The 130,478-nt window shown below is 41.9% G+C and overlaps 8 protein-coding genes across 8 annotated transcripts; 4 read left to right on the plus strand and 4 right to left on the minus strand.

Annotated features, from left to right (window-relative positions):
• The first annotated feature begins 2,337 nt into the window (after positions 1 to 2,337).
• Positions 2,338 to 4,495, plus strand: znhit2 (zinc finger, HIT-type containing 2). The gene is made up of 2 exons (XM_070916533.1): positions 2,338 to 2,381; positions 2,617 to 4,495. Exon 2 carries the CDS (start codon positions 2,691 to 2,693, stop codon positions 4,422 to 4,424), a length of 1,734 nt encoding a protein of 577 aa, XP_070772634.1. The 5' UTR covers positions 2,338 to 2,381; positions 2,617 to 2,690; the 3' UTR covers positions 4,425 to 4,495.
• Positions 4,496 to 4,920: 425 nt separating this feature from the next.
• On the plus strand, positions 4,921 to 59,083 carry lrpprc (leucine-rich pentatricopeptide repeat containing). The gene is made up of 38 exons (XM_070915877.1): positions 4,921 to 5,099; positions 5,822 to 6,024; positions 6,119 to 6,241; positions 6,465 to 6,586; positions 6,787 to 6,845; positions 7,140 to 7,226; positions 7,319 to 7,445; positions 7,726 to 7,870; positions 8,092 to 8,249; positions 8,484 to 8,589; positions 8,777 to 8,884; positions 15,361 to 15,479; positions 15,576 to 15,666; positions 16,328 to 16,397; positions 18,648 to 18,675; positions 19,387 to 19,444; positions 20,403 to 20,509; positions 21,464 to 21,541; positions 21,721 to 21,751; positions 22,006 to 22,145; positions 22,248 to 22,378; positions 22,647 to 22,732; positions 27,510 to 27,717; positions 32,931 to 33,055; positions 35,052 to 35,158; positions 40,552 to 40,620; positions 40,736 to 40,826; positions 41,549 to 41,691; positions 43,558 to 43,681; positions 44,268 to 44,394; positions 47,404 to 47,492; positions 47,577 to 47,781; positions 49,546 to 49,673; positions 49,820 to 49,935; positions 54,138 to 54,212; positions 54,707 to 54,791; positions 56,064 to 56,206; positions 58,795 to 59,083. Exons 1-38 carry the CDS (start codon positions 4,921 to 4,923, stop codon positions 58,864 to 58,866), a joined length of 4,263 nt encoding a protein of 1,420 aa, XP_070771978.1. The 3' UTR covers positions 58,867 to 59,083.
• Positions 59,084 to 61,278: 2,195 nt separating this feature from the next.
• Positions 61,279 to 68,182, minus strand: abcg8 (ATP-binding cassette, sub-family G (WHITE), member 8). The gene is made up of 13 exons (XM_070916325.1): positions 68,138 to 68,182; positions 66,966 to 67,067; positions 66,708 to 66,855; positions 66,063 to 66,301; positions 65,665 to 65,797; positions 64,876 to 65,145; positions 64,495 to 64,654; positions 64,005 to 64,106; positions 63,384 to 63,583; positions 62,328 to 62,404; positions 61,852 to 62,119; positions 61,630 to 61,757; positions 61,279 to 61,416 (listed from the first exon to the last, which is right to left on the minus strand). Exons 1-13 carry the CDS (start codon positions 68,180 to 68,182, stop codon positions 61,279 to 61,281), a joined length of 2,010 nt encoding a protein of 669 aa, XP_070772426.1.
• Positions 68,183 to 68,747: 565 nt separating this feature from the next.
• abcg5 (ATP-binding cassette, sub-family G (WHITE), member 5) lies at positions 68,748 to 77,708 on the plus strand. The gene is made up of 14 exons (XM_070916434.1): positions 68,748 to 68,905; positions 69,177 to 69,298; positions 69,732 to 69,868; positions 71,067 to 71,165; positions 71,914 to 72,046; positions 73,072 to 73,211; positions 73,593 to 73,722; positions 73,894 to 74,107; positions 74,459 to 74,664; positions 76,246 to 76,384; positions 76,492 to 76,565; positions 76,834 to 76,945; positions 77,094 to 77,206; positions 77,524 to 77,708. Exons 1-14 carry the CDS (start codon positions 68,748 to 68,750, stop codon positions 77,706 to 77,708), a joined length of 1,962 nt encoding a protein of 653 aa, XP_070772535.1.
• A 1,100-nt stretch (positions 77,709 to 78,808) lies between these two features.
• Positions 78,809 to 83,297, minus strand: dync2li1 (dynein, cytoplasmic 2, light intermediate chain 1). Its single transcript, XM_070916327.1, has 13 exons — positions 83,213 to 83,297; positions 82,974 to 83,097; positions 82,815 to 82,849; positions 82,293 to 82,362; positions 81,862 to 81,950; positions 81,402 to 81,600; positions 81,219 to 81,287; positions 81,045 to 81,122; positions 80,769 to 80,848; positions 80,556 to 80,626; positions 80,278 to 80,375; positions 79,936 to 80,028; positions 78,809 to 78,891 (listed from the first exon to the last, which is right to left on the minus strand). Exons 1-13 carry the CDS (start codon positions 83,224 to 83,226, stop codon positions 78,829 to 78,831), a joined length of 1,083 nt encoding a protein of 360 aa, XP_070772428.1. The 5' UTR covers positions 83,227 to 83,297; the 3' UTR covers positions 78,809 to 78,828.
• A 629-nt stretch (positions 83,298 to 83,926) lies between these two features.
• On the minus strand, positions 83,927 to 85,659 carry lyrm7 (LYR motif containing 7). The gene is made up of 5 exons (XM_070916578.1): positions 85,629 to 85,659; positions 85,330 to 85,402; positions 85,132 to 85,202; positions 84,447 to 84,528; positions 83,927 to 84,274 (listed from the first exon to the last, which is right to left on the minus strand). The coding sequence occupies exons 1-5, from the start codon at positions 85,644 to 85,646 to the stop codon at positions 84,204 to 84,206; spliced, it is 315 nt and encodes a 104-aa protein (XP_070772679.1). The 5' UTR covers positions 85,647 to 85,659; the 3' UTR covers positions 83,927 to 84,203.
• A 112-nt stretch (positions 85,660 to 85,771) lies between these two features.
• hint1 (histidine triad nucleotide binding protein 1) lies at positions 85,772 to 87,755 on the plus strand. The gene is made up of 3 exons (XM_070916133.1): positions 85,772 to 85,909; positions 87,110 to 87,214; positions 87,445 to 87,755. Exons 1-3 carry the CDS (start codon positions 85,799 to 85,801, stop codon positions 87,607 to 87,609), a joined length of 381 nt encoding a protein of 126 aa, XP_070772234.1. The 5' UTR covers positions 85,772 to 85,798; the 3' UTR covers positions 87,610 to 87,755.
• A 3,167-nt stretch (positions 87,756 to 90,922) lies between these two features.
• cep170aa (centrosomal protein 170Aa) lies at positions 90,923 to 128,677 on the minus strand. The gene is made up of 23 exons (XM_070915758.1): positions 128,561 to 128,677; positions 118,563 to 118,622; positions 118,266 to 118,402; positions 114,576 to 114,665; positions 112,614 to 112,692; positions 112,285 to 112,343; positions 111,930 to 112,161; positions 109,993 to 110,130; positions 106,377 to 106,553; positions 105,526 to 105,831; positions 100,508 to 100,861; positions 99,841 to 100,124; positions 97,841 to 97,933; positions 96,880 to 96,997; positions 95,131 to 96,666; positions 94,821 to 94,871; positions 93,329 to 93,602; positions 92,892 to 93,123; positions 92,298 to 92,465; positions 92,096 to 92,184; positions 91,861 to 91,954; positions 91,716 to 91,767; positions 90,923 to 91,248 (listed from the first exon to the last, which is right to left on the minus strand). Exons 3-23 carry the CDS (start codon positions 118,368 to 118,370, stop codon positions 90,923 to 90,925), a joined length of 4,857 nt encoding a protein of 1,618 aa, XP_070771859.1. The 5' UTR covers positions 118,371 to 118,402; positions 118,563 to 118,622; positions 128,561 to 128,677.
• Positions 128,678 to 130,478: the final 1,801 nt, after the last annotated feature.

The following is a 130,478-nucleotide window of genomic DNA, read 5'->3' on the forward strand; positions in this document are numbered from 1 at the left end:
TTTGCCAGAAAGTATTTCTGTTTCCTGTTTTGTTGATCTGGGGTTATTCTAGGATCTTTTTTCTATTTTGTTATGAGTGTCTTACTCCTCTGGCAGGAGTGTAAGACACACTGACGGGATTTCAGAGAGGTGCACTTTCCTGGTTAAATAAAGGTATTTACACATGCATATCATCTTGTTTCCTCTCTTATACTGTACACTATACTGTACACTACAGAGAGCTTTGAACCATTTTATATTATGATATCTTCACAAAGTTGTAGTTTCCACATCATAGTACATGTTGCACTTTAATGCCATGTAAGGAGAAAGAAAAAGGTCAAGTTTGATTGCATGTGCAAAAGCCAGTGAGTCAAACTGAAACACTTGCTTCTGGCTGCTCACATAGAAACTGGACATTAGACACTGGCTGGACGTTCCACCCCCCACCCACACACACACACACACACACACACACACACACACACACACACACACACACACACACTCCCTTTTGGGTGCCCTATAATGCCAGATCCTTTTGAGCTGACAGGTGACAGAACAGTCTACATCAACATAGGTCTACTCTCTTTTACTGCAGACAAACACACACACACGCAGACACACACACACACACACACACACACACACACACACACACACACACACACACACACAGCCTGCTGCTGTACAGTAGACAGCTCCAGACATGCCAGGGCTGGACATGCCCAAGAGGCAGAGCCTGTTCCCTGTCACCTATCAGCTGGTGGGAGACTGCGGGATGTGTGTTTGTGAGTGTGTGTGTGTGTGTGTTTGTGAGTGTGTGTGTGTGTGTGTGTGTGTGTGTGTGTGTTTGTACTGTGCATTTTCTGGGTATTTTACATTTTCTTGCACTCCAATCATATTTTTCTGTCAAATTTTCATGACCCCTGAAATTAGTGTAACATAATAAGGCATAAGAACATGGACGGAGCTCTACATGCACTTTACTGCATACCCAAGGATTTGTCTCATATTCATCATAAGTTAGGTTGTCTTGTATCAAACTAATATCAATATATCAAATCGTCCACCATGTCTGCACATTAAGTAACATCAGGGGTCCTAATGATGTGTGTTTGTGTGTATACGTAGAGATGCCACATGTGTGTGGATAAAGGAGGATGTACAGTGTTATTTTTTAAGGGAAGCAGTTTTTAATTTTTTTGTTGGACGATTAATAATATAATTTTGAGATTATATCCACGTAAAAGGCTCTAGATGTAGGTTTTTATAGCTACAAATGGTCTCACTAGGGTGTCCTGGTGTCCTAGTGGTTATGACCAACCACCTCCAATTCCGGCTTGTTGTTACATGTCATATCCATCTTTCCTGTCTATGTTTATACTGCCAACTAAAAGCAAAAATACCAAACCCATGCCTAAACTCATGCAAAGAGGACAAAAACTTCCTAACCTGGATGAGATTCTGCATTACTACCAATAGTCAGTAGGTAAACTGATGGATTTAGTGTTGGGGGTACTAACATGTCACAGGACATGCCACTGAAGAATAAAGGAGACACAAGGAGGCAGCAGCCTACCCAGGACTGCTGGCACGGCAGCCAGGGGCGGGGCCAAGACAGCATGGCACACGTCGACCTCAGACCCCCCTCATCCTCCCCCTTTCCCCACGGGCTCTGACAGGCGGCACTGGAACCCCTTGGCCCAGTGAGGGGTGGACAGCCATCTGACAACTCCCCACCTGCATGACCTTTACCATGTTTGACCCCCTGCAGGAGACAATCACCTCATAGCAAACAGCCCCACGGGAGATGTAGACACACAGCACAGTCAGGAAGACACACAAGTAGACAGACGTGCATGATGCACACACAGATTGACAGAAAGTTAGATGGAGGGACAGTAAGTCAGACTGTGACATATGCATACATGCTTGTGATGAGTCATTCAAATCTGGCTGGCTGCATTCCAACAACAAAGGGGCTCTCGGTTAAATAACATCACATATATATATATATGTGTATATATATATATATATATATATATATATATATATATATATATACAACATCCTCTTCCTCCCTCACCCTCTCATCCTCCTTTCATCTTTCCTCCAAATACAACATATTCTTATATATATATACTTATATATACACCTACTTTTTCACATACATGTGTACATAATAGTTTGTTTATATATATGTATATTCATCATCATCATCATCATCATCATCAGTAGTAGTAGTCGGAGTAATTGTTGTAGAGGTAATAACAGTAAAAGCATCGAGTATCTTTGTCAGTACTATGACTTTAAGTCGCCGTTACGTCATCAAAAGGCGACATGGCGGCTTAACTCAGACAACAAACGTGAAACGTTGGTGTTGGTGTAAATTCTGGGAGGTAAGTACAGATTGTTCTTTAATATATTAAAGCCGAAGAAAGCTTGTTATTTTGCCTTCTTGGTGACTTTTAGAGTAATTTTAAAGCGGTTTACGGATGTAACGCTACGTAAAGCACACACTGTTTGTAGCTAACGTTAGCACCTCAAACTGTCAAATCCACTTTGTGACAGTAACGTAACTAAGGATTACATACATCCGACTAACATATTTCTTATTTTTTTTTCAATTCTCAGGTTACCTCTTTTGGACTTGAGACCTCACCGCTGTCTCTTCCTTTTGCTTCAACATCGGTGCAGTTCAACCGCTAATGAATCCATTAATTAGACGGAGACTTCCTCCGTCTGTGAGGAGTATTCTGACAGACATCGGTCCAAAGACGGAGTGGACTGACACAGAGCCCGACACAGAGCCCGACACGGTGACCAGAGATGGGATTCTGCTCCCGTCGAGAGGAGCTGCTTCTGGACAAGAGGAGTTTCTCACACCAGCCGAGACACAAGGGGAAGAGGCTACAGCGGATGGTAGTAACGCCAGAAGAAGTGCAGTCTGCATGTTGTGTAAACGTAAACCCTCTTGTTACACCTGCCCTCGGTGTAACCTGCATTACTGTGGCTTGGCTTGCTACCAGAGCCCGGATCACTCCGTGTGCTCCGAGGAGTTTTACAAGGAGTCTGTTCTACAGGAGCTGAAGGATATGGGGAAAACAGAAAGTGAGGGGAGAAAGAAAATGCAGGAGGTTCTTCTAGGACTCAGACAAAAGGCGGAAAGGACAGATGGGGGGATGGAAAGTTTGCTAAAAGAAACGGGTATTGTGTCAGACGACACAGATGGAGGGGACGGAGAGGCAACAGAGAAAGTGCAGGTTTTGGAGCTTCTGTCCAGGTTAGCAGAGCTTCAGCAGTCTGGAGAAGGGAGTGAAACAGAGATTGAGGCTATTTTGAGGAAACTTCAAGAGATTGGAGGAGGGGAGCTGCTGCCTGGAGACAAAGATGAGGGCGCTGAAAGTGCAGAAGGGGAGCTGGACTTGGCTGATCGTCTCTCAGGGCTGGATATTGACAAACTCTCTGAAGAGGAGCTCTGGGAACTTCTCAATAGTAAAGAGAAAGAGATATTTGTGGGTCTGATGAAGGGTGGAGCTCTTGGCAGGCTGGTTCCCCTGTGGAAGCCGTGGTGGGAGGAGCATGAGGAGGGCGGGAGAGCACTGGTGGAGGTGCTTGAGGAGGAAGCGAGCAAACTGGAGAGAGAAAATTCAACAACTATGGTCAAGACATCACAAGGGATGGTTCAGAATCAGGGCAAATCAAAAACAAAGTTCAGAAAGATTAAAGGGGGAAACGGAAAGGAAACAAGCAAAGGCAAGGGAAGTTCAACAGTTCCCAGTGTCCCTCCAATTTCTGCAAAAATTCCAAAGTTGAGTTCCTTATGTGCAAACCCATCTCCCCTGGTATGCTACGGTTTGGCCAATGCACTTTTTGGCTACACCTTCACCCTGTGCCTGTTTAACAATGACACTGACTCACTGATGTTTGAGTTCTGTGACATGATTCTTGCTCTGTCTGAGGCACTGAACTCAAGCAGGGTGTTCAACTCTGTCCAAGAAGCCTTAGACCGTGGAGAAGCTCTCATTTTGGGTGGAGGTTACCTCGACAAGGAGGATCCTGTTGCCCCAGCCAGGGCGGTGGAAGCCGTGGCTCACATCATGACCGGCAGAGACCGAAAGGACGCTACGGGATACTGCCTGGCAGCCTTGAGTCACCTTCGCTCAGTGCTCTCCCAGGCCAGAATGGCCCTGTCTAAAGAGGGAGAGGAAGGGGCAAGGAGACAGAAATACTTTCTGGCAAGCAAGAAGTGTGAATTTTTCCAAGCCTGGGTGTTGGACAATGCACACCAGATTCGTACTCTAGCTATTGAGTTGTGGAACGAACACAATAAAAGAGAGAGTGTAAGGAGCAGCATGGAGAAAGCAAAGAGTGTAGTTGAGCAGAACTTGAAGAAAGAGAAGAGCAAAGGGAATAGTAAGTTAATTGAAGAACTGAGCTAAAGAAGTCTTTGTTGTTTTGATATTGATGTTTGTAAATGTTCATGATGTAATAAAAATATATGAAAACCTAATCTTCTCTCACTGTGAAATGGGCCTGGTGGTTTTTGCATAAGAATTTACAGGAAAGATATGTAAATAAATATAAATGTGTGCAAATATACAAAATAAATATGTACACAGAATATATTGGATATGTTATCTTTTCATCTTCAGACACACATACATATTCAAATATATATATATATATATATATATATATATATATATATATATATACACACACACACACACACACACACACACAGCATGGTAACTTTATTTATAAGGTATATCCAAAACGTACAGACAGTTTTAAAGCATTGTATTCATGGCACTAACATGAAGCACAATATACAACCGTGTAACAGAAACAGCCTGACGCTGCGTCGTTGCTCTCGCGGTGCTTTCTTTGACCGGTCACGTGGTGCGGATGCCCTTCCACAGTGCGACAGAAAACATGGCTGCGCTCTTGAGATCAGCCCGACTACTCAAGTTTTCGCCTTCGGGCTTGCTTCAGATCACAGGGACCAAAAGAAACGGACCGCCACTGGGTCGGCTGTACAGCGGAGCGCTCGGCGGAGGAAGAACCGGAGTTTGTTCCCGATATATCGGCCCTGCAGCGGAAAATGTGTCCAGGTATCACGTCTGTTAGCCGGTGTAGCTGTGACCCACGCGTGAGCGTGAAGCAGAGATGTCATTGAGGCTCAATGACAGCCAGAGGCACACACGTATTCACACGAATGTGACCTGCAGTATTAAATGTAGTGTATTGACACATGTGGCACTATGTTACAATAAGTTGCCTACAACGTAAATACGTAGCTGCCTGGAGAAGTAAACATGGCTTCCGTTTTACACAAGGTGATGATGAGACATTGTGTAACCAACTCACTCACAGTCCATTTCACAACACTTAATGAAGCCAATTACAGCAACTTGGTTCGTAATCATAATGTAACTGATAGCGATCAGTGCTGTCATCCTCTGTTCCTATATTTAGGTGTTGTAGATGAATTTATTTTATATTTAGATTTGGATGAAAAGCAGCCATCTGCTGGGGCTTTCTCTCTCAAGGTCATACCTCCTGACAAAACTACTACCTTTGAGCAGGCAGAGCATCCAGGGATGTTTCTATATTACAGCTTTTATTGACCTATGTATTGTTTTGCACTCAGCGCATCCTGTGCTACTCAGTTTAAGATAGCTGCTGAAAAGTGTTTTATGTGTCACATGCACCCACAGAAGAACTATGTTTATTCTGTCTGAATGATCATAATCTCTTTTATGCTTTTGTATCCCTCTCTTCCCTTAAACTCCTTCCATCCCTCTCTGTCCGCTATGCATCAAATCCTCTACAGTCGTGTGTGGCCATATGCAGTGGGGTGTGTGCGTAACTATGCTGTGGCCACAGATCAGAAGGATGAGGCCAGTGTTGCGGTGCGGTCCAAGCAGGCGCAGCAGTTTGACTGGGCTCTGGCCAAACTGGACAGCTCTGTGAGGAGAACCGGTCGTATCACCAAGACCCTGCTGCTCCGCATCTTCCATGATATCTGCAGGACAGGTAGGCAGGCAGAACAATGGTCAGGACTCTTTGATTTTTTTCTTTCTTTCTTTCTCTACATCCATCCTCACCATCGGTTCTTGTCTGTTTGCAGGTTATCCCAGTGGTAACCAGGCCTTGTTACTGCTGCGTAGCTGTGGGTCCCTGCTGCCGGAGGTGCCCCTGGAGGAGCGCACTGAGCTGGCACACCGTGTGTGGGAGAAGCTGCAGGAGTTGGGTAAGAGGCCGCACCAATGGCAACATCCTAAGAATCTTAATATCCAAAGTACTATCTTGCTGTTTGCTGCTGCTGAACTTCATGATCATTTAGTTGATCTTATGTTACATTCACAAGGTTCATTACATACCAGCAGCTTTGTACAATATTTAAATCACAATGTTTTTGTAGAGGAATCACTGTATGTTGTAGATGTTATAGATTTGCACATTGTCCTCCCCAGGTGCACAGTATGATGTTAGCCACTACAACGCCTTGCTGAAGGTTTATCTGCAGAATGAGTTCAAGTTCACGCCCACTGACTTCTTGGGCAAGATGGAAGCCGGTAACGTCCAGCCCAACAGAGTAAGCACTGCACTGCAGGGAACAGTAATGACAGGAAACACATGGTTAGAGAGTGTGTTGTAGTTGATTATGCAAATGTATTCTCACCTGACTGATCCACGCTTGGAACAGAGCAGCACTTTTGCACTATTTTTCAACAGTTACTACATATTTGATGTTTTCTAGCTCTGTTTAATTTCCTTTTTTATTTTTGTGCACAGGTTACCTACCAGAGACTCATAGCTGCCTACTGCCAAAATGGAGATATCGAGGGAGCCAGGTGAGCAAACTTTCTGTTCTGCTCTTAAACCAACCAACAACCGAACACCGAGTTCATGTTGTGATGGGAAGCTCTGACTTCTGCAGCTTGAGATGATGGTTGCAAAACAGCATCGTTCTCAACATTCAATCGAGCCCATTAGGTGTATGATATGCTCGTATGTTATGAGATATTTAGCTTGAATTCGTTTTTTCCACCCCTGATGGTTATAGCTCCAATATCTACCATTCGTACCTTTAAACAGAAAGATATGCTTTTGGATTGACCTGTTTTTTTCCCATTTTATTATTTCAGCACCATATTGGGTTTCATGAAGAGCAAAGATTTACCCATCACTGAAGCTGTTTTCAACTCCCTGGTGACAGGCCATGCTCGTGCAGGGTGAGTGTTCTTATAGCATGCTGTTTTTATTGGCACATAATAAATGTTCAAATAATTAGATTTTAAAGCTGCTGTCATGTGTCACTGTGCAGGGACATCGAGAGTGCCAAGAACATCCTGACTGTGATGCAGGGGGCAGGAATTGAACCAGGTCCTGAAACTTATGTATCACTGCTTAACGCCTACGCTGAGAAGGGAGACCTGGACAGTCTGAAAAAGGTGTGTGTGTTTATTCAGTTGGTTGTCAAGACGATGCTGATGCACATTTTATTCATGTGTAAGTTTGTATCTAATGAATGGCTGCCTTTTTTTTATTTCACCCCCTCCCCATTTGTCCTCCTCTACTCCCTTCCCTCCATTCCTTCTGTTCCTCCCTATCGTCCCTGTATTCCCCCTCTTTCCTCTTCTCAACTTGTCTTTCCCTGCATCCCAAACTCGCTCTTTCCTTGTTCTCTTCGTCCTCTCTGTCTCCCTCCTCCTCTCCGTCTCTCTCTGTCAGACTCTGGAGGCAGCAGAGAGTGCAGACTGCAGTCTGATGGACAGGGACATCATGCAGGTCATCTTCACTCTGGCCAAGGCAGGACACCAGCAGCACATCTCAGAGATGGTTGAGCGCTTGAGGCACGAGAGGGGTTACGTTCCAGGTACACATGCGCGTGCACCTCTTCACCAGCTAAAGTAATGTCAATAAAAAGACTTGGACACTGTGCTTAGTCACTGTGTGTTCAAAAAATAACTGGAGACTGATGCGTGCTGATTTATTCATGGCTGATTTATTAAACTGCTAACTAATCAGCTGTATTTGTCATCATCTTGACAGTGTTATGAGGCTGTGCAGAGTCAGTATTCGTTGTTCTTCTTGTAGATGCCATGAACTTGTGCCTGAGCCTCATCACCCATGGCCAGGAGGACACAGCTTTTCACATCCTGAAGACTTTCCCCACGCTGCAGTCCGATAGCTTCAGCGCAGACTCCCCCAACCTGGGCAACTTCTTCCTCAGACACTGTGTCAACATGGACACGGTACATGCATACATACATACATACGAATTTCACCCATTGATCCCCTAACCTAGTATTGGTGCGCAAACAGACACAGGTTCACAAATTGAATTCCTACAGTGTTTCAAAGAGTCGATACTTGTCAGCATTTGGCTGTTTGCTGTTGGCATTTATTTTAAGACATAGTTGCAGTGTATGTTGATTTAATTTTGATGTTTAAATGTCATTTTAATTTTTTTTGCTTGTGCACTACAGTCACTGGAGAAGATGGGCCGCTATTGCAAAGAGCTCCAGGAGCCAAATCTGCACGCTGCCCCACTCAGCTTCACTCTGTCCTGTGCTCTGGAGGCCAATAAGACCGGTACAGCACATACTTTCATTTACTTGCATTTAGAGAGACCTTTACATCCACTTGCACACACTCATCTATGTGCATTTGGTGAATTGTGAATACAGTTTTAAGGCATTAACCTTCACAACAGATATTTAGCTGCAAATTACATGAAGTTACTGTAGTGAAACTGAATTATTATTTTTATTTTTTGCAGGTATGTCCATAGAGCTGATGAAGATGTTGAAGGAGCAGGACTTACCCATAAGGCCTCACTACTTTTGGCCCCTCCTCACTCAGCATTTGAAGGACAAAAACACAGCTGGTATATACACACACATACACACGCACACACACACACACACACAGCTTTTTAGTTTATATCTTGATTTAATGTGCTCATTTTGGATCTTTGAATGGCTGGGAGTTGTTAAATATGCTTTTATTTTTGATTCACTCCTTTAAAGACAATGATTACATTGAAGCTTCACCTTTTTGTATAAAATTCCTTTGTCATATATAAATATTCACCAAAAGTTTGAATGAAGATGAGTAGATCTTGAAATTGAATATGGTGAGCTGTCGTGAGAAGCTCGTAGTTGGATCCTAAAGCCGCTCCAGACTCCTGTGTATGTGAGAACCTAATGGGTGCCATGGAGCCCCAAGAAGGAAAAAAACGTGCCTACCAGCTGTTTGTGCATCCTATCTGAAGTGGAGAGGGTTTTTCTTTTTTTGATGCGCATGATATTAGCAGTTTATGGGCATGTGTGTTATTTTTGTGGTGTAGAGGGGATTATGACTTCCTCAGTCCTCTGTACCAGAAAGAGCTTTTAAAGGAGTGTTTCCCTCAAATATTAATGCCCCACAGAGTGGTGCACCTGGGACAGATTTCACTGGGCTGGGGTAGTCAAGGGCAAAGAGGTCTGATCTCTGCGTGAGAGTTAGAGCGGGAAGAGATGAAACAACACATCAACACATACATACACACTTACTCACAAACACACACACACACACACACACACACACACACACACACACACACACACACAGACATATACAGGTCTCTCTGGAGAGCTCTATGAATAGATTGCAAAGTTTAGAAGAGTTCCCAGCTCCCCATGTCAGCCACTTTGGACAGATGAGCTCTGGACCAAAAAGACATGCTGACTTTCAGAAAGTGCGCTCAGACATGAATGTCATAGTTTTTGTTCCTCTTCCTGATCTCCAAATTCTGTCCTCTTGTAGCCTCCTGTGTGCACGTCTACAGGACATTTTTTGACTAATCAAGCATGTTTTTTTCTTTCTTTTACTGACCGAAGCCATAAAAATAGAGTAGAATACAGATTTAATGTCCCAGAGTATAAATTACAGTTAGATAGTTGTTGATGTTGAGATGTCAGTGTCTTGCCAACAAAAATATCTTGGCCATTAAGTCTTCATCATCATAGAAAAGACATTTCCAAAAGTCAACCTGATATTATGGCATTTCCTGCACAAACTGACTGTATTTATGTCATAGCTGACACTGTATCAACTGTGCAGAAGCTCCTGAAAGAAGAAAGTGGTGCACGGTGTGTTGGGATGTTTGATGTGGTGACCTTTGCCCCATAGCGGGGGCACCTAAGGTTTCTTGTTGGCGCTACTGAGGGGCTCAGTAGCCTGAAGCATCTCCCTTGCACATGCAACACACATACATGGATGCACATACAGGCTGGAGGCTGAGGGGTCAGAGGTCATTTTGGTCCAGTGGCTGTCCCCGAATCCTTGTTTTTTTGTCCCATTTTAAAATCAAAGATCTGTGTTCAACCCACAATTCCCAGTAGATGGCTGATCCATGTGGGGTCTCTATTCACCTCACTTGATGACATTCACATGGCTGATTTTACAAGGCAAAGTTTGACTATGTCACTCAAATAGGAGGTTTTTGAATAACACCAGTTTCACTGCAATGTCTGGTTGAAAGTTTCAAGCCTGTTTTACCTCTGACCACACATACAGTCAAGTGTGTTCTATTGCACCTGTAACCACACAGCCCGTTAAGTTACTCTTTAATATCAGTCTCTCTATCCCTTCTTAGTATTAAATCACACACAAACTGATAACTGAGCAATATATCCAGAGCATTTTTCTGTAAAAAAAAAGGGCTGATATTACAAGATGAAACAATGAACAACTTTTACAAATTCAGGTTACGTTCCGAAACTGATTGAAAGATCTTTATATTTCCTCACATTTGATAATGACCAGTAGAAAGCCCAGTTCATTTACATGTCAGGCAGATAATCGCTCATCCCATTGTCTTTATTGAATGGGTGGCTGGACACGGGGCAGTCCTTTTCTACTGAGCCTTCAATCCGTGTCGTGCACTTATCCAACAATCGGTGGAAAAATGGCATTCATGTCTTCTCTTCTCTATCTGCCACTTAAGACAGTTTAATGGCTCAGCACGTGCAGTTTAGTGGAATATTTCTGCTCCCAATTTTTGTCTCTGCTGAAGGAAATGGTTATTTTCTTTCCCTTGTTTTTGTCAGTGATGAGATTGTGGGGGAAATCTTCTCAGTGACAGATAGCCGGCATTTGGAGACTTGTCAGAATTCACAACTCATTATGAATGTACCCTGTCAAATGTGTTCAGCAGCAGCTTGGCTTTTAAGTGCTTTATTTATGCTGAGCTCTGGCTCTCTCTTTGGGGTTTTTTAGAGCGATTAATAAATGATGTATTTTTCCCCTGTCAGCTAATTGACAGCATTTGAGTTGGCAGGGAGGAGAAACTGGTTAGACCCTTTGTGGTGATGGTGCAGATTGACTTCTCTGTGTGGTCCAGACAGATTCTCAGTTTGAATAGTGAGATGCTTCAGCGCCTGGCGTGAAGACGAGGACTAGACATGAGTTTAAACATGCACAACCACACACACGTACTCTTACATAAATCCTCTAACTGCACAGTCTCAAAGCCACACAAATACTGTACATCAGACGGCATCCATTTAGTGATCGCTGTGCGGAAAGAAGGAAGGAAGGAAGGAAGGAAGAAAAGTGGAGAAACTTCTCTTTTGCTCACACACAAGCTCGTTTCCGATGGTGTTAGCCTTAACCTTCATGAATGATGCAGCCTCGCTTTTTTCCCTCTCTCTCTCCCTCCTGCTCTCTCTCTCAAACTCATTGGCTGCAGGAGGTGTGTGTGTCCACATTTGTGAGGGGGGGCTGCTTTCGGGGGGCAGTGCAGGTGATGTGACTGATGCGGAGTGACTTGATTTCATGTAAATGCAAGCGCTCTGAGGGAATTCACTTTGGATTACACGCCCCACTGTGCACGGCCCATGAAATATTAAGCGCCGTGTCACTTTTTGTCCACAGGTGTCACTAGCGGGCAGAGAGGCCGGAGCCGTAGAATAGGAGGATGGCAAAGGTGGGGGGGGGGGTAAAATCCCTTTGCCTTTTGATGAGGTGTGGATTTGGCGGGTTTAGCGGAAGCATATGCTGGCCCGTACTTCCCACCTGCCGCTAGTCATCGCTTGTCAGTCCTTGCGATGATGCGCCCTCTTATCACATCTGACATGGTGGAGCAAGAAAAAGAGGGAGGGAGGGGTGGGGGTGTTTGTTGCCTTGTGTGTTTTGGTGATGAGAGATGTAAAGGCTACCTTGTTTAGTCTGCTTTCCTTCCTGGTTGCCCCCTCCTCCCACACTTGACTCTATTTGCGTGACCTCATCTTCAGCCACTTTCTTTAATGCAGCCCTATCTGTCAAATAGAGTGGGCTGTGTTAAAGAAGCACTGCCACAGCAATCTGTGATGCAGTCCTCCATGAACTCTATTCTAGCCTCAGCTGAGTTAATTGTTGGGACAGGAGCCAAGCATCACCTTGATTAAAAGAAAAAAACACAAGTGAAGTGAGTGAGGACAAAAATGCAGCTTTTCTTGCTTCATAAATTGGAAATGTTCTTGTACTGTCTCTTCTGTTTTCAAACGACAACCCGTCATTGCCTCGCAGAAAACAAAGTCTACCTTTAGAGAGTCATAGACACGGAGACAGATGGTGTTGGAGGAGAAAGAAAAGGAGAAGTGACGGGTACTCATGTCCAAGAACGGGAGGAGATGACAGCGACCGGTTCACTCCACTCCTCTTTTCTCCGTCCTCACTTCTCGTCTGTGACAGTTAACCTGAAGACATGAATCTGATGATGATATCTTGTGACCACTGCCATGCTTAACTCACTACTTTGATACTTCTTGCCCGGATGGTATGTCAGGCTTTATGCTGACCAACCTGGAGAGGCCTCTACTCTTCTCAGTTCTCTTCGGTGCCCAATCTTTATTTGAATTGTTCAGACAGGAGGGAAAGCAAAAAGGTTTACTCGATTATGGAGTGAGGGAGAGCAGTACAAATGACACCACATAATAGCACACATTATTGTTGTATCTTTTTCTCATTAATTCACATGTCTTTTTAGGTGTAGTTCTCCACATTCCAGATTTTGAGAGGAGTTTCAAGGCACCTTAGTTTGAGTTGGGTAGGGTAGTCCAGCAAGTTCATATTATTAGACTATGGCGACTTAATGCAGGATAGATGCCAGTGTCATACACCTTCACATACCTTTCCAGTCATGGGAAGAAGCTGGGGTGGTTGGGAGGAACCAGATTGAAGCAATTTGCAATTGTTGCAACTACAGTACTTTCTCTTGTTATTGTCATCACAGTGAGTTTGCCAGGCAACCAGTGGAAAATCCAGGAAGTTACTTCACCTGGCCAAGAAATGGTCCGACACATAACCCCTGTAACACTGCAGTGTGTCGTTTATACACTTTTGTACAGATTAAACATGTATGATAAACATGTAAAATGTTAATTAGTGAGCTGTAGGTGTGCTGGTAGGTGGATTTTGTTACCTTCGGACAGGGATTAGCGGTCTCCCCCGGTTTCTTTTTTGTGCTAAGCTAACATAACCCGGCAGCAGACGGTAGCTTCATATTTACTATACAGACATGAGCGTTGTATGTGTACTTTTTCCCCATAAAAGCTGTATTAGAATAGTACCACTCACCGACAAACTGCATTTCTAAGTAGCCTGACTTATTACTGCTTAGCTAAGACATACCGTGATTTTGCCATAAGCCTGTAAATGATGGGAGTGAAAACTGAGCAAAAACAGGGTTCAAACGGCTAAAAGGCCAAAAACACATGAACATGCTGGTTGGACAACCGAAAAGTGCTGACGATCATGAAAGCTCACATGCGGAAGCCGGAAAGCGAGAGAGAGAGAAGCCCGGCTTATGCATTTATACCTCCAACTCTCCATTCACTTGTTTTCTGTCTGTCTGGCTCACCGTGAAATTGATTATGGATTATTCAGGAGGAAAGCAGGTGCTCCCTCTCTTCTTTCATAAAAAAAAGGCTGGATGAAAGCGATTAGGGGGTAAGAATGGACTGGTGGACGGCAGAATGGATGGATCTTCCATTGAGAAGAAAGAGGAAGATCGCCTGTTTACTTTGTCTTGAAAGCAGGGTAGATGGATAGTGAGAGGGGCAGATGAATGAGTGATATGGATGGAGGGGAAGGCTGGATGGATGGATGGAGTGGTTCAGGTAGCCTTACCTGGGATAATGCAGCCCCAGCCGCAGGTTTTAATGGCGTATAAAAGCCCGGGGCTCATCTTTTATTCAGCTAAAGAGAGAGACTGCCAGGTGAACACATACGTCCCAAGAGGATGCAGAAACACAGAGCCGTGTGTGTGTGTGTGTGTGTGTGTGTGTGTGTGTGTGTGTGTGTGTGTGTGTGTGTGTGTGTGTGTGTGTGTGTGTGTGTGTGTGTGTGTGTGTGTGTGTGTGTGTGTGTGTTTGATTCAGAACCTGAGTGGAGAGTAAATACACACAGCATCTTGAGGTGTGTCAACTCAAGGAAGCACTTTAGGGTAGTTTGCTGAAGTCCGCATGGGAACGAGGTGTATTGGTACACTGGATGCAGTCATATATATATATATATATATATATATAGCATATAGATGCACCTAAAACTGCATAGCAACACACACTACGAATGAACACACACATTGGAGACCCCTTGCATGCCCTCATTTAGGCCCGTGTCCTTTGTGGGCGCGCTCCCAGACATATGCAAAGTGCTGCTGTGCCTCCTTCATACGAGCACACACACTCGCTAACACACAGACTCTCGCGGGCACATTGAGAGTGCGTGAGTGGCTCTTCCATATGCATGTGGCTGTTTTGGCCTCCTTCCCTGGGGCAGGACCTCGGGGCTCTGCTGGAGAGCAGGGTGATGGTGCAAGAGTCCACTTCAGGGCGAGTGCGTGTTTATGTTGATATATCCTCCAGTCCAAGGTAGAGAGGGAAGCGGCCATTAGCATTATTGTCGATGGATGGTCTGTGAGTGTGTGTCTGTGCGGGGGGGGTGCCTGGCGTTTTAACTAGACGGGTGAGAGAAACTATGTGCCAGCTCATTTCTTAGACCCATATTTAAACAGTGCTTACACAGCTCCAGAGCTCCAGGCCTGCACATGAGAGTGAGTGGGGGAAAGTGTGTGATTGAATTAAAACAACCACACGAAAAGGTTTGTTTGCCCAAACTGTTGTTTTCCTGAATTTGTGGGATGCACATACAAGAAACTAATGTTGCATAATTTTGTTTATTTTTTGATCCAAATGTCACAGATATTCTTGATAACATCTGTCGCTACACACGCATTTTCGTTAATTTTTCGTTTTGGCTGTTGAGACACATATCATGAATATATTGGATAAAAAGTTGATATTAATTACTTTTGTGTGTGTGTGTGTGTGTTTTTAGGTGTGGTTGAGGTGTTGAAGGGCATGCAGGAACTCGGGGTGTCCGCTGATGTCGAGACTTTATCCAACTACATCCTCCCTGTCTTCCCAAGCATGGAAGCATCTCGACAGGCCCTCAAGGTAATCCATAAATCAGTGTGTGCGTATGTGTGTGTATACGTGGCTGGTGTGCATTAAAAAGATTTTGCTGACATAAAGGTGATTTTCTCTGTTCAGGATGCAGGAGTCTCTTTGGAGTCGGAGGGCTTCCTGGCTTCAGAGGTTCGCTCAGTGGCTGTTAACAACCTGGCCGAACTCCACACCCTGTGTAAGCACTCGCACACTAACCCCGTCCAAAGAAGCTCTACTGCATCTTGAGCACCCATCATCATAAAAATCGCGGCTTCGCCTGCGGGCTAATTGGACCAGCGTTAACACACACTCATACGTTTGCCCACTTACTCCTCTGTGCTCATCAGGCCTTTTAAGAGATTAGTCTGTGTGAATATGTAAAGAGCGAGAACGAGAGGCGCCTCAACTGGCAGAGGGACGAGATAGAGAAGCCTGTTACATAATGGATGACTCTTCTTGTTTTCTGTCTTTCATCTCGTTTTAGTCTCAAACATTCATCGTTTTCACATACGTCGCTCTGTTTCCTCTTTTATGTATTTCAGAGTCTCCCATTGATTCCCCCCCCTCACATGAAGAAAGTTTTTTGTTTTTCGGCATTTCTCCTGGCTATGCAGTATTGCCATAAACACAGTAAACCCTCGAAAAGCTTCCTTCAAAAGGTTTATCAAGCAAAAAATGCATAGTCTTTGCTGCTTTCAGTTCCTTGAATTGAAAGAATTTGCTGCTTTTATCAGTTTTATATCATTGTAATGGCTTTTGGACTTTTGGTAAAACAAATCAAGACAAGTTGTTGTTGTTGTCTTTTCTCTTTCTTTCCCTCTCATCACTTGTCTGTCTACTTCCTCTCTATTTTACAGTGTCTGATCCCTCCTTCCCGTCGTTGGACCTCAGTATTTTCCGCAGCAGCCTCATCCTGGGCTTCAGAAAGTGAGTCAATTAGCCCCGTTGTCTATTTACGTCTTTAATGTGTTCTCCATCATTTGATATTCCATATTTCTCCATATTTTTCCTCATAACTCCTGACTGGCGTTTTAGGGAGGCCTGTAGCACTATGGAGGTCACTGCGGCATATGCTATGACTATGACATGTGCAGCCTATCACACCATCTACAGCGTCTGTTTGTGTGTGTGTGTGTGTGTGTGTGTGGGTGTGTGTGGGTGTGGGAAGCTGCAGGGAAAAACATTACATCTCTCACACACACACACACACACACATATACAAGGGTGCCTCATGCATATGGAGGCCGTCATCCCTCAGCTCTCGCCCCAAAGCACCGTGGGAGATATGTAAATTACCAGATGCCCACCACTGCCCCTCATACCCAGACTTTCTCTCTCTCTCTCTCTCTCACACACACACACACACACACATGCAGAGTTAGCCGTAGGACCAGGGTCTGACCCGTGGGCTTTTGTTGAAGGGGTGTTTATGAATATTTACAGTTTAACACTACACACCCACACAAAAACACTCCGGCCCCTGAGTGAGGCTGGAGGTGAGTCAAAGAGAAAAGCGCTGACTTGTCTGCGGGGACCAAAGTTATTTTCTTCCTCTAAAAAGCAAAAATATGCTCAGTTGAGCTTAACTTTGAACACCCAATACATTCTTTGTTGTAGCTGATGTGTTAATGAACTCAGTGGATGTTGATAATTTAACTGACATAATGGATAAAATAAAGATAATGAGGCGTCTTCCCAGGATTGCAGTGTATCCTTTTAAAAAATGTTTACTCTCTTTTTTTAAAGGTCATAAAATCAATACTGGCATTCGACATTCTGTTCTTGGCAGCATAGTTTTTAGTTCAAGGACAAGTGAAAAATAATGTAAGAAGAGTAAAAGACTTTCCTTTTAAGTTGAGAAGTGTACTGTAGCTTGTACACATTTTCAAGGATAACGGGTAGTAACAGCAGATGCATGATTGCAGCAATAGAGTTTTAGCTTGTTTCAAAACCACAAAAAAAATGTAGATTACCAGATTTTTCTGTGCAGAAATTGGCATGCCTGTCAGGTGTATGTGTGTGTTTTTGTGTGTCTTTCTAGATATTTTAAAATCGGTGTATTCACTAATTGTTTGTCTGTCTTTTTTTGTGTCTGACTCTGCTTTCCCTCGTCCATTTTACTTGCTCTCATTGCATTAACACACGCACCTACACACTCTTCTGACTATTAGGTTGCCTGACAGGGTCATAATTGGGCTTGTCACTTGGGGGGTGTGTGTATGTGCATGTGTGTGTACGAGTGCCGTGTCATTGCAATGCGGGACCTGCCCCTGTCAAAGACAAGGTCAGGGGATAATTTAATCATTAAAGACCTCTTCTTCTCTCTTCTCCTCTCATCTCTCGTCTCCCCCTCTCTCCTCCTCTCCACCAACTAGCTGACAACGCCAGAAATGTCACACGTTGTCATCATTTAGCCTGTGTGTGTGTGTGTGTGTGTGTGTGTGTGTGTGTGTGAGAGTATGTGTCTTTTGTGGTTTCCCAGGCTTTTGTACTGCCGTCTCTCCTCTCTTGTACTTGTACTAGAGTGTCAAACCGAAAGATCGGTTGCTTTTTCTTGCCATGTTGTATTGTACTACACTGTCAGTTCAGTAGCTATGGCAACATGACACTGTCTGTATTATGGTTTCTTAGATCATATCCCATTTGCTGTTGAATTAATTAATTCATCTAAATTCATTTGTTGCAAATATTTTTTCACATTTGAAAACTTTAAATTGGGGAAAAATGGGGGAAATCTTATAGAAATAGATGATTTTAAACTCCTAAAAGATTGAAAACAATATTCACTCCTCTGTCTTTAGGAGATGCTTTTATCTAGAGTGCAACAACAGATTAAATTTAAATCCCTAGTTCACAAACAGTACAAGCAATTGTGAAAAAACAAGAGCATAGTTTAGAGACATAAACTTTCAACTTTATTATGAGCATTTAAGGGGGGAAATGGTGTGTAGAAATTAGACCTTAGCAGAGTTTGTAGGGCTTGAGTTTTCTCAAGAAGTGCGCATTGGAAGATTTGGAGAATAAATGCATGCTGGAAGTGTGTGTGAGAGTGTGTGTTGGAGGTGTTACTTTAAGAGATGCACATTAACACTGACATCTTGGAGTCTTGTTGACCCGCTGGTGGTACATGTCGACTGGGTGCTCATGTCTTGTCTTGTCCTCTACTGCCCCCTGCAGGTCTGCTGATGTGGAGAGCATGGCGAAGGTAAGACGTGAATGAGCCCACATTGTTTGAGTGTCTGTGGGGAATCATACACCAGTACATACAAACAGAATTTCTAATTTTGAGATTTTAGTATCTTAAAATTACATAGAATAAGAACCTAAATGTGAGAAGAACACTTTATGAAAAACAGGCAATCATTAAAGTTAAAACTAAACTCACTGCTTTTTTTTTTTTTTTAGTATTTAAGTCGTTGGATGAATCTTCAGCTGTCTGTATATTGGCTTATTCAAAAAAAAAAAAAAATAGCAATGATAACCAATTTACTCACCATCTGCTGCAAACCGAGTTACATTTAGGAAGAATATACAATATGACAAATGCCATCTGCTGCCTTTTATCTAAATCTCCTTATGGCACACTGAGCGTATAAATAAAGAAATGTTTAGGATGGATATTCAGCTTGAGGCAATTTTAGACCATATGGTTTGCAAACATACAAACTCACAATTCATTCACAGACATTAAAATATTTTAAAATTTAAACTGCTACAAAATGTTGCTTAAAGATTAAAAGAAAGAAAAAGAGAAATAGAAAGACACAAGAGTTAATATAAAAAAAAGAAGGGTTTAGGATGAGATCGCCTAAACCTTTCTGTGGCGATGTCATGTATAGGATCTCCTGTCAGTTAAAGTAAAATCCTTGTCCCACTGAGTGTGTGTTTGTGTTCAATTTGTTTTCCTTTTTTCCAGATTACCGAGCTCTTGTACAAAGATGAGCGCTTCTCCAAAGGAACCTCCAAACCTGCTGGTAAGGAAACACTTATACACACTGTCACTGGAAAGTCAGGACATTCATATCTGACAGTGTCCTAGTAGTGTGTGTGTGTGTGTGTGTGTGTGTGTGTGTAGGTGAGAAAGAGAGAGAAAAGAGGACGCCTGTGTGTATCATCCATCACATATCAGTATTCAAACTTGCAGACTGCAGTCTCTGTCTCAGTCCCCCTCCAACTATAATTCAGATGACAGAGAAATGCCCAGTATGTAAGTGTTTGTGTGTGTGTTCATGTTCAGTCTCAGTAGCAGTATACTGCTGACCGGCCCACTTCTCGTCATGAAGCCTGCGTGTGTCTATGTCCAGGTGTGTGTGTCGGTGTGTGAGTGAAAGAGCTGCTCTCTCCGTCGGAGGAAATAGAGCCTGGCTGCTGACACAGCGCTGAGTAGTTAAAAGTGTATATATATATATATGTGTGTGTGTGTGTGTGTGTCACCACTGAGCAGTGTCTCTGGTCTGGCAGCGCGTGTGTGTGTGTGTGTGTGTGGAGCCTTAATGTCGCTCCGTGTCAGTGTGTGTGTCACGGAGAGTCCCCAGCTTTGGAACTGGTGTGTGTGCTGGTGGGAGCGATGGAGACTGTTATCCATGTCACATCCCATTAGACGACATCTGCGCGCGTACGCGTGTGTTTATATATATATATATATATATGTGTGTGTGTGTGTGAGAGAGTTGACGTAGGGGGGGAAGCTGTCACTGCCAGCCACTGCACATTCACTCACACTCCAGCCCAAAAGCAGCCTCTGTCAGCAGAAAAGAAACACAAACACTCTCTGCAGAGGTTACAAAAAAAATAGTATAAATGCACAAATGGATGCAGTGACTGACACGGTGGCAAATGAAATGTATTCCCAAGACAACTGCTCACTGTGTGTGTGTGTGTGTGTGTGTGTGTGTGTGTGTGTATGTGTGTGTGTGTTTCCATCCTATCCAGAAGCGGCATCCTTCTTCTTGTACAATCTGATCGACAGCATGTCAGAGAAGGAGGTGCAGGCACAGGAAGACAAACTGAGGAAATACTTCAATCAGCTAGAGACTCAGGTACACACACACACACACTGCTGAAGTTACAGAAAACAAACACACACTCTACACTAATACACTGTATATCCAGTTCATTCATAACCTTCACGCTTTAAAGGAGTTTACACACTCTGATCTGAGATGATTTGCTGTGTGTAGTCAGACTCGGATTATTCATGATATACACACACACACTACAGGATACATGACCGCCTCCTCCCTGTGCTCCATTTCTGTAGAGTGAAGCTTTGAGTCGGGGTGTCCAGACATGTTGTAGAAGATTAAATCATGTTTTACGCATTTTGGTGAAAGGTTACGACTTAACTGGCGTTAGTTTGGCATTCAGTAAAAACGGTTACCTGGTCCAACCTTTTTGTAGTCCCAAAATAATCTAAGACGTAAAGAGCAGTAATTCAGCAGGACTAAGAGTTTATAGATGCTCAGAAGCCATCAGTTATCAATAAGCACTCAATCAACTTTTATCCTTGAGAGACTGATCAGTCCTTTATTAACAGTAATCAGTATTGGCTGTTGGAGTACAGTGTGTATTCACCAGAAAGCAGAACATAATCATATTTCAGTTTACAAGCTGTTCACCAGGAGACACAATAGATGTCACCTAAACGTTTTACTTTCTGAATGAAATGTACCTCCTGGTAAATGTTGTATTTCCAACAGCACCTAAATGCAACTTTCCAAATCAATATTTCCCCACAAATTCAAACTCAAGCTCTGTGACAGCGTTTAAACAAAACCACGGCCGAATTAAATTATTTTTAACCCAGTTAATGTTATGAAAGGCTTAATTTGTTTCCTTCTTTGTGCTCATTCTGTTCAGCCACTGCTCAAACTTAGCTCTCAACCTTTGACCTTTTTAACACACAAAGTTCAACAGGTTCAGCTCCTGTTGTGCCGAGAGCCGATCGTTGCTTTGATGATGTTGATTATTTTCTTCTTCTCGTTTCTCTGCAGAACATAACCATTTCAGGAAACATATACAGAGGCATCAGGAACCTCCTGGATTCCTACCAGGTCTCAGTGCTCATCAAGGTACAGAACCTCAGAGAACTTTCGGATTATTGAGAGTCACCTGAGAAAAGAGTCAGTAAACAGCCAGACGCACAAAATGACCAGATTAAGGATGTATTTGTACTACTTATGTTTTCTGTATGTACTGTTGTTGATGTAGATGTTAACTCTAACTGTGTGTGTGTGTGTGTGTGTGTCAGGATGTGATTGCTTTGGTGGACCCCAAAGACAGAGGTTCCAATGGCCAATATGTGTCAGCCGCTCCCCGTGTCACTGTAAGTAGTGAGTGTGAAAAATGCCTATGTATTCATGTTGGGGAAGTATTTACTGCTTTATTATATTTACATTTATCTATATTTATTAATAGAGCACCACAATTTGCCTCATTTCCTTTAATGTCATCTTCTAAGAATCTGTTTTTCATCAGTGGGTAATTTAAACTTAAAACAGAACTTGTGTATGCATGTATTTGGTCATGTACATGTGTTTAACATCTCTTTGTCTCCATCAGGGAATTGAGGCTAAGTTGGTGGCACTTGAGAATACATTGGCCGAACTGAAAGCAGAGAACAAACCATTAAGCAATGTTCTCAAACAAACCATCCAGACTCTCTGTGCGGAGGAGGTAGGATTTGTTTGAATAACTCACAAAATCACTTCTTTTTCTTGAAAGTAGTTGCTTTGTCTGTGTGTGTTTAGTCCTCAGAGAGTTGTGTTGTCTGATCAGAACCTGCAGCGCGCCCTTGAGCTGAAGCAGCTGCACGAGGAGGAGATGACAGTCGGCAGCTACGCCACCCTCATCAACCTGTGCTGTCGCCAAGACAATGTGGAGGAGGCGCTCAGCCTCAAGAGGGAAATGTAAGTGGAGCAGGATACACACACAAATACTGTACACACACATAAGGCAGCGCTGCGACCAGTAGTAGGCCATTAAAGTTTAACTTGAGTGGTATTAGGGGAGACATTAATGCAGGGTCCAGCCGCTCTGTTGACTGGCTGAAACACAGGAAACTCTCCCCTCTTCCTCCCTTGTTTCCTTCTTTTCACTCACCACCTGGTTCCAGCATTACAGCATACTGTAAGTGGAATACATTAATTGAGTCTGTCTCTCTCTCTCTGTCTTTAGGAGTCGTAAGGACTCATCAGTAGCGCTGGATGCCAGTAAATACATCGCACTGGTCAAGACCCTCTCCACAAACAGCAGAGTAGAGGGTAAGTTCTTCTGAGGCTGCAACTAATCATTATTTTCATCATTGTTTTGGCTGCCATTTTTTCGGTAGTCATTCAGCCTTTTAAGTGTCAGGTGAAAAGTAAAAAATGCACACCACAACTTCTCAGAGCCAAGGTAACTTCTACAAACTGCTTGTTTTGTCCGACCGGCTGTCCAAAACCAAAAGACATTCAATAGCATTTCTTAATTTTGTGTCGATTTACTAATTAATTGACTAATCCCAGCAGTGCTTAGTTCCTCACTGCTTTTTCTCTGACAGTAAGCCGGATCAAAGTAGATCAGGCTTGAACTTAAAAACGCCTACAGATGTGAGTGTGTGTGTGTGTGTGTGTGTCACCAACTCTGTCACAATCTGTCTTTCTCCCTCCCTCAAACCACATTAGCCGGCCATTTTCAGAATGCTACGGTGGGTTTCCTTCAGCCCATCGAAGACCCAATTACCATCAGTTTTGCCACTCTGCTTTTTGCACACAATGACAGGCAAAATGTTTCCCTTGTCTGTCCTCGCCTCCTCTCTCCTCCCCTGCGTTCTCTCTCTCTGTCTTTGTCTCTGTCTCTCTATCTGACCCTCTCTCCCCCGCTCTGTCTCAAAGCGTGTCATTCTCCCCCCCCCCCCCCCCCCACACACACACACACACACACACACACTTGCGTCAGTGAGAAATGAGAGGGGGGGAAAATTACAGGACTGTGTGTATTTTTCCAGAATTATTGAAATCCGCCTTGATGCTAATGGCAGATCATGTCCGCCGAAGTGCTTGAGCATTTCACACACACACACACACACACGCAAATTTGCATGTGAATTCAAGCAAAATGCATTTGGTGGGCACAACGGTTGGTGTGTCCGTCTGTGTGTGTGTTGGGGTGTGTATAGGCAGCGCTAACGCATTTGCCATTAGCCAGAGTGTGCATATGGAGGGGACGCTTGTCAGCCACATTAGCACACATGGCTAACCTTGATGTTAGCCTGTCCCCACCCAGACGCTGGTCCGCCTGGCTCCCAGCACACACCAGGCCCAGCTGAAGATCATGTCTCCTGGCATCTTGCTTTATTTCTCACCCTCTCTAATGGCTTTGTTGTTTTTGCCCTTGGTTCAAAGCCTTCCATCCCACCTCGCCAGGCAACTTTTTACCTCACTTCATCCTTTTTGAGTTCCACCATTCCTCTTTTACAATTCTTTATAATTACTTCCTCCTCTTCTCACCAATTAATTTACGTCTGCTGCTCATTCCTCATCTTCATCACGGTCCTTTAAGCTTCACATCTGTCCATCTGTCTAGCTGTGCATCTCTTTATTTGTGTGTTATTGTTTTTCTGGAAGATTAGGGTGCAAAGACAATATAACACTGTTATCCAGTAATTTTCACAAATATATTGAACTTGTATTACATTCCCTGTTAGCCGTACATGTAAAACATCGACATAAATGTAAATACATATCTATACAGTAAATCCATTTACACACACACAACTTTAACACACACAAACCATATGCATCGAAATTTTCTATTAAATTTACACAATGTAAACTATATTGCAGATACAGGTTTAGGTCAATGAGTGTTCATCTGTGTAGGAATTCAGTATTTGTTTCTGCTGCAGACACCAGTTCCAAGTGCTAAACTTAACATGCTGGTTATTATTACTTTTTAATTGAACACCGTAATCTCACACACTTACAAGTCAGTGGAAAACATATCATGTAAAATTCTTGAAAACACACACAATAAAAGCTCCTAAAATGTGTTCGTTTGACCTTGCTTTGCCTTTTTAAAAGTTTTACAACTTAGGTAAGCTTGCTTGTATGTCCCATACCAGAATGAGTGCATCCTTTTTAATCTGTTGATCCTGTGACCCAGTGAACCTGCCATACCTATCAACATATGCTTCAGGACCCTGAATACCCCCTTGACTCCTTCTACCTTCACTTCTCTCCCTCTCTTTTTTTTAAATACACCTCTCTTTTATCACCAAGTGTTTCTTTGACCTGCCCTTGCCCCTCTGCCTCCATCTGTCCATCCTCCCACTTTGGTAAACACAACTTGTTCTGGCTTTAGGTGGTCCTGGACTCGTCTTTGATGCTCTCTGTGTGTGTGTGTGTGTGTGTGTGGTGTGTGTGTGTGTGTGTGTGTGTGTGTGTGTGTGTGTGTGTGTGTGTGTGTGTGTGTGTGTGTGTGTGTGTGTGTGTGTGTGTGTGTGTGTGTGTGTGTGTGTGTGTGTGTGTGTGTGTGTGTGTGTGTGTGTTTTGGGAAAGAGACATCACCAGCAGTCAAGTCAGGGTACATTAGATGAACCATTGGGCTGTGTGATGTTTGTTTACCTGGCCTGTCTGCCTCCCCATCTTTCGATGTGTGTGTGTGGTCTGGCTCGCTTTGCTGGCCACGATGCTCGGCTGAGCTGATGGATATGCATACTGGCTAAACGGATGGATACAGGGAGAGACGGAGGGGGAATGAGGAGGGTGGGAGGGTGTTTGGACGGTGGACGAAGGGATGTTAGCTAGTGTAGCTCCATTTGGGCAGATCAACTCCAAGCCATTGGTCTCAGTGATTAGCGGGTCTGTCAGAGAGTGATGGTGAGAGGTATGGATAGAAGGAGGGAGGGAGGGAGACATGGAGAGAGACGCAGAGAGTCGAGAGCGAGAATAAGTTACAACTGAAGTGATAAACAGTACAGACTTGACAACAGGTCAGGCCATTAAAGGGCAATTGTTTAATGTTGATACCACTTTCTCTGGTCAGATAGTTTTTTCCCGGTAACCTTTGTTCAAGCATTTTAGTGTGTCTGTGTTAGAAGTTGATCATGCTTTGCATCCCCGCTGGGTGCAAAATGCTGTCCACTTAGCCTGGAATGCTAATACAATGCTCAATTAAAGATGTTCTTAATCTTAATTGTTTAGTTTTCAGTTAGTTTTTTGTTGAATAATCAATTAAAATCCATCATAGTAGTAGTAAAGTTCGTACAAAGTCTTGACAGTTATGTTTTCAAGGGGAGGAATATGCCTGAATATACTCCTTGAAAAATGCTGGATTTTGAAGCATTAGATAATCATGATCAAAACATACAATCAAAGTTGATATGAACAGCTGGTACAATAAACATATACATTATATATGTTGATTGCTGTGGGTATAAAGGAATTATGTAAACTTTATTCTTCGCAATTGCATTTATAGTAACAATTTCGATGTTATGATAAAGGCCTTGAAAGTGCTTGAATTTAACTCTTAAATCTGTATCAGCCCTGAAAAGGGAAGTAGGGGCTCCTGGCTTTCAGTGTTCACTGTTCTGATGTTGGAGTCTTTTACGATCCAGAAAATGCAAATGGTGATAAAAGTATGACACATCATCACAATAGAAGCCAGTAACTTCAAGGTTTGCCCTTTTCCATTCTTCCTCACTCACTCTTAGCGTCCAAACTTTGACAAGCTTCCCCCCCATCTCATTGTCCACCCTTTAACCCCCCTTCCCTGTTTAGCAGTGTCTCCTCCACTGCCAGCCACCCCTACTCCACCCTTCCTTCCTCTATTTTCCACCGTCCGATTAAATCTGTGACAGCCTTTGGTTGCCATCGCCATAACAACTGGCACAGAGAGGTGGAGAGATGGAGAGATGGACTGAAATTAGATTGCCAAAGCACTCAACAGTGGCCCTGTCCCTCAGCCCACAAGTGTGTGTGTGAATGTGTGTTCCCTGTAGAGAGCAACACTCCTGTTTGAGGGGTTTTGTTATATTACCAGCTATGAAGGTGTATCATTAGACCCACATTTGTTCACTTTAGCTTTATTTGCTTTCGTCGTTTGTCTCTGTGTTTGCAACGATGTAAGGAGCAAGGATTTTTGTTGAGTGAATTGTAAACAAGGTGCCAATACTGCCCTGCAGTTGGAGCAATGGCTTGATACACATTATTCAAATATATTCTGTGTCTCTGCATCTCTCCATCTCCTCCCTTCCTCTTGGTCATGCTGTATAGATTAGTGTCTGTGGTGGAGAGCGGCTGTATCGCTGTCAGCCCATTAGCAGCTGTCTAAATAGACAGTAAACGCATCTTAATTACCTTAGCCTGATACACCACATATATACACACACCCACTCCCTTTTCACCATTTAGCCCCTAGTGTTGGCCAGATGGGCGCATGGCCCAGTAAAAAGCCCTCCATTATCGGCTGGACTTGACCAAACTGATCCACCCCTCAGCCCGCTTACCGGGGTCTCACTGGGGCCACGACGGGCCCTTGTTGCCACATACCTATAATTTAGCCCCCCAAGTGCTTTCTACATGGCCACGGCAAAAAGCCGGCCTCCATTGTAGGGGTCCGGTAATTGTAGTCTCGTTTAGAAAACCGCAAGTAGCAATTAGCGCAGAGTTGGCATTATACGGGGTTGGATTTTCATCCCTGCTGGGTGCAAAATGCTGTTTTAATATGGGTTTGTTTTCCCCACATAGAATTAGCTAAAGGGGCCTTTTATCATATTCACACACCCTACTCTTCTCCCAGCCAAGCTCTGCCCACCTCTCGCTTTCTCTCTCCTCATCACTCTGCATTATCTCTCTTTCTCCTTGTCTTTTGTTCTTTTTTCATTCGTCTTTTCGTCTTTACCTCTAAATCACTCTCACCATCACTTCATCTTTTGATTGATTTGAGTCTCACACCCTCACATCCCACACGTTGAGAGTTGTAGAAGCGTGTAGGTTATCAATTTGAACATTTCTTCACATGAACAATATTTGTCTCTCTTTCCCTCCGTCACAGAGGCGGTGGACATCCTGAAGGAGATGAAAGAGAAGGAGGTGGTGATGAACGACGGTCACATCACCATGCTCTTTCACACACTCAACACCGTGGTGGCCAAGGGCGGCGCCCCCACCATCCGACGGCTGCAGGACACCATCTTCACCCTCGGACTGGCCAAGCCCACCGCCAATCTCTGCTCACCCCTGATTACTGCCTACCTGGACAGGTAAAATTAACTCTGACTGTGTTACAAATCAAGTACACACACACACACACACACACACACACACACACACACACACACACAGATTTAATGTTAAAAACATTAATTTATGTTATGGTATGTTTTATTTCTATGGCTGAAGCTCTCCAATAACCAGCCAACCAGCTCACTTTTGTAGTCAGATTTGTGACTTTATCTGCCAAATCCAGTTGCCAGGTGTGTGTATGAATGTGTGTCTCAATGAGTCACTCATCCCTCCCTATGATCATAGCTGAGGTTACATTCTGGGTCAGCGATTCAGACAGAGAGAGGATGTGGAAATTGCTCATTTATGTGTGTGTGTGTGTGTGTGTGTGCGCAGTGTTAGAGCCAGGTTTTGTTTGTTTGGGGATTCGCCAGCTGCAACCTCTCCCATGAGCCCCCACCCCTGATCTCCTGATACACCCACTGCTATACTCCAAGGTGTAAGTGGGTATGTGTGGCGAGAGATGGCCATCGATGCTTCTACCCATAATGCAAATATGCAAATGAGCGTTACTAAACACTATGCTGTGGGGTCACTGGTATTGCCCCACCCCTCAACTCTATTCAGCATTTGTGTGTTATTCAGTGTATGTGTGTGTGTCCTATTTGTCAGAGCAGCTTTTAAGTAGATCAACTCATTAGCATGTTAATTATGTACAGAGCACTAATTGCTGGATTTACCACAGCCACGCAGTGCGCCGTTAGGGGGCCTGCCACTACACACACACACACACACACACACACAGACACACACACACAGCCTGCACATGCCTCTAGTGTACATGCTGCAGTAGAGGTAAACCTTTGCACATGAAGCTCGCACAGACGCCCACACACACTGGTGCTCCCCCGCCGCTGTTTGTTTTGCTGTAAGTCTGGTCTCTGGCACAAACAGAGTTTCCAGGTTCACTTGTTAATCACTGCCTCTGTGAGATTAGCAGGCTAATTTACTCCTGGGTCATCAACAGCAGCCAAAACACACACACACACCAGCTTACCGCAGCCCCGTTCACAGATCAAGTGCCAGTTGTACTTCCTCCAAATGATACTGCAGTGAACACACACTAATGAAGTGAACTAGCTAGCTGCTAATATTCGACCATCATTTTAGTTAGCTGGTTGTCAAGGCTTGGAAATAGTCAACAGGTTCAGGGAAGACCCTGATGTGCAGATAGAATTTGTTTGACCAAGTGGTCCTCTTTAGTGTTTAGCTTCTTAAAACAATAAATAGCAGCAACATATTTATTTAAGTTCTCCTTATTTTCCCCTCTCTTTTCCAACTTTAATTTTAGCAGGAGTGAGATAATAACTGAATCGGTCATCTCGACTCTAAAACGTCTGTTTCAGGCACTGAATAGCCTTGAAAATGATTCGATGAATAACAACAGGTTAATAAAGAAAGTCTAGTGTTGTAACTGCAGCTTTGTCTCATGATCATGACATTATAGACATGACAATACTCTTGAGTTTCATCAAGAAACCCTTAGTGTTAAAATTCTATAAATTTGTCTCCCGTGAAGATGCAGTTGAAATGTTTATGGAATGAAAAGTGGATTGAACGTGTATTTCCAGCAGTGGTTCAGCCAAGCCCCAGGGAAGGTTTGAATACCACAACACTTGACTTTTGCGCTCCCGTTGAATCCTTCTCCTTGCTCTCTTCTCCTCTTTTTATCTTTTATCTTCTGTTCGACTCTCCACCTCTTCATTCCGCCAGTCAGCGGACAAACAGACAGTCGGGAGGAGGAGGAGGGACGGAGGGAAGCGTTAAAAGAGGACAAAGCAGGCATCACTCCCGCCTGCACCCGTCTCATCGCTGCGTCAGCGCTAATGACTTAATGAACACTTCTCCGGCAGATTAGCCCTTGACAGCCCATCATATGCGCCGCCCCGTTAGCCTTAATGCCCGTCCGCTCAGTGTTGTGTGTGCTAACCTGCTACTACGCTAGCTGGCAGGTTGCTCAGATTGCCACATCCTTATGGAAGTGATTAGCGACAGGAAATGCTAATGAGTCCAACTAAATGAAGAGCTGGCAGGACATGTATGATAAGATGGCGTTAGACAAGAAGGGGGGTTAAGAGAGCTGACAGGAGATGAGTGGCGGGGAGGATAAATACCTCATTCACTTCCACTCTTTTCTACTGTCTTGTATTGTGTGTACGTAGAGTTTAAGTGAGGCCTAAAACAAGAGGAGAGCATCGCATTGCTTATAAGCACAGTTGAAAAGAAAAGGAGGTTAAAAGAAGAAGGGAAATCAGCCAGAGGTGAAACATAGAATTAAATGATGTGAAGACGGTCAGAAGATAGATGAAAAAGCAGGAGAGAGAGATGTTGAAAGACGCATGATCGTTACCTCCAGCTCAACACAGCGCCATTAACTATTCAGCTTATGGTTTTAATGCTACACTAATCAATATTGTTTCTATCAACAATGACTATGTGTATTGTCAAAGGCGTACGCTCATAATGAGAAACCCACTGATAATTATCACATGCATTTTTAGCCTCTTTTAGCTCATTGTTTTGATTTTCCGGCCCGCAAACTCTGCTCTCATCAACCTTGCCTCCTGCTGCAGGCAGTGACTAATTTCAGCTGAAAAGCTCTAATAAACCCACTGTACACTACCTGTCAGGCTCCAAACGGCAAAACGGCTGGTGAACATAGTGGAGCAGCTACAGAGCCAGATATTTCCCTCAGGAGTTGGTGGAGCCCAAAACAAAACTAGTAAAAACTTGAGTAAATATTGGACTTAAATTTGTCATCTGGACAAAAACATAACTGCTAGATGTGTAAATACTGTAGGTAACTGTTAGCTAACGCTTCTGCCACATCAACATTATGAGGTGATGACATGTTTTCAGCTTGTTTAAATGCCCCTGAGTTGCCAAAATAATCAATAAATGCAACTTTAAGACCTTTTACACACACACACACACACACAGTCATGATGGAGGTTTTCACCTACATGGCTTCATCATGTGAGCATTCACCTGTGTGAGTATTGGCGTAAACATTAGTAAGTGCCGTTCTTCAACACATGTAACGGTGGGCTAGTGATGTCATGATCGCGGTCTCATTTGCGTTTCGAGACACAGACACCTCGTCCCCCCCATGCAAGGACAGTGGCTTGATAACAGGCCTGCCGATCTCCTCCGAACAAAAGAGGGGGACGGAGAGGGAGAAAAAAGGAGGGGGGGGATGAGGCAAAATGAGCTTCCTTGTCTAATCCTTCAGGTTTCCACTGAGCAAAGCGCTCTTTTTTTTTTCAGGGCTTAATTGGCTGGAAAGTGGCTGACATGCAAAGTTGAGGACATTAACAGGGCTGTGCGCCGCAGTAAATGGCAACGCAAAGTGACAGTTAAATTGTACCTAGGGGAAATTATCCATCTTTCGACATCCTTAGCTCTTTTTTGGGGTGGATCAGTGGGCGGAGAGAGGGGGAGAGGGGAGGAAGGCAGAGGGGGTGTAATTGCAACGCCAGGCCCTTTTTTTTATTTTTTTTTGCCAAGAGTGATGGGATGTGTTTTTTGTTTTTTTAAGATGTCTCATTAGGAAGAAGGGATTATAAGTAGCTGTGGAGGAGCCTGATGGAGGAATGAATGAGGTGGACAGATAGAAGGGATGAAACAAATGTGGAGTTTTGAAACATCCACCAACATGACTCGGCTACAGTGTGTAGAAATGGCTCCAGTGTAAAAAGCCACGTGCAGCCCACCACAACAGTTAACGTAATTGTGCATATAAGCCACATTACGTTAATTACAAACAGTTTTCTGCACTTTGTTTCTCGTCCTTGTCTCATTTTTGGAGTAAATTGCGTGCCCGTGACACCCCCTCCCCCCCTCGGTCTCATTCTATCTCCACACTCTTTCTCTCATTTTCAAAAATCTCTTAGTCTCTCCTCTGTGTTGTTCAATCAGACTGTTGTGCGGTTGAACAGCCTCTTGACTGGCGCTGCTGAATAATGTTGTCCCTCTTCATTTCAATTAGCGGACCTCTTTACCTTCCAACCCTAATCACTCCATTCCTCCTCCCTCCATTGCTCTCTTCTGCTCCTGCCTCACAAGCCGAACTCAAGGTCATACCATTTCCTGTTTTTTTTTGTTTTTGTTTAACCCAAGTTTTGGTCTATTTGGCCATATTTCTCTTATCCACTTGTCTAATTGATTGGAGGAGAACACACTTCAGAAATTATACCTGTTCGCTCTCAATTCGCTGTCTATCTCATGCTCTGTCCGTCCGTCTTTTTCTCACTCACTTACTCTGGTCCCCTACCTCCCCCATGGGTGCCCTATCTGCTTTGACCTCTGTGTGATTGACATGGTAATTACCCAATCAACAGATTGATGGCAGCGCTGTCACAATAGAGGGGATTGAAGTGGTCTCTCTCCCTCCCCCTTCTCTCAGCATCTCGTTCTCTTGCTTCCTTTCCCTATCTCTGCCTCTCTACTTCTCTCGTTATCACTCCATCAGGCGCACTCATCCTCCCTCTACGCGCTCTTTTGTTTGTTCGTCCGCTCGGGAGGAACAGGAGGATAGATTGAGCAAGAAAAGGGATGACATGAGACGAAGGGAGCGAGCTAGTGGTAGGGGGGGTCTCTAATGTTGTTGCCATATTTCTGCTAAATTGCCCAGCTGGGGGGCGAGGTCATCAGAGGGGAGTGAGAGCTGACAGCATGAAATCAAAAGGAAGATTGTGAGGAGGAAAAGAGAAGGAAGGGGGAAAGGAGGAGAGAGAGGATCAGGAGGAAAGGGAAATGAGAGGAAGAGGAAATGAGGGGAGGTTAAAGGGGCTTGAGGATGACAAAAGAGGAGAAAGAGCGAGAGGAGCTGAGCGGAGAGGGTAAAGATCAGCAAAGTCCTTTTGTCTGTTGCATTGCTTCCCCTCTAAAAGCCTGTCCAGAGAGACATTAGGCCCGCACAGACAGGTGTGTGAGAGTGTGCCTGATTGTGTGAAAATGATGTATTGGGGCCAAAAGGCTTCATCACCTACAGTTGTGCTGTCATGAATTCAAAAGCCTGTATTGTTGCGGTCGGTCATAGTGCTCAAATAGGAGGTCACAAGCTTAACACCCCATGATACACTCTCTATTCTCTACTGACACAATCCTGTACATGACTGATTGGACAGACCTGACATCTAACTCGCTCTCTGCTCTCTCTCCGTGTGTGTGTGTTGTCACATGTCTGCAGTAAGGACCTGTCTGGAGCTCTAGAAGCAGTACTGGAGTGTCAGAAGCGCTACGGTCACCTGCCTCGCATCCACGACATCATTGTTGGCCTGGTGGAGAAAGGAGACACTGAACTGCTGCAGAAAGGTTACACATTTGTCTATCTATCCCGCTATCAGTCATCTTTATCTGATCCATCTATCTGGTGCTAAAACAATTATTAAATCAACAGGACATTTTTGATGATTAACTTCAGTAGTTTATCACACAAAGAAAAACAGCTTTTCAAATGTGAAGATTCTCAGATTTACAACTATACTATGCGATACATTAACAGATGATGAAAATGATAATTTGTTGATACTCTTCGTCCACCATTTTGGTTTCATAAACAGTATTTTATGCCTGTCATTAGAAAGTTGAAAGTAGAAAGATGACAGGAAATTATAGGACCAAGAGGGAATGACATGCAACAAAGGTCTCCGGTCCAAATGGCAGCATTTGTGTCATTAAAGTTCACAGTAGCAGAACACAGTACACTGTCACTGCTGCTCAGAGCTATATTCTTTTTTTTCCACTCCAGCTCAGCTTGATACAACTTTCTGTTTTTCCAGGTTGACTCTAACTGTCTATTATTCATTTGTGTCTGTGTGTGGTAATCCAAAGTGCCTGTGCAGTGTTTGCATTAAACGTGTGCGTAAGAGGCGCCAACAATTCAAAGAGCGTGTGAGAGGACCCAAGAGTGAGAAAGGTTTAGACCAGGGTCGAGGTGAAGCACGTCAGCCGATCACGTTTTGAACAGTTTCCCTGTATGTCGACAGCAGCGCGGTGAAAAGGTCAAGTTCAATGTGCCGCAGGGGCAAGTGGCTCTGGAGTGCGTAAAGGTTGAAACGGTGCAGTGGAGCACCTCTCCACCTCCCTCCCTCCCCTTTCACCCACTCCCTTTTCCACCCTTCCCTCCCACCCTCGACTCTGACCCTGCCAAAAGGTGACAGACCCTCAGAGTCGTTCGCTGCACCCTCAAACAACAAAATGACTTTTACAACGATTGTCTGACAGAGGCCAACATGTAAACCGGTGCCAGCTACGCAGTGGATCTAAATAACAATGATTCTGTCTCCCACTCACTCACATGAAGCAGTAGAGAGGGATGACTTATGACATAAACCTTGAGTCACACTCGACCTGAGGGCATTGTGAGTACATGTTGAGTGCCGCAGCCTGCTGCACCACGGCTTCTCCTATGTATCCATGCTATTGCAGTGCATGGATAGTCAGAAAATACACCACCTGAAATCAAAGCAGAAATGTACTGGAACCATCACACGTGCAGACTTCCAACAGACTGACCTTCAGAGGTCCAAAACACACTAAAAGCGACTCACATGTCTGACCTTGGTTTGTGTTCAAGCATCAACAGAAAAATAAAATGCAGGGTTTTTGTGAGGTTCTGGCAACCATAGAAACAACTGAACAAGAAAAGGTCATCATACATGCTTTTTCTGTCATGGAAAAGTCTACAGGAACCTGTGATATGGAAGAGGAAAAGCAAATGAACCAATGGTCTTCCACCAAAGCCTCAAATTAGGATTTGCACGAAGAAAATGCTACTTAAACTTAGTCCAACTCGTTTGAAACTTGCCTGTAAACTTGTGTATATTAGATGTAGACCATGAATGAACTACTTAATGATTTAAGCTCAAAAAGCAAAATCACACCACATTGTTCTTTCTGTTGACTTCAGATGACATTAAGTAAAGGGAGAGGGATTATTTTTTCTTCCTCTGCTTCGCTGAATATGCAGGTCCATTTGGATAACTGAAAGTTTGCATTTTGTCCGTGTGTGTGTGTGTGTGTGTGTGTGTGTGTGTGTGTGTGTGTGTTTATGGTACCTGAAGCTGCTGGACAGAGATAGTACATAATGCTGCGCAGAGCACTTTAGCAAGTTACCACGAGAGCTTAGGCTTTCATTCGGGACTGGTGTGTTTGTTTGAGAGCAGACTTGATATGGCTGCTTTGTGCCTGGGACATTGTGCCAAATAATTGAATCGGAGGGGAAAAAGATGAAGATGATGGCTGTTCACCTTGTAGGCATTTTTATTCATGACCTTTCTCTGCTCTGTCTGTCTTTCTTTCTCTTCAGCCATGGACTTTGTGAGTCAGGAACGAGGAGAGATGACCATGCTGTATGATCTGTTCTTTGCATTCCTGCAGACAGGCCGCTACCGTGAGGCTCGTAAGATCATTGAGGTAAATGCACACACACACACACACACACACACACACACACACACAGAGTCATCTCATGCTGCTTCTTCCTGCAGTGACACCAAAAGCTTGGTCAGATTTTGATCAGGTCTTTTCTATAATAATGTAACCATATTGAGATGTTTCCATTAATAGCCTACCTTAATTTAAATTGTTTCTTATGGATATCAAAACAAGTTCAGATGATTTTGGTGGAGTTAATTTTATTAATAAAATAAAAGGATGACTGAACAGAAATAATAATTTCCAGCGTAAATGGTAAGCAATAAAAGGGCGTGATTTCACACACATGAATGGAAGAGTGGTATTTGTTTTTTCTTCCTGGTATGGCCACATTCATCCTGCACTGAACCAAAATCTCCTTAAATCACACCAAAGACGTACCTTTTTTAATTTTCTGACCCCAAGGTTAGAGCAGAGCATGACATAAGAGCTTTCACGTGTTCTGCCTTCGCTTCATGGTACTGGCTATGAAACAGCTAAAGTGAATTGATCTTGAATCTGTGGTTTGTTGTTTGACTGCAACCTGCTGCATCAATAGAAAATTAGATTCTCATTCTTAGAGGATGAAAAATGGTTAAATAAAAGTCAGGATGAGCCTCAGAGGACATGCAGGATGTAATTGCCAAACTCTTTTTGTTCTTGTAGCTCATCTGACCTGAATATTTTATGAATATTTATATCTTTGTCATCTTAAGTCCTGCTATAAGCCCTGTAGATTAGTGTGAGAAAAAGCGAGAGAGGCAAAGCGGGCAGATGAGAAGCGATTTTCACATGGATAAAACGGACAGGCAGGCAGGCAGGACAGAGAGATTGATGAATAAATGAATAGAGGGATCAGCCTGACATCAGAGGAAGGGAAACAAGACCATTATGTTGTCTGATCAGGATGAGAACAAAAGTGAAGAAAAAAAAAACATAACTCTCTCTGCTGTCTCTCGTGTCCTGGTGTGCACTAAAAGAGGGATTTGTCCCTCTTGAGGATTTCCAAACCCTCTTAAATATTATCGACATGTTGTTATTGTGGCTCTCATTCCCCTTCTGCTAGATTGTGTGGCATGTTATCCTACTTAACAGAAAGTCAGCTACACACCAGTGATGTGTGAGATTGATGATGCCTTGTAAAGGGACTACAGATGTACATGTTGTCGTTGTTGTCGTTGTTGTCAATGGAAGATGTAGATTAGAGTGACAAAAGCTCAGCTGTGTCACCCCCATCTGCTGGGTTTTAGTAGTTAGGTTTTCGTCTGGTTTGTCATAGACGCATAAACCTCCAGATCTTTAAATGATACAATATGGATGGAGCATCTTCAGTTGTCAACAGACCCAGCTTTAATTTCCATTAAAATATGTGCTATTATACATACACAGGGATTCACTGCTGCAACTGGCTTCTTTTGTTTTCATGACCTTGAACCCAGAAAGACGTTCCATTATATGGCTCTAATTGTTTGGTGTGTTAAGTGTCAGAATGTCACATAAAATTTAATGAATTGTTTAGTCTCTAGAATATCATAAACATTTCCAAAGCCCAAGGTGAGATCTCCAAATTGTTTGCTTTGTCCAGCACACAGTCGAACCCTAAAGTATTTCGTTTACAGTGATGTAAAACAGCAGCAAATGTTCACATTCAGGACTGCAGTCAGGATTTTAGAAATTCTGTGGTCATGATTTTAAAGCAGGTTTAACTGATTTTACTGATGTTTTGGCCACTTGGGCGCAGTGGAACAAGCTGTCAAGACAACATTGACATATTATCACTTATATAAAGTTGTTGCAGAGAATGAATTAGAAATCAGTTGCCTATTTACTCATCCAGCAGACGTGGAGCAAGATTAGCATTTATTCAAAACTAAAAAACTACTAATGAATGTGAGTCTGATATTCTCTTTTTTTTAGCTCCATTTTTACCAATTCCTAAGTGAAATGTCTATTCTGAGAAGTGTCTCTAAAGCTGTGTTCACCAGCTATTTGCTAACTTTGTCTGTCTGCTGTTTGGTGCTGAGCAGGTAGCGTACAGTGGGTTCATCAGAGCTTTTCATTATGGTGAAAACAGCTGCCTCTGCGGCTGTAAATCAGGTCGATGAGAGCAGCGAGAATGAACCAAAACAGTAAAGTTGTGGGACGGAAAACCAAAACAATGAGCTGAAAGATGCTAAAAGGCTTCATAGAGCTGAGGAAAACTGCAGTCTGGTGATAGTTCTGTCTAGGTTCACATGTCATCCATTGTTAATGAAATAATATTGATTAATGCAGCTTTAAAGTATATTTAAACTTCCCGAGAGTTGTCAGTTTAGTGGTTTGTCCTCTTTTGCAGTATAGTCAGAAAATAAAGCTAATAATCTCACTAAGATGATATATTTCAAAAGCTGCTGCCGACTTAACCTGCGTGGATGTTGGGAACAAAGTCTGCCAACAGAAAGTTCACTTCTGAACTGTCACTGATTATACTTACATGATATAGTGCTAAGGATATATAATACAATAAAGTCATATCTATCACTCAAATATGCATACACACACACTCAAACACACAAATACTTTTTTCCCCCTCTGAGAGCGTCAAGTAGCGGTCCAGAGTGGTGTCTCTCTTTAGGCTGTGTTTGGTATAATTGGCAGCTGATTAATCACAGCTAATTAAATGTAATGATAGAGAAAGGTGGCCAATTTTGTGCTAAATGGTCAAGGTTAGGTAGAGGATTGTCAGGTGGCCGGGCCTATTATTGCGGCACGTGCGTGTGTGTGATGGTCAAGGTTAGGTAGTATTGCTAAAGAGTGGTGAGCCATTATGTGTTTTTGTGTTAGGGAGAGGGGTTTGGCCGTGTGTGTGTGTGTATGTGTGTGTGGACTAAGTGGCCAGGTGATTAGTGGAATTAGAACATTAGGAATTGAGATGGAGAGGGTTTGTTAAGTGGAGGTGAGACGAGGTCGACTCTGTCTTTTTCTTTTTGTGTACGTAAGGATTTGAAAACTGTAAAGAAGCATCTAAAGGCCACACAAGACTCTTAAAGAGGCAGAGTGATGGACTGTGATACACTCTGTGTGTGTGTCAGAGGATTGTCCTGATATAATCTGACCTGATGACATTTTTCCATTATCTCTTTGTGAAAGTGAGAGTGTGTGTGCTGTTTTTCGTTTGTTTCTACTTTGTATTCTTTTGATCCAGCCGTGCGTGTGTAAGTTATGTGCCTTCTTATTTCAGAGGATTTTGTTTTCTGCCCAGATTAGGGAGATTTGTCCTGACGGGTTCCAAATCCCAAACACATTTGTGTGTGTGTGTGTGTGTGTGTGTGTGTGTGTGTTTGCGAATAGATGTGCGAAGGCTGCTTTGAGCCCGCAAGACTTTACCAAGTAAAGGGAATCGGAGGCAAAAAGATGGAGCACTTGCACTGGGCCTTAGTCTCTAAGAAGATTAGACAGACTGAGAGAGAGAGAGTGAGTGCAACACATTTTAATTTGTCCCTTTGGCTGGTTGGGTAAGAACATAATGCCTTTGCCTGGGCCGGATGGAGGGGATGGAGAGGCAGGGAAAAAGACCAAGCAGGAGCAGGGGAGATTTGGAGGAAGAGGGAGGGGATTGAGAGAAGTGGGGATTGAAAGAGGAAAGGATGACTGCAGTGAGGGATGGTCAGAGAAAGGGATGAAGCCCATCTTTTCTTGACTTTGCCCTCCCTCTCACAGTATGATGGGCTCCCATCAAAGAGGCCAGCGGGGATTGAGCGCTGTTGATCCCCATTCAGATTAACTTCCTGGCAGATCGCTCTGTCTCTCTCTCTTTTTTTTTCTTTTCTCAGCCAGATTACCGCAAAGAGAGGGAGGGCGAGATTTCTCAATCCTAGTCTTATTCAGATTGTATCAAAGCCCCAAGAGACAGATGAAATCCTGATCACTGTTATTCCATGATAATAATCATCTAGTCACTCCACATATCAGGCTAAATCTGAGCCACACGAGCCTGCAGATCAATCTATGTCAGCCCTTATTTGACAACGCACACACTCTGTCTATCTGCATATCACTGTGTCCTAAAATACTGCAAAGCAAAGACTATTTAGGGTTGTACAGACTTCATAGGCAGTAAGATTTAAACTTTTAAACCTATATTCTTATCGTCTTATTTTTCATTTTCATTTTGCATCTTAAGTTAAGAGTGTGTTGAGCAGTGAGAGATCTACAAACTTAAAAATAACCAACAAATAAAAATGTTTGGGAGATACGACACCACAATATTTCCATTATTCATGTAGTCCTGTTTGATTTGTTTGTAGCTCCATCCCAATGTCGCAGTTTTGAGCCTTAAATTAATTAAACTTTTCCTTTTTTTTTCCAGCCGTACTTGTTGTAGTCTCAAGATATGTGTCAGTTTCTCCATGAAGATTTCTTCACACTCAAGAGTTTTAACCTTTTTTGTTATTCTCAGCACAAGCAGTGCCAAGTTCAGTGCAGAACCTCTGACGTCGTCAGTCAACAAAGAATCCACTAAGAATAGAAATGATTAGATGATAAATTGATTGGTGCCTGGACAATAGACAATGATCTTTTTGATAATCAATCATTAATTGTTCAAGCCAAAAAATGCCAAACATTTGCCGGTTCTAGCCTCTGAAATGTATGAATAGGCTGCTTTTCTCTGTTTTTATATAATTTTAAATTGAATATCTTTTGGTTTTGGACTCAAACACAACAAGGAATTTTAAGGCGTCCCCTTCGGCTCTGGGAACTTGTGATGGGCATTTTTACTACTGACATTTTATAAACAATAATCTTTAGTTGCAGCACTACTGTGCAGCTCTGATGCCAAATGCATGTATCAGACTCCTCTGAACACATTTCACTGGATAGCAGTTGTGTTATCTGTGTGGTGATGCACTGCCTTGTGGCTTTTATGCATCTATATGCTGTAAGGTCACTCAAGGCCACACGTGTATTAACTTCACATTCCTCATGCTATGCTCTTTAAGCTGGATGAATTTGTATGGATCAATAGGCATTTACCCTATGGATAATGCATTCATGGTTTTAGGTTTATAGATTTTATCTACATTTCATTGACCCTTTAATAGACATATTGATATGTTGCTTGTAGTGTGATTTAGGTCTGATACCTTAAAATACTCCATGCTGGATTTAAAGGATAATTCTGGTGTATTATAACCATTTCTATCCCTAATACTAACATTGTCTTGTAATAACAATTTGAGATGTGGGAACACAGTCACATTGCTAAAAAGGAAACCGACGGGATGACAAACGCAACACCATCCATACAATGACACCCAGGAGATGTTCAGTGCAGCTACAGTTTATTTATTCTGTTGTTTATCTGCTCTCTGGTTTCTTTCCTTAGAAATTCTCATCTGTTTGTCTTTTTGTAGACCCCCGGGCTGAGGGCACGGCCTGGACGCCTGCATTGGTATGCAGAGAAATGCATTGCTGCCAACCAGGTAACACACAAGCCCACCCACCACACAGACACACAGGCTGAACAAAGCAAAAATAAAGTGAAAACACAAAAAAAAGTCCATCTTAAATTATATATTGATGCCTTTGTTTGTATAGATGGAGTCCTTGGAGCAGATGGTGGACATGACAGCCAAGCTGTTTGAGTGTGACAGAGATGAGATGTACAGTTATATCCTCCGTCTCAGCAGTAAGTGTCTTTCTCTCTTTCATTTTTCTGTTTGTTTGTTCTTTTATTTTATTTCTCACAGTTTGCGACCCCCCCCACTTATCCCCAATTCCCTCTGTTGTCGTGACCTCCCACCTCTGGGTGTGATTCTGAGGCCCTGTGTGAATGCACCCACGACGCATTGAGGACGCATTGAGATCAGATCGCTCAGACCAGAGTATTTTAGCTGTGTGTGCGTGAATGTGTCCTGTGCCACATTGAAGGACTGCCTACTGTCTTCTTGTGTGTGTGTGTGTGTGTGTGTGCGTGCGTGCGTGCGTGCGTGCGTGCGTGCGTGCGTGTGTGTGGTGGAGAATGGGATCAGTCAGAAGTAAGAGCAGAAGACGTGGTGTGATTGCTGCAGTGGAGAGCAGAACAGATAGCAGTTGTGATTGGAGTTTTAAAGCTGATTGTCAACCCATTACCCCCTCTTCCCTGCACGCACACACACACATACCGCTAGTTAGTGTGTTTCCTAAATTACAGCATAGTTGAGGGTCAGTCAGTTGATCAGATTAGTGCATTGATTGCCCTCTCTCAGCATGGAGTGCTTCAGAAATGACTGGTGCAGTCTGAGTGCTGAGCTACGACCAATATGGACCGACTATACAACCGCATGTGTCTGTGTGTCATAGCTTTCATGACAAATTACGTAAGAAAACATCTTTTCTCATCCCTGCTGCTTTGTTTCTTGTTGTTTTCAGAGGAGACAAACAGCTGGCAGAAGGCCGAGGCGGTGTGGACGAAGATGCAGGAGGAGAACGTCATTCCCAGGGAGAGGACCCTGCGTATGCTGGCAGACATCCTGAAGAATAATGGCCAGGAGGTGCCCTTTGAGGTGCCCGAGGTAAAACCCCAGCTTTATAATATGTACATCCCAGTGATGCTCATTCGACAGACCTGATATTCAGAAGAGTAATTGCCAGGAGGTTCCTGAGGGGTGAAAAAAAGCAGAGCAGATAAAGCTGAAAGCAAAGGAGCTCTGGAGGACTCTAAAAGTGCCTGAGGTCAAACATAACACACAACCAGCACTGATGGTTAAACTCAAATCACTGTAGTGCCTGTGCCTACATTTCTATCCTTCGAATGAAATGCGATGGATGTACCCTTGGTTATAACACTGAAATGGTAAGTTGATGGACAGATAATTGCCAGCAATTTTGATAATATTTTAATATTTTCAGTAATTTATCAAGCATAAATGGCAAATATTGTCTGTTTCCAGCTTTTCAAATGTGAGTATTTGCAGTTTTTCTTTGTTTTATGTAATTGGAAATCAAATATATTTTAACTTTTGAGCTTTCATTAAACAAAAAGCAATGTGTAGATGTCAGCTTGGATTATTTTCTTACATTATATAGATTCATTGATTATGAACATAATTGTAAATTTCAGCCCTACCTTGATATTAGAGGCGTCCTTCATAAATAAGCATAAAAGATGCTAAAGCTCATTTTCCATAAAGCCAAATACATTTAGTACTTTATTGAATCCCAATGGGAAATTGCAGTGTTACAGCAGCCAAATGAATGTCGAAACAAAAGCATAACAAAGAGGTATTGTAGATAAGATTTCAGTTATTCATGTTTTTATTATTTTATTTCTTAACTAGAAACTGAAGTGAAACTAAAAACTAGGGCCCTAGTTTTCTCTATATATACAATGATAGTGCCTAGTAATCTTCTGTACAGGGTTAGTGGAGGTTTAGTGTGTACTGTATATTGTCCTGTATTCATTGAATAGAGGAGTATTAAATGTAGCAGACTATGAACTGAAGCTGCACTCCATCATTAAAAATACAATCGTCTCATTCCCCATTATTTTCATACTGCATAGATTAACCAAAGAGCAAGCTGACCCCAACCTCTGATCATAGGAACTAACCCCAAAAAACCTCTGAAGACTCTTATCAACCGCTCTCTCCATACAGCCCCCATCTCCCCCACCCCGCTCCACTTTAAGCCTCTGTTCATTACATGCAGAGGAAACAGGATTGAAGTCCTGATCTGAAGTGTGGTCAATCAGACTGGCTGGCTGGTGAAAGGAATTACAGCTTGATCTGTCTGTAAATCTGTAATGCCAGACTAATTTAGCCAGCAGCTAAATGCCACCATATGGCTGCTGCTGGATTTTTAGTTATATATGTGCATGTGGCCTCGGAGCAAGAGACAAAATGAAGTGGACAGAATTTGAATGTATAAAAAACATTGAATACAATAAAGACAGAGGGGATTTCTGCTTTAAGATAATATAATATTCTGTTGCTCCATTCCTCCTCGCTGCATTTTTTCCTCAGCTTTGCAAGTTGACTGTGCTCCAATAGCCCGAAGCATGATGAGACAGGAAGTGATTGCTGTTGCCTGGAGCGATGAACTTGGTGACCCCTGGGGCTCTTCAGTTGACACCCCCGCTCCGACACACACACTTTTCTTTTGCCCCTGGGGTGCCAGACCTAATTTGCCCCTAGCCAATACAGCTTAACCCCCTCCCCTCACTGCTACACGGGTGAGCGAGCATTAGGGGACCCTGCCCTGTCGGCCCAGCATTATTGCACTGTCATACACACACACACACACACACACACACACACCAGCTCATTGCCAGCACACGCTTGAACGTGTACACAGGCTTGAATGCTGGATGTAGCTGTGTTTTGATGGAAACATCAGACTTGAGTTTTTTCACTGTTTTCCTCTGTGTGTGTCATTTACAGACCTGGTACGAACAAGCTGCCACCACACAGCAGGTCAAGACAGCAACAGCCCCCACCCCAGCTGAAAGTGGCACTGAATACCAGGTCCGTCTGATGACCCTCTGTAAGCGGGGCAAAGCCAAAGGTAAGCAGCAGGAGGTCCCACTGTTGTTGTCCTACAACTAAACGTATAAGAAGCTGGTTTGAAATACTCAAACCATGAGTGTGTGAAGTTTCCATTTGAAGCTGCAATAAGACATTTTTATGGGGCAGAAAGACTCCTCCAGCCCTGATATACTTATAGCTTATTAATTTTATTTTAGCAAACAAGAACAGCACAATCAGCAACATGACTCATCTGACTCCTTAATAGCTGCGTAGAGCTGCAGGAGCTGAGTGTTAGATCTCAGCAAGTACTATCAACACTTTCATGTCACACAGACTTAAATGATTCAGTGTCAATATAAAAGAAATATTGCTTGATGGAGCTTCAAACAGACTTCAAAGTACTCATTGACTGTTTGGAGTTACCTACTGCAAGTAGCACCACACGTCATATGAATTTTAGTGAAGTGAAATGAAGATATTAATATTGTATTTCACCACTGTAACTGTCTTTGTAAAAGTACTCTATTAATCCAATATATGACGATTATCTCAAATTCTTCTTGTCTTTATCCTGTCCATCCTCTGACTCTTCTTTTTCTCTTCTTCTCTCCTTCTTTCTCCAGAAGCCTATGGGATGCTGAAGGATGCAGATAAAAAGGGTGTGGCATTAGGCCCCGCCTCTTACGACCACCTGATCCGTGCCCTGTTGGCCGAGGGATCCATTGAGAATGCTATGGTAGTCAAGGACATGTAAGTGTCTTAACATCACTTTCTGCAACGACAAATGACATGTTTTGGTAAAAATGATACCGGGCATAAACAGTATCCATAAGTATGTTTGCACAGTTTCGACCCAGTGTAAAATATTTCTGGGGAAACATTTCTCTACATCTTTTTTTGCTTTGATTTCTAACAGTGTGTTCATTTTATCACATTTTTAGCTTTTTGTCCTGCAATCTAATTTGTGATAACCAGCTGCCTGTACCAGTTCTGTAGATCAGCTAAATACCAAGGACCCAATCCGTTTTTAGTGTCATTTGTTAGTTCAGATCATCATGAATTAAAAACAGGTAATGTTCATGGATATTGTGAAATATTCACCCTCAGGGAAGACCAATACCATTTATAAACACAACAAACACATGTAGTGTGGTTAATGCTCTGCTACTTTCCCTGTCTCCTCAGTCTGTGGCACTGGGTCACCTCAGGCTAAAACTGCATCTCCTCAACAGACACGAGGATTATAAACTGATTGTGTGCTAACACACTCAGCCCTGCTGGATATGAACAGTAGTTTTTAGTAAACCCCACAATACACACGCTCGAATGTACAGATTAATTTTGGTTTTCTGGGAAGCGGGTGACTTTGCGCAAAAACATCAATCTTCTTCCAATTAGTAATGTATCATGTGTTGTTGTGTTATGAGGGCCGTATCAGGGCTTGAGCCCGGAGACAAATGGATGGACAGACAGAGGTATTAGAGATCTGAGCTTAGCGCAGCGCTGATCTTCTCTGCTCTGTTTGTCTTTTTAGGTAATCTCCTCCTTTTCCTTTTTCTTTTATCTCCTTTTGTCCCTTTCTTTATATCACTTTCTCCCTGCAGAGGACAAACACAGAAGCAAAGTGTTCAAAAAAAACAGATAATAATATAATGACATGATACAAGAAAGAAGAGATGCAGTTACTAATTTGTAGGGAAGAAAAAAAAAACATCTATTACACTATCAGTCTTTTCCCTGTTTTCGGCTCTCTACATGGTTCACTCTCTTATGTTATGAGAAATAATCGTATCAATTTTAGACCCGTGTTTCAACAAGCATGAGGCAATACAAGTGATAACCCATCTCCAGCCTCTGTTTGAATTGGTTTATGGCATCCCTGCCTGGATAAAAGCTTCGTTTATCTGCACTCTAAATGAGAAGTGAAATGAGCTGAGAGGAGAGTCGGGGAAAGATGGAAATGGGGAGGAGAGGAAGAAGATAAAAGGACCTAAATAGGAAAGGAGGAGTGAACGAGGGGAGGAGGGCTAGATTTAATCACATACGAGGTTAATGAAGACGCTATAGGCATTAATTCTCTGTGCGTGTGGGGGTGTGTGTTTGTTTTTGGGTAATCTGTACAGAATTGAGCAGCGGGGTGCTTATGGCGAGATTAAGGGATTGGGAGGGAGTGATGATGATGAGAGTGAGAGAGAAGAAGAGGTTGGATGGATTCATTGGCTAAAGCACAATACCCCGAAAAGGAGAAGGCAAGAGAGAGCGGCAATGTGTGTGTGTGTGTGTGTGTGTTGGGAAAAGGTGAGTGAGAAACAGCCTCCCACCCGATAAGAATAATTCTGACCCCGCACCCCCACTGCTCGGACTCCGCGGCAATCTGTCGGCGACCCTGTTTCCGCTGCAATCTCCGCCGTGACCCTGTCACAGCGGCTGCCGGATGCTGCTTGGCCTGGTGTCGCCGTGGTGATAAGGATTGCCGGCCTGATGCTCAATTGAACGGGCGGATTAATCAGGTTGCAGGGGCTATAATAAGAAATTTAAAAAAAAAAAGAGACTGGAGGCAAGCTTGATTGAGGTTTTAGTGGCAAAGGAATGAAAAGGAGGAAAGCTGAAAAGAACAGCAAATAGACGGAGCGAGGGAGGGAAAGTCGGGAGGAGCGGGAGGAGCGGGCGGCAGCTACCGGAGGCCTCAATACTGCAGCGTTCAGCTTGTCCCATCCTCACCCTCCCACATAATACCACACGCAGATCTACAAACACACACGTGTAGCAGCTCAGCAGGAAGTAATCAACTGTTTGATGTCTGTATTATTTTCAGGGTCACAGCAGGCGCTTTACAAGAGGCTCAGACTTGCCGTCAATCACATTCGTTCCCATTGTCTTGTCTATCTTCTGTCTTTCAGCTCATGTTGTTTATCCACTCTGTCTCTGGAGTCTAATGCTTTTCTGAATATGATGCCTTATAATGGCCAAGTGCAGGATTCTAAGTCTAAAATGCCACAGAGATATTAACTCCGTCATCACAGATTATAAAGATTTTAATGGTAGAGTACTGTATCGGCTCTAAAGTCAGAAATAATGGACTTTCTAATAGCCGTGTACAATCCACCGTGGTAAGAAGTTACATGTTGCACCCAACACTCAGATATGGATGAAATCTTCTCTCATAGTATACATAATCTCATATCACAATATCGAGATTTAAATGAATTGTTTCATTTTTACTTCACACCATTGAAACAGCCCGTCCAACATTACACATGATAATAAGCTCACAGTAACAATGTTAACATGCTGATGTTTCGCAGGTATAATGTTTACCATGTTCACCATCTTAGTTTAGCGTGTTAGCATGCTAACATTTGCTGATTGGTACTAAACACAAAGTATAGCTGAGGCTTTTGGGAATACAAAAACAGTACATCATCACATCCTGTATATCCGGTGTTGCCTGCTCATTGATTTGCAGCATTGCCTACAATGTCCCAATACAACTAGAGATATTAAATTAATTGCCACCTCAGAATACACTGTTTGGCAAAATCTCTGACAAATGATCTCACAGTAAATGTGTTTATATTGGCCAACGTTACACCTGTTGTGAACTTGAGCCGTTATACTGTGGCTTATTTTGTCCTAGGGAGCACAAACTCGATCAACAACAGAAAGTTTAATTCTTTTTTCAACAGGTTGACGCAAATAAGAAGTGTATAGTTGAAAGGTGATACCAAACCAAGAAAATACTTTGTGTGTCTCTCTCAGTGCTGCCTCTCGTGTGCCGGGCTTCCAGCTGAGTGATAACGCCACCAGTTTGCTCATCGTCACTCTGAGCAAGAAAGGCCAGGCTAGAGGTGAGAAATGGACATGTATAGGTAATCACACACACACATTTTATACACACACATATTTCATACACTTCTTGCGCTCCTCCACAGATGCTCTTGAGAAGCTGAAGTCTATGCTGCGTGTGGATCAAGTGCCCTCGCAGCTTGCCATCACCAGACTGGTTCAGACCCTGGGTAGGGATGGCGACGTGGCGGGGATCCAGGAAGCGGAGTCACTGATGAAGAGCCTCGGCACGACCCTCAACCTGTCCAGCATGGTGTTTGCCAACAACACGGCCTTGGCACATATCAAGAGGTAAGACTGCTAAGCGTATGTGTGGTGATTTATTAATGGACTATTTTTGAGTTGAGAAGACTTAAAGCATGCGTAGGATTTGAAGGCGACTTTGGTATTTTCTCATTTTTCTACAAACAAAAACTTGGCAATCAGAGTAATATGAAAGATCCCATAATCTCAGGATTTTGGTCATGTATGAGTCACAGTTTAGACAAATGCAGCTTTCCAGATATTTCCCTGAAGTTGTCGTCATGTCACCATTTATCTCTAATCTTTGCACACTAATACCAACCACGTATTGTCAAATGGAGAACAGACAGACACCAAACAGAATAACAAACAACTACTGTAGATGAGCAGGGCTGCTTGTTGCATGAGCAAAACATTATATTATCAATTTCTGACGCAATTTGCCATCCAGTGTGAAGTCTTTTATACAATTTTCAAAATTCTGTTGTTCTTATTGTGCGGCACACAGAGAATAACAGTTAAATGCAATACCAGCAGCAGAGTGTGACAAGACCCAGGTTGACACACACTCAAAGTAAAAGCTTACAGGGCGAGTGGGGCGTCAAGTACAAAAGGAAACATGGGCGTAATAGGATTATTCATGGATTCCTTTTAATGTCATGAAAACACCCATCCTCCACTGCTGTTTTGTCGCTTCTCAAACAACAGAGAACAAAATATGAACCACATTGTGCATCAAACTTTCATTGCGCCACTTGCCGCATTAGCGCCGTCCCCCAGCTCGAGCGGCAGCGTCCCCATGCCAACTCGGAGGGACAGCAGGAAGTGAAGAATAGCAAGACAGTCTCACGCCCGATTGGCCATCGCAGCGCGGGCCTGTCAGCTTGAACCCTGACCTTTGGGAGCTGCGCTCTGAGCGGCTCTGACACGTGCGTCCCCGCTGTATCTGAGTCAAGCTGACTGGTTAAGAGCCGGGGCGGAAAAGCAAGCGGGCCCGGAAAGCGGAGCTCCACATTTAGAGGGGCCCCCCGCTGAATTATTCAGACGGTCCCAGTCGCAACAATCAGCGTAGATATGTTCCCCCACCTCTGGACACTCTCACATATACATACACAAAGAAGCACACACACCCTGTTTGTTAAATATTCATTACGACTGGTGACGGTGGGGAGGGAGCAGGGAGCGTGAAGTGTTAGCAGCGAGGCCGGGTTGCCAGATTGAGTTCTTTCAGATTTGCAGCGCTTTAGTGTGCAGGCTTTGTTTGGCTGTGGCAACCTCAGCAGAAAAACATTTCACAGTGTGAGTGTGTACGAGTGAGCGTCAGAGGAAGAATGAGTTTCTCTGCACTCATCAGGAGGTTATAAAGTACAAAAAATGAAACGAATATCATTTTAATATTAAATTACAGAAAATGTTCAAAGTTTTTATGGTCTTTGATCTGATATTTTATGCATATGTTCCTCCCCAAGCGGTCAAGTCATTCTTTGAAAGAGTCATGGTTTGGCTAATGGATTGTTTTTCTGCCAGCCCAGTATCCCCTAGGAATTACGGCCATATTGGACATTTTTGTCGACTTTCGAGAAACCTGCTTGCTTTCATATTAACCGTAACCCAATCTTTCCCTAACCTAAACCACACCATAGTTGGCGTGCATTGGCAGTGAATGTAATTCAGGGTTTTGCAGAATTTGCAGTTTGTTTCTCCTATTTTCTGTTTATCTGTTTGAAGATTAAACATGTACAGGTTATTGGGTAAACTGAACTAACCTTTTCCTCCTCTCACTCATCAATTCTCACCACCCACCATCTTCAGTGGTGATGTGGATTCAGCAGTGGAGGTGTTGGAAGCAGTCTACACTAGTCCAGACAGCACAAGCCCCAGTATGTCCTTCGTCTTCAGAAAGATCTTGGAAGATGACGATGACAAAGCCTTAGACAAGTGTAAGAAACACACACACACACACACAGTGCATACATGTATGTAGGCATACGTGGCTATATAACACCACAAGCAAAATGACTGATTTAGAATAGATGAGCATAAGAAAAGATGCCATCCAGTCTGAAATGTGCATGTTGTGTTGCAGTGAGTGCGATGGCCGAGCGGCTAGCCCACCATTTTGCCTGCTACAGACCAGCTTCAGACCTCTTCCTCCAGCTGCTGGATATGGACAAAGTCGAGGACGCCAAATTCATGCTGGCTGTGAGTATTTGTGTGTATTTGTGTGTGTGTGTGTGTGTGTGTGTGTGTGTGTGTGTGTGTGCGTGCGTGTGCGTGTGCGTGTAAGGTTTTCAGATGTATTTGGTTGTGGTCCACAGAGGCTGAGATGAGATACACTTTATTAATATTTGAGGGTAATTGACTAGCAGTCATGCAAATGCATAAAGATACATTACTCGCTCACTTCTCTTCATTACTACTTAAAGATGAAGTGAAGAAATCTGTGGTTTTCAGGTCATCACACATGCGTTTTCTTCTCTTGTGTAAAGAGGAGAGGAGGTGCTGTGAAAGAAACTGAGTGTTACAAGAGGAAAATAAATCTGAATTTGTGATTGTTTATTAACCCTCCCTCAAATGTAGTTTAGTGTAATTCTCAGTTTCAGACGGCCAAGTGCAGGTACTGCTCTTGTGCTGCTGGTTCGTGATTGTCAAGGTTGGAAGGGAAGCTAAATGTGCACTTTTAACTTTTTGTGACCACTTTGAATAAATTTTAGATCATCTGGTGCGCACTTCTCCATTTGAGTGTCTTGCACTTGGCTACATTATAAATTATTATACCAAAGTAATTAAAATCTGCAAAAGAAAATATATCAACAAGGGAACCGGTGATGAATTTAGTCCATCACAGCTCCCCGATGCATTCGTCCAGTTGTCAGACCCTAGTGGTGGCGGAGACGTTCCTCCTCCACAATTGTTGACTTATTTATCCAGCCTCACATTTCTGTCAGGAAATGCTTGGCCTCATTCCACCACAGAGTCTGGTGGTCTGACATTGGCCTCCTGCTACTTCACTTATTTAACACAGTTCATACATTACAGCTCAATGACTTTGCATTGAGCCTGGGGACATGAATATGTAGAAGAGACAGGAGGAAGGATGAGGAGGACGAGGTAGCGAAAGAGACTCTCAGAGAAAGAACAAAGATTGGGATGAAGACGCTGCTCTCCTCCCCCTCTCACTTGCTGAGTGATTAGTCACACATGCAACTGAATGACTGAGAGGGGAAGAACGCACTCTAATGAACACAGATGTATTACTTACCGCTCTCACTTACTACTCTTCATCACTTTTTAAACATGAACTAAAGGAATATCTGTCTGTTTCTCAGGTCACATTATGTTCTTGTCACACAATCTTAGCTGCTCTTATTTTCACCATGACATACATTTGTTTGTTCGGTTTGGACATATATTAAAATGATATTAAAATATTATAAATCGTAATTTAGCTGAAAAAATAGTAGATCTAATCAAAGTACCCTTTGAAGAAGGAGACAAAGCGCTACAAATGCATCCAAATCTGAATATGCAACCATTGGACAGTAAATTTACAGCATTATATTTAGAAATATTGTAATATAATGTAAAATTGCGAGTGTAGAAAGTGGGTACATGCCGTACTTCTTTGGTAAGACAAATCTAAAATGGGCTTTGTACTAAGGCCTGGCTTTTTATCTTTTATTTACCAAGTAGGTCAGTTACAGCAGCTCTTCTGGACCCGACTGGAAGCTGGAAGACACAGAGAGAAATAAGAAAACACTGTAGAGACACTCAGACATGGAGGCGACATGTGTCTGCTCTTCATTCCTCCCTGACATCTTGAGTGATTATCCCTCTCAATCTTTAAACAGGGATGTCTGACTAGCATGCATGTTAATGAACAGATACATTTCTCCCTACTCTCATCTTCATGACTATTTAAACCAAACTATGGATTACATGACTCTAAAGCTATAGTATGCTTCTTGCTTGATATGCATCTTTTGATGATTCCAAGATGGAAGAACAAGTTTCAAAATGTCTGTTATCAGGTTTCATTTCAGAAGATCGAGGGAGGAAGAGACTTAAACTTGATGTCTACTGTAGAGAAGCTTGGCAGTCCAAAAGTTTACAATTCCTGGTTGTACTATTTGCTTTGCACTTGTGGGCAAATGTATTTATGTAGCAGAGTAGCAAAGTGCTTTACAGGCATTTAAACTTTAAAAGGAATTGGAAGCAAACTTTAAAAGATTTCATTTAAAAAAACAGTGAACATGTATATACATTTGGAGGCAGTACTGATATAAAAAATGTAAATAAAGACGAACAAAACAAAAGCAATATGCGAAATGAAGAGGATTCTGCTTTCAAAGATGGTCAGAGTTAGTCAGCTAATCATTGGGATTTTTTGATTGCGGTCTTACTTGAACTGAAGATCATGAGTACTGAGCAAAGTTGTAAGTTGCTCTGGAAAAGAACATCTGCTAGCACTTGAAATATGAGAAACCCACTGATACAGAACTGTGAAAGATTTAAATAGTCATCTAAAACATGGGTAACAAGAAAACAAAAATCCAGGAACAAACGTTCATGGTGTTAGGAAGTAAAACTACAAGCACATCTCACTGCAAAGACTATTCTAAAAATGTGTTCTCCCATGTGTTAAGTGTTAAGTTTCTGAGTTGAGACTCCACTGATGTGACCCAGGCTAAACTGGTGTGTGTGCTCCCTCATCCCGGCCTGTTTTCCTCCTCCTGACTCCCCCTTCGAAGCCGCTCTTCCAGGGTCACTGGAGGGTAGCAGCCCGACTCCTCCATCCCATCAGAAGTGAAGCAGGACCAAAAACTCTGAAAAGCTTTTAAGTAGGCGAGCAGACAATAATGGTGACGAGGCTATCGGGAGAGAAGGAGGTGAGGTCGGTGGGGAGCGAGAGGAGAGCGAGAGGGATGAAGTCAGTCATTAAGAAGTGAAACAGTGACCGAGGGAAGCGGTGAGGCAGCCGCTTTACGGACTCCTCTTCAACTGCTTACGTGCATGTGTGTGTTGGGCGGGGGGGGTTTAGGAAGAGGAGGAATCATTCCCTGGGTATCCAGAGCTTTTAGGCGGCATGTGTGAGGAGCAGGGGAGACGGTAGGCCCCATCGGTTGTGGCGTCGCCTTTGGGAGTGGTCGGTGTAGCGAGGGGAAGAAAAAAACAGAGGAGAGAGTGAGTGAGAGCACGGAGCAAAGTTGAGTGAAGTGGCACAGTGTTGGTCTAATTGCCTGATTGTACTAAAGCCATTCTGCCGCTTGCTGACTCTGAAAGAAGGCAGCTTGCTGGGTGTGTGTGTGTGTGTGTGTGTGTGTGTGTGTGTGTGTGTGTGTGTGTGTGCGTGTGCGTGTGCGTGTGCGCACGTGTGTGTGTGTGCATGTGTCGTCCTGTTAAAAGCCTCACAGGCCACTCACTTTTAATTCTGTACGAGGTGGAGAAGGAGTGAAACACGTTAGTTTACGACTGGCTAGTAATCGGACCTCATTGCTGCTCAGCCAGGAGAACACACTCACTCACTGAGAGCACAGCAACGTTAATGCATCTCTCGCGCACACACACACACACACACACACACACACAAACACACACAGTATATTGTACGTATGCTTGCATGTTTTCATCGTAAGCAGTCATGCACAGGTTCCTCATGCTGATATATATGTGGCGATATTTTATAAGCCGGTAGCTTATCACAGATATAGTATAGTGTGTATGTCGCTGAGTAACAAGAAATTGTTGTAGAGAAATGCCAAAAATGAGTTTGAGAGTGCCACCGTAACATACTTTGTCCACCAGAGAGCACTGACAGGTTGATATTTTTAGCTGTAAATGTCCAGTACAGTACATATTCTTGTGGCAATTCTTTAAAACACATTGTACATAAATTGTTTGATTAAAATACAGTATTGGTAGTATATTTCCACCAGCTTTGCTTAGCTGTTTGTTGACGACCATGGAGAGTCTTCCCACCACTTTTCAGGTGGAATGATGATCATAGCAAAAAGGAGAATTACATTAAATTTTAGATCTTTGTGTCTTTCTCATCTTCTTGTCTCTCAGTAGTTGTCTTAAAGCTTTATGGTCGTACAATGAACAGCGCGGGTTTAGGCTGTACTTACCTTTCAATGCAATATGGCCTTCAATGTGACTAAGTGATGATAATTATGCTTTCTGGTGTGAACAGTGCTGTACATTTAAATTCATAAAGAAAGGAGTAGTTATTAAATCCATAATTAACCTTTAACCTGAGTGTGGGTGTGTTGGAGCGCATGTGTTCATGTACTGTACGTACGTGAAGAGCACAGGTTGGAGAGTTTTCCTGGCTGACCTCTCCCCTCTTGTTATCTCTCACACATTTCCTTTGTCTCTTTCTTGTCCCTCTTGTCTTGCTGTAGCGCTGTAACGCCGTGGCTGAACAGAAGGAGGTGCTGTTGTCCTACTTGTCTCGAAAGGCTCGGAGTCCTGGACAGGTAAAACCACACATGAGGATTCTTCTTTAGGATCTACATTTTTTAAAATAATTACATTTTTTTTTACAACATGAGCACTATTTGCTTACTATTTAACATGATTTCTGTCAGTAATGAGATTTTTGTAATCTGGGAAGGCAGCATGGCGATGTTCCTAGGTCTCAATGATTATTTTGGTTAGTACAAAGTTATCGTAACTGATAGAAACGATGGTCAAAACTATGTAGTAATAAACCAGAATAATCCTTCATCTGCCTGTTTTAAAGTTTTAACTACAATGATACTGCAGTTATTGTGCATATTAAACTGTAGTGTCTAAACTTTAACGTTAAGTCTCTGGGTGGGTGTTTCCCATGGCAACAATTAACTACTGTTACTGCTACTTCAGAAAACAATTCATGTTGTATTTGCAATTATTGGCACGTTCAAATTAGATTCAAAAGCCACACACACAGATATTGTTCTCGTATGTAAATGAATGTTTGTGTACACAGGTGGGCAAGATCAAGGCCCTGCTGAGCCTGATTCCAGACTTCGTTGAGAAGGAGGTGCTTCACGCATACCTGATGAAATCTCATGGTAAGACACACACACACACACACACACACACACACACACACACACTTGTACAAGGCCTACATGGGTCTTATGGAGCAGCTAGCGGTGCAGTGGGCGGCTCGCTGGCCTGTGGCTAAGTCAACATTAGCGGACGCATTAACAATGCATCAGGTCAAGGAGTGTGTGTGTGTGTGTGTGTGTAGGCAGACATTCAGGGGTTAGAAGAACACATGTCCTCTAATGACTTAGCTGTCCTGGCTAGCCTAGCGTGCTAATCGCAACACGGTCCACCACTCAACTTTTCTTTTTTTTTCTCCTCTCTCCATCACCTACTTGCCCTCTCTACCTTTTTACTCCTGTCTGTCTTTTCTTGTCCTCAATGTTTTTTTGTCCTCTCCTCTTTTCTCGTACCTACGTCCTCTCCTCTCCTCACGTCCTCCCCTTCACTTCACCTCCTCACCCTCCCCTCCCCTCACCCTCCCCTCTCCCCTCTTTCGTACCTTGTCACACCAGAGATGAACAGACATGACTATTTAATTAGCATTAGCTAGCTGGTCGGTCAAGGCGGCCATAGGGGACACAATTAGCAATGCTCTGCTCGCCTCTGTTCTCTGCCCCGTCTGTGTACTTTTTCTTTTTTCTCTTTGAGGGCTTTTCTTTTCCCTTGTCTCTTTAACTTGCTCTTTTCTCTCTCTTTTTTTGACAGTGGTGACCTTACTTACCTTACTTTTGTCTCTTTTGATACACACAACCACACATTCGTGCTGTTTCAGATTTACAGACTCTCACACCAACATAGTTTCACCCATCATTTCAGCTTTCTCTATGCTATCTAGCAGAGAGAAAGTTCCTGGTTTCAGCTTTATATCTTTGTAATAATCTGATATATAAATGTGGATAAATGTGTTTTGCTGCCCAGGGCTTATGTGGTGTTTCTTGCAAATTGCTTTATTTTTACAAGTGAAATTGAGTCCTTTCAAAGCAGTGAAACTCAAATTTAGGCAAAAAATTAAAAGGGGAAAAAAAGTGCCAGGGATTATTTTTTTGCGTTATCCTGGCAAAGGCACATACAAAGATTGGATAAGTATGCATGTGCATTTAAGATATCAGTTCTTGGCACCAATCAACTCACGATAGATCAAGGTGGAAAATGAAATTATCCCACCACCAATACATATGATGCATACTTTTCTCTCTTACACACACTGAAAGTAGACATTTAGAAAAAAATATCAAATAAGATGTTGTGTTTTTTCCCTCATGTGCTGACTTTTTCTCTCTCTCGTCTGGCAGTTCTGGATAAGGACTTACCGTCAGCCAAGGCTCTGCATGAGCAGATGCAGAAGGAGGGGACAGTCGTAGACGAGCTGTCGCTCAAGCGGCTGGCTGGGCTTTACCACGATGCAGGAGAGACGGTGCCCTTCCCTGAGCCCCCTGTGAGTCTCACACACACGCACGCACACACACTCTCAAAGGAGACACTCTACATAATCACTCAGCATTTAAGGATGTTGGACAGAATGTATTTGAATGTACTGTTATGGGGAAATGTTACGTTTTTAAACCACTCCTAAATGGTCTAAATTGTGTTTGTTGCAGCTCCAGTTGAAATCAATATCTTAATAATATTCTGATATGTCCAGTATTGAGAAATGTCGCAATATGGCAAATATTCAGTAATCTGAGCTCCACTGTTATAAATTACATTAGAAAAAAAAATCTTCACACTACAACAAAAACTTAAATAACTTTTTTTTTATTGGAATCAATAATTCAGACAATGGTAACATGTCATGATTTCACTGAAAGTCCATAAGCCATCGTTTTCACTTATCTCCCATCCCTACCTTATACTAGCACACAGTGGATTACACACACACACACACACTTACCTATCCATACTGATAGAACCATGCAGACGTGAACAACATATTATGAACTGATCTGTGTACAAATACACGCACACTTCGCAGCTCCTAACCGGTGCTGGCAGTTGTCCGGCTGGTGTCCTAATGCGTGCCATTGTGTGTGTGTGTGTGCTGTGGTCTGTGTGTGCCAGAGTAATCTGACAGAGCAGTCTGCCTGCTCAGGGTAGTTCAATATACACAGGCCTGCAGCTAGCCTCGTGTGTGTGTGTGTGTGTGTGTGTGTGTGTGTCAGAAACGATGACCCACGGTCACAGAGTACATATATTGTGTAAGCGAGATGGTGTCACTGCAATAGCCTCTCTCTTTTCTAGCTCCTAGTGTTTTTGAGCATTTCTGCACATTTTGTAAGTTGATGTAGCCCTATTTTTTGGCAGAGGACTCACACACTCATATAAACAGACACACACACACACACTCAGCCCCAGCACTTCAATGCGCTGTCCCCTTGAGGCAGGTGTAGAACAGAGCCCACCTCTTACCTTCGCATCACTCACCTGCAGTGCAAAGATAGAAGGAGAACGAGGGATGAAGGCAGTGGAGCTGCTGCATTATTCACAGAATGTCAGGATCGTTAAGTGATTGCTTGGTTTTATAAGCAAAGGAGAGCCGGAGGAGTTGCAAGGAGAGGGTAAGGTGAGTCGTCGGTGTATTCAGAAGTTTGTAGAAACGCACCTCTCCTCTCCATCTATACAGACGTCGCTGCTCCATTGATGAAAACATTGTCTCACAGCTGAATCGTACGAACAGTGGCGTGTACGAGTGATTTAAGAGAGAACTTTCTCTGAGATACGAGGAGTCCAAACCTGACGTACGAGTCGTGCTCAGATAGTCTGTCTTTCTTCATGATGGGAAAAGCACTTGAATTATAAGAATTTTCTCTTTAGAATTTACTGGCATGAGTATTTTGGCTGTAAAAGCAAACGCCTGCCTCAGTGTCTTTATGCTGACACTGAACATCACCTGTAGCCTAATGTTAGATGTTCTCTCGCCTCCCACTTTTAAATCAAAGGTGAACGTGAAAGATGTCTTTTTTTAGCATCTAACTTCACATCAATAAAGAGAGAATGGCTCTCTTTCTTTCTGTCACAGTTCGGCTCTGCGATGGCGGCTCTGACAACCATAATATTGACTACTGACACAGCTAAATGCCTGAAGCACCACAGTGTGAACTTCTCCCTTTTACACTTGATTAACATTTTTGTGAATGAGACTTGCCCACAAATGGAGCGGAACAGGTAGCTTTATATAGCAATTTGCGGGGTGGTGGCGGGGGTCGATTTATGCTAATCACATCTCACGAATGCTCACCTACTTGTGAACGGGGGACATTCATCAAGTTGAAACGAGCAATTTACGATTTAAGTAATTTTAAGTTTGTGCTGTAGTGAAGTGAGTTTGCTGAATTTGACTTGGAAAGCAAGATTTATAATAAGAATATGAAAATGTTCCCCATTAATCGGGGACTATTTCTTCAGTACAAAGTAGTTCCGATGTTCAGTGAGATTGTTAGTTGGATTATCATGGACGCTGTTTCTGGAAAGACATATGGCTGACAGAGGCCAAAACATCAGTCAGATATCGCTAAAGTTGGACAAATAAATCTCACAATCTAGTGAGAAAATATGTTTGTGTGATTAGGGTGAACCGCCGCTTTTCAAAGTGTTTTAAACCCCTGCCTGGATCTCTCCCTCTATAGTGAACTCGGCATTAATTACTACATTAGTAAGCAAACGTACAATGTAAGAAGCCGGCGTAATCTGCAGAAAAGCTCTCACCTTCTCCCCTCCAAAAAAACACCCACCACAACACTTTGTCTGGATCAAAACACTGATTAATTAGCCAGGAACAGACACAGAGAGCCCAAGTGTGTGTTTGGGGAGTGAGCTACAAATCCCTTATTTGTGTATTAATGGGGATTTAAAGATGAAACAGGACAACCTGGTTGGAGAGTGGAGACTATTTAGACAGACCCAGGAGGGCTCCACTGCTGCTTACTTTACTACACACACACACACACACACACCTTACAGCCTCGCTATTTCTGCTGCTTGTTTTGTATATGTTTGATGTTAAATCGTCTTTCTTTCTTTTTCCAGGAGTCCTTCAAGTTTTATGCAGACAAGCTGAAAGAGAGAGCTGCCAAAGCCCAGGCAGCAGTTGAGGAATAAAGATTCATCCTCCTCCTCTCGTCTTACCTCCATCCAAATCCCAGTTTTCTTCCTTTGTCTCTTTCTTTTTTTTTATATGAGTTGTTTGAGCTGAAATGTTGGGTGTTGTGTTATAGCTGTTGGATGTTACACTCTGTCCACTGCGCTATTAATAATGTTGATGATGAAGATGATGTTGAGAATGTACAGAAGTATTTATGCTAATAAATGATGTTAGGAATCCACATCCTGTGTCTGGGGTTTTTTTTTTTCAGGGCAGCAGTTAAAACACAAGTGAGAGCGCTAACTACATTAACAATGGCTCAGTTCCATTAAGGTGTCCCAGTGAGTCTGTGTGCACAACACCAGGGCCCTGAAACTCCTACGGTTATCATTGACACCTGTGCACTACACTCAAAGTATAGTGTATATACTGTACTAAATACATATATTAAATATATATACTGTTTATGCAGAGAGTACACAAGACACCAGCATACATCAACCCTAACTTTGAAATGTCACTTTTTTTTTTCCAAAGAATTAAGTTATTTTTTGTTTTCTGCTTTGTTACTGGAACTCTTTTGATAGTATATATTTTATTTGCAGAGCACTTTTTCAATGGTTTTTCCACCGTACCTTAGTGTGTTGTTGTGGAAGAATAAAAACAAACTTGGAAAGTGTTTTTTTTTTTCTTCGTATGCACGCTCACCTTACATATTCCAAACATTAGAATTAGTCTGTCGTATAGATTTGGGACACAGCTAATGTCTACTGTGAAAAAGTAAAGAAATTAAGTACACCTTTTTACAGTAGAAGCTCTTCTCTGAAAGCGTGTTTGTCAATAAAAACTTTTCATACAGAACAGATGCAAAGGTATCAACTTGATTTAGCATTGATTTTCATGAAAGACCGTCTCATGCAGTCCCCTGACCTGCATCTGCAGCCCTCCTCTGCTTGGATTTGAACTCTTCTTGGTCTTCAGTTCTGCCCTCCGATATTCCTGTTCGTGTAAAACGAGCTGTTTTTGACCCTGACCGAGGCCGGCCTTAGATAACACAACGCATGGTTGTGTGTTGGTTGACGTCAGGGGGTCAGGCCGGGCAGTGGAGCTTATTTGGGACACAAATTAAGACGCAGGAGAAGTAACACACTCATCTGTAACTTTTGTTATGAACCAGGGTTTGTTTTTGCAAGTTTGTACAAAATCCACAATTTTATTTTTGCCTTTTTTAATGCTGCTATGTAAAATAAAATAAAGTAGGTAAAATTGCATTGATAATTATGGGCTGCCCTTAGAGGAGCAGAGTTGAAAAAAAAAAAAGATTTTTAACTTTTTTTTAGCTTTTTAACTTATTATGGTGTTACATGCACTTGATATTCCCTTTATCATTTCACATAATTGCTGAAATAACAACCAGAATGTGAAGTATAATCTCTGAAAAGAATCACATTATCAATAACATTCATTGTTATGAAACCGCACTGCTGCAAGCGACGACACCATGTCACTGAATGACGAGGCCGAAGGAGAGCAGAGAGCATGACGGCAGAAATAAACACGCTCAAGTGGAGCAATTTGATTTAATACTTTACTAATTTGGACTCAAACCATGTCGGTAAAATATTTATCAGGCTTTTGCACCAGTGCAAAAACACACAGCTTACATAATCTTCAATCTATGAGGACACAAGTACAAGCTCTTTTTTTCTGAGTGTGACTTACTAAATCTCTACTAGGCTTTTTTTTTTCCAGTGCTCCCTATACTGGCACACACATTGTTAAGCTTAATAACCTTACATATACAAAAAAAGATAAAGCTGTAGAAAAAAAGAAGATTGAAAATGGAACAAGCAAAAGCTGCAGATGGATATCTGCCAAAGTGGCGCTCTAATCATTTGCTAAGATGGAGAAGAGAGGGAGAGGGGAAAAAAGCCTTCATTTTAACTTTGATGATACTGCAGTGCTCTGCTGCCATCCAGCAGCAGACAGCGGTACTGCCAACACAACTTTCTCTTCTTACCCAAATTCTAATTATTCCTAGATTTAAACTGTTAACTCCGTGTGCATGTTGAGAGGAATTGCTGCACTTTTAGGAATTATTTCATATATCAAGAAGGGTGACTTTTCATAGTGTAGTGAGGTGCCAGGTGGATTATTTCATGTGTTTCTACCATTAAAACGATTGCAGGAGTTTGTTGAAATTACAACACACACATCCCCTGAATTAAACACTTTTTCACTGTTAAACATCTTAACAAGAACAGCAGAATGTTGATGGAAAACATGCTCAGTGTCGAACCAGTCGAACTAGAACCCAACTTTCTTACACTACTGAAAAAAAAAAACTATTCCTAAAGTAAAACCTTCCTCTGATGTTATTTGTGATTTCACATTGTTTGGTCTGATTGTTGAAACTGGTCCGGATGTGTTCACCAGTCTTGACTGGACTTCTGCTTGATGAATTTTAGAGACAAGTAATAGAGTGCCATGAAGACCAGGCAGACTGCTAGCAGGACCAGATAGCATGAGTACAGAGGGTACTGGTTCATGTTCATGGCCTCCACCACCTGAAAGACAAATGGAGATGCAGGGTGGATGAGAAAGATGATGGTTTTCCGTGTACAGTACTTTGTTTTAATAGTTGTGTTCATTCACGTGCAATACCATCCTACTTTGAACTATGTTATAGTTTGCAACACTAATTCTAATAAAAGGAAAATGCCAGATGCCATTCAGAAAATGACCAATTTGACTGATTTGTGTGTTGTGTTTTAACTCACGTGTATGCCGTCAACACTGATGGTGATGTTACTGATGGTGACGGGGTACTTGTTGCCTCTGAACTGCACCTGCAGCATGCCCTCAAAACCCCAACGCATGAAGGAGGCGTGAGAGAACCACGAGGCCACTGGGGAGTCAAAAACACACACACACACAGGTATAAACATCACATCCAAGCTGTCCTCACACATTTTTAACTAATAAAGAATCCATATCCTCACCAAGCCACATATTCTCCAGGCTGATGACAAAACCTCCAGTCAAATAGAAGACGGTGAACAAGGCGTTGCCCATGAAGGCTGAGGTCTGCAGGGTGGGCAGCGAAGCAGCTACAAACAGAGCCATGGCTCTGCTGCAGTAAACCATCAGCCACACCAGCAGGAAGTTGAGCAGGAAACGCTCCGGAGCCTCGTTAAGCCCGGCCAGCCAATAGATGGGCAGGCCGTACACCAAGGTGAACACACAGTGCTCTGGTAACTCCCCCAGGACCTGAATGTGGAGAAAGCAGACATTCAAATATGCAGAACAAACACACACACATATTCATTGATGATCCTGGCTGGTGTATTTGCATGCAGACACATACAGTCCATCATATTTCCCCGTGCTTTCCAACACCACAGTACAGTACTGTGTGACTCCAGCTTGGAGCGAGACTGACCCCTGCTGGACATACGGTTTTATTACTGTGGTTTACCTTGGCGAAGAAGTAGGAGGTGACGGAGTACATGCCGTCCTCCAGCTCGTGGTACAGCATGGCTCTCTCTGTGTGACCTGCAGAGACCATTAGTCTGATTAGATACAGCGTTATAACCTCCAGTACCAGACTGTCTTAAACATTGTGGCTGATCTTCAGTTTGTTCTCTGCTTCCATATCAGTTCTATATCAGTGTTACAGTATTTAATTTTAATTTTATAACCTTTCTTGTCACTTGACCTTGACCTGACTTGAACTTGACTCTTGATGGCTTATCTCCGACAGATGTCTGATAACTGTTTGATTACTTTCATAACTTTGCCAAACTCTTCTGAACCATCTTATATCTGGCTAGTTTTCCTACAGTTTCCTCCATTTGATGCAACTTCAAACGCATTCAGTTATCTTTTAATGATCTCTGGTATTTTTCTCACACATTTTTCTTTCCTTTTGAGACAAATATTATCTAGAAAATGTGTGTATTTTTCTTCATGTGTTTGTCTGAACACAATATGTTACCATGCTTGTTATAATTGCTATGCTTGTGCATCAACTACAATGATACAAAATATTGAAATTGAACCAAATACTGTTACATAGAAAATGTGGTTTGCAAAACACAGGTGTAGACACTTGAGTGTAGAGACACTTCAGCTCTGCAATGGTCTCTCTTCCTCAATGAAAGTGAGATTTTTTTTTTCCAGTGTGGCGTTCACAAACACAACGTAATCTCATGTCAAGGTCACTCTCAGAGGTCACGGCCTGACAAGGTTGGATTTGTCACACAAACGATTTTATCCAAGGTGTCTGGTCAAGCACAATATTATTGTGGGTGGATACAAATGTTTGATCTGATGTATTTGACAGGCAAGATCAGTTTTTTCGTGACCACTAAATGACAGCAGGTTTGAACTTGTGATTTGATACTCTGTGTTTGTTGTTTTGCTGTCTTGAGTGAAGAGTTGTATGTGATTTGAATGTGAACTTCATGAACTACTTGACTGATTTGCAGACTGACTTTGACTCTCATCCTCCTAAACAGCTGTAATTACTCACATTTAGCTATGACGTCCAGCACTACAGCGAATGGGGTGAGAGCTCCGATCATGTAGAGGAGGGCCACTGTGTCCTGAATGGACAGACGCTCTTCTCCTGCCCCGTAGTAGAGACAACCGACCAGCAGTGACATGAGGAGGGCCTCGAAGCCGTGGACCAATAAGGTGACCAGGTCTCTGAAGTCATTATACATGTGACGCCTGAGGGAGAAGAACGGAGGGGAGGTCAGTGTTCACACGTGTCCCCCTTGAGTGCTGTAATACAGGAGTGCAGGTATCAGGGGGGAGATGGAAAGATTGTGAAGTAGCTCAGCGAATGCAAAATAAAACATTAAGATTAAGATTTTTTAAAAAATAAGAACACCATCCACCTGCTGCAATTGAGAGCTCGTGAAAACTAGTTTGCACTGAGCAGAGAAGTAGAAGTAAGGTGTTGGCTCATTTTATCAAACACCTTCGCTACTAGGCAAAGCAATTTAGGATATCAGGTCCTTTTATTATGAAAAACCAAAATAAATGTAAGATAAATCATTGAAAAGTACGTAAATGCAAAACTGACCAAACCTACTGAAAAAGAGAAAAGAGATCAAACCTGTAACACATCTGTGTGTGTTGTTCTTACCTGATGAGGATCGTAAACTGGTGTAGTCTGCCAGGACGTCTGGTTCTTTGCTTGGAAATAGTGATGACTTCCTCTCCCTTCACCCTGCTCAGCTGCTGAGGGCTGCAGGCAGGGAAACAGTGGGTTAGCACACTGGAACCATTGAAATTTAATTATTGAAATGAAAGGATGAATCTCTAGAAATGAATAATCCTAAATTTACTTTAAATGTTTTGAGTTTTGAGTCCACAGCTAAAACTTAAATTTTTTACGACGCCGTTACACCTTTAGATTAAGTTATGTCATTGTGAAATCAGGGAGAGGGGAGGTAATAAGAGAGAAGAATTATAGAAAAAAATAACTGTAGGACAAGATGAGCGAAAACAAGAGAAAAGTTGGGAAAAATTACCTGAATTCATAGATAGAAAAAGAAAAGAGGCCAAGCTTAAACACTCCCACACACACACACACACACACACACACACACACACACACACAAACACATGGCTACCTTTCAGTTTGTGTCTGTGCTGCGTCGGTCACAGCTGGTTTCCACATGTGATCGTCTGTGTCTCGGACCTTTTCCATGAACTGCTCAGACAGAACTGTGGCCCGCTGCAAACACTCGGCCTCTTGCTCTGGACTGCGCCGGTCTATACTGATCAGATCAACTGGACACACACACACACACACACACACACACACACACAACAACAAAATAAAAAGAGGAATGGGTCACATGCAGATGAAGACTGCAGTGCCAACAACGTTTTGACTTTTGGAAACTGCTTTGGTGTTACATTTCTTGGTCCTAAATTCCCTCAAAGTTGCCAGTGAGTGTGGGCGTGATAACATCTTTCTGTTGGGTGCTGGAAAAAGCACACACACTAACCATAGAAGTCAGAAGGGTTGCAGTATCGTGGGCAGGGGTATCCCAGGGCAGTGAAGTAAGGCACCATGTCACGAGCGGCGCCGCAGTAAACGGCTGAACCGGACGACAGCAGGACGACGAGGTCGAAGAGCTGGAAGATATCTGACCGAGGCTGGTGGACCGACAGCAGGACCAGGCGGTTCCCCCGGGCCAGGCGGGACAGTGTGATCACCAGGTTGTGGGCTGTGAAGCTGTCCAAACCTGACGTGGGCTCGTCCAGGATCAAAATACCTGAAACGCAAAAACAACAGTTCGATAATCCATAAAAAGACACGACTCTCTGTCAGCCGGCTTGCTTGAATTGTCCCCTTCTGTCTTGATGTGCTGATGGTTAGGTTGTTGTGTTGATGCAGAATGGATCAGGATATATGATATATAGGTTATATGAATAACCAACTGTTCTATTACAGGCCAGACAGAAATAAGAGGGTACCCTGAAATATTATCCACCCATCTAACAGTTAAAATGGAGAGGTACTGAAACATAGGGTTGGGTTGGAGAGGCTGTCTTTATGAAATACTGATGAACTATAAACCTGGGTGTTGAATATCAATTACACATCTGTTGTTTATTGATAGAATTGTTAGCTCAAGTGACTATTTTTACAGACAAATAACATTTAATGCCACTTGCCTGTAGTTCATGGACGTTTTGAAAAGGGCAAAAACATTTACAATGTCTGCTGACATTGAAAGCTGACATTTGGTGTTTTACAGCCAAAAGGAAGAATCCAAACTTTTCCCTCTCACCGGGGTTCCAGAGGAGTTGGACAGCTATACTGACTCTCCTCCTCTCTCCTCCAGAAACACCCCTCACGTAGTCGTTTCCCACCCTGGTCTGAGCGCACTGTCGCAGCCGCAGCTCTGCGATGACATCATCCACCTGTGACAGGAAACAGACAGTTTGTCACACATGTAATTTATAACATCTGTCTTTCATATTTTAGTGTTTCATCTTACTACACTGCCATCACATCTGGTCCAAATGAAGATTATATGCAGAATATGACATCTCAAGTATGTGGTCAGAGTTTGTATTACAAGAATAAGACCTTTTGTTTTGAAGACACAGCATGAGCTCATAATGTACGTTCTGTTCTTGTTTGGATACGGTTTGAGTCCTGTTTGTCTATTAGGCTTAATCTTACCCTCTGGTCCCTCTGAGCCTGTGTGAAGTGGGTGGGGAGCCTCAGTTTGGCAACAAAGATGAGAGTTTCGCGGACGGTGAGATGAGGGAGAAGGCGGTCGTCCTGGCGGACATGAGCGATGCTCTTCTTCACCAGCTGGGGCGTGTTGGGCTTCCCGTTGATCAGAACCTGACCGGACGTCATTGTGCCGCCCTCATCGCGACATGTTATTATGTCCAGCAAAGATGTTTTACCACAACCTGGGAGAAGATGATTACATATTTAAGGCATAATTGAAGTATAGAGGGGAAAAACCTTCTCACTACCAACAAAATTTCACTTTATGCAATTAACTTCAGCTTTTCTCAAGCAGTGAACATGATTTTTGGGACATTGATCAAAGTGTAGCAGATTTTTCTTTCTAGTTCATGCACCTAGGAGTCTAAAGAAAGATAGAGACAGTTTTTATTGTTTCTCTGTTCTGTAATATGTTTCATGTACCCCTCTGCAGTTCGAAATTGAGGGTTTGATTGTCAATGTGAACAATGCTGCTGACATGAGGTCCTCGGAAAGGCAGGTAGAACAAATTACATCATTCAAGAAGGCAATTACATTTATTACCATGATTAGAAACAGTAATACTTAAAAGCTGTGTGTGTGTGTCACCTGAGCTGCCAATGACGGCCAGCATCTGTCCGCTGCGGACTCGGAGGCTGAGCTTGTTGATGGCTGTCTGCTTGTTTCCTTTCATCTCCCACGGCAACTTGAACTCTGACAACCTCTCATACCAGGGGATCTGAGCCGCTGTGTCCACCTTGGAGGACACACATTTATACAATGAGAACATACAACATGCACATACACAGCACAGAGAGGTTAAAACAGTTAAAAGCTGAAGATGACTGCGTATGAGAGCAGAGTTACCTCATAGTGCAGGTTGTTGACCTCCAGCTCGTTGCACCCTCCACTGTAGGTGAAGTAGAGACTGCTGTCTTCTTCAGACGAGAACAACTTGGTGTCTTGATGCTGTTAAAGAGGAGTAGACAGGTCAATGAGTTTCACAGAGGCAAGGACTCATTAAACCTTTATTTGTATTCATATCAGTTCTAAAGGCAAAACTGCAATAAAATATGAGAAAGTGAAGAACAGTAAGAGTGATAAAACTCTTCTTATGAATAAGTTTCTGTCCAGAATTACAGATTTACAAGATGTATGAGGGAACCAGCTAGTGCTCCTGTACCAGACACTGTATAGAAAACCACAGATTGTAGTGTCGACAGCATTAAGCCATAAATGTGCTAATAAACTATGTGCATGCACAAGCATGTGAGCATGTTTCAGCTTGTGTGCATCTGTGTGTTTGGGAGTGTGTATTTGCAGGCATTCTGCTTGTGTGTCTGTACGTGCAAATAGTTGCCTGAGACCTTTTGTGGGTCCAGAGTCCATTTGAAAACAACCCTAATATTACCATTATGTAATCCTTAAATCTCTCCAATAAAAGTACAAACATGCGATTCTAAATGCGGCACATGCTAACACCGAATCTAGCATTTACGTAATATTGTATACACAGTCATGTAAAATTGCTGACACAGCTTCTAGTGACATGAACATCCAGTTTTCAGACCCTCCTGGTCAGACATTCAGTTTGTTGCTGTTCTAACCAGTTCTTGTGAGAACTTGTTCATATGAACTAAAAATAGGAGAGTATAACCTTATGAAACCATATGTCTTCAATGCTATTAAAGCAGACTTCAGATGGAACTGAAATAATTATAGTGCTGATATTTTTAGATAAACTGTCAAAAGTCAGTTTCAGGGCCCACTGGAAACACGAACATTACTAAAGGTCACCAAATATTTCTCAAGTATTTGCATTGTGGTAAAAACTGGAAAACAGAAATATAAACTAGAATACAAACTGCACATCAGTGCAGCAGTCAGAGAGAGGAGGTGGGGATGAGAGGAATCAACAGAAAGCTTAGACATGGTTTTGATTTAAGTATATGATATTAGCAGATATCAAGCAAATCCCTTTAAGAGAGCTAAAAGTGGTAGTGTGTTTGAATCTGTGTGATCCCATGTAACAGACTGACCTGTGAGGAGCCGTTTGTATGATTGAGGCCAGGGTCTGTGTCCATGATGACGCAAGTTGCTGGTTGACGACTGCAGGGTCAAGAGGTCAACGCTCCCCTTTTTCTTCTTCTGTCCGGTTCCTCTCTTTTTCTATCTAAGGGTATTGCTCTCCTGTTGTTCCCCTGTTCTCCGTTTATTTTCGCTGTTAGATAGATTGACTCCAGTCCAGCTGAAGATCTCCTCTTGTCTCAGCTCACTAGCCTTCTCTCTCCATGCGTCCAAGTTCATGTCACGTCAGTTCTCCCTCTGCTCTGTCCTGGCTGTCATAGCTTTTCTGGTCACAACAGTATGAGGACTGAGGTGACACCAACAGCCAGTCAATCTACTCAGCATATGTGTGGGGGGTTTTTTTTGGTCTTCTTTATACAACTCCAGATCAAAGTTCTCTGAGATAACGCAACATTCACTGTGTGTTTATGGTTCCTGAGAGACACCACTGCTCTCGCACTGTTGCTCTGTACAGGGAATGGGCCTGTAAGATGACTCAACATTAGTCGTGTGGATATGAACAAGCTGATCTGAGACGGATTTGATACTGTTGTTGTTTGGAGTAGCAGCCTGGCCGGAGACATGGACAGATTTTATTCCATGCAGGCGGTGGAGCCAGAGAATGGGACCAAAGTTAAAGAGTCCTTCAAGTTTGTGTCGGAGGTGAAGAGGGACGGTGAAGAGGAGCGATCAGAGCCCTCCTGCTGTCTCAGCGTCAGCAAGATCTCCTACACAGTCAGGTAAATGCTGCAGACAGAGAGTGTATAAGAGGATGACTGAGAGAGAGAGAGAGAGAGAGAGAGAGAGAGATGCAAAAACTCTGAGAATCAACTAGATGACATTATACAGATCATCATTATCATCATCATTATATCATTTTATGTTTACCAACTTTAATTTCTAATGAAATAGCAGAAAAATAAATGTTATGTGTTACACATGTTAAAAATATTGACTGTGTGCACTGCGTGTGTGTGTGTGTGTGTGTGTGCGGATGTGTGTGTGTTCCAGTGAGCGCGTGGGTCCGTGGTGGGACTTACCCTCCTACAGGACGCGATGGAATCGTCAGATCCTCAATGATGTCTCCTTCCACGTAGACAGCGGGCAGATCATGGGCATACTGGGCAATTCAGGTTTGCAGTTAGTCAGTCCAAAGAGCAAAGTGTTTAAACTCAACAAAAGATGAAGTGATGAAGTGAAATAAATCTGATATTTTAAGGGACACGCAATGAGATCAATTATCAATGGAAATGGATCTGATGCTGTTCTGAGTAATTTAGTTACTCGAGTAGAGTGTGAGAGTGGTCACGTGTGTTCAGGGGACAGTATGAACACTGGGGGAAATTAATGAGGCAACACTCTTCATTCAAAAATAAAACAGACAAAGAAAGTCCCACTGCAGCAAAAAGGGATAAATGTGTATGGAGAATAATTTGCTTAAATATGTGACCAGATATACCCTGTCTTTTTTAATGTATGTACAAATGTGTGTGTGTGTGTGTGTGTGTGTGTGTGTGTGTGTGTGTGTGTGTGTGTGTGTGTGTGTGTGTACTATGCATTGTACAGGCTCAGGAAAGACCACATTGTTGGATGCCATCTCAGGGAGGATTGGAAACCGTGGTACACTGTTGGGTGAGATCTTCATTAACGGCAGGAAAATTAAGAGAGAAGAGTATCAGGACTGCTTCTCCTATGTACTGCAGGTAACACACGGAGACACCTAATTAGAAATAAATAAAGTTTTGTAGATGTTTCAAACTGGGCCTTCAGCACACCCCAACAGGACAAAGTATTTACTATATGACTGGAAGCGGCAAACTTTGCCAACACATTAATACAGTGAAAGTAGTTTGCACCTAATCACATGCACATTTCTCTTTGCCCTACAGTATCACATGTGAGTGGCTGCATGCAGACAGTTTGTATGTATTTAAATTGCATGTGGTGAACCTGCATAAACACCAAACCACAAACTCAATGAACAACATTGAACAATGAGCAAGATTTTGTGAAAACTCCTGAAAAGGTTGCCCTGGCCTCTGGATGAAATTAACTAAAGACCCTTGCTAGCCTCCTCATACACTTAATCTCTCAATGAGAGGTGCTCAAGTGTATCCAAAGCCTGAATTAAAAACACTGGCTTAAAACTGGCCTTGCTTCCTTTCAAATCACCTCTCTCTTCTTGCTGATAGCACCCCCCTCTGCTCTCTAAGCCTCGTCATTAACTTCCCCCGCTAAGCTGTAGATGAGGAGGTGATATGAGCTCCTGATATTAAAGTCATTCAGATGAGAGACTGAGGAGAAGTGGGATTGGGATGCGCCACGTGTTAATTGAGGCAGGCAGCAGGTTCAGCAGGTTCAAGCAATGAACGTGTGTATGTGTGTTTGTGTGTTTGTGTGTGTGTGTGTGTGTGTGTGTGTGTGTGTGTGTGCATATGACTGGGGTAAAGGTATGTTACAGTTGGTTTGCACACACATATATGAACATAGCAACACACAGTATACTGCTGTATGTGTCCTATATCAGTGTTCAGGGATGTGCAGCAAAGATACTCTACACGTTCCTGCTGCTAAGAGTGTGTAGCGTGGATGTTTACAGCAACTGTAGAACTGTAGTTCGATTACTGACGAACACGCAAGAGGAAGATGGAGGTGATCATATACGCTTCTTGGTGGATAGGATTGTCATTTCACAAGCAGCAGTGTATTTTGCATTGTCTTGACCTTTCCTTAATATAAATCCAGTCTTGTTATTCATCTCTAAAAATGTAAAAGATGGGGAAGATTCTACTACGAGGCCTACAAAATCAATTTTACAATATATCTTCAATAAGTATGAAAGACCTATGACATGTTTGTCTGCCTCACTGCATCTGGTACTTGTTTCTCTTTCTTTTCCAGAGTGATAACTTGTTGAGTTATCTGACAGTGGAGGAGACTCTGACCTACACAGCCCAGCTGGCCCTGCGGAAACACTCGGCCGAAGCTATCAAGAAGAAGGTGACTTTTGAGAGCCTCCCCTGCCTGTCCACTCTGTTTTCTTTTGTTTAAACTTGTCATTCCTCCCTTCTAGAGAAAACAGAAAAAGGAGACAAATGGAGAACCAGAGGGGATGAAACAGAATTTGTAACAATTAGGATGTCGGCACATCACAAGGTTTTCAGCCCCATTAGAGGGCACGTTATCAGCATTGATATTCTGCTGTATATTTGGCTATCTAAGTCACAGTTAGCTCAAAGAAAGTTGTGTCCCAAGTCCGGATAACTGAGATTATATAAAAGAACAAGCTTCAAAGGTCAAATGAGTTGTATATTCCTCGTAATCCCTGTGTCTAATGCACACATATACTGTAAGTATACGAGTATCTGTATTGCACCAATGTGTTCTTTGTCTCAGTCATCAGCGCTAGTTCTTAAAATCTCCCCTCTTGCGATCTCAGCTCGCATTTTTTGTCGAGGCAGCTTTCAAGAAAGTCAACAGCCATTTTAAGTCTATGTTCATGATTTTTAAACTTAAAAATATAAATGTATAATGTATCCTATTTCCTTTATTTTCCTCATCATGGTTTTATCTGATGCACATGTAAACCTCCTGACCCTGTCCTTCAGAGCAGAAATACTACTACTAATCAAGAGCACTAACTAGAACTAGCAAGCACATTGTCTACAGTAGGCCCATGTCAGCTGACCTGTTAGTAGTAATAATAATTCTCTTGTCACCTGACCCTTGACCTCTGGCTCCTGTGCAGGTGTCGGCGGTGATGGCCGAGCTGAGTCTGAGTCACGTGGCCCACAGTGTGATTGGAGGTCGTGTTTTCCCAGGGATCTCTGGGGGTGAGAGGAGGAGGGTCTCCATAGCCAGCCAGCTACTTCAGGACCCAAGTGAGTACCTCTGCAGCTGGGAGAACTACAGGAGTTTTATCTGTGTATCATGAACATCAGACTGCCATAGGGTGCTATTGCTGCAAATTTAAATCATGATGATGAGGTGAATCGAGGTAAAAGCCATTATCCCCTAAATTCTTGAGGCTTTACAGAGCTCAAATGAGGAGATATGGAGTAGATCAAATGAAGCATTAGAGGTGATTTGTTTAAAGCGTTGAGACACATGGGACCAGGATTATACAATAGGGGCTGTGACACAATATCAGAAAGATGTCCCTAATGTTTTGCACACTCTGTTTAGGGAGTCATTGCATATAACATATGATATTTCATATACACACTGTTGGAAGCAACAGGACTGGAGGCAGGATTGTGCCATCCTGAGAACAGAAGTTCACCACAAGACCCGTCTCTCCCCAAAGAGTTTTAGAAGTCCAGGCGGAAAAACAAAGGGAAGTAAGAGAGGAGTAAGGAAAGGACAGAGGGAGAGACAGAGGAAGAGATGGAGAAGAGTAATGAAAGACTGGGTTATCACACCACGAAGGGAATGAGCAGAGACCCACCTCTGTGTGTGTGTGCTCTTCCCAGGTGTAGTTTATCAGGTCTGCAGTCCTCCAGGGAGCATGAAGGGTCTCAGTCCTCATTCAGGATTAGACTGGCCATGGACGCACACACACAGAGTAATGAGGAGTTCCCATTCGCTGCCTCTCCAATCAACCAGGAAATGAATTAATCTCACAATTAAAGCATCTGCTAATTCCACTCTGCCTTCATAATGCAAAGAGGCAATCTTTTAATTATCCTAATTAGAGTAATTAACTTTAAAAAAAAAAATGAACTCACTTATCTTCACAAGTTAAGTTGGCCCCGTTGAGAGTCCTGCATGTGCCGCTTAATATAAAAGTACATTTAAAAGTTTCCAACTTAAAAGAAGCAAAAAAAAAGTTATTGTCCTGCCTTTCTCTTGTTCTCAATGTTTCAAAGTGTCACAAGCCTGCATGGGGTTGATGATGTCATTGCAGGGGTGATCCTATTGGACGAGCCCACCACTGGCCTGGACAGCATGACCGCCAATCAGATCGTGGTGCTGCTGGCAGAGATGGCCAGGAGGAACCGTATCGTCATAGTAACCATCCACCAACCACGCTCCGAACTCTTCAGGGTGGGTTTTCGAGATAAACTGAAGAAAAGGAGAAGAGGGACAAACTTCCTTTAAAGTCTATCTTAAAATAATACCCACATGCCCACATGACCATGGAGAGATCCCTTTCTAAAGCAAATTCAATGGAAGTGATGGTCATTATGGTCTGGAGAAACAATTACAGCAATCAAAAGCTATTTCAGTGAACATAGTGTTGTTTTCATTCTTGAAAAAACATGAATCCTTTCCTTTAACACCATTTTCTACCCAGACAGGAAAAGATGTGTTGTAGCTCAGCTGATAGGTGTTTGATGATGAAATTAAACTATTAATTGGTGTGTGTGTGTGTGTGTGTGTGTGTGTGTGTGTGTGTGTGTGTGTGTGTGTGTGTGTGTTTCCCAGGTGTTCAGCAGGATAGCTATAATGAGCCGTGGAGAGCTGGTGTTCTGTGGGCAGCCAGAAGAGATGGTGGACTTCTTCAGCCAATGTGGATATGAGTGTCCAGAGTACTGCAACCCCTTTGACATCTATGGTACTGTATGCTATGATCCTGGATTATGTACTCTATATTTACATTATAGCCACACATGTTGAAACACAAACAAATAAGAATAAGTACATCTTGAGAGTATACAGTTTGTAAAAGAATGAAGTCTGTGTCGCATGAACATTAAAACATTCAAACTGCTGTGATGTTGAACAGTTGACTTCACCTCAGTGGACACACGCAACAGCGAGAGGGAGGCAGCCACCTTCAGTCGCATGCATGAGATCACTTCATCCTATCAGAGGTCTGCCATCTACCAGGGGATGTTGGGAAAAATAGAACAGAGCCTGCAGTGGGCAGAAAAGCCAGCCATCCCCTTTAAGAGCAAAGAGTCACCCAGCGGTGCAGCCAAACTTGAAGTTCTGCTCAGGTCAGTGCTGAGCGAGTCTTCACTCCCCCAGACATCATCTGTAATGGCAACAACTGATTACCACTGAAATGATTAGATTTTCCTCTTTCTGTCTTCTTGAGTACCTAGCTGCTTTAAGATGTGGAATTCATATCAATCAATCATCCCTCCAGTAGGCAGCTCAAGAGCTTCTTGGTCTCAAATACTACCAGGATCAGCCAAAGATTACCCATTATTCACCCATCTTTTTCCCTTCCTGTTTGCTCTCTCTGTCTGATCTCTTATTGGTTGTTTTCGGTCTCTCTCATCTGTATCTGTACCTGAAGACACGTATGCCCTTGTGTGTGTTTACATGTATTTCCATGAGTGTAGGCGGACGGCAAGAAACCTGTCCAGGGACAGGATGGGTGTTCTGATGCGTCTGTCCCAGAACCTGATCTACGGCCTCTTTGTGGCCTTCTTCGTGATGCATTTAGACAACGACGTCAACAAGGGAGCTGTGCAAGACCGCATCGGCATCATCTATCAGAGCATTGGTGCTTCACCCTACACTGGCATGCTGAACGCTGTAGCTCTCTGTGAGTTCAACCAACACCATACATCTGTACACAGAGGGGAGGAACACGTTTTACTTTTACAGGTTTTTGATTTTTCCAACAATTTGACTTAAAAGTGACACATTTATTGTAGCATACATACATAAATCAAGTTGTAACCGTGTAGTGAGTCACATGATTCCAGCAGTTACATGTCTGGGTAACATTATATTCCATCTAACGTCTGATAACATCACCCAGTAAATATCTACACGAGGTGAATACGATGACTTCAGGGAAACTGTGAAGTGCGTGTGGTCTATCATCTGAGTAAAAGCGATCCATTATCTTTGTTAAACAGCATGTTTCAAACGTCTTTATCTCAGCCGTGTAAGCTCGCTTATCTCTCGTTCAGTAGGTGAAAGGGGTCTGCTGTCTGCAGTATTTTTGTTCCCTTCAGCAAAAATGTGTCTAGCTTGGATTTTGTTTGGTGAAAGTGCCTGAAGACACCTCATGTACTTTCAGAGTCTCTCTGAGGTCAGAGGAAAAGATTAAGTGGTGAGTTGTGAGTTAAACTATCGTATTAGTATTATAGATTAGAACTAGTGTTGGTCAAATGTGGCCAAATGTCAGTATAAATAAAACATTTCTATTAAAATAGTTTTAATTGTGGGAGTATTTGCGTAAAGATTACATATGTGTAACCTTTTGTTATGTGCTATTATTTGCTGTCATTTACTTTACACAGTTGTGTCTACCTACATGGGAAGAATGACCTTTACTCCATTTAGAGCTCAATGAACCCAAGTGCCTTTTTACCTACAAACCTACAGTCTATCTATATGATCTGTGTGTACATGTATGTGTGCCGCTGTGACTTCAGGTAACCTCACATACAGACGACACAGACAAACCTTCACACATATACAAAGCTGAATACAAATCATTGCTGTATGAACTACGTTAATTCACTGTATATAGATTTTATACTGCTCTTAGGTTGTTTTTAGGGATTCCTACTGGTGATTTTACAAATAGTTTTAGAGTTCTGTGAAATGTATTCTAATCTAGTGATATGTATTTTGTGTTGTTTGCAACTTAGTATTTTTGTGTTGTGTTTCCTAGTTAAATTAAGGTTCAAGAAGGTTAAATACATGTTGAATAGTTTAGGCAATATGTAATAAGACCATAGTAGAATCTATTTTAATTAATTTCATACATAAGGTGTATGTTAAAAAATGATATAGATATAATCACCTGTGAAGGATATTGGCTGTATGGGATGATATCTGATTATCTGTCTTCTTTGGTTATCAGCTGAGTCTAAAATCTTAGCTTTAGGGACGATAGAGATAAGAGATGTGATAAAACACCGGGCTGAGCAGAAGTCACACTAGAATAAAAATCAGTACACTGGCTCCTTGGAACAGGTCCAGGAATTAATATAATATAGGCACTTTTCTCTGGTCTTTAGAACCCTAATTTACCATAATAACATATATAATAGGGTGATTTTTCCCCATTTATTTATTGCAATCATTTAAGATTTTTCTTTCAGTATATATCTATGTCCTCTTTCCCACTCATCACATCTCTTCTTCTCTCTGTCTCTCTCTATGTCAGTCCCGGCGTTGCGAGCCATCAGTGATCAGGAGAGTCAGGATGGTCTTTACAGTAAATGTCAAATGTTTTTGGCCTACATCTTCCACATCCTGCCCTTCAGCATCCTGGGTGTTTTCATCTTCACCTCCTTCCTTTACTGGTGGGTAGTAAGTGTGTATACGTTTGTCAACTTAAACTCAACCTCTCTCAGCAATAACGCTTCTTTTGTCTCTTCTATATTTTTGTCTCTACCTGATTTCCTCTCAGGACGGTGGGGATGCACCCTGACAGCCTGCGCTTCCTGTGTTTCTCTGCTGTGGTCCTGGTGCCACATATCATAGGTGAACTTCTTTTTCGTCAAAGCAAAGGATTATCCAAATTATACAGTGCATAACAGGGACATAGCTAGTCTGCTCATCTCCATGATTCATATCCTGTAACTCTTAAAAGTTTTGTCTTTGTATTACAACACTGCTGCCAACACATTTACGGGGACAGACTCTAAAAATTCAGCATCAGTATACAGTGTCAAACCTAGTTGAAATCCCATTAATGTCATGTTTCCACTGTTTATGGCTTTGAGGTTTTGTATGTTTTTCTTTTTCTCAGGTGAGTTGCTGACTGTGGTGCTATTAGGAGTGGTCCAAGACCCTAACATGGTCAACACTGGAGTGGCGCTGCTCAATATTGCAGGGATCTTGGTAGGATCTGGCTTCCTAAGGTGAGACACCAAATATGTTTTTAATTTAATTAGAAAGTTTAAGTAACTTTAGAACATTTGATGAGGCAACTTTTTAAATTGTAAATAAAGGTACAATAGTGGCCACTGCTACCAGTAACACACCTTCCTCTCCTCCTCCTCTCAACAGAAGCACTCAGCAGATGCCAGTGGTCTTCAAGTGGCTCAGCTACCTGACCTTCCAGAAGTACAGCTGTGAGCTGCTCATAGTCACAGAGTTCCAAGGACTCAACTTCACATGCAGTAAGTTGTTTCTACCATGGGACCATCCTCAGTGTCCACCTGCCCTGAGAACGAAGAGGAACCCATAATTATGATAATTTAACTTTACCACTTGGCTTTTGTCTTTTATCTTTTATCAATGCTTTAACTAGTTCTGTATGTGATGAATGATTCAAGTTCATCAGCAATCACTGATTTCTATTTATCAATTTTACATTTTATTATTCCGCTGGTGCTCTTAATTGACTCATAAAGAATGAGTTCAGTATTCAAGGACACTTGACAGGACAGCTGAAGACTGAAGTCGTGACATCTTTCTCTCTGGTGTGTTGTTGCAGATAATTCCAAACCTTTGGCGGGAGCCTGTCTGATCACACAAGGCAATCAGATTATTGATGAAGGCTATCCTGGTGCTCTGTCCCGATACACACTAGACTTTGTTCTCCTCTACTCCTTCCTGCCGGCCCTCCTGCTGTTGGGCATGATCAGCTTCAAGATCAGAGACAAGCTTGTACGTCATTAAAACCACAGACACACATTTGTGGGAGAATCTTCTGTATAATCAGGTTCTGAAGATCTAAAAGACATTTAGAGTAAAGATTTACTGTATGATGTTATCAGTGGTGGAAGAAATACTCAGATCTTTTACTCAAGTAACTCAAGTAGCAATACCACAGTGTAGAGTTACAATTAAAAGTCTTGCATGTAAGGAGAAGTACTAGAAGTATTAGCATCAAAGATACTTAAAAGTACAAAAAGTATAAGTACTCATTATGCAGAATGGCCCATTTCAGAATAATGTAAATTATATTATTGGACTATAATTATTGATGCATTAATATGTACATTACTTTAATGTTGCAGCTGGTAAAGGTGGGGCCAATTTCACCAATGGAAAATAACGTCTTATTTTTATCCATAATAATGCATCATAATTTCTTTGTTGATTACATTTTAAAATAATAGATAAAAGATGAAGCACTGTGGCTCATGCTAACACTTCCTCCAACATTCAAGGAATATTTCTGCGTAAGTACTTACCTCAAAGTTTTACAAAACAAAGTATTATATTGTTCAAAACAATGACGCAAGTACAAAGAGCTTCTGTTCCCAGTGCAAGGTGCACAGTACAGAAGGCTTAATCTGTGTTGATTGGGCTGCAGCCATGATAATTAAGCTAAACCACTGAGTGGTCCGAAACTAAAAAGCACCATAAATCAACCTGCTGCTTTAACACAGCTTTCAACCTCAGGTCGTGTATAGTTTGAATAGACTTTATATAAAAGTACATACAAAGTGGTATATGAAAACTACATGTGACTTGAAGCTTAAACTATAAATCACCAGTTTGATTCAAAATTGAATGATGGACTGCTGTGTATCACCGAATGTCACCTTTGTATAGCATGTATTACTTTTGTTGTTGAAATATTGTGATTGTAATGTGTCATGAATAGGAAGTGATGCCTGTTGTAATAATGTAGAATTGTTTATTTTTTAGAACACATTTTATCATCAATATACAAGTACTTTAATAGTTTGAGAAAGTAACTCTAGTTACACATGTTGTATGAATGAAATAATAATGCAAAATGTATACTGTATTTACATTAATATGTGGTGTCTGTGTGTGTGACCATCTCTCATGTCTCCAGCTCCAGTCCTTTCCATGACTTAGCTGCATTCTTCTTATACTGCTCCAACTCCTGAAAAACACATGCAGACACAAAGAGAGGAGATCACTTCTTCTGTATTAAAGGTTCTGTGTGGAGTTTTCAGAAAGTCGTTGTTTTTAACGACACTGGTGGCCGTGAAGTGAACGGCAGTCAGCATCCTGTTGCTCGTGCCCGTAGTCTGTAGGGGATCGAGCCAAAACAGTTAAGTGACATACACCAGACTGATTTACAATCATATTTAGAATAACGTTACTATCTGTAATGTTCTCATATTTCATTTGGACCATTGGCTCCGTGATACAAACTGGCTTGCTTGTTACACTCTGTTCATACATTAGCAATAAAAAGCAGTGAATACATCTAAATTACTGCATATTGTTACATATGGCACCTTACGACATACGCTATAATGCAGAAATGCCTGCAAACTTGCAATGCTAAAGAAGGTGTAGTTCTCTTCCACAGACACACAAATGTAGATGAAGGCCACAGACAACATTATGTTTAGAACACCAGCAACAGGTCAAGGACTCCAAACATCAAACATTCATTCAGGCTTTATCAGGAGCCAGGCCAGTCACCGCGGCCATTTTGCTATTTCCTCCAACTTTCTCTTTACTCTTTACCCCATTTCTCTTATTGGTTACCCAGAACAATACATTATGTGCCGTCCAATGGCAGAGCAACATGACCAGCATCAGGTGAGACTCCAGCAGGTTACTACAGTTCAAGTGCCAGAACTGTAATCTCTGATGTTCTAAACCCAGTATATATTATAGCCTGTTAACTGTTAACATCAGTACTTCTCGTCTTAATTTCCCCTCTGAATGTTTTTAAAATCTGTTATCTTCTTCAACGTGTGTTCTTCTTCACAGGCAGGTCAGGGTCACAAAGCACAGATAAGTGAACAGGAATTTCTGATGAACACTGATTGATCACCGCACTGCCACGAGTCATGACACTGATTGCAGTAGCACAGTCTGTCCAGGGGAATGATGGGCTTTGCGATAGTATTCACAACTGTGCAGCTACAAAGTAATACAAGTCAGCATGTGATTGGTCAAGATGTGTTACCTGGTCTTTCTGGGCTCTCATGGCATCAATCTGAGGCTCACTGTACTGTGGGTCTTTGGCTGGATCCTTTAGTTCCCTCTGCTCACTGGTATTCTGCAAAGACAAAGTCAGTTAGATGGACAGAGATACATTAAAAATGGACTGTTTACAGAGGCCCTTGTTCATGTAAACATGCATATTTATAAGAAGTCAATGTTGAATTTACATACACACAGTTAGTGTGTATGTGTGTGAATATGATTGTCCAGTATGAGGGTGCACATTCTCTTAAACATCAGAGGCTGAATCAGTTGCATTTTGCAATACTGATAAAGACAAAGGTGCCGCCAGTGATTTAACTACCTCTTGGGGGAAGACACGCTCGTAGACTTTCTTCCAGAGGTCCTTTGGGTTTTTGGCATGCAGAGAAGTAATGTCCACATCAGTAGTAGGAGGGGAACCTAAAGTAACAGAAGCATCATTTTAAACACAATATCACACAATCCTGTTCACACCAGCAAATGTCAAGGCAGAAGGTGGCTCTGAATCAGGTGTTTGTCTTAAAACACAACACAACAATAGCATTTTAATTCCATGTAAATGCATTGCCACTTTTGGCCACCAAGTGGTGCTGTGCTCACCTATCTGGCTGAAGGAGTCCGAGCCTGCTGGAATGACGAGAGGCTTGGTGGAGTCACAGGACATCGTTTTCCTGATCCCAACAATAACAAAACACAAATAAAATCAAAGCATTAAATCAACAGTAGTACATTTTCTCTTCATTTCTACAGTATATAAACCTTTTCAAGCTCTCTCTTGAAAAGCTCTTGTAAATAGAGTATTATCCTCCTCACCCTCTGTCCAGACCAAAAGCCAGGTGGGAGAAGAAGCTCTTGGTTTTTGACATGAGACTCTCCGACTTGATGTTAGTGAACTGATAAAAAAGATCACAAGCTCAGCACAAGATCAGAAAGAAAAATGTAATACAAGAAGAGTGGTTGATAGAATGGATTGGATTCAATAGAAAAAGAAACCAAAAAATTAATTAGAAAAAGTGCACATTGCAGTATGTTTTAGTCAAAAGTTATGTTAATGTAAATATGTTACATGTATAGTAAAAGCACACTTACGATAAGAGAGGCTGCATAATAGTGGGCAACAAAACGCAGTGTTTTACTAACCACTTTCCTCTTCTCTGAGTCAAGTTCCTGCAACACAGATGGAAAAAAACTCTCCCTTTAAATGTGTTACACAAATTACACCAGGATCCAAGACAAAAATGAAGTGAGAAAATTAACTTTTACCTGAAAGATGTCATATTTGCTGCCAATGATGAGCAGAGGAACAGGAAAGGGACTGATCAGCTCTCTGTCCTGTTGACAGAGTCACAGTTAACTCAGTACTTCTTCAAATATGCTATATGTTACCCCCGACTGAACACAACATCATGTTAATATAATGGCGAGTGTAATGAGCTGACGTCTTACAGGATAGTCTTTTGGTAGGACGCGTGCTGCTGAGTGGACAGGTGTCTGGTGCTTGGCTCCAGGTTTGGTCTTCTGTGCTTGTTGTGCCTGGGAAGAGACTTTCTCTAACTGAGCTTGTGCTGCCTGCAGCAGCTTCTCCATAGTTCCCCACAGGGTGTTGGGTTTAGACAGGTCCAGGATGAGGATGACAGAGAGAGACCTGGGAAAAGACAGGAAGGACTATACGCTCTAGCAGGATACATAGAAGAAGATGTTGCTACAGCTGTGAGGCTCAGAACAAGAAAACAGACTTCATTTTATGGCATAACACTGATGTTCAAAGCATACGGAAAGTACAATAATCTGAATAGAAACATATTCACATTCAGAACATGTCACACACTGCCCCTTGCTCTAAAACATCTCACAACAGTGAAAAACACTGAACTGTGAACCTCAGCAATGTGTGTAAGTGACTTACCTGATGCTGGCAGGAGTGATGGGGATCTGGACCAGGTCTGACAAAGAGATCCCTCCCCCCAGCTCCCACAGGTGGGCTATGTCTTTGGGCTGAAAGAGGGACCCATCAGTTTACTTTAGTTATATTTCTGCAGTATTTACTACAAATAAGCATGATATATATACTGGAGTAATATAAAACCAGTCGTTTGGGTAAATAGTGAACACACCGCCTCTCACAGCGAGCCTGGTGCATTGTGCTCAATGTGCTGGAGAAGTAGCTCTTTATACGGGTTAACTGTTCACACAGCTCCTTCTTCACAATTTACATAAAAATACATGGTTTGAGGTAGTCACAACTTATCAGGATTATCAGTTGCGTGTCTTTTTCCGATGTTTTAAGAGATGTGTCCAAGAGTCCAAAGTGTCCAAAGACTAAAAGGGCTTCCTTACTGTGTTGTGTCCTCTGGCCCGTCTGCCGAAAGTGTACTCCAGCGCCAGAGTTGGCTTGGATGGTTCATCCCTGGTGGATACAAAAAAACGGTATTACTGTATGTTGTGTAACAACATCATTTAAGCAAAAAGATCCATTCACTAGCTTTTGGTGCTTTCAACCTAATCTTGCTGTCTTTTTAATGAATGAAGCTGACTCAGGTGTCATTCTGTGTCATGTCATCAGCTCTGGTCTCTGAAGAAGACTGTGAAATGCAGTTGAAAGCTATTAAGTGGACCTTTGAGTTTAGATTATAAATTACGCATCCTGTTCCTGAAGGGAAAGATTGTACTTCCATGCTCAAAGAATTATTGTTAATAAATGGCTTGTTGAATTGTGTTTTGGGTGAACTGTCTCTTTAACATTAGTCTGCATACAGAGTATGAACAGGCTTAAGAGCAGATTTGGTTTTATCATGAGGCTGGATTTGCTCATTTTAAGATGAAAGTTGAAAACCTGGACCACACACATGTCCTCCTCACCTGTCGAGGCATCTGAGGAGAATGGACGTTTTACCCTGAAAAAAAAAAGCGAGGGTGAGCTTACTAGCTTTAACTTGTGTAGCTAATAACAAGACAAGAGTACTTCCATGAAAAAGCAATACATGTACTCTCTGTGGTCTCGCACGGCGGTCAACATACCCCAGCCTTGCTCCCCATCAGAAACACGCTCCTCTCACTGACCGCCTCCCCTCCGTCCTCCTCCCCACCTTCAGTCTCCCCACCGCGGACCTCCGCCGCAGCCTGCTCCCATAGCGTGTCCGAGCTGACAAATACGAGACGAAAGCGTTAGTAGCAGACGTTAATAGCGTTGACGCTAGTTATTATGTCTGTGATAAAGTTAAGAAACTATGAAAATGTGCATACAAACTGATCGTCACCTTATTTTTTGCATCAGATTAGATATTTTACAAACAAAGTTGACAAGCTAGCTAAATGGCTAAAACCGAAGGAGAGCGTTAGAAACGTTGCCAGAGTAACGGCGCATATTGATGATGTAATGACTTTTACCCGTTAATGGGCATTTTGGGAAATGTAGTCACTTCGTTGAGACAGTCAGGCTTTGTACCATCGAGGCTATACTTTGTACTGGCAACATGAGAACAAAGTGAGACTTTTTAGCTCCTGGGGACATTAAAGTATCATAATTCACTTTTATAAAACTAAGCATGTCATGTTTGTCTTTTATGCTCGCAAATTGTGTGTTGTTATAAAGCAATTTAGTAACTTTTGAATATCAACTGTAATTATTCCTATAGGTACAGACTACGCTGTACTGTATATCTATGTGGCAAATTCAGACACTTTTCCATGTAACTACCTTGTATCCCTGGCTTTGTTTCTCTATCTGTTGTGTGCCAAACATGTCATGTAATACATGTCTTTGTTTTATTTAAATAAAATCTCACCCTTTTCTCCTTCTATAAAATGTCACAACTTTACCACTGATATAAGATATAAGAATCAATCCAATAAAATGTGATCATACATTTTGGGACACCCTGACAGTCTGGGAATACTCCTCTTTAATCAGAACACAATTAAATGACACCCCCCCCCCCCCCCCCCACACACACACACACAATCATGAGCTATTGAAAAGTAGGCAGAAAACTTCCAGATGAAATGAAAACACTTTTAAATTACATTTGCTGAATGACTGTACATGAAATTACAGCATCCAGTTTACAGATTTCATAAAGCGGAACAGCTGAGATCTTCAGACATGTAGCGATGATCTTTAAAGTGGTCTTTGTTGAGGAGATCCTGAACAACTTGAAAAGTTGTTTTGGGTACATCTGGGTAAATTGCAGATGGATGGTAATGGATGATAGTGAGTCTCTTTTTTGATGAAAAGATGTAATCAGACAGTTATGACTTTTTCCTGGGCTGGTCACAATAGGGTACATTTTCTAGCAGAAGGCTCTCTCTGGGTCGAAGCACTGTGTGAGAGAGAGAGACAGAGAAAATAACTTCAAGTACATCTCATTAGGAAATATCATTAAAATGTGATAAGTCAAGATTCCTGTTGTATATTCTTTGCATACACATGTTACTTTCTAGCAAGGTACCAATTTTTTGGAAAAAGATGAGAGGAGAAAAATAATAACATACAGAGCTTATTTTTTCCTACATGTTCCATTTGCATCACAGTCTCTCGAAGAACAGCTTCCACATCTGAGCCCATTTTTATCATCTGTAAACACAGAAGAGTAAAGAGCAGAGATGGATTATGGGCCCCTGGGAACAAACATGTAAAATGCCCCTCTTCGTACAGCAGCTGCCCCTTTGTTTTGCATCTTTTGCAGGTTAAATATGAATCTAAAGTGCTGCTGTGCTTGAAAACTGCACCTGAACTTCAGCATTTGATATTTGTGACACTGGAGGTGTTTTCTAATTCCTTCACAATGCTGCCACAGCAGATCCACAAATATTAAGCAAAATACTGTAGAAATTCATCCTCATTGTTATTATGCTTCCCTGCAATGAAACATATTCAATTTTTTTTATTATACAATAATTAAAAAAAAAAGACTGGATTGGACTTCTATATAAAAAAGGACTTGGATCAGGATTAGGAGCAAAAAGTGATCTGGATCTGGACTTGGACTTTCCAACAAGAAAGGTCACATCATATGAATTCCTTGGGCCCACTTCCTGATTCCCGGGGCCTGTGCATGGGAGACCTAACAGAATACAGTGGCATATCTACATACTTGTTTAAATGAAAGTATGGCCAAATAAAATATAAAATCTATATAAACAAATCATGTCACTTTTTGTTGCACTTTCACTGTACCTTCTTAATGTTTTCTTCCGACGTTTCATTTTTGTTTTTCCGGAACTCCTCATTGATCTTTAATCTTGCAGCTTTGAGGGGGGAAAAATAATTATGCATTTAGATACTGCAGAGCATGTATTCAGTTATCTACTGTTTGGTGAGGGTTGGTTGGTAAACATCATCCTGCAAAGATGTAGCTAAAACTACATGACTCACCTGTCAGTGCTGTGTCATCATGTTTGAATACAGCCAGCCTTGTTCTGTGCAGCGTTTTAAACACGTTCAGGACCTGCATTTATATAGACATTCAGCTTTTAGCAACTTCAGCACCCTGACAGCTCTGTTACTTGAACTGCAGCAGCTGTGAATGCTAACAATGTCCCGCCACTTTAGCTTATCTACGTCTTAGAACATGTAAACGAGTGTTTTTATAATAAACCCAGCTAAAGGAACGAAAACGAAATATAGTTTTGATAAGATTATATATATAAACAACGACCATGTTTCATCCTCACCTTCAAACGAGTGCCCATCTTGACTTCTTCAGCTCACTTCCGGCATTGGAGGAAGTACCAACAACCAATCAGTGCAGGCTTTGAAATGACGCGTTCTTGTAGCCAATGAGCGTTCGCTGTAGTTTTACAGAGCCAAAAGCGGCGCTGGGAGACAGCTCATCTGCGCCAACATGGCTGATGAAACGGCTAAAGCGCAGGCTGCCAAGCCGGGCGGAGACACAATATTTGGAAAAATCGTACGCAAAGAGATTCCTGCCAACATTATCTATGAAGATGACCTGGTATGCATTAAAACCTTTTACTCATGAACACATCTGGGTACAATAAGTGACACTTGCTCCTTGCAGGGGACGTTTAACTGATGTTAGCTCTGCGCTAGCTTTGCAGAATCTGCTACTGTACTGTATTTTTGTAAATATTTGACTAGTGTGTTATGTGTTGGTCGTTTAGCACAGAATAGAACCAAACCAATAGCGTGTGTGTTGCGGTGATACAACACAGCTTGCTCATGTTACACTTTCTGTCGCTTGGCGTCTGCAGACAGTTGGCTCTCTACCAAAGTATGACAAGGTCCACTTGGCCAAGTGTAAATCCTTTTAATGTGTGTTACTGTTGCTGTGGTTTGGATGGTTAAATCAGCATTTGTGAACTTTTTAGTACTTAAGACAAAAAAAAAGGCTTAAGATGTGAAGCTGACTGTCGTATCCAGACAGAAGGAAACACCCGAGGATCCACTTTGGAAAAACACCACGTCCCGTCAAACAGGCTTCACTACATTGTGTTAATGCAGTGGTGGCCAAACAAACAAATTGATGGTTTAGATGTTGTAATAAATTAATATCAATGTAGGAAATTAAGTGGAAGGGGAAATAATCAATAATATACTCTGACAACATACTGACAGCCGGATATTGTTGCAAGACAGAAAAGGAAAATGCCAGCTGTGTATGTTACCCAGTCATGATGTGTAGTGGTTACTGTGTGGTTCCAGTTAGTAAATCCTGGGTTTTATCCTACTTTTTACTAGACGAGGGTGAATAACTGGGATCATTTAGACTTTATAGGGCTTTCTGCCTCGCCTACCTGACAGTCACTGTAGATGCTCAACCACTGCCAGTCTAGTGAGCCACACAAGCTTGTAGATGATATGCAGTGTTGCTACTACCGGGTGGGTGCGACATTTCTCCAAGTCAGTTAGTTATGCTGCATTCATGTCATATTGTTTTGAGTTTCCAACTTGTAAATTGCATTCTTGTCAACATCCCAAGTGATGATTACAACTAGAAACCCAGATGGACAACATTTTAGCAACATCTTTGAACAGAATACAGACCCATAAAACATCATCACACAATGCCCGCAGCAAAACATATCGCGCCAACACATAAACAACTAAAGTGGGAGTCACAGTACAAATTGATTATAGATGTTTTCTGGTCACTTAGTGTACTAAACTCTTCTTCTTCTTCTTTTTTTTTCAGTGTGTAGCCTTCCCTGATGTTGCTCCTCAAGCTCCCACTCATATCCTCGTCGTCCCAAAAAAGCCAATTGTTCAACTGTCACAAGCGGAGGATGGTGATGCTGCAGTAAGTATGACTTGCTAGCTTTTATAATAGACTGTAAAATGACTTATTCCCACTGTATTTCTGTCAGTGACCACTAGATGGAACCCTTTACAGCCAACTTGATGCTTGTCTGGACAGTCACCATCTCTGAACACTGTTGTAATCCAGGGGTTGTCTGCCTATGCTTACGCTTACATGTATGTATATTCACCTCAGTGTTTATTCATTCATTCTCTCTCTCTGTCTTTTAGTTGTTGGGCCACTTGATGATAGTTGCAAAGAAGTGTGCTCAAGAGGCGGGCCTGTCTAAAGGCTTCAGGATTGTCATCAATGATGGGCCGGATGGAGGCCAGTCTGTCTACCACATCCACATCCACGTCCTGGGTGGACGTGGGATGGGGTGGCCTCCCGGCTAACCTAGGTCTCCCCGCACAGACCGTCCTGCGATCAGTGTTCACATCTGTTGTCGTGTAATGTTAAATTTCAACTTGACAGTTTGTGAAACGAGAGTCAAACAAAACCTGGAAATCCATAAATGATAATAAAATGCACTTCACAATAACAGTCTTGTTTGTCTTCATCTAAAATTCCTCAAACCTGAATTCAAACTTGTCACTAAATGCATTTCTAAAAATATGCAAAACGACTTAAATGTGTTGTTTATTTTTAGTGCTGTTGGGATTTTAAGCACCACTGCTCTCTTTCCCCTTGGTGCCTTTGGCAAACATAAGTGAAAGACAGAATGGGCCTGCTGTTACTATTGTGAGGAGAAATCTTATCACTGCAGTTCAAGAGTAATATGTAATACCACATTAATACTCATTTCTGGCATTTCTGTGACTTAAACACTTTATTATGCAAGTGCTTCACAGTTCAGGCAGCACAAAGGGGTGGCCTTCATTTGCATTTTCAGTTGAGACATGATTAATGGCCTGGAGAGTAGACCGGTCGACTTTTATTCAGCAAGATTATAGAATTCAATTTAAGATTCAATCTGAACATAGTATGAACTCTTTGTTCATCTTTTCTTTGATTAAATACGGGTTCCCTGTCTGCCAGTAGTGGTGACATCGCCTGCCTGTGTGTTGGGGACAAAGTTTAACTTTCAAAAGCAGAATCCGGTTCATGTTAAAGCCCAGTCAAATAAAAATAGACAAACAAGTGAATGGCTCTCTTTTATTAACAATAAGAAACAATGCAGGTAGTTGAACAAATATAAAATGCATGAAACATCCACAAAATATTAAACTAAAAATAAATAAAATGGTGTTTTTTTCTTTACAAAAATGACAAAGAACACTGATCAGATGACACATGTAGAATTTCAAAAATAAACATGTACCTAGCATTCACAGTCCCCTAATTACATTTTTTTTTTTAGATAAAACAGGAGGGAGAAAAAAACAGAACAAGTAACATGATTAGAGGCTTCGTTTGTACAGACAGAATAGTTCCAGAGATGCAAGGCAGTCGCTTCTGATATCAGGCAAAACCATTTGACCACATTTGATGCAGCCTGTCACTGCGTCTTCACTACTTCTGTATGAAAAAACACCACAATCTGATGTGCAAAATAAGAGAATTTGTTTAGACAACTACATCTGTTTCTTTTCTTTTAATCAATGCCCTTCTATAGTCAAAATGGGCACTTTGAGGCATTGAAAACATTGTACAGTACAGTATAGAGAGAAGGAAACGAACATGTATTGTGGTACCTAAATTCACTATTGCAAGAGTATCTAAGCACTAATATACTGCTTTTAAGTCATCTTACTCTAGAACACAGACTATAAGCTGAAGAGAGTCCCCATAAAGTTACTAGGAAGTCAATGAGAAAGAGGTTAACTGTACTGTCTACTGGCAATTCTACAGTATCAGTTCGCTCTTGGTGGAAATAGAACAATGCATCTATATACACTGATATGAAGCCGTATTACAAGCAAAATTCATAAAATAGATGGGGAGCTTATTTTCAAAGATGTGTTCATTTCTACTCACTGATGTTCCTCAAAGACACATTTTGAACCACAGGCCTCCATATAAGTTGCCCATGTTTGTTTCGACGAGACATTAATTAAAACCAATTCCAGCAGCTTTTCCATGTTCAGGTTTTGAGTGTTCTTGAGCTCAAACTGGTTCGTGACTGACAAAGAAAACTACATTTATTGTGAGGTGACTCAAAAGCATTACAAGTAAAGGTTTACAATATCTACAATACCAGTATCTAAATATTATAAAATATTTAGTTTAAACAGTTATTATTTTCTTTGCTCATCATTGCTAAGTTTAAAAATAAGTCACATCCCTTGTGACTGGAAAAAGTAGAAAAAAGCCAATTGGAAATCATAGGACACTTGAGTGGATGTACTGCAAAAAGCTAAGGGCACTGATTCTCACAGGCCATGTCACATGGGCCAAAAAAGATATGGCAGCAATGATTAAACTAGTGTTTCGTTATAATAAATAAGAATCTTTGATTTGTTGACATAAAAATGGTCTTGACATTCAGAGAAAAGGGTGAACCTCAGAGGAAGGTGAGACATATTTGAAATACAGATTCTCAGGCTTTTGCACAACAGATGAATTTCAAGATGGCCCAACTGTTTGAAAATGACAATGTCAATAAAATTGTTAACTTTGGTAAGTGATTATTTTGAGTGAAAATGTTCATTGGTTTCCCAAAGGCTGTTACTATTGTGTAAAACTACCATTCAGTATTAGTAAGATCAACACAGACACCGACTTGCAGGAAGAAAGCTCTTAGCTCTGTCCTGTACATGCTACTGGAGTGACAAACTTTGTTAAACACTTTTTCTACTGGGAGAGAAAGGAAGGGAAGAGTAAAACATAACGGGTGAAGGAGAAATAGGTGAGCACAGAGATGGGGAGGCACTACAAATCCTTTTCAACAGTCAGTTTGAGAAATGCATCAATGGACGGTTAAAGTTATGAAATATCTAAAAAATCTGCAATTCTGCTTAATTTGTGAGCAGTTTCGGGCATAAAGCATGTCTGTATGACTGTGTGGTTTGTCAGGGTGGTTATTTAAGGCTGCTGAAATATTCTTTATACTGAACAAAAGCTAATAAATCATTGCAGTGTGCTGTAGTCTTCATAGTGTAAATAGAGCATATTTTGCAAGTGTTATTTTACAATGCATTCTGTTTGTCTGAAAGTACTGTATTAAAGTCTTAAAAGTTGTATATTATTTGAGGGGACAGGGGCTGCTACTATCGAGGGTGTGTTTAAGGCATGTCCTTAGTGTAGGTAGGGTCCAGACACATGGAGAAGGCAAGAGGAGAAGACTGGAGGAGAGTGGAGACTGTACAACCACAGAGATCTGTCCACTGAGAGAGCAGCCAGGCAGCCTTCAGTCCACCAGGAAGTCAGGTTGGCCAGTAAGCATGAACAGTTTAAAAGCTCATAATATGACTCTATCCAGATCATTCATGGGTGAATTTCCATTCGAGGGTATATCCATGATGCATTAGTTGGTTAAACCTGTGGAGTCTAAAGGTCAGTTGAAGCACTTAATTTCCGGCCAGGTCTGGTAACACTTAAATTATGTTTATATTAAACCCATAATCCTCGACTGGTAGTGAGCAGAGTGGCAACTGTTTAATGTTTCTACACCTGCTTCATTGTTGTGAACACGACTCATGAGCCACCTGCACTCCAATCCAGACTCATGTTTATTCACATAATGTTGATTTCAGGGAAACTTTCTGTTCACTTCTGTGCGATGGCCTCCTCTCCGCTCGGCCGCACGCGGTTGAAGGGCAGTCCTCCGACTCCTGTTAGTCCCAGACCCACGCTGGGGTGTCGTACAGTCTCCTCTGTGCTGGCTGAGGCAGCCTGAACCCGGGCTGTTGATCCTCCAGGCCCCGGAAGGATCTCCGGCAGTGATTCTTTGGCTGGGAGCGCAGACCCGGGGCTGGTGGCAGAGGGGGTAGTTGTTTTGGCGGTTAGGGGCTTGGTAGGGGTGGTGGGGCTGGTCAGGCCGAGGCTGGCCAGGGCGTCCAGAGTCCCATCTGGGTCTACCATCACATTGATCACTGAGACAGAGACAGGGAGAGAATCAATGTGTGGAAGGCTTTGTGTAAAAGTTGGTGGGTTGTTTGGTTAGTGTCACTCAAATCAAATCAAATTACACCCACACAGTCCAGATGAAGAAGATTAACTTCTTAACTACTTAGTTGTTGAATGTTAAACTCTCAATAAGTAATACCATAAGATGTTTTTTTTCTACTTTAATTGTTGCTTATTTAATCATGAATATTCAATATGAGAGAGAAATACCTAACCACCAGCTAGTGTAAAACACCTCAGTGTGCTACACATCAATTTTCCCTATTTTTGCTGCTTTCCCTCTTTAATATTTATGTCCTCCTTTATCATGGAAAGCAAATAAAATGATGCTGCATCAAAAATATGCATAATTGTATACAGCAGTATCTTCAAGTGTGTTTCTAATTCAGGTAAGTTCACATTTGTTATTGGTACTAGTGCGATTATACTTTACCTTGAAGCTGCTTCTCAACTCTCTTCAGTTCGAGCAGAATTGAGGAGATCTCCTGCAGAGAGGGGGAACAACAAAACTATTAGTTCTCAATAATACTGCACTCTTGTTGTCATCAAATATTGCTCAGACAGACTGGTTTCTGTACCTTGTTGGAGGTTTTCAGGAGTGGTATGTCACTCTCTGATCTCAGTTTATTCTCAATTTCATCCCAGTTCCTTTCCTTATCCTTAAACAATATCCTGGAGAAAAATAACAACAGGACACATGTTCATTCACAGTGGCTTTGGGTATACAAGGCAACACAATGGCACAGTGAGGGATAGATCCACTGTAAATACACTGCTGCATACTCACGAAAGGTTATAACAAAGTATAATTACCTGATTTTTCCTGCTGTTTTGTCGACATTGTGTCTGATCTTGGTGGACAGCTGAGAAACTGAATTGAGCAGCAGGCTGTCCAACACTGCCTGAATACACAGAGGAAAAGGAAAATAAATTAAGTTTGACATTTGACGACCTGAAGGTGATTGCCTCCATGTTGGTATATTTTTAAGGTCATGCTCTCTGTGTTGCTTCTCACCTCCTCTCGGTTCCAGGTGCGTCTCCTCAGAGCTCGAGGCTCCAGACTGTCAGGAGCACGGGGACGGAGCTCCACCGGCTTACCGTTGATCTCTGGAGCTTTATTGGTTGAAATCACAGGCGGGATCTTCCTGAAGTTGAGGCTCTCATCAAACACCCGATCCACCAACTGGGCAAAGACAGAGAGGGATGTAGAGGAGAGTGAAGAAGGGAATAAAAATCTTGAAGAAATTTCTCTCCAGTGTTATTCCAGCTTTGTTTAATGGATTAAGAAAAGATTTGTGAGAAATGAAGGAATTAGGAACTCTGTCAGAGAGAGCTAAGCAGCTCCAAAGCTTTAATTGTCCGGCCAAAAAGATTTTAATTCTATAGTAATAAAATAAGTAAATCCTCTCATGGCAAAAATAATAATTAGAAAATAAAGGAAAGAAAGTGGAGCAGATGGGTGTGTAATAAATGAATACCTCTCACAGCAGATGAAAGCTACAAAGCAACAGAGAGGCGGCCATTTCTATCCAAGCAACACAGGAGTGATGGCAAAGGCGCAATGGGAGCACACGCAGTAAGGCAATGATAGAAGAAGAAAAACGGGCACCTTTCTCATGCTCTCCTGTATATCCGGCTGCGTGGGACGTGCAGGGCCTACCTCTTCCCGGGTGTCGATTGCCGATCCCGGGGTGGTAGCGGCGGTGCTGACGGTGGTGCTGGGTGCCGTGCCAGATGAGCTGACTGAGTCGATCTCGCCAGCCACATCGTGGATCTCACGGGCCAAGATGGCCAAGTCCTTAGCCAGGTCCTGGCTGATCCTGCGCACACATGGGAATAACCTGTTAACCATCAGACAGATGGAGGAGTTCTTTAGGACTTAGGATAGACATGAACACATGCAACCTGCATACACAATAACCTGTAATCACATACACATCAACGTAACAGTTAAGCCATAAAGGTCAGACCTTATTAAACATTGCATTACAACATCACATTAAAACATTACATCAACTAATAGATCAGTCTTATACAGATCAATACCTGGCTATCTCCTCGCTGTGTGCTGTCCAGTCCCTGATGTATTCCTCTTGCTCTTTCATGCGGTGCTTGACCCCGACTCCACCCGGACCCGTCACCGCGCCGGAGCCGGGGCTCGTGGTGGTGCTGAGTCTCGAGCTGCGGTGTGGGACTAGGTGATGAGGCCGCATGTGGGAGCGTCCTCCATGCTTCGGAGAATTTCGGTTGGAGCCAAACTCTTCCTCTGAGGTGGAGCCGTACTCCGGAGGCAGACGTCTCCACCTGCTGCTACTGGACACTGTGAAGGCAGTGGAAGTACAACATGATTGTTTAGTCAATATCCCACTACTTTATTCCACTACAACATTTGTTATTCATGAAGTTAATAAATGAGCTTGTGAACATGAGAGGCTTTGTTACTGGGGCAGCCCCCAGCCAATCCTGCTCCTGATCTGACAAAATTCAAACATCGTGCAAGTAGAGTTAGTAAATCTGTATCCTTAGGCAGAAGATGGAGGAGTAGAGATTTTTTTTTGATTATTGACAAATGTAGATATACTTTATTTTACAAAGATATATGAATAAACATGAATTTTAGGTTCCAATAACATGTTATTCTCTGCAATGTACTGTCTATCCTTCTTGAGGTAAAAATGGGGAGATGTGAATAAGAAAGATTGGTGAAGCAAAGCATTTGATTTTTTTGTATCTTAGTTATGTTATTGTTATTGGACAGCAATGTTTTGGCGACAAAAACCCCAAACATATTGAAAACATCAGAAACAGCAGCAAAAAGATCTAAAAGCAGCCAACAAAAGCAACCAACATGGTACATAAAACCTTGACAGAGATATGTTAAGCTGCTACAAAATGGTCACACAATAGCTGCATTAATGTAACTGCACCGTGATGAGACAACACCATGCTCTATCAGTCTCTCAAGGGGAAAATGGGACAAAGTGGAAGTGTCATGAATATAAACCTCCACAGGGTGGAGCACCGTTCCAAAACCATTTGCTCATGGGTTTTGAAGTTTGAGCTCCAATGTTGTAAAATGTTTTCACAGAATAAGAGTGAGTAGAGCATTTGGGTCTTCATCACATTATTACTTGATGGATGTCAGAGAGGAGACAAAGAGTTAAGATGGCAGCATATGCTAGAGCTGGGTCATCGTATTCAACTTTACTCACTGAAATCTCTTTATGTGACGTACTAACACTACAAACTACACTTTTAAATTTACATCTGGCAAAGTATTCAAAAACAAATTTAGAATTTAATTGCAAAATGTAAAAGATCTGAGTGTATATGTTCTTCAACATTGAGCTTTGTGGTGGCTTGCTGTGACCCAGGTCTGACACACACGCACGCACGCACGCACACACACACACACACACACACACACACACACACACATACACACACACACACACAAACACACACACACACACACACACACACACACACACACACACACACACAGTCTAATCAAGGCTCTACAGCTCTGGTACAGTACCCATCAGCTCTTCCTCTGCATCACCGCCCTCAGGTTCGGGCTGAGAGCTCTCTGGACGATGACAACCAACGCACAAGTTTGTCACAACACAGTGGAAATGTTTACAGACAAATGTTTACTGACATATAATGAGGTATGCAATGGTGTATCCGTTTTGGACTTGATCCTTACATCACATTATTTTTCTATCACAAATAACAAATAATAAAGTAAGAAACCTTGATGGACAATTTTAAAATCCCTCTTCTCCTTGTTCCTACAATATATGAAAAAATCAGAACAAAACAGAATTTGGCGTTGATGTGCTCACCTGTGGGGGAGCAGTATCCAGATGTAGTGGTTTTAGTCTTGGTCTCATTCAGTTTGGACACACTGTTGGCCCTCATCCTGGGTGTCAGCCTGTTCTCTGTTGGTGTTGATGAGCGCAAGCCCAGACGCAGAGCAGTCTCAGCTGACAGGCGGGGTGAAGAGGTGGAGCTCCGTGTCACTGTACACTCTGAGTCACTGCGGGCTGAGATGGAGCCCAGGCGGTTCCTACGCGGCTGAGCCAGCATGTCCAATCGTGACAGTCCCTTCCGACCAGATGGCGGCTTAGAGGTGGAGCTGGTGGTGGACACCTCAGAAGCGACAGACACCCTGTCAGCATCAGCTAGATCCGTGTCAGAAGTATCCCCAAGCCGGGCGCGGCGGAGAAGGGAGGCTCTCGTGGGGCGTGGCTGAGGCAGTGAGGCCTGCTTGTTCAGGGACGAGGTTGTGGCTGCCTGCAGAGTGCGGCTGGTTTTGGAGGATCCACTGGAGGCTTTAGCAGACCTGCTGTCGAGTTTGGAGTGTCCCAAAGGTCCAGAGTAGGTCTCCTGGTCTGAGGAGAGGATGTCAGAGATGGGGAAAGAAGAAGTCTGGTCATCATCAGTGAGATCCAGAGAGGGCTGGCGTGCTCTGGAGGAGGCAGAGGACGGCTGAACAGAGCGGCGTGCATCAGTCCGGCTCGTCGCCTCCGCTGTTCTTGTTTTAGACTTCCTCTCCAAGCGTTCACGGGCACTTGCATTAGTGACGCTGGTCTTGGAAGCTGTGCTCATGTTGCTCTTCTCCCGGTGCATGCTGCTGAAGGAACGTCGCTTTTGTTCGCCACCAGCTTTCCTCTCTGCCTCTCCAGCCACATGACTAGCCGTGCTGGCCGTGTCCACATCTGACTCAGGAGAGATGGAGTCAGTCCGAGGGGGGAAGCCAGAACTTGAACCCAGAGTGCTGATACCAGTTTTACTACTTTTCTGATCTAGTTTGTTTTCATCTCTTAGTTTGGCCTCCAGGAATGCCATGACAGCTTCAGTGTCCTTCAGGAGCGTAGCAGTGTCCATGCTGCCCACAGAATCACTGCGTTCGCGCCCATTGGCGCCTCTGTTGATGCGCGGGATGAGCTCTGCAGGGACATTAGCGCTCGGCTTCTCAATTGTGAAGCTGCCTTGGCGCACTAGAGGCTTCCCAGACTTCTCTCCTCCTTCTCCTGCTCCTCCTCCTTTCCTTTCCTCTGACCTCTTCCTCCGCTCAATGCTGCCAGAGGTCCGGAGGGGAGCCTTGGATGGAGAAGAGGTGGAGCTTTGTTTCCGTTTGCTGGTCATCTCACCGTCGCCCAAGGGAGTTGGGGACTCCCCGTCACCCTTGTTCTCTTTTTCCTGGGGTTCAGTATCCTGTTTCTCCCCAATCTCGGACCTTAGTCCCAGAGCTTTGGTGCTGGATTTAGCCCGGGGGTCATCCACAGGGAGCTGGGGGAGGGTCCTGCGTTTACGGTCTGTCAGACTGGAGGAGGATTCACCTCTGCTGAGGGATGCACTGGACTCAAAGGCATCAGCTCCAAGAGAACAAAAGACAAACTCACTTAACTGAGATTCAAGACTTTTTAAAAATGAATTAAAAGCACATTTAAGTGGTTTCAAGTACTGCTTTGGACTGTACAAGTTTTGGGATTTTCTAAGGGAAAATGTATCATCAAATCTCAGAATTTACTCCAGCTCAACATTTAATTTAGGCTTATTCATTGTCTTTGAGTCAGGTGACTACGTACCTCTCTCTTTGTGCAGGAAGGCAGCTGTTTCTGCTCCTGAGCCCTCTGGGTCTGTCCTGGTGTGATTGGCAGCTAGACTGGCCCACTGAGAGACCCAGCTCGAGTCACCAGGAAGAGCCTGAGGGGACACGAGAGGGGGTTGGGGTGACAAGAGAGAAGGAAACAGGAGTGAGAAAACAGGAGAAAAGAGCAGTTCAGTCAATTAGTGGCGGCACAAAGTGGCACAAAATATACAGAGCAGTGTGTGTTATGTGTCCATCTGAAATGTAATACATGATGATGGAAATTATATTTTTGCGGGAATGAAGGGTGGTTAAGGTATTAAGTTCTGTTCAAATTCCTGTATTTGTATTTTACTTGGAAGTCAAATTGCATGATATGCTTGTAAGCATAAATCTGACACACCAAGATCACCGTCATCTTACAAGGAAGTTTTAAGAAAAGCTGAACAGTTGCTCGTAATTTTACTTGGAAAAAGACATATACCTAAGTGGCATAAAATACTTGGTAGAAAGGCTGCCAATGCTCACACACTGTCCACTCCCTCTTATAAAATGGCCTGGAGGGCTGAGCGTGTCTCTCGTCATCTTAGTATGATCTAGGTCAGCGTCTGGGAGGACTAGCCTACTCCCATGAACAGGCCATAGGAGTAGAGCGGTCAAGCCAATGGGAGTGACTGTGACTCACATTATGAATCTTCGTCTATCTCTTACACACTGTTATACTACACAGGACTGAGAGGCATAATGAAACATTGGGAATCAGAGGTCTGACAAGGTTTTTTGAAAATGGAATTTACCGAATCAAACTTGTGTAAAGGTGAACATATGAGGAGAGGCAGACAGAAAAAGAGAGAGAAACCAGGGAGAACCAAACCTTTACTCTGAGAAAAAAAGAAACAGGAAGTAAAAAAACCAAAACAATAGAAAGACAAATAAGCTGTTAAAGTACGGTTTTCTACCTCTTTCCCTGCCTCTTCTGTCTCCTTTCCTTTTCCTTCTCCTTTCAGGTCTGACAGACTAGAGGAGTCCTGGTTCTGCTGCACACCAAACACCTACAGATATTTGAAATAGCAGAAGGAACAAAAGCTGACGATGTGGCAAAAAATGGAAATTTTGCTGAAGTATAATCATGCAAATCTTCATACTTTCCAATTAGTCTTTATTCTGTATGCATCCTAAACATATTAAGTACTGCAGCACACTTTCTAATGAACATTAAGTACCCTCATGATATATAAACACTATGGTAATATCATTCTACCGTTCTCTTGATGAACCAAAGTGAACTGAACAGACAGAAGAAGATGCTGTTGAGTTAAAGCACCGATCTGCACTTGATAGTCGAGTACCATGGCAACGAACAGAAACTACACACACACACACACACTATTTACAAAAGGCAGAGGGAACGAAAGCGGACAGACTGTGAGCAGTGTGCCAATTAGTGTGTCAGTTAATTACAGGAATTAACATAACAACACTTCCAGGTTTGAATGTAATGCACTTAGACTAACACTGACTAGAAATACACCCCACTAATTATATCACTGCTCCTCCTAAGATAACACCTGTGTACAACACTTAGAGGGACATGTGGCTCTTTCAGATGTCATTCAGCAAAGTTTAAATTATGTCTATGTAATAACCTTTATTGGCAACAACTTAACTAACTAAAAATAAATAGATGCCAGTCCCAACTTCCGAATCTGGTAGGTGGCAATTAAAAAGTCGAGTGAACTTCTGCCTAGAATGGCTCTTTGCTTTTGTTGTACCTATTTAAAGGAAGTCCTTTTCATTCCTACTTTACTTGTAAAAAGGTCAAAAGAAATGTTAGCTTTTCCACTATTTTAAGCATCAGCCTGTAACTCTCACCCTGAAACTAACATTAAACCATGTCTCTCTAAGTGTATTGCTTTGCCCCTTTCAGACATGTTTTCTGTGACCATGAAAGACTGCTGTGCCACAGGACAGGGGCAGCAGTAAGAAACTGATGGTGGTTTTTCAGCCTCCCTGGAGCATCGTTTCACAAAACAGGGCAGTGCTTGATGGAGCAAGTCTCCACAGGCTATTACAGAAGCATTAGGTTTACCAATGGGACAGAGAGGATGGAATGGTGGTCAAGCAAGGCAACTGAGAGATGATAGCTTTGTTTTAGTGGCAACAGCACAAAACCAGTCCCAAAGGACTTGCTAACCCTAAAAGTGCCAACGAAGCAGGTAATAAAGGAACGATTAACCTTGCTCTGGTCTGTTTGTGCTTGGTCAAACTCTCTCTTTAGATTTACTGCAGAGTAAGTTTAAATGATGCTCTTGTCATTCTACTTGCAGCTTTTATGGTTACAAATATGCAAAGAAAGCACAAAGACAGATGTTTTTGTTTTCACACGTTTTCAGGGGTGATTAGGGTGATCTAAACTTAAAAACCTAACAGTAGAAAAAAAAGCAATAATAGTTCTCCAAATAACCTCCATTTGAACAAAAATTACCCAGCTCCATGCAGTTTACAGGCTACTCAAGTGTAGTCAATTATCTAAACTACATGAGCAACGCAAAGGAAAAATCACACTGTGCGATTACATTAATGTTACATTAGTAAAATGTCTTATATTCATATCATGACACGTACAACAGTAACGTAGCAAACCGAGCTGTGGTGCATTCAGAAGGATACAGTACAATATTGCAGTGTTGTGTAGTAAAATAATGTGTGTGGCTGTTCGCATCTCGGGGGAATGAGCTTCAAAGGTTATTGGATTTTGTTGCAGTATTATGCATTGCAGACTTTCTCAGCTATAGTCTATTCTCTAAACTGTATTGCTAATTGAAAAGGAAATTCTCAATCTTTCAATAATTTCGATGGGATTCCAAATGCAGTCAAGACAAATTATTGTGATGGTTGAGGTAGAAAGACAGAAATTATCTTACATGGTGCAGGTAGTTGCATCTCTGAGCACTCCTACCTTGTCTATCATGCGCCTGGCCTCCTCTTCCTCTGCGTTCCTGTTCTCCAATTCAATAGTGTAGGTCCCCTTATCGCTGTGGTCATCCTCCCCTCCAGCAGTTCCCAGTCCTCTCCCCACGACTGAGGCGTCCTCGCTGGGGCTGGTGGGGCTACCTGTCGCCAGCCCGGTGCTGGCTGAGCTGCGACCGACACTCGGGTCTTCTGACCTCTGCTTGAGAAGGACGCGGGCAGCCGTAGGGGCACCTGCAGCCACTGTAGCCGATATCGGAGCTGGGACCTTACCTAGAGGTAACAGTAAGAGAAAAGTATAGAGCAGAAATACACTTATTACAAAAACATGAACATACACACGCAACATGTATTTCACAGAGAACAATGATACAAAGACAGGTTGCTGTATTAACTGATTTTTGAAAATTCACAACTGTTATTATATGTGACAAGAATAGTTGTGAATAAATGACAACAGACCCTGATTAACAGATTTACTGCAACTGTTAACTTACTGTTGGTTTCATTTTTCATGCAAAGAGAAATACTTTTAACACTCTTTAGAATGCACTTATTTTAACTTTGAACATTTTCTTTAGGAAACACACAAAACTGTTCATAGAGAGAGTGTCATAAAATATATAGTACACATGAGGAAAACACAGTTTCATTACCTGAGTCTGAGGCTGTAGTAGCAGAGGTGGAAATGCTAAACACCTTGGGGTGAGAGGGAGGCTGGGGACACAGTGCCTCCCCGCCAGCTCCTCCCAACTGCAGCGGTGCCGTCTGAGAAAACGAATAGGACCGGCGCTTGCGAGGGTTTTCCTCGTCGTAGAACTCGATCATGAAAGCAGTGCGAGAGCCGGCTGCTCTGGTCCCGCTCACTGTTATGTTCCCCCCTCCTGCTCCTCCTCCCACGTGGCCGTGAGCTGCTTTTAGGCGTTCCTCGAGGGCGTGGCGGCGGTTGGCGAAACGCAGGCCGAGTCCATTCTCTGAATCACTCTGGGTGCCATCCTCATGCTTGCTGCCTATCAGGACATAAAAAAGAGAGAACACAGTTGAGTTACTTCCATGCTTATTGTTCAACAACAACAAATGCTTGGTGGGAAAGATATATTAGTTTTCTATGACAGTATTCCACATGATACTGTATACATATTTACAATTCACAATCAAATAGACCTGTTTGCTTACCTGGGATAGGCACAAATCAAACAACTTATGTATTTACAATTGCTGACGTTTTAATAGTGTAACTTAGCGACACACATATTGATAACTTGTCTGTTACATTAGCTAACATTCTTAAATCCATATCATAACATGTATACACAACATAACATAGCAACAGCTGCTCTACATCCATAAAGAGGCAATACATTACAGTATAGTACAACAATATGTGTAGCTGTTCAGATGTCTACGTAAAAGTAAGCAACCAAGAAGAAGAAGAAGGAAGGAGGAAGTCCCACATAGACCACAGCACAGAACCATATCTTCTTGACAGCACATCCATTGTGGATACCGCAAATGTTTGCTAATCTTTATGGCCTAAATTGACTATGAACTTTCAGCTGTGGCCTGAATCTAATCATTCAACTATCAAAACAGACCCTCAACTCACAACGCCTGGTTTACCTACCACATTACTGCTACTTCTACATTCTGACCAGTCTGGGTCAAATCAGCATGTCCTCTCAGTGTACGAAGGCAGACAGTGTGCCACGCTAATCCAGACATGCCACCCACACGGTTACTAGCCCTGCCTACTGGCAGTGAGAGAGAGCGGCGAGGGGGAGGGGAGGAGGAGAATATAGAGAGGAAAACGGGGTATGAGGCTGGATTAGAGTGTGTGTGTGGGGAGAAAGGGCTTCAGGGATGGAGGAGGAGGAGGGGAAGTGAAAGGAGGCTGGGAAAGAAAAGGAGAGGCTGGACTAGAAAGGAGGATGGGGGGAAGAGCAAAACAGGAGGGTGGATGGTAAAGAGAGAGAGAGAGAGAAAAACTGGATTAAGTGGGAGAAAAGAAAAAGCCAAACAGAGAGAGAGAGAGAGAGAGAGAGAGAGAGTGGGAATTCTTTACTGAAGGAGGCTCAGGATGTAGTTTACTGCCACTAGAGTTGACAGCCACTCAAACAATCAGCCAGTCAGTTAACAAGACAACAGTCAGCCAGTCAGGCTGTGAGAGAGAGGAGGGGAGGAAGCACCACATGACTGTTGTTGTGGATGACATTACCAACTTCACACACCACTCTCATAAATCACTGCACAGGTTCGGATCCTGGCAATTACATATACTAATATTTTTCTCATACTTTCTCCCAACTAATAAATGCTCAAAAAGAAACAATGGTATTGAAATGAATTCATACTCAATAATCTGGAGTCTGATCTGTCCCAGTTCACCAGCAGATCTTTTATATTGTAATGTTTTCATTGGAGTGAATTTATTATCAAGTGGTGATGTTTAAAGCTTCACTACAGCCACAGTGTGAAAGAGATAGATAAGGACCAGAGGTGGACTGCCCTCCATGAGAAAAGAGGACAAAGTGCTTCCATGGCTGAGTGGAGTGTAGTGGTTTGCCTGGGGAACTGTCCACACACTGTGACTTTCAATCAGTCTGACGCTCTGATGTCACTTCACTTCTTTCTTTCTAGATTTATCTTCACTGTTATCTGCAGTGAAAGTCAAATTATAGACAATACTGTATGAAAATGAATGAACAATTGGTAAGGTGCAACAAAGACATGTATCAGTATATCACATTGTCAATATCAAGACAGGTATTCAGTCTGTGCACTTAAAAGGGGGCACTCCACTGATTGTATACATGAGGATCAGTTTACTTGTCATGGTTAGTACTACTCAACCTGTGAAAGCAGGTGTATAATGTTGTATAATCTCTGAAGGAGCTTTAATAACCCTGATATCAAAGTGATGTCACAAGGGGGTTATCTCGGTTTGGCCTTGGATACTTCAGATATATAAACAGAAAGCCTGCATTACAAATAGGGGGTGTGAAGATTGAAAGACAGGAGGCACCTACTAATGAAAGACAATATAGAGTTGCATTATGGGAATCGTATCCAATATTTTTGGAGATTGACCCATAGTAGGGACTAAATGTCAAGATACCTCAGGTTCTGCTGCTTTCTTTTTTTATCTGTCTCTCACAAGTCCAAGTTTATTGAAGCACAATAGTAAATTGTTGGAGTACTCCTTTAAGTACTGTTCTACATTGGGGTATCACAATAGCTCTGTAGCCTTGGGCATATTTCTGAGTCTGCAGCTCGTCTGTCACATTCCACCATCAACCTCCTCCATCTGTACTGTCTTTTATCACTGTTTGAAATGTAATAAAGCATGCGTTTCCTTAAAAAGAAGAAAAAGACTGCACAAATGGAATGAGAGAGGAAAGCAGCAGAGCGTTACAGTAACTTGAGCAGATCAGCAGATAAGCAGAGAGAGAGGCAGGTCTTTCATGCTGCCTGTCCCAGACAAAGAAGCCGTTGGCAGGGCCAGAGGAGAACAGAGGTATCTGTGAGAGTGCAGCGCTCTGCCCCGCTCGCCCCGCCATGACTCACAGTGGAGCTGGACTCTGCCTCCACCGCTGGCTGCATGCACATACACACAAACAGACATACACACAAACACACACACACACAATTTGCGCTGCAAATGAATATCAATTGTGCATGAAGTACTCATCATAAAACAAAATCACAAAAAAGAATAATTTCAAAGCATTTCAGATCACACATTTATAGCTTCACAGTCACCAGAATCACAAGGAAAATGCACATATTTTCATATGTTTACAATAATACACATTTGACAGTTCATATTCCAACACTGATAGAAATAATAGACAGTATAAAGATGTATCAACTACATTGCTCCTTACAGCAAGAAGAGAAAGACTCACCTTGATGCTTACAAATCAAAAGCTTAGGCACAGTTGCCTCCGCTCAATTTCCTCGCTAAGCCTCTGCCTCTCTCTCTGCCTAGTACCTCTATGACACACCCTAAGCACATCTCACACGCCTCTTCTCACGCATGCTGCACTGCTTGTCTGCAGATCAGTGCTGAGCATGTCTCAAATACACACATGCAGCAAACACAGACACGACGGATTTCAGCCATCCACATGTGAGCAGCACATGCTTCACACGCGCCCTCAATCAATGCGTTTCTCACACATGCTCCCGCAGCCGTCTCACACACAGACACAAAGGGATGCTCCCTGCTAGTTTTTGCTATTCGGAAATGTATGTCTGTATTCTCTCTTTCCCTGCCAACATTTGCATTGCTGTTACTATAACAACTATCTGCCAAAAACTGCTCTCTTCTCATTTGCCGCCTTCCGTTGCGCTTTCACTGCAGTCCAGGCAACAAGCCTCTCTCTCTTTCTCCTTCCTGCCTGTATCTGTCCAATCACCTTTTCTGTTATTGCTGCAAATGCTGCTCTCAGTGTTACAGTGAGGTTCTCCCGCCTTCCTCTCACTGTCACCCATCTCCCCTCTCTACCTGTTTTTTCACGCCTCACATATCCACAGCCAGCATCAATAGACAGCTTTCTATCCAGCTGTCCCTCTGCCCTCCATCCATCCCTCTTTGTCCTCTCCCTCCCTCTTCTCCTCCTCACTCCTCCCTTCTTTTCATCTCTTCTTTTCTCTGTCTTCCACAGTTATTCTTGGTTTTCCTCCACTAAATCAGGTCACAACCACAGTCCATTCCTTGTCTGATTTCCCTCTCTTTCTTAAGGTACTGACATACCAAGGACCAGTTCATCAAGTGTCAATTAGCCACAATTTCAATTGGAACAACTGCAGTCCCAAAGTCAGTCAGACAGTCAGTTAGCAACATAATCATCGATCAGGTGAGCCATTTTATCAGCCAGCTGACATGCATTTAGTGCTAACTCCATCTAATGAATGAGCTTCCCTGCTTTCCACTCCTGCCTAACAGATTTCCATTTTCATCAGCTCCTGTCTGCTGGTCCCTCCCCCACACATGTCAACAACATCATAAATTGGCCTCCATTTAATTAACTCATGACCAGCATGTAGTCTACCATAGCCTAGCTTAGCATCAAACTTACACTCCCTTTACTGGCGGCACATAGCCTTGGCTCATCTGGCCCATTCTCACAAAACCCCCTGGCAGCAGGAGTCTACTCAGCAGTTGGCTGCTTGCAGGTAAAGGGAACAAAGAAACGTAGAGTAGCACGCAATTTACAGTCAGAGCAATCTCAAACCTTACCCCAAGCATAAATAAAACAGGCCCACAGAGGTAAACAGAGAAGATTTAGACGTCCACACTGACAGAATAACTGCCATAAAGGAGAATATGCATAGAGTATATGTTCCTCACTAGATAATATGTCTGTAAATGGTGAAAAAGTGAAATTCAATGGGGGGGGGGGCTGTACTATGCAACTCATGCTAAGCCTTGTCATTGGACGTCAGAGCAGTAGATAGAGTTTAAATGTTTCTGTCTGCTAGCTGCTAATCCCCTGGTTTGGTTACCACTGCCAACAACCCCTACTCCCAACAATGAATACACCCAGTATAGAGAGTATAGGATGAGACAAAGGGAAAATCGAGACAGCGCGTAAAATCATGTAGCATTAAGGTATGACACTAGTAAACGTTTGCACAACCCACAGAAATGTTAACAGAAAACAACCTCTACCTTTCAGCCTTTTGAGATGGACCGGCACGTCGCTCTTGATGCTCTTGCTGTCGTCCTCTGTTGACTCGCTGCGCACCAGAGTGGGGTCGTTCTGGGCCAGCCAATCCGCCACCTTGCTCTCTGATGCCATCATAGCGGCTTGCAGTGTGCTCAAGTCCCTGCCTCCTGCTCCTCCACTTCCTGCTCCACTCTTCTTGGAGCGAGATCTGTGGTGGTCGGGTGTGAACTTTGACACATGGTCTTTAATGGTGACTTTCCCAGGAGAAGTGTTGTCAAACTCTATGGTGAAGGAGGCATGACCTTGAGCTGTGGAGCAGACATTGCAGTTTTGTCACTGTGTCAGTCAGTGTCAGTCAGTAAGTATGACTAAATATAGTGGTGCTGGGTGAAGCACTTTTAAAAAATGAAAGTACAACGGTGACTTTTTGGTATAATTAAATTATGGAAATATCCAGTACATGGATATTTATCTTGATATGATCAAATCAGCTGATGGCCTCAGTTGCAGAATGAATGCTACTCTGTTTGTGATAGACAAACAGGAGCCACTTCCTTTTTGTTGTAAATTAATGTCTCTTTAAAGTATTGTAACACATTTCTCAGAAAGGCAGACTTGATGAGACTCATATGTGTACACTAATTATGATCTGAATATACAAATTGCACTAATGCCACAAATTAATGTGGCAGTGATTTACTGTCTCTGCTATGATTATGAACTACAAAGGTCTTAATTGAACAACAATTGAACACCATAACCTTACATTCCCATTAAACTTTAAAAGAGAAAAATAACACATGCAGGTACTTTTATTTACAAGAAATCAGAATAAATTAAATGTATAGTTCACCTGCAGTGCTAGTGGGAGTGGTGGTGCCCTCTGTGTCCTTGGTGGGAATCTCATGGATGCCGTTATTGGCCATGTGACCCTCCTTGGTAGGGATCTCAAAGTAGCTGGGATCGTGCGCGGCAGACGCATGAAGGCCGTCCTCTTTAGCTTTCTCCCCTCGACGTGCCTCTTTGCTGTCTGAGGTTGAAAAACAAGTAAAGATGTTACAAAGGTTAATGATTTTATTTTTTATTATGAGCGTTGTTTTTAAAAACTGCTCAAAAGAAACTCAAGTTTTCTGAGTTGAAACAGTTATAACAGATGTGTATGACTAGTATAACAAAACAATACAATTTCCATAACAAAAAGTGCTATATGATATGTTATCTCTAAACTACAGAGATTTGTAGAAATAATCTGTCACAGCTCCTATATAAATCTTAAGCATTTATTAGTTTATAAACATAACACCCCAATGCTACAATGTCACAGTGAGGGATGAATACTAGGATTCATTATCAAAATTCAAAAGTGAAAGGTCAAGCTAGGCCCAAAATGGACCGATTCAATCATGGTCCTCTCTTCAGCAAGTGTGTCTCACCATTTATCAGAATTACTGTCTCCTACTGGGGGAGGATGCAGCCAAACTACAAATACATGCCCATCTGCGTTCTATCTCTGACTGTCTCTCATACAGACATACACACAAACACACACAAGTCATGTAAGTCACTCAGGAGGAAATGCTGGTGTAGCTCTTTAAAACCTGTTTTGGGGCACTCTCAATATGGAGCACTTATTTTCTCGTCTGTTCATGTTAACAAACAGAGCCTCTGTGGGATCTGAATATGATAAATGATACTTTCAGAAATAAGAGAGGCCATCTGCTTCATGTTGGGAATCAATTGTAGGAACATATGGCAACCAGCAATAATATATATAAATAAGATTGTGCCATTTAAGGACTGATGAGACAAAGCAGGAAATTCCAGGAACAGAATCTCTGAATTAAAGGTTTATTTTCCACTGTTGTTAGTGTTATCAACGAAACTGAAGTACTAAAAAATCTCTTTAGTCTTTGAAACAAGATCAGTGGTTGCCAGCTTAAGCTGCTCTGCAAGTTTGAGAAGATTTACAACATGGATTTAAACAGTGCAAATATTAGGATCTTGAGATCAACTGAATGATGCTTAAGATGCAACAACTTAACTGAGAAAGTAATACCACGAAAACAAGCCTGACAAAATATTCAAATTGTATTAATCTAATAGTGTTACTACAGAGTTAATATTTCTATCCATGCTCTCTATCAACTCTAAAAATAAACATGTAAAAGAGACAAGTACCATATCTCTATTTGCTCCTTTCTTGAAATTATGATGAACTGACTAAACTTCCTGTATTTCAAGTGTGAATACTGTCAGAGCTTCCATTGATGTCACCAGAAGTCACAAGACTTTGTCTGGGAAGCACCTAGTCATTTCTGTGAAGTTAAGAGTTTCAAGAATGAGTTTAACACCATTCATGTAAAGATCAAACTGTTGAAACTAATGCTGACTGTGCTGCAGGATTTTTTGTTGGCTTATCATAAACATGCAAAACCTAGGCTTAATAGAATCAGCTTTAATGTTTTCCATTACAGTCTACTACTTACAAAGATTAAAGATGACAACAGACACAGTATTACAGATTAATGACACCCTGGAATATATGTGCATTGAACACACTTACAAAAGGCATCTGCTATAAGGTAAGTGTGACTGACTTTAAATAACACTGGCAAAACTTAAAACAACAATCCATTTGTATCCCACAGTGCTTCTGACTTCTCATTTCAAATTCTAATGTACTTAAGAGCTAAAGAGAGTTAACTGACCAAATAGTTCCTAAAAGAGCCACGGGTAATAAAGAAAGTGCACGGTAAGTGGATGTCACACGAATAAAAAGTTGATTCAAATTGAAAGCCCTTTACCGGCTCCATTAGCCAAAGTATATGGAATTGAGGGCAATACTTACCAGAGAATTAGAGAGTGGTTAGCTAATGATTGCTGCAGTATAGAGTGAGACAGTGGTCTGTTTGAACGCTGTGTGTGAGTGTGTGTGCGTGTTGGGAGGAATGGGGGGGGCTGGTGCAATGTCGTAACCCAATCGGCTTGAGTGACAATACACAAGGAAGGGGGTAGGGGGCTCTGACAACACAGCCTATTCACTGGGAAGGAGAAAAGGACACACACATACATGCAACAAAAAAAAACACACTCTCAAACAAACCCGCTTCCTGCTTTAAACCTCTCTTTCTCACTTTCACTTCCCCTTCACTGCTACAGTACATCTGATGTTAACAGTATAGAGGACGTGCTCACACTATTTTAAAAACATGTACACTCATAAGATCTTCTACTGTTGCTGAAGTCTATGTGGGCTACATAAATACACTGTGCAACACCCACTGGAGCATGCTGTTTCACAAAACAAATCCAACATCACAACATTCATTCAGCACTCAGTCAAAAAGTCAAGTCTCCAAGAGGGAGAAATGCCTTCCACTCACCCACTTCCAGGCCTGAAGTAGCCAATCCCATTCGCCTGATTTTTTTTGGAAAGCTTTTAGGGTTTCAAATCACCCTGCCACTCTTGCACAGATTTACTCCAAAATCAAAGTCTCTTCTAATCTCACGCTAACAGAAAAGTACTTTGCTAAAATCCACAGCAAAATCAGCATGGTATAATAGAACTAATTGAAATAATTGATTGTTAAACAAAAAACAAAGTATTCCTTTTTAGGCTGGTGAAGACGCTGCCAGAGTGTCCATCCAGATGTGGCGAGAGATTTGAGGATGCTTCAGTCTGCTCCAATGTTTGTGTATGATTAACCTCCCCCACTCCTTCTGACTACTCTGGTCCACACTAAACCAGCCTGGCACAGACTGATTTTGCATCGCTGAGCTGTTTTACTATTGGTGTAGCCTCTAATCCTGTTACTCTGACTATCCACCAACAGTTAACGGGATCCCCCCAGTCCAACGGTCTCTATACACACACATATTGTAGGCAAACTGACATCCACACAGGCTCTGAAAAAAGCCTTTGTGTGCACTTGGATATACATTGCAATTGCAATGCATGATTCAACGTAGTATAGCATTTCATCCGTGAGATATCAAAAGGCATGTTGTTTGTAGCATTTTTGCTGAAAATACATATACAAAGTGCTATTTTTACTGATTCATCACACTATACATAGCTAATATAACATTAAAGACTTCAGTATTACAGTATAGTCAATTCTGTATGAAATCTGTGTCTTGTGGCCATTGTCATGTAAGACAAAATACACAAACTATTTCACTCTTTTTACTCTTTACAATAATTTACTTTCTACTTTAGACTGTTGTTGTCCTGTAAAAACATGTTGACAACCTGTACTCCAAGCCAAAACTACTCAAAGATCTATGGTAAAATGTGACAAATACAGAGGCATCAACCAGCTTTCTTCCATTTACAGCACTGATGTTTTGGCAATGAGATTGTCTTCCAACATGTCCACAAACTTTTAAACTACTGTATCCATCATCTTCTATTATAGTGACAAGGAGATAATGTGTGTGGTAATTGGAAAAATCGAAATACCTCCTACCTGAAATGGAGCTGTCATGTTTTTTGTTGGATGACTTGGTTTCCTGTTTGAAGGAGTTCTCATCATCTGCATCCCCATCCCCCCACCAAGATGGCTGGCCGTACAGGGGGGTCCCACGAGGCAGCGCTGTAACATCCCCTGTGACAGATGCACAAATGCAGACACATTTTAACAAAGCCTTGCAGAAAGTGCACATTTAAATATACATTTTCCTGCGGCCCGTCATGTTTGACATGTTTATTATGTACTTTACATACTCTGGAACTGTCAACTTAAACTGTTCATTGTAAAGTGAACCCAGCTGGTCTTTGTGTATGTGTGCGTTTGTGCATTAATTCCCCTCTGGTCAGGTCTTACACCACTGACCTATTTTCAGAACTTTAGCTGGATGGACACACACACACGTGCACACTCTCTATCATGCTCTCTCTCTCTCAGACACACACAGTATAAATGAAAGAGGGACTTTCCGTTTGCCTTTCTGTCCCCATTAGAATGAAAGCTCACATGGGGCGAGCATCCTGCAGTAACTTCTTTTTTTAAATTGGACAGCACAGTAGAAAAGTGACAGGAAACAAAGTTGAGAGACAGGAATGACATACAACAAAGATCTCCCGCCGGATTTGAACCAGCAGCTTAGACCACTGTACCACTTAACCCCTTCCTGATCTATCCTCTTCCTTTACCTTCTTTTCCTTTAATTACCCCTTACCCTGAGCTATGTATGTTTAATCACAGTATATCCACATAATTATAGATGCTCTGTGCCAAATTGCGTGCAGTAAGAACGGGCCTTCTATATAAAAGCTACTGAAGGTATGCTCACTGTGAGATATAATATCTGGGTGAGGCCTGGTATTACAGTAGTAACACTGCAGGATTATATCCACAGAACCACAGAGAGGGTGTCATTAAAAACATGAGCAGCAGATGGGGAGACATGCAACACCGTATGTGCGTGTTTGCTTGTTTTTGGTCCAAATGTGCAAATGTACGTGCGTGCTTGTGAATGTTACTGCATTTTAAGAAAAGTAGTGCTGGCATATGGGTTTGCATTATGCAAACTCTGACCCTGTTACTGCTTAATCTGTGCAATAACACAAGCCCCATGTGGCCTTGTTTCAACATCTGGGGCTTAACCAGGACCCCTGCTAGCACCCCAGCCTGGTCAGTGATGTCAATTTATTAGGGACACCGCCCTCAGACCCAAACCGCCTTCATGTTAAAACAGAGTAACTGCATGTTGGTGAGGTAGTTAAAGCCCTTTCCCTGGTGACCATGTCCACCCCCTACTGGCCTGAGATAAAACCCCACCGCATCTAATTTCACAATATTATGTCTAAACCTAAATGCTTAAACAGCTTAAAAGCACACACGTTATGTAACTTGCAATTATGAGTGCTGCACAAATGTGGAGCATGAAATGTCTCCACCTACAGTGTATGAATGTATAACAGAGAAGCCTGTTCTCTTGTGTGTAGAATGTCATAATACATCCAAATTCTGAGAGTTGGTGTTGAAACTGTGACATTTTAGTATTATAGTATTATAGTAGTAGTATAGTATTAGCATATTGTTTAAAATACTTTTCTATATGTTAATATACATGAATAAATATACAGCCATTATAAAGTGTTATTGAAGTGTTTGTGCTATAGGATGATCTACTTCTGGATTAACACAGTTGCAAGATTTGAATTTCAAGTACTGTTTGTATATTTTAAAGTAAAATGAGAAATGAGTGGCTTTGTGATAGCAGTCAATAAATCTAAATTTAAGGAAAGAAAGTAAACAGTAGAGCAAATCAACACAGCAAATTGCCCAAATTCACATTAAATATAAGACGCACAACAGACACCAAAAGAAGCTCATACAATTTCCGAGATAGCCTCATATTTCTTATACTGTCACAATTCCCCCTATGATCTGCCTCTCACCTCCTAACCTCTCCTCTGCTTTGTGAGTGTCCACAGGTTTAGATGGTGGCTCTTTGGAGGAAGAAATTCCGTCTGTTGCTCTACTCTCCCCTGGCCTTGGGGTGCTGCCACTGGCGGACTTCAGCGTCTTTGTTGGGGTCTTAGTGGGGGACTTGCTTGTGGTTGTGGTGCTAGTGGTTTCACCGTTGGACGGCTTCTTGCTCAGCTGGAGGCCGCTAGTGAACTTCTCATGCTAAAGGGAGGTGAAGAAATGAAAACATTGACAGTGTAGAGATTTAATTAGTATAATACAACTGTGTATCACGGTGATCCTTGACAGTGTGTGTTAGGGCACATGTTGTGTGTGTGTTCTTACCTTTAGAGCCTCCTCAGGCACAGTGAGCTCTCCTCTCACCACCGTGAACAGGTTGGTATGTGAGAATGACAGGTTAAGGAAATACTGGCCATGATAGCACAATTATGATACATGTACATGTATGTACACAAAAACACTTTATACATACAGATGCAGGAAACAATTTACTATTGCAAGCTGTAAATGATACTATCTTCATATAGTAAAACAAATGGCATTTTGGTAAGAATTAAAATAATAATATCTGGGCTTGAACAATGCTTGGCTGCTCAACATCTTTTTGGTATGATGAACTCACTGGTGGAAAGATCAGAAAAGTGAAAGGATATCATATCCAAACCTCAGCTTGTCCTCCAACTTCAGAGTGATGTACATCTGCTCCTGGATGCGGACATCATTTACAAAGGTCTGCAGAGGAAAGGAAAAGGCAAAAAGACATTTAAATCAAATGTAACAATAAACAATTACAGTAACATAAAATAAACACAAATTCAACTACAGTTTATGTGTGAATGTGAACATTAAAATATTCATTTCTAAAAGCTTTCATGTAAAAAAAAATGGAAAGTAAAGGAAGATCACCACAAAAAGGCATCTGATTAAGCTGGTCCACAGTCATACATAGCAGTGTCTGTGCTTCCAAGTGAAAATTAGACTTGCAACTAACGATTATATTCATTATTGATTCGTCTGACAATAATTTTCAGTGAATTGATAATTGTTTTGTCAAGAAGATGTCAGAAAATAATGAAAAATAGCAATAATAATCTTAAAGAGCCCACGGCGACATTTTCAACTTGCTTGTTTTGTCAGAAGAACAGTCCAAACAACAAATATATTTAGTTTACACATAAAAATGACAAAGAAAAGTAGCAAATCCTCACATTTCAGAAGCTGGAACAAGAGAATGTTTGACATTTTTTCTTGAAAAAAAAAATCCTTTCAGGACAGAGCTGTGACAGTTAGGAGAAACTCTCGCTGCCAGACAGTAATGTTAAACTTGCATGTGGTAAATGAGGTCCTAGTATGCATGAAGCCATGGAGAACAGTTGAATCAGCTGATCGTGGTGTCTCTTTATAAGAAATCAGTCTGCACAGCCAGGACTAAAGGCTTAAGCATGACAATAAACATCGTTCCCTTCGACTGTTTTCTTTTTCTTCTCTTTCTTTCTCCCACTCCCATTCCCCCCGTTCACCCCTCCTTCTACTATGCAGCTCTGAGACAGATCAGGTTTCATTGCACTGCAAATTTAATTCTATCATACTTGCACTGCTGTTGTAATAAAACATTCCTGTCTCCTCTCTAGTGAGATGAGTTCATGACAGTTTAACAAAACAGCAGTGAAACAACTCCAGTAAGACAGTAAATTGTGACACTGCCCAAACACAGCTTTTGACTCACCACTGTGGCTAATCTCTATATATCCACTGACTCAGCAGGAGAAAACTTCCTCTAAATCCAGCCAAAGAAGCTGGATGGTTAATGACACAGCAGGAAGTGGCTCTGACTCTACCTTCCTGTCAAAGAGCTGGAGAGGATGTGAGGGACATTCTGCATATGTGTCCAATCTGGTGGGCTGTGAGTGCTAATCACTACACATGACTAACAGCATGTGGCAACCGGGTTTCACTGAGCTACAATGTCAAAGAGAGAAGTCAAGTGTATCTAAAATTAGGAAAACACAGAGTTCATTTTTGTTTTTAAAAGTTATAATACAGAATTACATTGAAAGTTACAGATAAATGTTTGGATTTATCATCAATTATGTACACATAATCACATAATTGCTTGTGATTATCAGCTGAAATTCCATTCCGAAATCATGAGAAAATAGGTGAGTGAAAGCAGTCCCAAGGTTGTGTTGTGACTTTTAGTGGCCCTTTGTTTATATTTGGATGACAGATTGTGCCCTTAAGTTGTGATTTACATAATTTGGCTTGATTCCAATTGACCTCAGACCTGATACAAATCTTCATTGACAGAGAGATTGATTAGCAGCGGGAAAGTAGAGGGTCCTATTGACTGCCAAAAAATGAGTTAACCTCTAACCCCTCAGAACCCCATCTCCCTCTACTTTTACCTTGAATGTCTTTGTTCTCCATCCTTCTCCCTCTAAGCCCCTTTACTCCTTCATCAGCTGGTTAAATTCATTTTCTTATCTCTCCCCATCCCTCATTCATCATGTGAGCCCCCTTCTCTCCTCTATTCATTTCTGTCCTGTCTTCGTTCTTTCTTGTCCTTTTATCTTTGTCCTAACTTCTCTCTGTTTTCCATCTATCTGTGTACTCACCCCATTCAGGCTGCCCAGGTCCTTGACCTTGTGTTCATCAGTTCCAGCCTCGTAGTTGATGACTGCATGCTGCTTATCCACGCTGCGAGACTTCAAACATAAACATACACAAAGACAGAGCATTAACCCAGTGGTTACAGATGTCAGATGAATGTTATTATTGGGATTGGGTCATTAAGATCAGATGACAGATGGAAACATTTGTGTTACTCTTCATCTGTGCTGCTCCTCTGCAGAATAGCAACTGTTTCTTACACAAACCTTTAGAGGGCTGTGTGTGACTGGAGCAGACAGCTATGTAAAATGTTTGTGGAGGTATGAGCATCCAATGTCAAGAATGTATTTCTGATAGTAAGCCTCAATGTTACTATGTATGGCATCTACTATACTATCAACTTGAATATCAGCAGGTATTTCAATTTCTCTGACACTGCAGACAATGTGCTGACAACTTCACATTCATGCACAGCTGTACACACAAACAAACACACAGATACATACAAGGAGAGCACAGGAACAATGAGGGACTGGAGGTGAAAGTATTGATTTTCTGCGGTGTTCAGATATAAGCCTATCAGCTGTTTTGAGGATAAATTGTTTCCAGTACAAACACTTCAGCTTTCTGTATGGTGAAAATAAGATGATGTGAGCCTCAGATAGAAATATATTGTGGAATTTGGCAAATATTCTTTTCATGTATCAATGTCACAGAATTTGAAAACACATCTAGAAGTATGCATTGACATTGACTGATAAGCAAATTTGGTGCAGTCTCTAAATGCCTGTTAGAACGCCCTTCAGATGAGGCACATCAACAAAATACAAGAAACAAAGTGGCACCTTGTCCTTGAATTGTTTGCTTTTATATTGGCATTGCCTAATCCTATATTCATTTAAATTTTGGTGATTCAAAAGTCTGCTATCTCTGAGTTTGGAGCTGCTTGCCTGGTGTTAAATTTCAGTGGAAGGTAAGACAATTCTCAGTGATTCAGTTTTCAGCCTTAATTTTCTCCAGTGCTGATCAAACACAGTAATAATGTCTAATAAATATATGAATATGTATTAACACAGGTCAAACTAATAAATGCATTAATGGTGCTGAAGTGTTGTGCAACAGAGCCACTTTGTCTGCCTCATGAATCACACACTTTTAACAAAATGGGAGTGAAAATAAAAAAACAAAAAATAAGTGGGAGCTGAATCTCACAAGTTAACACATATTACTCTTGTGCATATAGGCAGAGAGTGAAAGAGACAGGGACAAAATATATAGCAAGAAGAGGAAGAGATAAAGACATGAGGCAAATCTGATTCATCAAGGAAACAAGAAACACACACACTGCAGATGAGTTGAGCTATGAGACAGAGGATATAATTCTGAGAGACAGAAAGAGCTCCAACAGCCAAAGTGACTTTTTTATCCAGTTTATCACTGCCCAGAGGAAAATATATTATATGATTCAGGCTGACATCATGGAGACTATGTTCTTGTATATATTACACTCCTTCCCCTTTTCAATAAATAAATAAGTAAGAATCTATTCTGATCATGAGCCCAGAGCTTGTAGATAACACTGTCAAAACCATTTATATGTGTGAGATTGATGGCAAATTCTGCAAGATGCAAAACCCTCACTCAGATCACTCAAGTAACAATTCTCTGTCATACAATCATTTGACGTTTGATATTTTGTCCATGAGTGTGTGTGTGTTTCATTTGGTGGATGACACAAGCAGCCCAAGCAAGCAGTTTAGCCATGTGATCAGGCCTTGGCTTGGTAAAGCAGTCACATGGAGGACAACTGTAAACAGCTACAGCAAAGTGTTGTACAAACACACACATACGCAAAGCTAAAATGTGTCTTTCTATCATTCCAAAGACATCACAAGGGTAGGAACATAAGAACACACACACACACACATACACACACATGCATGCAGGAGCACTAGACCCTCAGGTCATCAGAGACATATTAGAGAATGTGTTTGGGGAAAAAAAAGATCTTTTATAAATCTACATGCTATAGTAAATGACCCTTATTACTTCTCTCCTGAAGTTTTCTCATCAATGAACAGGATTGTGAGAGGAGTTAGGCCAGCAGGGGAACTAATAAAAACAGGCAATCAGCAGACTGAAAGGGCAACATGGTCAACTTTAGACACAGTGCTGCCGTCAATAACTGTGAAATGTCTTCATAAATAAAGTAGTATTTTGCAACTGAGATTGAAAGTTACATTCTTGACACATTAGCTAACAAAACAAACTCACCACAAGAAGAAAAGACCACAGAAAGAACATGAGAAGTCCTACAAGTGCTCAAAAAACAACTGGGCAAACACTGTTGTGGAAGATTGTGTGACACGATTGAAAGCTAGTATTTTCGAGTTTTTTTGCATGCAAGGCAAGCAGATGTCTTTGTGACACTAGCACGGTGCAAAGTAGTTGGATTTTTGTATATTTCAGTAAGTCAAATTTGTGTCATCTTCATTGAGACTGTGTGAGCAACATCCTTAATAGACTATAACAGAGTAAGATCAAAATATAAAACCCTATTACCTTAATAGTTTTTTCAGTCTCTATTAATACAATTCAACATAGACTCTCAAAGCACCAAATAATATTATAGGAAATAGTTTGTTTTGTATGTACTTGGCCTGAGAAATATGCAACTCAACATGAGGTTTTAAATTAAAATAAAAAAAACGAGGTGATGTAAATAACGTAAGTACAAATTAAAGTTTTGAGTAAAAAATGTAACCCTAATGTGCACACACAACTTTAATCAGTCAATAACTACTCTTCAGTTACAAATGAAATGTATATTGCATGCTTTTATAATGCTTATACTCTGAGAGATATATCAAATCCAAACTTCAGAGATATGTATTATATCTCTGCAGTGTAAGGATCAATAACACCAATGGGACTACATGGTATCTAGTAGGCATGGAGCATGACTTATTATAACCAGTTATAGCTAATACATTTACAAAGTGCTGCACAGAAACCTAGAAATAAATCTCATTTAATGTGATATTATTCTGTAAACCACATTGCTTTCATAACATAGAGAGGCCAATCTGAAAAGTGAGTCCTGAATGTCTTCAATCAGCTTCTCATACAGACACCGGTACTAATAAAACCTTCATGTAATGTCATAACAGAGACCGCTGCCATGGATGCACCCTCTACCCACTCCAACTGACTCAGTCAGATAAGATCTAACTCTAGAGGTATCTGCCCCACTTTCTATTAATAGTGCAGTGACCAGAGGTACACATGAGCATGCACATGGTCTCCCTGGGTGTACGCACAGCTGCATAGTACACACACACACACAAACCAACATGAAGACATATAAACATGTTCTGCTACTGCAAGAGCAACCGAATGAGCACTGAGAACTCATTTGTAGTGTACTCTGCCAGACTCAGTAATCAATTAGATTATGAAACAGACTGCTGTGAGGTCAGCAGATTATTTATATGACTCAGGCTCTGCGTGTTCACTGGTTATCATCTTAAAACTTAATAAGACTCAGACTGCTATCAGACTGCCATTTACCTTTAGTAAAGACAGCAATGGCTACATAGAAAGAGAGAGATTGAAAATGCAACAAACAAACTTTTGCCCTTCTGGTTTATTGAAGCTGCTGTCAGTGAAGGACCTGGTGTGCAGAGTGTTCTCACCTGCAGCATGAGCTCGCAGTCATCCCGACCGACAAAGATCATTTCCCTGGGGAGTCGGTGGCGAGTCCCCCCACTGCTCACCAGGAACCAGGAGGTCACACTCATCTCTGCAACCTGCTGCTGCCTCTGGTACACACCTATTTGGACAAAAGCAAATAAACAGTAGTTAATCTGTAGTTAAATAAACAGAGTTTTCACTTAGCTGCAGTTTTGCCTTATCGTAGTCACAAGACAATACAAATGTGAGCAAGTATGTTTTAAATATTGGAAAATAAAGCAGTGAGGTCTATTACACACCTCTGGTCCAGGTAGCTCACTGCTGATAGACTGCTGACAACACAACACAGCTAGGCCATCCTGAAAAAGGAGATGGAAGGAAAAGCTTTTTACTTCTATTTTCATTTATACTCGCAGAAGCATGAAAATTGTGTCTTTACAACATAATATAAATAGCCAACATGTATGAAAGAACATATGAAGCAATGAATGAAGCCAGTAAAGTCACAGACAAGTGTAAACATTGGTAGACATACACTGAATCAAAACCATCTTGCTTCATTTTGTTTTGCTGGTAGGGGGAATGAGGTTGAGTGGGCGGTCTTGCAATGTGATGCCTCTCTGTCTACGCCTGCAAATGAACAGTAAGCCAGCCAGTAAGATACATCCTCTCTTTCTCGCTGCTTGCCCTGATCACTGCCAGATGTTAGAGAAGGAAGTGATGTAGGAATGTTGGCTGGCCTCCCCAGCAGGACATTTATTTTCCCTCCTGCCTACCTCCTCCCCTCGCTCTCCTTCAGATGAGCTGAAAAGGAGGTCAAAGCCAGCCACTCTGACTTTCTAACTGCCCGGGCCTGGAAGAACAACATTAAGCAGAACTAACTGACGGCATGTTAACAGTATGGCTTATTCTGACTGACTGGCAATTTTATAGCATGTGAGAAGTGTGGTTGGATGGTTTGGTGGGATTGATGCCGTTTGACTGAGCAACTGGCTGTAAAATTTAGCAGCCGAAAGTACCTTTTCATGATAACAAAAGATGACAACAAAACACAGAGTGGAGCCTCTCAGAGTAAAGTTGCCTCTGTTAAACACATTTTAAAAGATTGCTGCCTTTGGTTACACCTTAATGTTAAACTTAAAACTGAGGTTTCAAAATTATTTATGTCAAAATTAAACAGGTTTCAAAGGGAAGCTTTTCATGGTAATTTGAAGTGGCACTGAAATAACAGGAGCGCTGTCGTGTGTGGAAAGTGCCAAGAAAAGCCCATCAGAGAGGGAATTAAAGATTATTGAGCTAAGCTCTTGCTCACTTGACCTCATAAGTACTTGGTATACCAACTCAATAATCCCCTGGGTAAAATTTTAATCAACTGCACACCTCTGACAGTTCCTTGCACGACGCTGTTGGGAACGTAATTGTACCAAAGCAACAGCTGTCTCTGATGCAAAGGGAATCAGCTTTTCATCACAGCAACAGCTCAGAATATCCAATGATATTATTTGATATGTGAAACGTTTAATGAGGAAATTTTAGACAGTTAAAGTACTGTGATTTAACATAATATAACTAAATTCGGGGAAAGAAGGACTACAGATGGGAGAACAATGCAAGATGTGATGTCCTTAAATCCAATCAAACCGTCACTGGCCACATTCCAACCCAATATCTCATGCTTTTATGATGTGCATCCTCTGCTTGGTTAACATGTTACACCAGCCAACACTGCAGTCACATGAGCACATTATATGTAAAATATTATAGATATGGAACAGATTTTGTGTTTGGATGCTACACTGGAACAACACACTATGCATACATTATCAGAGAAAGCCTAAAAAGAACAACAGCATTGCCATTATACTATTATGTGTGGTTTCCCCTCCCCACTGTAACCAAAGCATCTGAAGGCTTGCCGTCTCAATAACCACTGCACACTCACTGCAGAATGCAAGGTTAACGAGAATGTGGTTGAGGAGCCTGAATACGATGCATACCAGCCTGTGTGGTGCCATTAAAAAAACCTTCTTGCTATCACACATGAAAGACATGGCACAGCTGGAGGAATGCAGTGGTAGGTCTGACGAAGGAGACGCAGCTGTCTGCTTTACATGTGCTTCTCACACTCCTAATGTTAAACGGTCAGTTCATCCAAAAAACATATTTTCTCTCTTAACTCTAGTGGTGTCTAGCCATGCCAGGCAGATTGGGTCAGTGTTTGAGATATCTATCTCTTGGATTTCTGCCTCTTTGTGTCCCTGTTACTCTTGACAATCCGGAAAAAAACACTGAACTCAAACAACTACAATTAAAACAATTAGCCAATTAATCGATCTACAGAAAATTATCAGCAACTATATTGGTAATCGATTATTTTGTGTCAGCCATTTTTCAAGATCAAATGCAAAATATTCTCTGGTACAGGCTTCTCAAATGTGAGGGTTTGCTGCTTTTCTTTGTCACATATAATAGTAAACTGAGTATATTTGGCTTTTGTACTGTTGGTCAGAAATAACACACAATTTGAAAATGTCAAATTCCAATGAGCATTTTTCTCTGTTGTTTGACATTTTATATCATTCTTTTTGTAATTTGGGTAAACTGATCATCCCAACCATTTTGCTCTGCCTCACTTCATTAATTCATTCAACATTGTGTGCTACATATTACAACTTACAATGACAAACCTACTGCAATAAACGCCATATGTTATCATCTGAAATGCAAAGCAGGAAGAGAGCAAATATGTTTGCTTCTAAATATTGGTAAAACACAGTTTCATTGTTAAGCAAAAACAAGCTGTAAACTCTCCTGGGTCTGTCTCATCTCCATTCCACTCTTTCAGCAACTCAAATTCTTGCTGCAGCTAATAAGGAGGAATAGTGACCTCATGGTTTTGGCAGGAATTCCCCAACCCCCAGACCTGCACTCATACTATTTCCCACATACTCACACTCACACACTCACTCTCTCATACATACAGAATTAAGGAGTGAAAGGGCAGGATTATTCCAAGATGACTGTGAATTCTTTGTATGGAGGAGATGGCTGTGAAGAGACAGGAAGCATACACTGCACTTCCTGTGGTGGACAGAGCTAACTCATCTTTGAGTCCACAGTATGTTTGCATGTGTTGTTGATTTGATGACTGGCTGACATGAATGAAAAACAATGTGTCATCTATAGTCAGGCTGCTCGTTCACAGCTCAAAGGAATTAAATCACATTGTCATGAGGAAAATCATCATAAACACTAACAAAGGGGCAGATTTGAAGCAAATTAGTATGAGCACTGCTATTATTGTTCATTATATAATAAGATGGTCAGACATTTAAAATAAGCTGGGTGATTATAAAGCAGTGCTGGATAATCAGATTTATAGGCTGTGACTAATCGCTCTTATGTTTCCGTTCTCCAGCAAAATGTTATATAAGCAGTCAACTGTCTTTTTTAAACAATTCAAATGTCTTCCCTCCACTCCTAATTAGCCAATCACAGACATTGGCCGAAAGGGGACAGGAAGTGATGTCAGTGAGCACCAGTTTATTTACTGTCATCACCTAACATGTTTCTTTGCTGCAACACATGGCCGCTGCTCTCCACATAGCATCTGGCTCCAGTGAGCAACCCAGGATGATGCAACAGCTGGGTAACCATCAGCACTACTCATCTGTCTAACCTCCCAGACCGTCACATCACACTGATAGCTGACTCAGACCACATCACACACACTGACAGCTTTTGTGTGTAGCCTCCACATGCAGATTTACCCAAACACACATATGCTAAGCAAACCAAAGTGAGAAAGACAGTAGGAGAGAAAGAACCAGGAAGAAAGAGACAGGCAGGCACAGAGAGACAACTCATACTCTCGTCACACACATTTCCACATGGTCTTATGATGAGAGCCAAACTTAGCTATAGTAAGGGTGTGGTTGTCTGCCTACATTGTAAAAAATTTTGCTTAATCTCAGTGTAGCTACATTAAAACGTACCAGTAGTTACAGAGGGTGCTAGCTCTACAAAACTCATAACAGCTTTTTACATCGTAAAAACCATGTTTGGCTAGGTGACACCCTATGTGCAATGCTTCTAAGGGAAGTATTAATGACAGAAGACAGATATTGCTCGATGTCATATTTTGCCACTAACTGATAAATAGTGATTAACTTGAAAAGCTTTTAGGCATTTGTTGCTCTGAATCTTCATGCCTGGTGGTCTTTCCCGGGAGAAATCCTCTGGCAGACAGGAGGTGATGCATTTAATGTTTACAACAGCAGCAAAAGCTGATTGTTCTGACATAAATAGCACTCAGTGGTTACAGTAGCTAGAGTAGTGATAGCAACCTTGGCTGAACAGACAAAGAAAAGAGCAGTAACTGTATTAAATAAAAACTCTCAAACTCTGAGGAGAATATCATGGCACATGACACATGGCACTCTGACTCATTGCAAAGGGATTTCTTGGAAGTGTAGAACAAAACACCACAGCAAAGACAGCTTAGTACCAAAGATGTTGCCAAAATGAAAAAAAACATGACTCTTAAAGAAGATTAACACTTTATGGAAGGAAATTCAGGTATAAACACTGTAATCACTATTGTAGCTTTGCAACAAAGGAAAAAAGAGCAACAAGGGCATGTGGTTCTTGGAGCACCTTGGAGGTATAAGTAAAACCAATAAAAGGAAAGAACATTGAAGGACAAGACAAATAGAAAAGCAGCAGCCTATTCCCTTGAAAATGCTGATGTAAGGTCAGTAAGTCAATACGTAATAGACAAGGGAGACTGAGATGTTTCGGGAGCAGGGAAGCCTCCAGGCCCTGAGGGGTGTAAAGAATAAACCAGGCAACAGAATCGAGACGAGACAGCCAAGCAACCTCTGGACACACAGACAGACAGACAGACAGATAGACAGACAGACAAAAGGCTTTTCTCGTTCCCAATGGCTGAGTCTACTGTAGATTTACAAACATGAAAGTGTACAGTAGAGGAGGTCTACAGTCTATTGTTCCTGTCTAAACTTCAGACAAAAGGAGAGACTGGGATTTTTCTATGATGCAGATAATGATATACCAGACACTTATAACAAGCTGAATCAAAATTTTATCAGTTATATGAGCTACAATTTGCTTAAAATAACATTTTTATTCCGTTTTAAAATCTTATTAAATTAAATTATAGTTTGATGGCGTTCACAGGTTATATTGTGTTTCACTAACATACTCCGACACACTACTGTAATGATACTTGTCACACTTGCATTTAACTTACTGAGTATGTGTAAGGAATGAGCAAATCAAAGCTTAAATACTGAACTCCAGCACTTTGTGTGACGAAGTAAACGTAGCAGCTCTACATGGCAGTCTGTCAATCACAAAAGTTTTGTTTGATAGCAGTTAAATAATACAGCATATATGAAATGTTCTTTGCCTAAAATTAAGAGTGCACAGGAGCATGCTATGGCTGCTCAAGGGATATCAGTCTTTAAATGTCTGATTCCATTTGACATTTGAATCAAGTTGGCCTACTTTACCTCTCCTCATAAATGAAGAAAAGCCGGCAAAGGGAAAAACACTCACTAGCCATATTCTGCTTAAGGAACCTTCTTTGACTTAGTCTTAGAAAGCACCTTGTCTAAACATTTACCTTGTCAAGTCGCTGAAACCTTATTTCAACATAGTAATTTGCTGGAGAAAACCTAAAAACTGGAGGCTGAAATCCATGATAAGCCTGTCTGTACTGTGGGTTTTAAGTGGCCTGAGGCTGAATGTAGTTTGACAGTGTATATCCCAGCCAAGGATGCTCCTCCAGCTTCCAAACACGGATAGGTGGAGCCAAATGAGGAAGGAAGAACCTTTTGACACACATAAAACACAAACAAACAATACATGCATACAAAGTGAGCAAATGCATCATTAGCCATTTTTATCTTGCTCAATGACATGTGCATATCCAACAACAGCAACATGGTCATTTTGCATCAAAGGAGAAAGAAAGACAACATTTGGCTAAAATGGGTCATGCTTTCCCCACTGTGTTTTTTTTTATCTGGATCCTGCGATTGGAGTAAGATCAAATTAACTAAATATCATTTTTGAAAGAAGAAAGAATAATACATGCTATTGAACGATACATTTTAAATTGTTTATAATGTATGCAGCCAGATAAAGACTATACACTAACATTAATCTCTTACGACAGGATCATAGCACCATGCAGAGAGATAATCATTATGGTGTCAGTATAGCACCTCAAATCTGCAGAAACCTGAGTGCACATGTGTATGTATGGCTTTATGTGCATTAATGTGGCTTGTACATGCAGCATGTGGGTGAAAAGAATGGTCCACTGCAGCAGAAAAGACCATATGGTGCAGAAAAGCGGCCACACGCATCACATGAGCAGTTGGCGAGAGGAACAAACAAGCAAACACCTCCATTTAGCCAGCATCCGTCCAGGCTGCTTCATTGTTATTACCATAAACAACCCAGCACACCCCTGGCCTTAAGACATAAACCCACCACATGCTTGGTGACCCCTGTGCTCCACATGACCTACAGACCTACATATGGAAATTTACACTTCACGGATGTTGAGAACTGTACAGCATAGCCTGCCCTTCAGCACTATCTGAGAGAGAGAGAGAGAGAGAGAGAGAGGGGAGGAAACCAGCCCTCTGAACAAGCTCGTACTGATAAAGAGATAATAGAAAATAGATTATTAATAATCTAGGAGAATTAATGAAGCACATGCCCTGCAGCAAAGTCATTTTCAATGCATGTGATTCATTCTCTGTAGCGTGTGTGCAGTACATCTTTCAGAAAATATACTGAAATACACTAATTTCTGCAGGCAGTTTTCTCAAAGGGGCATGGGAGCAGAAGAATATATGTAGTAAACTAATATGCAAACTTTAATTAACCATCAAATTGTTAGAGCAATAAATATATTAGACTAGAGCTGAAACAGTTTATTAATGCGACAACTATTTTGATAATTGATTAATCACTCAAGTAATTTTTTAAGCAAAAACACAAAACATTCTCTGGTTCAAGCTTCTGCAATGTGACGATTTGCTACTTTTCTGCTTTATATCATTGTAAATTGGATATCATTGGTTTTTGGACTGATCAGATAAAAAAAAAGCAATTTGAAGATGTCACCTTAAGGAAATCGTGATGGGCATCTGTTATTATTAAGAGAACATTATACAAACACAATTCACTTTTAGAAACATAAGTTGTTTCTTTCTCTTGTAAGTTTTCTTATAAATCTCTAATCAAATCTTCAATTTAGATTTGTTCAATAACATTTGATATTATCAGAATTTACTTTTATTTCAGTCTAATGGTGGGGAAAAGGTATTTGAACTGGGATAATATATTTACTGTCTGCAATATTCTTGAATAAGACATATGAATATGAATAAATCACTGTATTATGCACCTACAGAAGCCAAAGCAGACAGTGTGTCAAGCATAGGTTTGCTCTGGTGAGTGCTCTTATGGCCCTGCATGGCCACTGCTGAGCAGATAATGACTGACCCGTGGCCCTTTAACAGGAACATTAGTATTTGGCCAACCCTGCCACGTTGATTATGGAACCAACATTTATGCTGCCCACAGCAATAGCCTCAGCAGCAGACAAAAATAGTGAACTCTCTCACTCTGAAATCCACACTGGCACTTAGGAGGGAAAAAAAACTATCAACGTTAGCATAACAGGACAATCAGAGGGAGCCTGGCAGTGGGAGAGATGGGAATGGAAACTACCCAAATACAAAATCAATATCTGCACTGGAAAGAAGCAAAAAATACCGGAAACTCGGAGTACGTTACACCCCAAAACAGATGTGAAGGTCATTCTGTTTTCTTTTTCTTTTTGAGAAGGTAAAAGCCAAAAAAAATAAAACCATACACGCCCTTGATGTTCCAAAACAAGGGAGAGGCTGATGATTATAAACTGCTTCAAGCTTTTCCTCGTATTCTGCTCTGTTCCTCTGTCTCTCCCAATTTCTTACCACTTTTCTATTCACCTCCCTTGTTTCCCTCTGTGACTCTGCACACAAGCCGGAGCTTCACTGGGCAAAACTATCTGACTCTCATAACCCTTTTAACTTTTCCACTCTGGCAGATTACAGAAGTGAGACTCAAGACTATTTTTAGCCACAGACACCCTGGTACAAAATCACTTTTAAAAACATCTTGAATAGAAAGGAATAGATTACAATATTAAGTTCCAGGCTAGGTTGTTTTCAGTCACAAATAACACTCCCTGACCATTGAAGTAAAATGAACTCACTTCCTAAACTTCCTACTATACACAATGGCCATGGGCAGGCCGGACAACAAAGTCCACAATCCCAACTATAGACTAGAACAGAAAATAGTCTCATATTATTGAAGGAAACCCTCACTATACATGTGCACATTTCTCAATGGCTACCAGGTCATCATAAGAATAATGATACTGAACATCATACACCTTTTAAGTAATTCAGGACAGATGATATAGGGAGTTGCAGAGGATGAAAAAGCAGGATTTCACTTTATTTTGTCTGTTCAATAGATAGTCAACTTATGACACCAAATTGACCAATCAGCACTGACGGCTTGGTGACTGTTGTCCAGTTTTTAGAAGAAAACAGAACAAGAAGACTTCAACAAATATAAAAAGAGGGTGCACAATTTATTCACATGGTTGCCTGTGTTATCATCTGCACTGTAACTGTGTAAACACAGTATGGACACGTATGGAGGCATGCTGGGCTGTGGTCTAGCTAGGACATTGCTGTTGCTTCCTCTCCGAGAGTGCAGCAATCGTCCTGTGACACTGACACAGTTTTCAAAAATGCAACCGCCTGTAGAGCCAACCAGACTGCCGGCAGCCACATTTGCGGAGAAGACAGGAAGGAGGCGGAAAAAGGCAGAGTGAAAGAGAGAAAGGAAAGGAAAGGAGCAAAGCCGGACTGGATGGTATTATCTGCACATTCTACGGCTCAAACCCAAAACATTTGAATTATTACAGATGAGGGAGGAGATGAACAAAACTCACAATTGTGCAGCCTATATAGCTCTCCAGCTTTCCAAGAACACATCAGTCCAGTATGTAAACAACCAACTGTGTTATAAACCCTGACCTGGAATGCAAGCAGTCTTCACTGGTAACTTTAATGCCATTACATGCAATTAAGAGAAATGATGAAAATGAAAAAATTCAATCAGGCTGCCGCTGCTGAACAGTTGTGTAACTTATGGTATTTGCCATGGACTAAATTCATCATTCATTCAAAACAGTCTGTTATCCGATAATTAGACAATAAACACACAATTTGATATTTTGCACGGATTTGTTTGTCTGAGGAATGCAAATGAGGCATATTAAAGATCTTTATCAATGTATGATGAGACATATCAGAATGAAAGATATAGCACATCTTTTGCTATCCCAGAGTTTTACATCTTATGTGATGATGACAGCAAAAATCAAACTCAACACAAAGAGAGCGGATGCATGTAGGCCAGCTACATCTGCCCCACGAAAACAAAGCCTCCACACAGAAGAGGAGGGGGTCCAACATCGGGAAACACTCTGCAGCTATATTACATAGTAAAATACCTATTCTATATAATCTATCCTTCAGACAATAAAAATACTCAAAGAGGACCCCGAGGTTAGTATGTTTCCAATGACATAAACACAAAGCGTCCATTGTGACCGACCTTCATTGATGTGCATCCTGTCTCGATAGACTCCGTGCGGTTACAGAGGGATGCAACTAATAGAAAAAACAGGCCAATAAAAAATAAAAGCAGCATAGAGGGCAAATGTGTCCGTTTTCTGTTTTTTTTTTACAGAGGCAGCAAAGTGGCGAGGCTGTGTCGCTTTACAAAGGCGGCGCAGGGCAGGCTGGTCATGCTGCCGCTGCTGCCGACAACAGTAGCCATCCAGTTAGCCAACAGGGAGTCAGACCAGTTTGTTTAGCCGTTATAACCATAACAGGGTATTTACTGTGCTTGTTTATTAAATTTAACACATGAATTTGAACACTGGTTTTATGTTTTTTACGCGAGAGGCTCCAAAGTCTGCCGTGTCACCTCTGAGAATTTTGTATCAACATTAAAAACCCACATTGACATCAATAGATGGGCAGCAGAAAAGCGACTCTTTCCATTTTTTTTCTCTGCCGCAAACTTCACGTGAGTCTAACGGTCGACCACTTAGCTAAAATCCTACTGCTGGGTACGCTGTATATTCTACTGTTATAAGTAGAAGTGAAATCTACTGCTCACTTACCCTTTTCCTTTCTGGTGTGTGTTGCTGTTGAAGGTGTGTGTGTGGAGCCCAGCCCTGCCGTTGCTGCAGTTCAGTCTGGCTCTGCGCGTCGGCCTTCTCTCTCTCCGTTGCTCAGCAATAACGCTGCTCGCTGCAAACTAGCGGCGAGTGGACCAACATCCCGAGAGAAGCGTCAAAGCGGCGGACATGTAAACCGCGACTTCCTGTCACAACTTTCAGAGTAAAATCAGAGCGAACGCGATGGAGAGATTTGTGAGTGAGTAATATGTCCTGAGGTGTTAAGGTGACAGACTGTGTATCTAGGCAACCATATTCACAGTTAATCATGTGACCACAGGTTTAGGGAAAATGTAGTTCAACTTCCTGAAATCTGTGGGGAGAGATGAGCATCTGAAAAAAACTGACAAAACAGCACCTTTTTTTTATTTGTTTTATTTATTAAACATAATTACTACTTATTAACTCTTATCTATTTTATTTGGTTTCTTGTATAGTCCTATTTATAGATGATAATTGAAATTGACAGTACAGGGCTTAGCATTGAGATATAACTAAAAAGATAAAATAGATTACAATATACCATATTATTAATGAAAAAAATCATTTGAAAATTGTTACAAAACTTAAACCTGATGTTTGTAAAGAAGATAAAAATAAAACAGTTATATTAAGCAACATTTTTTCTCAGCATAATGTATGTCCTAATGGAAGTAGATACATTTTAGGCTTTGTTATGATGTTATTGTCTGTGTGCCATCAGCACTTGTCATTTCAACATATAAACAAGTGTTTATATATCTTCTACAACTGGGAAAGTCTGTCATACTACTACTACTATGATTTAAAATCAATACATGTGTTTTTTTCCATAAAAACACAAAATGTAAAAACTTGTTAATGTTACCTTGTACCCCTGTTACAGTGCCTGGTTCAGGAGAAAACATTTTATCTTTCGGAAAATACATTGTTGTATTTGTCTTTGTCACTTTAAGCTTCAAATAGTTTTTTAAAACTTGTTTGTCCAGTTTGGGAATATGTGTGAATTGGGAAAATTGGAAGGTCAAGGTGTGGATTTCCACTGAATTCGGCTACAAGAACTGAAGCTAAACTTATGTATTCATATGGTTTTCAATTAACATGATCATGTTGATTGGACATAGTAAAACAGCTGCAGCTGCAATGGTACTTCCTAATGTTACGATACATTGAAAAGGATGAAACATAACCTACAGAAATTCACAGCTTATGGCAGGGGAGTTGCAAAGAAAATACCCTACAGATGGCAAAGTAGCTGACATCACTGCACAGACTGGATCAGAGGATTAGATATGCATCTCATCCATAGATCTCATCTCATTTAAATTTTCCAAAATCTACCTTTTAATTTTGAAAGGAGACATCGTAATTTCCGGAGTTTGGGGTTTTGTCTTTGTACAGCTTGACACAGTTCATCCTCAGCAGCGCCTGCGTCTACACTTCCAGTCATGGATACTTCCAACTCGACCAGAAGCCCATGTCAGCCAGAACCGGGTGGGCGGGTTTCCTGGACTCACTGGTCACGTTTCAGGGTCTTTTGTTACCGTACCATCAGTTGAGCTGCGCAGGTGGCAATACTGTATTTGATGCTGAAAATAAAGGCAGTACTTGCTGTATGATGCGCAGCTCAAACGAACGAGGATACCCGGGAACTAAAGAAACGACCAAATTAATGAGGGTGTTGCATTAAAGTTACATGGCTAATTGTGCTGGATCAAACGCATCACTTTTTAAATTATATTCTATTTTAAAGATTTTAACGGCTTAATGACAATATATTAATTATATTAACAGCAGTAAAAAAGCTTATTTGAACCTACTCGCTTGTGAAAAGAGGCGGCATAATTAGTGCATTTGGAGGTTACTGAAATGTTTTGTTTGC

This window comes from Enoplosus armatus, chromosome 12 (assembly GCF_043641665.1).
Source record: "Enoplosus armatus isolate fEnoArm2 chromosome 12, fEnoArm2.hap1, whole genome shotgun sequence".
NCBI classification, from domain to species: Eukaryota; Metazoa; Chordata; class Actinopteri; order Centrarchiformes; family Enoplosidae; genus Enoplosus; species Enoplosus armatus.

Bases quoted from the DNA above. Each gene is read 5' to 3' on its own strand.
- znhit2 (XM_070916533.1), top strand. From the start codon at position 2,691: ATGAATCCATTAATTAGACGGAGACTTCCTCCGTCTGTGAGGAGTATT.
- lrpprc (XM_070915877.1), top strand. From the start codon at position 4,921: ATGGCTGCGCTCTTGAGATCAGCCCGACTACTCAAGTTTTCGCCTTCG. The intron at 7,871-8,091 runs GTACACATGCGC...TTCTTCTTGTAG, and splicing joins CGAGAGGGGTTACGTTCCAG to ATGCCATGAACTTGTGCCTG. The intron at 49,674-49,819 runs GTAAGAAACACA...GTTGTGTTGCAG, and splicing joins TGACAAAGCCTTAGACAAGT to TGAGTGCGATGGCCGAGCGG.
- abcg8 (XM_070916325.1), bottom strand. From the start codon at position 68,182: ATGGACACAGACCCTGGCCTCAATCATACAAACGGCTCCTCACAG. The intron at 63,584-64,004 runs GTAAGAACAACA...CTTCTCCCTCAG, and splicing joins CAGTTTACGATCCTCATCAG to GCGTCACATGTATAATGACT. The intron at 61,758-61,851 runs GTGAGGATATGG...TTGACTCCCCAG, and splicing joins CCTGGAGAATATGTGGCTTG to TGGCCTCGTGGTTCTCTCAC.
- abcg5 (XM_070916434.1), top strand. From the start codon at position 68,748: ATGGACAGATTTTATTCCATGCAGGCGGTGGAGCCAGAGAATGGGACC. The intron at 76,566-76,833 runs GTGAACTTCTTT...TCTTTTTCTCAG, and splicing joins CCTGGTGCCACATATCATAG to GTGAGTTGCTGACTGTGGTG. The intron at 77,207-77,523 runs GTAAGTTGTTTC...GTGTTGTTGCAG, and splicing joins AGGACTCAACTTCACATGCA to ATAATTCCAAACCTTTGGCG.
- dync2li1 (XM_070916327.1), bottom strand. The intron at 81,951-82,292 runs GTAAGGAAGCCC...TCCCTCTTTCAG, and splicing joins GGGCCAGAGGACACAACACA to CCCAAAGACATAGCCCACCT. The intron at 81,123-81,218 runs GTAAAAGTTAAT...TCTGTGTTGCAG, and splicing joins GCAAATATGACATCTTTCAG to GAACTTGACTCAGAGAAGAG.
- lyrm7 (XM_070916578.1), bottom strand. The intron at 84,529-85,131 runs GTACAGTGAAAG...CTGTGTTTACAG, and splicing joins CGGAAGAAAACATTAAGAAG to ATGATAAAAATGGGCTCAGA. The intron at 84,275-84,446 runs GTATGTTATTAT...TCTCTCACACAG, and splicing joins TGTAGGAAAAAATAAGCTCT to TGCTTCGACCCAGAGAGAGC.
- hint1 (XM_070916133.1), top strand. From the start codon at position 85,799: ATGGCTGATGAAACGGCTAAAGCGCAGGCTGCCAAGCCGGGCGGAGAC. The intron at 85,910-87,109 runs GTATGCATTAAA...TTTTTTTTTCAG, and splicing joins TTATCTATGAAGATGACCTG to TGTGTAGCCTTCCCTGATGT. The intron at 87,215-87,444 runs GTAAGTATGACT...TCTGTCTTTTAG, and splicing joins CGGAGGATGGTGATGCTGCA to TTGTTGGGCCACTTGATGAT.
- cep170aa (XM_070915758.1), bottom strand. From the start codon at position 118,370: ATGAGTGTGACCTCCTGGTTCCTGGTGAGCAGTGGGGGGACTCGCCAC. The intron at 106,554-109,992 runs GTAGGAGGTATT...TTTCAACCTCAG, and splicing joins ACATGACAGCTCCATTTCAG to ACAGCAAAGAGGCACGTCGA. The intron at 91,768-91,860 runs GTACAGAAACCA...CCCTCTCTGCAG, and splicing joins TCCTGAAAACCTCCAACAAG to GAGATCTCCTCAATTCTGCT.